At 35.3% G+C, this 121092-nt stretch overlaps 2 protein-coding genes across 2 annotated transcripts in view; one reads left to right on the top strand and one right to left on the bottom strand.

Moving 5' to 3' along the window:
• Positions 1-10725, top strand: part of LOC121321517 (inactive dipeptidyl peptidase 10-like) — a 113803-nt gene extending 103078 nt beyond the window's left edge. Inside the window, exons 13-26 of the mRNA XM_041260501.1 lie at positions 149-256; positions 1896-1987; positions 2327-2374; positions 2580-2701; positions 4296-4343; positions 4795-4893; positions 5160-5229; positions 5527-5721; positions 6011-6065; positions 8105-8201; positions 8926-8984; positions 9280-9352; positions 9608-9681; positions 10090-10725. Coding sequence (XP_041116435.1) covers positions 149-256; positions 1896-1987; positions 2327-2374; positions 2580-2701; positions 4296-4343; positions 4795-4893; positions 5160-5229; positions 5527-5721; positions 6011-6065; positions 8105-8201; positions 8926-8984; positions 9280-9352; positions 9608-9681; positions 10090-10224 — 1275 coding nt within the window. The 3' untranslated portion in view covers positions 10225-10725. The remainder of the gene's footprint in view (positions 1-148; positions 257-1895; positions 1988-2326; positions 2375-2579; positions 2702-4295; positions 4344-4794; positions 4894-5159; positions 5230-5526; positions 5722-6010; positions 6066-8104; positions 8202-8925; positions 8985-9279; positions 9353-9607; positions 9682-10089) is intronic.
• Positions 10726-12879: 2154 nt separating this feature from the next.
• On the bottom strand, positions 12880-63354 carry LOC121321966 (inactive dipeptidyl peptidase 10-like). Its single transcript, XM_041261353.1, has 26 exons — positions 63325-63354; positions 60859-60973; positions 60083-60178; positions 52377-52471; positions 52154-52228; positions 32889-32941; positions 32708-32789; positions 28268-28388; positions 26882-27036; positions 24853-24950; positions 23898-24021; positions 23442-23480; positions 22469-22576; positions 21374-21465; positions 21095-21142; positions 20355-20476; positions 19964-20011; positions 19568-19666; positions 18491-18560; positions 17492-17686; positions 17058-17112; positions 16253-16352; positions 15251-15309; positions 15050-15122; positions 14407-14480; positions 12880-13017 (listed from the first exon to the last, which is right to left on the bottom strand). The coding sequence occupies exons 1-26, from the start codon at positions 63352-63354 to the stop codon at positions 12880-12882; spliced, it is 2364 nt and encodes a 787-aa protein (XP_041117287.1).
• Positions 63355-121092: the final 57738 nt, after the last annotated feature.

Below are 121092 nucleotides of genomic sequence, written 5' to 3'. Positions count from 1 at the left end.
AGTACAGTATACAATTTCATGTATCTCCTAATATACTGTAACTAAAATACTACTGCCTTCAACTCTGTGTTAGTCCTCGTGGAGTTTTTATAATTGGGCATTTACATAGCTCGTCTGCAAAATTCAAATAGTTTCATATACTTTTCAGACTGAAGAGCCAGTGTTTTCCAAGGATAGCAACAAATTCTTTCTGAGTGTGCCAGTAAAACAGGGCGGGAGAGGAGAATTCCATCACATTGCTATGTTTACTACTCAGGTAAGAAATAGTTAATTTGCATTTATGTAGCTTTACCTAAATGCACTAAAGAAATTAGTATGTATTATAGCACTAAAAATGTAGTGATTAAACAAAGCAATGTTTCATTGTTTTTTATGTATACACCTGTGTAATAATCCGCAATAAAAACACAGGTACCAATTTACAGTAATTAATAATGGCATAAAATACTGTAAGTACTGTTTAGAAAATTTTCAAAACTGAGATTATATATATATATATATATATATAAGTGACACAACCACATCAATTTGATTTTTAGTAGTTTGTATTTCTCTAAAGCACTCCAACCTGGAGGAGGTCTGAATATCAATTGCATAGAGATAACTCCACTGTGAAAAGTAAAATTGAAGTTACTTTACTTGAACACTGCATTCATATAGTCACAGCAGCTCTACAGTATGTTAATAGTATTCCTGTGTGTCTGAGATTACCATGTGCACTGGCTGTATTGAGCTTCAGAAACACTGAGGCATTAACAGTTAGGAAGCCTTGGAACAAACAAATCTCTGGACCAAGACGGAATTTATCCTGGAGTGTTTATAAGAACCAGGAGGTTACCCTGTCAGGTTATTCCATCATTTAAGCCCTCTAGCAATAAAGCAAGGAGATACATACAGTGGGATAGGGTTAGGGTTAGGGAACAAGGAAATCCTATAAAGATTTAAATATAGTACAGATGATTTGTACAGTATTGTTGAAAATAACAATCCTATTACTTTTGATTTTTCATACCTGCTGGTATGTTTTATACAGGAGATAGACATTAACTGACCTTTAAAAGCGACCAATGGAAATGTTTTTTTTGTTTATTTTTTATTTTTTTGACATATTTTGTACGCAATGAAGCCCTGACCTCGTGATTCCATTCAAACAAGGGTAATGAGGGTCTCTCAAGATCCTTGTTTACTGTATTTATAATGAGGAGTTTATATCAGGCAAGACATTTGTCTTTAAAAGACTAGTCCACATGCCTGCTGTGTATCCAGATAAAAAAACAATTTGTATTGATCTGTGCATACTGTGTTCTCTGCATTATGTGTGTACAGTGAGATGAGGAAAAGCATCTTCAAGTATTTATTTCTTTACACGCGTCAAATGTCAAACAAAGGTCACTACAAGCTTAGTGTCTTTTCTTTCAGTGCAATTTTCTGAGGTGATGTGTATCAATCAAAATTGATTTCAGTACTGTAACTGTATATAAAACTCTGTGAATACTTTATAACATGTCTTCATAAATTGCGCTTTACATTTCACAGCTGCAGTAGAGTAAATCCACATCAACGTGACATTAGTTTGTAGCTGTAGACCATTTTTTAAAGGGCAATTCAGTATGTATGAATTAAAATAAAAGCATAGTTTGGAACTGCACTCTTTCTCGTCATGTGATTACTCAGTCAGTCAGAGTAAATGTCAAACCTCATTTTATGTGAGTGTAAAGTAAATTGGTGGGGGGTAGCTTGTGTTAAATCTGCACCATCCCATTATTATTATTATTATTATTATTATTATTATTATTATTATTATTATTATTATTATTATTATTATGTAAACATGTAAGCCTACAATGAACAGATTTTTTTTTTTTTTTTGTACATAACTGCTTTTATATCCACAGTCTACAAATGAACAGATCAGTGTCAGGCATCTGACATCAGGAGACTGGGAAGTTACTAGAATCCTAGCTTACGATGAAATTCACCAGAAGATGTAAGTGCATTCCTTTAGATATTCAAAACAGACATTTCCATTACTACTACTACTACTACTACTAATAATAATAATAATAATAATAATAATAATAATAATAATAATAATAATAATAACATTAAGCAAGTAGAATTACTGTTTTGTTGATGTTTTATCTGCAGCATATCTGCTTATATCTCATTGATACCTTAGAATCGACACAGTAAATGTTGCAATAATGGCATTAACGTAAAACCAAGTTGTCTACCTGTTTTTCTACATTTGCCACTGTTTAATGAATTATGATCGATTTGATTTTTAACAGTGACAAATCATCTGTTTTGTTTTGTTAATATTTAGCTATTTCCTAAGTACTGAAGATTCTCCAAGAAAAAGGCAATTATACAGGTAACTGAGCTAAATGCAGCCTGTTTCCTCTTAGTTTTTCTTCTCAATACATACTGTAAGTCTGCCAAATTTGTGTTTCTTATGAGCATCCATGCATTGCAGACGCATCCTTAAACTGATGAACTGATATTTAATTATTTTAGTAGGATATTTACTGTATTCCTGAATCACCAGAGACAACACAGGCATGTTTATTTTTTTGCAGTGTTTCTACCATTGGCTTGTTTTCCCGCCATTGTCTGAGCTGTGAATTTAACAAGCCCCAGTGTACATACTTCAGTGCTGACATCAGTCCCAGTAACCAGCACTTCGTCTTGCACTGTAAAGGTAGGACAGCACATTTGTATGTCTGTTCATTTACGGTATTGTGGTTCAATAGTTCTTTTTTTAACTCCCAATCCAGCACAGAGATTAACGTTTTGGGATGATCTAAAAGCTTACATTGCTTCCCAACCATTTCCAAGGTGTGAACAATAATGACCATTTTGAGACTTTGAAAGCTGCAAGGGCACTGCACAGTATACTGGCCATTTAACTTGAACTTTTTTTAAAAAGCACTTACTACCTTTTGTAGAGATAATTACGTTTTCCAAAACTAATTATTCATGTTTTATAATTAATCAGTAATCACCAGGTGAATTCATTTGCCTTCCTAATTCCAGTTTATGTGTCATTTACAAACTATGGTAATTAAATATTCCATTTTAAAATATTTATTTAAAAAAAAAAGTAATTAAAGTAGAATAAGCATAACGGACCTACTTTATGATAGCATTAGTGTTCCTACACATTTGATACATGAAATATACAAAAGCAAAGGTCACAGCTTTATTAGTTATTAATATGTTGTTGTACTGTACTTGGTTTGTTACATGTAGCTATACCATACTGTATACTTAATATAACTTGCAACTTGAAAGTACATAACCCAGTTTTGTCTCTATGGTGCGCTTGTTGATATGTGGATTGGCATATCGTTTTAAGAGTTTGGTCTTTGAGTTTACATGTGTTACTTAATTCTGCATGATAAAAAGTCTCTAAAGGGGCCTTCAGCATTCATTATTGAAATCCATGTCAGAGAGTTTGAGATCATTGTTAAACACAGCTAAAGGTTAGACATCTTAATGTGGGCAACCATCACAGTAAACATTACAATATACAAGTCCATGTAAAACCCATTCCACCCTCTAATTAACGTGAGGTTTTGTGTGTTTAAGTAGCTTTAAAGGGGATGGTTTGATTGAGCACATTTAATTAAATAGCGTTAATCCCACTGATTCTTGTCTTACCAGCAAGCCTCCTTGCCTAACCCCACTGGTGGAAATAGCTTAACTAAATTCAAATTAAAACAAAGACACTTTTTAAAAATATATATATTTAATGAACAATATTTAAACCGTCTGTCACTCAAAGGAAATGTGTGTGAGAAATCAGTGAGAGATAGTGGAATTTTCCTTGAAAAACCTGCTGACAGACTAGTGTAACTACTTTAGATTGCTTTTTGTATACCACTGTAATACCCTTTGCATTGGAGATCCCTGGGTAGTATGTACATCATAACTTCAGAAATAGTAGCCGTTTACAGCCATAGATCCATAACACTGAAGTACACTTTTTGTTATCTTTGATATCCCAAGCCTATATTACTGGCTCTTTCATTGATGGTTATGGTGTTGGGGTTTAACATTTCACAGGATATACTGTAAGTCCACAGGTTAATTGTTTTTTCAGTGTAGTCCAAACTGTAGAATTGTATTCCCATAACCACCTCTGAATCGGCCCAGATCCACAGTCACAGGCTATGTTGGTATCAGTAGACCTGTGGTCTTAAATGCATTATACAAGCTGTGTAAAATAGCATTTTTAGAGAAGGATGTCGTTTTTTGGCATTCATTTGATGTTTTTTTTTTTTTTTGCTTTTGTCCAGGAATTCCAGTTGTCACTTTACACAGCATGAATAACCCTAAAAGTAAGCATCACTTATAATTTCAAAACATTGTATTATTATTATTATTATTATTATTATTATTATTATTATTATTATGCTTTTCAAATACAGTTTTGTTTAAAAAAAAAGTTTTGTTTGGGTGAAGTAAATTTATGTTTTATCTTTCATTTTTTGTTCATGTTTTTGTTTTGTTTTTTGCACAAGGGGTAATAGAAATGCAATATGGGGAAGGTCATTTGAACAAAATAGGTATCCATACACACTGCATGGCAGTTTTGTAATGAATGCGTTATTGATTTATTCTGCACAGTGAAAAGCTGGGTTTCTCTAATTAATATTTTTTTTTTACTTGAAGTCTGTGGTAACAAAACCTGCTTACTTAAAACTTATAAATGTCAATTCTCTCTCTCTCTCTCTCTCTCTCTCTCTCTCTCTCTCTCTCGCTCTCTGTCTCTTTCTCTCTCTTGTGTAGATTACTACATGCTTGAAAATAACACTTTGCTTAAGGAAGTAATGAGAGAAAAACGTATTCAGCATTCAGAGTTCAGAGTTGTTTCCACTAAAGACTTTGGTAATCACATACTTTAAATTTTAACACTGTTTTCCACTGGGTGTATTTCTTGATACTTTTTACTCAAGTGTAAAATACATTCTTAAAGAGCCATCAGTTACATATCCAACATGTAGAGTTCCTGTTTAGTAAATGTAATGGGTTTTAATTGTTTCTCTTTTTTTGTCTCTTGTATATATTGACCTTTGGGGTATTATTCTGTTAAAATAGCCGCCATTGCGTCTGAGCATTGCTCTCACACATTATTGAATCATGTCCTTCTTTAGAGCTGCCTCTGAAATTATCATATCCGATGGACTTCTCTGAATCTCAGCGCTATGGCCTGCTTTTTCTTGTGTAGGTATTTTTATTTTGTTTTGTGATTTATGTTTTTGTAAACAAAACAATGTAAAATAAAAAGGTTTTAAATACAGAACAGATGTTTAGCCAATGGCAGATGTGTTATCAGTCAAACTGTACTACAGTGTATCATTTATTATTATTTGCCATTTTTACACATTTGAGTAAACTGGCATACATGTCTAGTGGCTCTTTTTTGCTTATGTATATTAAAGTAAAACTCAGCTGCAGAATGTAACTGAAGACAGTCAGTCAATATGAATGTCTTTTCTCTGTGCATGCTGCTGTTTGTAGTGATGGAGCTCCTGGCAGCCAGCTGGTAACTGACAGGTTTCTCCTTGACTGGGACTCTGTGCTTGTCAGCTCCCATGATGTCATCGTAGCTCGCTTTGATGGCAGGGGAAGTGGATTCCAGGGGGAGCGGGTCCTGCAGGCAGTCCATCAGCAGTTAGGAATTGTCGACGTACAGGATCAAATAACAGCTATAGAGTGTGTATGAGTGTTTTGTTTTGTTTTTTTTCTTTGTTGTTTAGAGTAGGATGTGACTACTTTTGTATTGTGTAGCATGTTTGTACAGTATACACAACAGAACAATAGTAACCCACTAAAAAGAGAATGGTAGACAGTGGACAGGGCTTGCATAATATAAAAAAACAGATACCAATGTCTATTATTATTATTATTATTATTATTATTATTATTATTATTAGTAGTAGTAGTAGTAGTAGTAGTAGTATTATTTATTTATTTATTTATTTATTTATTATTATTGTTACAGGTACTTAAAGAAGCTGCCATACATTGATCCTGACAGGATTGGGATCTTTGGAAAGGTAACACCTCATCATGTGTACAGTTTGGGGGAAACCCTAACACACTTGGCTTTCAGTTTGTCTGCAGTTACCATGGAAACTGGGGGATTCTGTATTATTCCTTTACCTCAAAACAAATATGCATTGATAATACTGTATACTGCAACATATATAGTACCTGTCAAAAGTTTGAGTACACCTGCTTGAAACCAGGTTTTTCATAATTATCTATGCTTTTAACTCTATAAACACTTAATATTTCATTATATGATACATGTACTTATATAAGCTGATAATCATAAGTACATTAAAAAATGTAACTTTTAAATGAAAATGTAAATCTTGTCAATTTCAGTCAAATGGTCACCCAAAGCAAGGGGATTTCAGTCTGAAGCTACAAATCTCAAGAACTTTGTAAGCGTCTGTAACTGCTGTGGCCAAGACCATCAAACGATTTGAAGAAACTGGCACTCATGAGGACCGAAAAAGTTCAAGCAGGCCAAGGGTGACCTCAGAATCAGTGAACAAGTTCATTCGAGTCACAAGTCTGCGAAACTGGCGATTAACTTCCCGTGAAATACAAGCTCAGCTAAATGCTACTAGAAGTACAGATGTTTCAGCATCAACTGTTCAGAGGAGATTGCGTGAAGCTGGCCTAACTGGAATATCTGCTGCAAAGAAACCATTGTTAAGAGTGCAGAATAAGAGGAAGAGACTTGCCTGGGCCAAAAAACACATCTGAGGAGTTGAAGTTGGTCTTATGGACCGATTTGGGTCCAACCGCCAAGTATTTGTAAGAAAAAGAGAGGGTGAGCACATGAGCTCTGCATGTGTGGTTCCCACTGTCAAGCATGGAGGAGGCAGTTCATGGTCTGGGGTTGCTTTGTTGGTGACAGAGTTGGTGATCTTTATCAAGTCCATGGCAAGCTCAACCAGCATGGCTATCATAGCATACTTCAGAGGCATGCCATTCCATCAGGATTACGGCTAGTTGGGCAGTCCTTCATTCTTCAGCAAGATAATGACCCAAAACACACCTCAAAGTTGTGCAAGAACTATCTGGCGAAGAAGGAAAGTGAAGGACAACTCAGTCTAAAGACCTGGCCTTCACAGTCTCCAGACCTCAATCCCATAGAACTTGTATGGGACGAACTGGACAGAAGAGTCAAAGCAAAGCTACCCACAAGTGCCCTACATCTCTGGGAATTGCTGCAGAAGAGCTGGGAAGACGTGTCGGGTGATTAACTGCTGAAACTTGTTAACCGAATGCCTCGCGTTTCTGAGGCTGTTATTAAGGCAAAGGGTGGCTGTTTTGAGGAATCCAAGATTTACAGACAATTTTCAATTTTTCAACTCGTTGTGTTTTGTTTTGTATATTATAACATGTGTTTTCATTTTCAAGTATTTACAGAAATGTAAAAATCTAGTTTCCAGCAAGTGCACTCAAACTTTTGACTGGTACTATATATATATATATATATATATATATATATATATATATATATATATATATATATATATATATATATATATATATATATATATAAAACAACAGTTGAAAAAACATGAACTAGCAGCTCAAGGCATACTTGAACAGACTGAAAGCTTGCAAATGCATCAAGCAAATCTTACCTTCTCCTGTATGCAGCTCTAAACGTGATGTTATCTCAAATGCTTCACTGTAATACAGTAATAAAAGGGAGTAATAGGAGATCAGTGTTTGTATCTTGTAAAGCTAATGGGTAAACACTGCATTAGTAAATTAATATAAAAATACATGATATAAATGATATGAATTGCTGATCGGGCATGCAGTGTTGTGATGATACTAGGTATCTAATTACATTCCTCTACCAGCTTACTTAACATGCAGCCCTTCTGCGCTGGTAAGTTGTCTTCATTAGCAAAACTCATTTTGAATTTAATTTATCGCCATGAACTGTTTTCCAAACCTCTGATTAACTGGTTGTTTGAATAAAATGAAACGATTAAATGTACTTCCATTATACTTTAACATAACTGTTATAATTCCTGATGCACAATAATTGCATATTTTCCAGGGTTATGGTGGATACATTACATTAATGATGCTCAAATCAACTGATGAGCTTAAGTGTGCAGTGGCAATGTCACCAGTAACAGAATGGAAATTATATGGTAAGTAAACACATCCCTTCAGTTGTGAATTTGCTTTAAATGGTTTGTGAAATCTTGGAAGCAGATTTTTTTTATCTTTATATTTGAGACACACAAAAAAATGTTTTTCAACCCCTTTCTAAACCAGATTCAACTTTCCCAACCTTTTTTTTCATATAATTGTCCTGTAATGATTTGGGCATCATCAAAGCACAAGCTACTTTGTTTTGTCAGTAGATCTTTAATTGAGGTTAAGGTTCCATTCCTCTGAAGAATTGATTCATGTGCAAGAATCTACAGTTTAATCTAGTTTGGAGTGAAGACTAGGAATCTAGATTTGGTTTCCTAATATCCTGTCTTCTCTATTGGATTTTCTTCCATGACATTAACTGAAAAACAGTCACATTGCGGCATTGTAGTTCACACAATAGCCTGATAAAAGCTAATGAATAAAATAGTTAATGGAAAAATCCTGTAAACCTCTCCTCTAATGCATTGTCATTCACTGAAATAAAAGGAAAAGGAAATTGCTTATTCTCAGCCAGCTTTCTTAGATTTGCTAGGATTGTTTTGCTTTCCTGAACTGGGCCTGATTGACAGGTTTGTGTGAAGGACTGACTGGTGAGCATGTGAGTCATAAAAAACCTGTGACTTGTTAGGTTGGGACCTGTAGCAAGAGGGTTAAGACTTCCAGAGGCTGTTCATATTACTATTATTATTATTATTATTATTATTATTTATACAGCATCTGCATTTTCTGAGAGATACTTTGGCTTACCATCGAAAGAAGAAAGTTTTTATCAAGTAAGTTTTCTGATGAATTTGGTTTCCAGTGGACTACCATGGTTTTTAATGTTATTGCACATGTGCTGTACTGTAGATCACTGATTATTCCCCACTGCTATGAATATCACCTGCTACAGGGATATAGTGGAGACGGAGGTACATCTGTCACATGTTGTTAAAAGTTAAAGGAACCCCTGTTTATTTACAATATAGCTCATTTCAATAAACTAAATATATAAGTGTCCTGAGGTTGTGTTCTATTTGAGAGTTGCTAGGATAGATCTCACCAGTGATTTTTTTTTTTTTTCTTAAGGTTTCCAGCGTGCTTCACAACGTGCAGGTCTTGAAAGAAAAGAATGTGATGTTAATACACGGAACAGCAGACGGTGAGTAGAATCATTACATTTCCAGAAAAAGAACCCCACAGTAGTTATAATATAACACTCTACCAACTTCTGTTCTGCTACAACTGCTGCTATGCAGAAACTTGACATTGTGGCACATGTTTATTTTTCACAACGAGAGAGGATTTTAATCTGTAATACAGGTATACAATATTATGTTAAAAGCAAATGTTCAGAAACCTTCATGTGACAAATTATATGAAATATTGACTGTATTGCTCTGTTTCTTTCTTTCAGCCAATGTACATTTCCAACACTCAGCAGAACTGATTAAGCACTTAATAAAAACTGGTGCAAACTACACTATGCAGGTATGTGTCATGATGCACTGTAAATACAGACACGTTTCATACGTTAGTCAAATAGACAACCCTACTTATCTATGCACACACCCTACAGGTTCACATCAAAACAGCTTGCTGCAGGATTCACACAATACAGTATCTCTTTATTATCATTAATGGCTAACATTTTGGAGTACCTCTGTACTTGTGAGATGAGTTTCTCATTAAAATGTCTGGGGGTATAAATGAAGCAAAACACAGTACATATGCCCAGTATATATATATATATATACACACACACACACACTCACACACACACACACACACAAACACACACACACACTCTTCTTTTTTTTCTCACACTATATATAGTGAGAGAGAGATAGAAAAATAAACTGGATCTGAAATCTGGTTTAACATCTTTTTTCTTCACAGATATACCCTGACGAAGGGCATTTTATATCAGAGAGAAGCAGACAGCACCTCTACAGTACGCTCATTACATACTTCAGAGAATGTCTTAAGGAAGACACGTTATTATTACCAGAGGAGCCAGAAGAGGAGGAATAGGTCAGGAGGCCACTGGAGGACTTTATAATGTATTTCTGTAATGACTACTGGAGCCTTGAAGGCTCTGAATCAAGCATTAGCTAGAAACAACTGTTGGAGTGCAGCTACTGCTGGAGCTCAAGGGCAGACAAAGGATTTATATGAGTGGAACAGCAACAGTAAATGTATTCGGCCGAAAATCTGGATTTCACATATCAGGCCCATCTTAACCTTCAAATCAGAAGTCTCTTTTGGGAGGGCACAGGTCTGCTACTTGCCCCACTGAGGATTTAGTTTTACACACATAGTTAAGTGCATGGTTATTTTGTTTAGCTTCACCGTTTTTCTCATGTAAATATTTGTTGTAGTAGCAGTTCAATTCAAATGACATGTATCGTTTTCCCTTTTGTATAAATGCACAATTAAATGCTACACCTACCTAGTCAGAAATGAGAATTCAATGTTACTGTGACACCTAAAAACAAGTGCAATTCCTTCACAATCCATACTCACATTCACCCAATAAAGATACAGTATTTTGTACAATACCGCTGTGTAGGTCTGTCTGTGTTATACAGTCTGTCTCTTATTACAAATGTTTTTCAGATTTTTAGGATGTAAGCATTCTGTAAACCGGGACAGTTTATTATACTTTCATTTCAAATGTTATTTCCTTTTTTTCTGTCCAGTGAACTGAACAAAATAAGCTTAGCCTTAATTCCTTTACTTGTAGAGAGTAACGTCTATGCATCCTTTCCTGCAGTATATTTGTAAGAGATGGACTAGAGAGGTATCAAAATGATGGCCTGCCCTCTTAAGTAATAAAATAAATGCTTGAAATCATTAAAGATGGACAGGCATGATGTGACACTATCTTTCAGTCAAAGTCTCATCCCATAGGAATCCATTTTAATTATTGCTTTAAAAAACTTTTAAAAAGTACCAAGACACAAAAATACCATGGTATTTTTGTGTCTTGGTACTTTGTATTAATAAAGGAATTTATTTTCTGATGTGAGGTAGCACAGGGAGGGTGAGGAGGGAGAAGAAAAGAGGGATAGACAAAAGCAGTCAACTAAAGTAGATACAGTAGGTAAGGAAAACTGGCTTGTGTTCTGTTCCAGTTAGCTGAAACATATGAAGAGTTTCTAGCCAGAGAGAAGAGCATTGTGAACCTTTTTTTTTTAATTATGCATTTTAAAATCTGAAAGGATGTTATTAAAAAAAAATGTATTTTTTATTTACAAGAAGTAACTTTATAAGGAAGTCATTAAATAATCAAACCATATAAAACTGTTATTTTAAAATACATTTTATTGCGTATATAGTTCTAATATTTAACAAAAAAAAAAGCTAATATTGCTGAGAGAATTATGAGAGAATAATAAAACATCAAGGTATGTCTAAAGAAAAACAATAAAGACAATACAAATAAAAACGCATCTAGTGCAAACCCAGACCAATATACAGACAACTTTAAACACACACTATGAAGAAACCCAATACAGTGCATTAAACAGTCAGAGTGTTAGAATTAGTTACAGACCATTTTAAAAGCATTATTAATAATGTAAAAAACATTGTTGTGCACAAGATAAAATGTAGGATACAAAACTAGGTGATCTTTATATCAGTTTTCTGTTCAATTAAAATATGGCTGGCACATTAAGTTCTCTCAGTTGTGATAACTTGGGGGAAATGATGTGGGCTACAGTCACTATCACAACCCTTTTATTAGTGTCACTTACAATTGACAAAGAAAGAAAGATGTGTCCTTAATTTGTCTTCAAGATATCAGTCAAGAGTCTTGTTTTAAAATGTGTTTCCAAGCAATGTCTGTGTACAAAATAAATGTAATCATCAAAGGAACAGCTCATGATTTCACACAGCCAATAGTTCTGCAACAGCTTTAATAAGGTCAAATCAGAAGAATGTTGAAAGGCTCTCGAAAGCTGTGTTTTATTATGAATGATGCTTTATACACAACATTTTGTGTTGCTGACAGTTCCTAGCACACCACATACAGCATGGAGAATAATACAAATACAATTTAAACTGCATACTGTGGTGACAAAAGAACAAACAAAAAAAAACACCTCTGTTGCAATTGTTCTACATAGCCTCAAAGAATAACACCTTGCACAGGCCAATTCTCTGAAAACATGCTGTGAGCATTTTCTATCTGAATGAAAGGATACCCCAACATAGCTTGAATATTAACAAGGGCAATCACGCTGCTTAGCTGCTACAGCAGGGACCAACAGGAACAGCTACATAGATTTGTACTTTAAAAAAACAAAAAAAAAAGCGAATTATGTATATATTGCTAGAGGGTTGAATTATATTACACAATGTATCGTACATTACAGCTGGAACCAAAAAAAAAAAAAACCTTTTTTTTTTTTTTTTTCAGAAGAGGTTGTCATTTTTACATTCCGAGGAAAATGTAACAAAACCAACTCAAGGCTCAATGGTCATCACATGTTTTCATTATTATATTTAACAATATTTGTATATCCTCTACATCAGATTACTTACGGCCTGTATTTTCATATTGCAGAATACAACTGCAGGTGTAGTGGTTTATATTTTGTTATATTCATATGCATTTAGTTTTTCTCTTCTTAAGCGGGTAGAAGACCATGAGATGATTCATATTGCAGGAAATGCAATTTCCTATTCGTCAGCCTCTTTTGATACAAGAGTTAATATTGCTGCTTCTTGAAAACACTCTTTGAAGAAGGTATTGACTTTACTGTACAGGTAATACTGGCTCTTTGTTAAAATAATGTCATGTCCTTCATCCGGGAAGACCTGTGAAAAACAAACAGGCATGTGAAGGTCAAAAATATGCATGACATTTGAATGCTTGGTTAAGTGCCTACTACATCAACGTGTCAATTTCAAGGACTGCTCACCAATGTTTCATTAACTTTATTAAGGTTTATTACCATTGGTCCCTGTGGCAGGGCGATTGCCCTGCACAATGGGGAATTAGTGTTTGTGTAATCTGTATGTGGAAATGGGTTTATTGTGTGTTTCTGGAGTTGATTTGTGTGACTAAAGTATTGTTTACAGACGGGCGCTCCTTTGAGACTTAATGCCTGCTAGGCTGGGTTGAGGGGAAAGGCAGCAAATGATTGGCTGTGCTGGTCCTGAATCAGCAGGTGCATAACCGAGTGTCCGTCAGTTCAAAAATATCCGGTGGAAATGGCTCTGGGTGACTGCAACGCCATGCTACAAAGGGGAGCTGCATACACTCAGGGAGAGCATCTGTTCTGCAGGAACGACAGCTACGCAACCCTGAAACTGCAAGCGCTGCTTGTGAAGGCAATGCCCAGTCAAGGCTGAATGAAGCAGCAGGAGTGGTCGTATGAATACCGGCTCATTAGTAGGTTAGTTTAGGGGATAGTGATCCCATGTAATGTATAACAAGAGTTACGTAGTGTAGCCGGTTCCTGGAGCAGGACACCTCGGTTATAAGGCTAGTGCTTGCCCTGTGTGGCACCTTTTATTTGTGATTTTTGTACTGTGTCTTATTTTGCCTTTTGTACAGCTTACTGTATGTGTCCTCTGCGTTAACATCGCTGGTAATGTCACATGACCCTTTTGTTTACTTTCTGTTTCTATTAAAAAATCCAGTGTGCCTGTGCTGGTGTTTCAACTCCACCTTCCCATTTCTTTCTGTATTGATTAAGCAGCAGCTTCCTATGTTGAGATATAATATTAATGTTACAAATACAATACTAATGATAAACTGCTACCGTTCATGTCATGTGATCCGATAGCAGCTAGCTCATTGGACTGTGCACTTTTCTATATCTGCATTTTCAAAATGAATGTATAAAATACAAACAAAAAATATACCAATAATATAGCTAATTAGTAGTAAGAGATGGATTAAAGAACCTTGGTTAAAAATCCTTGAAGTCACTCACAGGACTACAGTTTAGGTGGGGTGGGTTTGGGTTTAAAAAGTATTAATAACCCATTAAACAATTCATATGGGTTTCAAGGACTGATACCGAATCAGTTGCACCAAGCTTGATCAGGTAACATTATGTAAAATACTGCAGGCCTGTCTACATTAAAAACAAAACTAGTTACTTCTAAGTTAATGTGTCTCCATCCCTCTATACTAATCCTTCCTTGAGGCAATGATAGATCTGCATGGTACATTTATTTATATTTGATATACAATACCTGTAAAGTGTAGTTTACATTAGATTGTGACAAACGTTTTATCAGTTCAGCTGAGTGCTGGAAATGGACATTTGCTGCAAGAAAGGAAGACAGCAAAAGGTAAGACTTTTATGGCAATAACTACTCAATACAAAAAACACAAACCATCCATTATTTAGCAAGATACATGTGCATATTTAATGTGGCATGAATTATTTAATACCGTACTTTTAAAAAACAAAGTATTCATCGCTTGCAAAATGTGCAATTTGCTATGCATTTTCTATTAATGTATGTGTACTTTATGTTAGTGCATGGAAATTTGTTAAAAGACTGGAATACATAATTTATTAAAGAATCCACAAAGAAAGTTTAACAAATACAAAAATAAAATCATCAAAACTGGTGACCTTTATGAGAGGCATTCTGTATAGAAAGTAAACTTAATGCATCGCTACAGATCTCAGTCTGTGTGCTGCTGAATATGAATGAGTTTGAATTATCTGTGGAATTCATTGTTGGTACAGACTACTGCTGCCTTCCGAGCTTTACAAGCTTCAGAATACAAAGCTCGCTCCCAGGTAAAGTTGACAAACAAACTGTATCTACTAATTTGATCACAACATAATTTATGGGCCTTATAAAGTGATACTTGTATACTTGCCGTCTGCAGTCCCATGAATTATTAGGAGTTTGTGATGGCTCGATCCAGTAATATTATTTAGAATACTGCAGGCCTGTGGAAGATTATACATTACATTCATTTTAGCAGGTGTCTTTGGCATTTGTCATGTGATCTATATTGAGTGTCCTGCAAAGTATGTCTTTGTAAACTAGAATTCTAACCTATTTCATTAAATCTTACTTGATATATATGGCTGTTCACTGATGGGAGACCAAGGTATCTCTCGGTAAATGCTGAGTCTGTAAATGGAAATGTTACACCAGCATTAAATCAATGGAATGCATCCTTTACTCTTTAAACACTCCACATTTGTACAGAACATGCTCTGGTATATTCATATAGAACAGTTCTTGTGACTTTATCAGTATAAGACACTGAGACAAGTCAATTATAGACCATAATTGATAGAATATACCATGCACTATGTGTACAGTGCATATTATATGTATGGTAAGTATGGTTTGTGTTTGCAATCCCCTATATAATACACCTATTTTGTTTCTATAAAACTATTACAAATACTTTATAGAATAACCCAAGTTTACTATACTGTGTGCAGGATAAAAACAAAACCATCCCAATTTACATCTGGGTCTGCAGATTCAAAAGTCTACCTCTTTTTATATTTTGTATAACTACTAACTTCTAGATATGTATACTGTTGAAATGGAAATAGGACAGTTAGGGTTGGAGAATTTAACAACTGAGATGAAAGTTTATTGGGAATTAAACTTTTTTTTTTATTTTTACAATATTGTTGCTTGTAGGTATAGAGCACCAGTACCTTCAGGGGAATGGATCATACATCTATACTGTTCAGTAGGCACTACTTATTGTTGTCTTTTTATATGAACACAACAGGGAGCAAAGCCGTGCTGCATGGCACATAATAAATACATTACTAGTGTGAAGGTGATACAAATGTACTTCTGTGATGCTCGAAATTTGAACCCCACAAACCTATTGGTTAAACATGACCCACACATTATGCTTGATGGTTCTAAGAGGGCAACACAAACATGATTGAGCGATGACAGATGTGTATCTTCACACAGTGTGTCCATGTGTATACAGCTATTTATGAATCTATTTTTACTGTCATCCTACAGTATATAAAGGCAATCATTTGCAGATATTGTATGCTGTTGCAAACATACTATATGATCATTTAAAACATGGTACCGTATAATCTCCAGTCTGTAATAGGGGCAACAGCAACTCCACATTTGAAAAGCCTGTCTGGAGACAGGAGGAGCAGAGATGTGAGGAAGCCTCCATATGCCTAATTTAAAAGATAGACAGATGAACAAAAACAGCACAATATTTGTAACTGGAGCCGAAAAAGATTCCACTTGTATTTGTCTAGTACCGCATAACTCTGGGGATAGTTCTTTCAAATCCCTTAAGCAACAAATATTTTACAACTCTGCAAACAACAACTGCTCCAGTTCAAAAGTTTCTGAACCTATTTTAGTCAATAAGCATTGCACAGTCTCATGCGAAATATTTGTCAATGCCCAGTTACATTAGGGGAGGCGTAACAAAGCTGTCTGTGTTTCGTGGACAGAGAATATACTGTAAGTCTATGGAGGCTTGTTTGTATTCGTGGTTGTAGAGCTGTTAACCTCAGCCCAATGCAGAGCACAAACAGTGGTAATTCTAACCCTGAAGTATATCCATTCCTGACACCATGTTTAATAAGAAAGACAAAACGTGGCAAGACTAAGCCCATAAGGTTTTCTTATTCAAATTGTTTTTTAATCATTTCAGTCAATTCAGAATCTCTCCAATAAGGCATGGCAAGTCCATCAGTAACGTATTCCTTTATTAATTTATTTTCAATAGCACTACGTGGTATCAACACATAATCAATTACCAAGAACAGTGAGGTTGCAATTATGTGGGCATCTATAAATCTCTTAGCTGAAAAACAGCATGCTATTAAAAAAAAAAAAAAAAAAATTCAAATGACTGTTCTTTTCTGTACCTTTCCATATACTCCAATCCTGTTTTGATCAATGTAATGAAGTTTAAATAAAGATCTGCAACAAAAGATGAGTGTTATAATAAAGAAAGTAGAAATACACATTGTTTATCAAGATCACTGGTAATCTCCCTTATTCCTAAGGTGTTCTGGATTTTGCCATGATCATAGCAAAGGTAATTGATGTCTTGAGAAATCATTGAAATTAGCAGCCTAACATATTTTTAATGTTTCCTAAAGCTACAGTTAGTTAAATTGGTAGTCATCTTCTCATCAGTGGAAATGGGAGAAATGTACATATTGACTACCCACTTTATTATTGGCTAAGATGGCAGTTTAATAGGAGATGATCGCTGCCGTAATCAATATGTGGGTGTAGAATTATTGGTTGCTTGAGTCATTGATTAACGTGTCTCAGAATTTCAGAATATACATACTCTACTGCTGCTATTTGGTCCTTTATTTCAATAGTTCCTAAACGATGATAAACTTCCTGTAGGACCCGCTCCCCCTGGAATCCGCTTCCCCTGCCATCAAAGCGAGCTACGATGACATCATGAGAGCTGACAAGCACCGAGTCCCAGTCAAGGAGAAACCTGTCAGTTACCAGCTGGCTGCCAGGAGCTCCATCACTACAAACAGCAGCATGCACAGAGAAAAGACATTCATATTGACTGACTGTCTTCAGTTATATTCTGCAGCTGAGTTTTACTTTAATATACATAAGCAAAAAAAAGCCACTAGACATGTATGCCAGTTTAATCAAATGTGTAAAAATGGCAAATAATAATAAAGACACACTGTAGTACAGTTTGTTTTGGACTGATAAGACATATGCATTTGAACCATTTCTCTGTTACATTCGCCCAGATAAAATATGACACTGGATTTAATAATGTGTCAAATTTCCCTTCTAATAGTTTACTGCGACATAGCATGTTAAAAGCAGAGCATAATATAGGAAAGCCGAGTGAAAGCATAACAAAACGTGTGAAAAATAAGCATGTTAAATCATCAAACAAGCATATATTACTGGTTAGTTACAATACTCCTTTAGGAATACATTTCACATGATGCTTGATGAAATCCTTGTGTGGTATAAATAAGATAATCTATCTGATATTCAGGTGGCATAACACACTCATTGCATGGCTAGTAAGTAAGGCTGCCACTTGAAAGTCTATCTGGGGGTTGGTTTATAGTCCAAGGGAGAAATGTAAAATGACACATACGCTTGTTTCGGACTGCTGTTCATTATATCTTGTATTCCAACAATACCTGTAGAACCTTTTATATTTTTTAGCTATTCTTCAATACTGTCTTTCACGATACAAGGCACAACTCTGCATGTTACTCCTGGACTGTACTTGATAACCCATTTGTCACTGTAGTGTTGAAGTGCTGAAGATACTAGCACTGTTCTTTAGATCACTTACACAATCAGTAGAAGAGGGTAAAGGTTATTTTCATTGAAGTCTGCTGGGAAGGTCAATTGAAGGGGAAGTTCTATCAGAAGGAGAGGTCACAGTTAGGCAAGTACAGTATTGCTCAGGCAAGCAATCAATAACAGGACTTGACTTGTACATTGCCATTGTGGTTCTGAACTGGAATTATTCACGTCTCAATCCACAATTTACAGAGTAAACCAAAATTAACGTGAGGTTGTATTAGTATGACCATAACAATATAAAAATAATAGCAATATATATATATATATATATTATATATATATATATATATATATATATATATATATATATATATATATATATAAACTCATCAAGATCTTTACAGTAATGTAGGTGGTTTGCCAGTACTTGAATACAGCATGATTTATCAAAACGCCTACGTATATGTCTCGAGTAGATTTCATTCTATTATAGCCTAATCCTTCAATGTGGTTTCTTCAGCACAGTTGTATAGCACATTGCAAAAGATTTGCATTTTTTTTTATTTGTTATCACTTTAGTTTCAAATACTTGTTTATTTTAAATTCTGAATAGAACATCTATGTCATATTGATTCACAGTCACTCTGATTGGCAATAATTCTCATGGATCAGCCAAAAGGATTATGGTCACTTTGGTCTCTACACAGCAGCTGATCATGTCAGGACTGGGGTACAGGTGGATATGTGAAAAGATAAAATTAATGATAATCTATAACACAACACTGCAGAAATAGGTGTCTAGACAAAAATAATGCCACTACCACTTTTTTTTTTTTTTTTTCAAAACCAGTGTCAAATTTTGCAGTAACCAACATTAAGTTGCTTCTTTTGTTTTCGTAATAATGTCTCTTTAATTATGCATTCTGCACATTGATTGTTCACAGTCCTAAATGATTGGTTGTGCCTTTGGATTAAGAAAGGATCCTGCTCTTAAATTCTAGGTACTGGGTATCTAGAATCGTTTAGTTAGTGGGAATTAAGTAACATAATTTGAAATAACAAATCTTCTGTAAAATAAAAAAAGTTAGACAACATGCACCCTACATTAGTTTCTAATGCTTACCATAGCTCTCAATACTAATGGTTCTGGTTTCCCTGTGCAGTTTTTTCTTCCCTCTCATGGCCTCTCTGAACTTTGTGTTGTTTTCCAAACTGTTCAAGTCTATTAGAAAAACACAACAACAATTTGCAAGGAACAAAAAATATATACAGCAAGAAACACATTTACACACATTCTTTTTAATGGGGCATTCAAACACTTCAGTGTTGATTAATTTGTAATCAATATTTCCACTAAATAATAAATCACTGATCTTGTGTCCTTTATGAACAATCAGCACTACTGGTTTATTATCGTTTAACACAAATGTTTAAGAAATTAACATTATTATTAGATTCAGTCAAAACATGCACAGAGTTCTTAGCTGACAAACAAACTAAAAACATTTTGGGAACTCACTTATCATGTCACTCAGTCTGTGAACGGTGACCTGTGGAATATCTGGACCTTATAAAAAGTGAGATGAGAGTGTTTAGCTCCGGAGTTTAGCTGTCATTTGCTACAAAGTATAAAGTGAAGAATATCCATGTAGCCTACTGGAAAATAATATTTTTCTCAGACACTTTATAGTATAAGTTATTTACTTTATTGAATGGCAACAACCCTATTTATTAATATATACTGTCAACTGTTCAACATACATGTATTATAATAGCTTTGCTTGTATTTTCCAATTTCGAATGCAGCTCAATCGCTTAAGCTGTTACCTACTGTAGCAGGAATGCTGCCTTTTTATAATATAAATGATGTTTGCTTCAGTTCTCTAAAATCATATCTATTTGCATCTTACCTTCACAGTTCAAGATGATGTGCTGAAGGCTGGGACTAATCTCAGCACTGTAGTATGTACACCGGTCCTTGTGTATATCACAGGTAAGACATTGAGGATTAGATGGGGCAGCAGTAGACACACTAGAGCATAAACAATAACATATCAGTTATATCATTGCCCTAACAGTTTTGCACAGTTCAGGCAGTTTGGAGAGGACCATATGGACCATATGGAGGTACATTATAGCCTGAATCCATCAGAGAGGAGATGGCATTGCTACTGAGGAAGATTCACTCAGATTTATCATTTAGGTTTCCTTAGAGAGCAGCAATCAGATACCAGGAAAAGCATGCCCAGACCTTTATGGATCTACACACCCACCTCGGACTCAATTAAGCCATTCCCCTGGCTGTCACCTCCCCATACATGAGCCCATCTAACTTAAGGTATATTCATACTTGTCACTCTATAAGAGTTGTACACATTTAAAAGCCTTAAAATTGACAGCCAGTGCATCATAACAAATTTGGGGCCACGTCTGTACATGCAACGATCTCCCATTTCTTTACAATACTAATCACATCTTCAAGATTATATCTCAGCACAATACATGCAAAATTGTATGACAGGAGCATGAAATAATTATTGTGGGACTGGGTAACGCTTCATTCATAAGGCTATAGCTGTAACAATATATACATCCTTTAAGGCAAAGCCTGCCTTGCTATTACTAAAGACAATATTAAATAAGCTCATACCTGTATAGTTGCCTTCGACTTGATGAATCCTCAGTACTGAGATAATAGCTATTGAAAAAAAAAGGTTGCAGTTACCCGACGATGGAATATGCTTTCATTGTGTTCTATCAAATATTACCATGAGCATTGTTTACATCCTAAAACCTGATTGTCCTTGGAGACCCCCACATAGCCCAGCAGCACTAGATATTGCATTGTATTGTACTTGTATTGTGTTTCTCCATCTTCTGCTGACATGGTTGCCTTGCCCTACAGTAATATAAGCTCTTCTGAACTTACATAGTGTGTTGCTTCTCATCAAAGGCTAGTATTCGGGTGACTTCCCAGTTTCCTGATGTGAGGGGACGAATAGTGAGCTCCTCATTTCCAGGCTGCAGTAAAAAATAAAAATGATACAAACATACGCTACAAATACTGTCAAAAAGATGTATAACTATAACCAGGGGATGAGTTTAAAATAACTAGTGGCACTAATAAAATATAAATTACTATGGTCAAATATGTATAACAGATCACTGGTGTTCTTCATCACACCTTTGACCACTGATAGCTTTCCTTGTGGCAGTCAGACAAAAATAGCTTATCTATTTAAGTTGTTTCATCCTGCACAAATGGATGAAATGATATGTTATATTGCATTAAACTTGGAACCTACAACTCAGAGAGGCCAAAATTACACCGCGCACAGAAAGAGTGCATGTAGGTCTGGAGCAGAGCAGGATGATTAATAATATGTTGTATCAGCAGGACTCTGACAAAGGAACCTATGCTATCAAATTCACACTATGTTTCACCTTGAAAGCATTAGCAACAATTTAACTGTGTTATTCTGTATTTGAATGATCAAAACAGACTCATCAGGAAATGTAACCCAGAAATTAAAATTCAATAATAAATGCAACATACGTCCCAAGTATAAAGCAGTAAGCATCATGCAAATAACTGTTGAGGAAAGATGTCTTGCTTAACAGTAACTAAGTGGTCATATTTTGGGATCAGAATTATTTGTGATCAATCAGGGTAATGCTTGTATTACTGGATATCACTCATCCACCAAAGTGAAAGAGAAGCTTTCAAAAATGGATCCCACGGAAGCAGTCGGAAAGTACTTTTGCATTTTATTTGCAATGTTTTTTTTTTTGTTTGTTTGTTTTGTACTCCAGTCTCACATATCAATGACTATGATAAAGCCTTGGCCCTCCCCCTCAAAAGATCTGAATGCAAATGTAGTAGGTGGGGGAGGTGGAATATATACACAGAGAACTGGGACTGAAGTTTAAATAAGTTTGGGGGAGGGTTAACTTGGGAAAGTAACTAGGAATCCTCCCGCAAATGTCAGGCTTTACTTATAAAGATGTCATGTTTTGTCCTCACCAGATCAGAAAACACTGCAATGTGGTGAAAGGCTCCATGTCTGCCATTTTTAACTGGCACAGTCAGAAAGAATGTCCGACTATCCTGTGAAAACACTGGCTCTTCATTCTGAAAGAAAAATGACTTTTTAAAGCAACAAAACAACAAACTTGTATTTGGTATTCTACCTCTGTGCTTTTATCATATATCCACAAAATAATCTCTTGACAGGCTTCACAAATACATTAATATTCAACCCCTAAGTCAAAATATGTAAATTTAGTGAAGCATGGAATAAATTCTATATTTTTCGATAAATGATAAATAAGGCACATGCAGTATCCAAAGCCTTCCACAAACACCACAGCTCACCTTCACTCCAATGCTTCAGTAGTATAGGTAACACTTTACATTGTGTCTCCAATGACTGTGTATTTACACAGCAGTTACTTAGTAAATACCTGCTGACACATAATTACTATGTTACTAGGCATAGTTACAATGTACTATAATATATATATATATATATATATATATATATATATATATATATATATATAGATATATAATATATATATATATATATATATATATATATATATATATATATATATATATATATATATATATATATATATATATATATATATATATTATATTATAGATATATAATATTATATTCATGTATCAACATAGTCTTTTATCAAACATAGTTGTATCAGAAAATAGTTTGGGTTACGCTTAGGGGGTTAGGGTTAGGGTTAGGGATAGGGTAAGGGCTGGGGTTAGGATTAAGTTTATATCATGCAAAAATATGTACACATTAAGTACATTGTAACTGTGCATGATAACATTGTAATTATGAGTAAGTACACATGTATTTAAAAAGGAACTACTATGTAAATGCACACTAATTGCAGACACTTGATGTAAAGTGTTACCATAGTATATTTTAATACATTTTATAATTGCAAACAGGTTTCTTTGACTTTACCTGTTTATCAAGCCAAATATCAGTTGTCCTTACATGTTTCTGAAATAACAAGAAGCAATAACATAGCAAATCAATGCAGCTGATTGGTTCATTTCTTTCAGTTTGCTTGATAGTAATAATAATTTGCAAGTGCATAAAGACATTGCGAATGCAAGTTAGACAGATTTGATTTGCAAATTGGCAAGTACGCAAATACAAATCAACTGATCCAAAAAACATAAAATCAAATCAATTATGCAATTCAAGGTTACATGTTTGTGAATTCTGTGAATCGTATTTAAATTGCAGATTTTTGCAGTATTTGTGAATTGTTATTTCTGAATTTATTTTAAAATCAAGAGGCATTTTGCAAGAAACTATTATTTAGCAAAGCAGTTTGATTAAACGTGTTTTTATAATTATGTACTATATGTACTACAGTTATTATTTTCAAACCAAAAATAGGTTTTACTGTACTTGGATGCAATGGCCAGTCGTAGCTTCACATATTGCAAGAACAGAAGTATTCTGTGGCCTGTTTAACCACCTCACTGCAGCCTTGTTGTTATTGACCCACTTCACCATAGTAATATAATGGTCACTAGAGGAAAACAAAAAAAATACAACGTTGACGTTTTTCCTTTAGCGTAAGTAGAATCCACTGAAAATGATATGGTATTCTTGGTCTACATACATGCAGAGGGGATTATTTTCAAAGGAACGTTGACTACGTGAATTTATAAGTAATTTTTCAAAATGTTCTATTTTTAAAAGAGAGTAAGTTGTAAGGTTCATGATGGTTTTCTGATGTATGCTATGTTAGAAGTGGTTATGGAACGTATTTTTACTTTCAAGTACATTTCTCGAGTAACTTCACTCTTTCAAGGAACTACAACTATTTTCAAAACTTCTTTCATGAATAGCAAGTTGCACTTACACAGTGACAAATTACACGTTTTAAAAATAACCCCCATGTTGTACACAATCCCCTCTTCACTTGTTACAGCACCTAATGGGTCTGAACCAACACACTTTTTGTTGAATAAATACTCTTCATTAGGCATCCTATATATGCAATGATAAACCCACACACTTTTTTTACTGTCAAAAGTAACACCCCTGGGGTCCTATTTACTCTTACTCTCAAGAAAAATGCACAGCCTGTTGAAATGTGACTACGCCATGCAATGCATTAAATATTTCATGCTGTTAAAAAGATAATTAATCACAATGAAGAAATTTAATTTGTAATACTGGTTTTGTAAAGAATGCATTTTCAATATAAATAAAAGGCAAGTTATGATTTGCTAGAGTCGTAATGGCGATTTTTCCTACAAACATATGCACGTACAATTCAAGGTATGTATTGTATGTAGACCAAGAACACAGATTTACATACATAAAACATTTTAGAAAACAAAATAAAACCTGCCTGCTTTCAGATATCTCCGGGGGTCTTAATTCCACTGTTTTTGATGTCCCGTATAAATTGACTGCATACAGTTTGACCACAGGGTTAATCTCACCTGCCTGTAACCAATAACATGAACATTTATAACTGACGTTACGTTCTTTTTTTTTATCAGTACAGTGTAGCATTAGCTCAGTGTGAAGATATGTGCATTGGCAATCTGGTTCTGCAAGGGTTAACTTGCTGTCTTTCAGATTTCTTTAAAAGTATTAATACACTGTGAGTAGCTGATTTATCTGACCTCTCATCACAGTAATTTTACTCATCTTGAAGTTCAGTGCAGGAGTATCCAATCTATCTTCCACTTTCTGCCAAATGTGCACTAAACTTTAATGACTTCACCCTGCTGCCTCCACAGACCACGGAAGTGATATATTCCTTTCAAGAAGGACTAGGAGGCTCTAACTGAGTTGAGTGAGTGGAAATTGCATATGTGCTGTAATATGAAAACAAAAACAAAAGTGCTTTAGGAATGCTTTAAAAAATGTGATATATAGTAGTACCAATCCATAAAATGGATGAAAGCCCTGTGACAACAATGACCTCTCTTCTATTGATCCACTGCACACATTTTCATCATCCTAATGGACAAGAACAAGAGCAAATAAATAAATTCCCCATGCATGAAGCTTTAATTGGGTTATCAGTGTGTGTTTTAAGTGTAGTTCGAAATATAACCCAATCGTATAAGTGAATATATATATATATATATATATATATATATATATATATATATATATATATATATATATATATATATATATATATATATAGATACGATATATATATATATATAGCTATTAGATAGTATCTCCATTATCTCCATGCTGTTTGATTCCAGAAAGTGAATTATTCTACTATGTTACTATAAAACAATATTTTACATTTTGGAGTGGCAGTATTAAATCCATATTTCACAATGGTTTTTATTTTACAGTTATGCAGCTGGAATGCAAACTTTTTTCTTTCTTTTTCTTTCTTTTTTTTTTTTTTTTTTTTTAGGACCAGGTGCTGGGAAGCAATTACCAGAGAACACAGAGCTCTATAAAAGCCATCAGGGTCACAGCAAGTCGATAACCACAATGCCTACCCATTTCCCATTTAACCAGCTGTCTGAAAATGTTATATTATATATTTCAAATGGAACTGTTCTTTGGTAAATGTACTTATATAATTTAATCTGTCCATAACGGGGATATAGTTTCATGCTTTGCATCTAATGTTTATACTTTACAACAAACTGAGTATATGCTTATTGAGGATCCATAACACTTTTCGTGGTTCAAGTACTAGTTCATTTTGTATTACTGGGAAAGTAAAATGCATTGACCCTTGAGTTCTGCGACAAGTTACATCTCAGAAAGCAATTAAAGGACCTATAAATGAATATATCAATCTTGTAGCTGATTATTGGTGTTTACATTGCATTTTTTTTTCAATACTGCTTTTAAAATGGTATTAACTTTATTCAGATGTTTATAGCATTGAACTGATAATAGTACTGATAAATCAATTATATCCACATTGGCTTTAAATCAATGCTAGGTTGCTATTTAATCTGTTGGTGCAAATCTACTCCCTATAAACAAACAATACTGGGCCGTAGAAACTATAACTATAGTATATCTGAAATGAAAAAAATGCATAGCAGCTTGGGCCAATATGGAATGGCTAGCCAAGCCATATTGCTGTTGCAATCCTCTTGTTTGTAACTCTTTTGGTGTTCTTATGTTCTGAAATGCTTTCTGTGGTGTGTGATTGTGTTTCTCTTGATTCCTCCAGCCCTTTACTCAGACGGCACTTTAGTTCCCTCAAGTTAGAAATCGTATCTTAGTTTTCATATCATAGCTGCTGAGATATTAGTATATTATAGGAGTTGTACTTGTAAGTAATGGAAGAAAGAAAGTGCAGAAACACTAACAACATATTGAATTATCTCTGGACTTCACAATCTCTTTATAAGGTCTTGAATGTCAGGCCACTTTCTTACCTTGGGATAGGGATACTGTTGTCCTTTGGGATAGAGGCTGCCTGTAAAACGAGGAAGGTCCATGTTTGATACCAGGGAGTCATTAATCATCAGGAACGCCAGCTTTTCTCCATCTGGGGACCACCAGTGGGCAACATGGGACTGCAGTAGTTCCTCTGCAAGTAATTTATATTTGTCAAAACTATAAAGCATTTTTAGATGTTGTAACTTGAAACGTCAGTGTATGAAACCTAGTGATGTGTCCTTAGCTGAAATATGTCCTGGATTGATTATGTACCTAGCTATTAAATCATTACTCTCTCTTAGGGCTAGAGTTGATTAGTATTTGTGAAATCACTGGAACAGAAGTACAAAACAATCTGCTATTGTAGCAAAAAAATAACAATCTTCAAGAACAATTTCTGCAAAACAGCACATTACTCAGCAGTTCATATATCACTCCCTTAGGATTTTGCATGTCAGACTAACCAATACTGTACTCTGGATGTGCTTGTCAACATTCCTTACTTCATTTCATGAAAAGCTATGCAAATAAACCCTCGTACTGAATTTTAATTAAACAGCTTAAAATATTAAATCTACATGAGATTCACACTATCTGGCCTGAAGTCATTCATATATATTTGTTTTTTTAAAGAACACAGGGTGATCTTGTATTTTGCTATGTATCATGCGACCTATAAAAGCATGCTGAGAACATAATACACATGTTCACATTGAACATAACCAAAAGTGATACTTTAAATGATAAAAAACATTTCTATAACATTGGGGAATAATGAATGAGCTGCGAGTATATATATAATAGTATATATATATATATATATATATATATATATATATATATATATATATATATATATATATATATTGGCCTTGCTATCACCACTGCCTGGAAAATGTTGGTAGTATGTTATAATAAATAGTACTGGAAACATAAAAGGCAATGGGAAAATGTAAATAGACAACTTTGAGTAAAAAGGGTAGTTACGATAGGTAAAAGATAGGTAATTATCTTGAGTCTTCTTCAAATGACTTCAGTCAAGAGCAACTACAGTAGCCTGCATCCAAAATAGACCAATTTAATATTTCACAGTTAGAAAAATTACTTCAGTTGAATTTCTACCGTGTTTTGTTGCTAAATTGTGTCTATTTCAAACACCATTAATTTGTAGTGAAATATTTAATGTATGTTTGCAGCAGAGCTACCTCTAATTCTCAATGCTCAAGACAAACACCCGAACCTCGACCCGCTCGCTAGGTCTCCTTGGGAACATCAATGGGGTACCCCTCGCTATATATACCATATATATATATATATATATATATATATATATATATATATATATATATATATATATATATATATATATAAAATCTACTTACCTTCGTACAACCAGTCTGCTATTCCATTGAAAATAACTTTTTCTTTTCCAGATGAAGTAAGTCTCAAAGAACTTTTGTTGATAGCAGACTGGTAGTAGATATTGTTTTCAAAAACATACACCTTTAATGTAAAAGAAAAGGAGATGTTACGGATTTACCTAACAAGTGGCTATCTCAATGAGCCTAATTTATATACTTTCAATTGTTCACTTTAGATGGAGTCTAAACTTGTGGTATATCCCTGTGCATCTGTGGCTACCACAGGGGTGTCCTGGTTGGCCATTCCACTCCAGGAATAACAGGTACAGTTATAAAATTAACTACTTCAGGGTCTGGATGGAGGTTTAATTAATTCAATTAAAGAAATTAGAACAGAGTTTGAACAAAGACAGGACTGGCAGGGTCAACTTTGGCCACTCTTGGGCTACTGGGATACCTGTTAACTAGTGGTCCTAACGTGTGTGTTTCATTCAATCCATTCAAGTTCAGGAGCTTGTTCAAACCATGTCCTTGAATGTTGAATTCAAGAAAAAAATCCAGAAATTACTGTTACTTTTCTTTTTTTACACTTCTTTGAACTGGATGTCTGACAGTTGGTTGAAACTTAACCCTGATAAAACAGAATACTTGCTGGTTGGGTTGGAGGCTAAACTTGGCGATCTGATGCACATGGCATCATCGTTAACTGTCAATGGAACTTTCCCCTGTTAGTGAATAGGACTAAGAGTCTGGGTCTGGTGTTGGACAATTCTCTGTTACTTCTGCCTCAGATAAAACAAGTAATAAAAACTTGCATATTCCATCTTTGGACAATCAAAACGATGAAACCATTTCTCTGTTCTGAATACCCTTGTGACATCTCGTCTTGACTCTGGCAACACCCTATATGTGGGTCTGCCTCGGTGTCGAACCAGACTACTCCATGGCATTCAGAATGCCTAAGCTTGACTCCTGATTGGTCGATCCTGTTGGGATCCAACTTCCCAATTTTTACAGGATTTACATTGGCTCCCAAATGAGCTTTGTGCACAATTCAAATTTTTGTGCTTAATTCACATAGCACTATCAGCAGCTTGCTCACTATCTTACTGAGAAATTGCAGGTTTATAATCCTATTAGGTGTCTGAGGTCCTCGCACACCATGTCCCAGTCTCCTACACGCTTTAAACAAAAAAGTTTTGGAGTTTGTGCTTTTTCGGTCCATGGTCCACAGATTTGGAATGCTCTGCCTGTAGAACTCTGCCTTACTGCTGAAATTCTCCCTTTTAGTAAGAAACTAAAAACATTCTTACTTCACAAATTATGCTGATTCAATTGGGAGAATGTATTGTCAAATGTTTTGACACTGACACTTTGTGCTGTGTGCTGTTTTTTGTATATGTATGTATGCTTTTTTTTATGTATATTCACGTCTTGTACAGAGTTCTGAAACCACTTGTGGTGTGTTGCGCTCTATACATTTTTTTAAAATAAAATAAAATGAAATAATTTTTTAACAATAAAATTTAAAAAATGTATTACATTTACAAACTGCACCATATATACAGAGTCAAACATCTAGTTGCAGTGTGTAACTATAATATAAATAAAATAACGGAATATACGTTTAAGCAAGGCAGATAAAACACACCTATAAAATGTGCCATTTTTCAAAAAGAGTTGACATGTCTAACTCTGAAGCATGTTCTGACATAGAAGGATATCTTAAGAACCTCATAAACCCATTTGTCTTGAATTCTGCACACTAAATGTCTACTTTGGCAAAGTTCATTTACAAACCACCACACTGATGATATCTAAGGATTAAAAATTTGCATTTAACCATTTTGATATATGTAATATGAACAACATAATCTAATCCAATCTAACATATTTTCCTCAATTTCTCTCCCTAGCAAAATTTAGTGATATTAATTTGGATACAATTAGCATAATTGTAATAACATAGAAGAACCTCTTTTTTTATCTTTTACTGTAAAATACATTCTAAAATAAAAATAAATAAATAAATAAATAAAATGTGCTTAGGTATTAGCAGCGTGTGATGTGTTCGCCAAAATACTCTCATACTCTGTATGGACATGGCCATCCATCAGAAGGAAAGATATTATTTTATCTGCAGTATGTCACTCTGCCTATCAGTGATTGACTTTGGAACAGGAGAGGAACGGAATTGTCTCTTTAAAAAGAAAGAATGCTTCTTACTGTGAAGATACCTTTCTTCAGCATTACATCATGTTTTTTAAATTCAATTTAATGGAATGTGAGTCTTTATAAAGAGACATTATTGTGCTGGATGTAATGGAAATAGATATGACCGAAGGAAACCAGATATTGTTGTGCCATGCAAACGTAGTGCTTACATTAATATCAGTGTGTCAGGAGGTTGATGTTTCCTTTTTTTATTATCTTTCTTTTTTTTCTGTGAGAGGTTTTCTTTTGGTCTCCCTGCAGACAGCTTTAAAATTTACAAACATAGAACTCTGATACCGTATCTTATCATAGACAACTTGCACACCAAGTATAATGTGCATGATTGGACAGATTTTAATTACATCTTTTGTAAAACATGTAAACTACCCAAGCAGAAACACCAGTATAATAAAAAGAGCCTATTGTGGCAGAGAATTCAGAACATGGACACAGAATACACAGAAAGTCTATTGAGATGTGTAAAAGAACTATGGCACTTTTCAGACAAAATAAGTTTTCAGGGATAAGAAAAACAAATTTCAACAGTCATGTAGACACAAAAAGTTAAAAGCATTATGTAATTTAAAACTATCAATACCAGTGAAGAACACAGTATGATAAGGTTTGAGTGGGTTCTGGCTCTCAGAATCTCTTTATTAATACAATGTTAACATTTTTCCTGTTTTATTAACCCTGATGTTTTCACTTACTAACAGACATTATATAACAAATTAATGCATACAAAACAAAACCTGTGTGGAAGGGTAGCCATGTGGCCAAAGCAGCAGCAGTGGGAATAGCAGAGACCCCCAGAGACCCCCCCAGAAAAAGCTGCTGCTCACAGCCCTTCGTCAAAACAAGTTTTCTCAGAACATAGAATCGATGTGGCTGGGGTTAATCAATTCAGTTAATCAATTAATCAATTAGGACCTGGACACATTCTGCACATGGATTTGACATAGATGGAAATGTAACCCCATTCCTGCCAAACTGAAATAAAAAATATATCAAACTTTATTTACAACCATTACATGTACAGTGGCCGTGCCCTGCCATGCTCTGTTTTTATGCACACTGTTTTCCACTGTATTTGCATTCTATTCAGTTAATCAAGCAAGCCATAAATCACTCCTGGGGGGCAGAATGAAAAGGAAGTTGAATGAAGATCTGGTGCTGCTTCGCGCTTTAAAAAGACTGTACCAATTCATGATGTTTGGCCATCTCAGTTTGCTGCATTAAATAATTCAACTCAAACTACAGTGCTGTGATGTGTAAAAACTATTCTTGAGTGGATCAGTGAACTGCACCTGCATCTGCATTTCAAGGTGAGTCCTTGGTTGATATTCAGGCTGTAGGCTTTAAAGTTTTAAAGACAAAAGGAGTGTGAGTGACAGTAGTGTGTGTGTATGTGCTTTGTATTTAATTCATATCTGAAGCCACCAAATTATGTCAAAAATTCCGCTTGTTTAAAGCTTAAGAATGCCTATTATTTAGGAATGTTTGTTTTGAATAGAATTATAGCTTAGCTTTTTTATTTTATTGGCAAGCTCAGAAGTGGTAATTTACTGATAAGGGGTTTGAAGCAGTAAAATCATTATGATCTGATAATCTATGCAACTATCTGTGGATAAATATGTGCCCTTGACTTTGAGTCAAGGGCATTCCCTTTCCTATCATGATCCAAGTAGGAATTAAGCCTACCTACTGATTTGCAAAAATACATATGTTAACGCATTTGCACTAACAAGACAGAAAATAATGTTAATGCACTTGCACTAACAAGACAGAAAATCGTGTATCAGAAAAATGTAAATATGGTGTTGTGTTTATTTTTACCACGAAGATAAAAGGTCACATTCTACTGTGCTGTCCTGACATTATGTCTGAGTGAAAATATTTTATTTAATTCAGAAACAATAAAACATACAACATATTGAAGGATGTTTACTGGCTAAAATGTATATACATTATAATACAGTATATTACACCCTAAAATATATTAAACTAACCTTGACTTACCTCTGAGTTGTAGAGTATGTATTGTCAAAAACCAGCACTTTTTTGTGTGCAGTGAGTTCAGCAACTGATTTTTGTAGGGGGCACTTAGCATGCAAGCAAAACATTAACAAACCCATCATAGCTATACGTTTCAAGAGGTCTGACCTTTATCCTCTTTTCAGGCTTATATTTGACCTTCCTGAAGTTTCTGCTATCAAACTGTAATGGGAAAAATCTTGATATCCTTACCAGCTGCTGTCCTCGGACTCCCCAGGCCGCATACTGTAGCACTGAATCAGCAACTTCTGGTGGATTGAGCTCCCAAACCTCCCTTGAGACAGGAGAACAGGCGGGTGAATAAGATGTTCAGGTAAAAGACATATTTAGCTATTCAAACAAATACAAAGATTGTTTTAGTAAATTATCTTACCTGGTATGTAAGCTGTAAATTAAATATGAGGCTGTGAAAGAGTATCGATAGACCTAGAAAACATTATTTAAACAATCAAAAAACAATAGTTTTGGAAAGATATCGGGTGAATATTTTCATTGTTGTTCTTGAATTGATCAAGGTCAAAGGCTTTTTTCGGCTTTGGCCGGCAATACAAAAGCATGATGTTGCCACAGTTTACAATATCCCCTATTGGTCATGATTTTGTATTGAATTTTTTCATTTTCTTTAAAACAGTTAATGGAGTTCGTTTAGTTGAACTGCCAGAACTTTGAAAAAAACCCAATCATATATGCTTTATAAAATACATACATAGATAGGAAACTTAACATGATAGAATTATACACACAGTGGCTGAAAGAGACATATTATGCAACATTACTGTAAACTTGTCAAAGAGTAAGTGTCTGGTTTCTCTTCGATGTAGTAGCTGACATTATTGTTATTGACAGTACTTGGCATTATATAGATTACCTTTATGCAATGAATAACCAAATTGATGCCTTATTGAAAAGTCCTGAAAACAATATGCCTTTGCTAACTCTTTGTGTGGGTGTAAATTGTATTTATTTATGTATTCATCGATGTTTTTCACTCTTTGAGCCCCGTATGCACAAAACACATCACATACTGTTACATAACATATTAGTCCTGTTTGATAGTAAACCCCAATTTGAGGAATACAAAAAAAAAAAAAAAATCATTAAAGTGACTTAAACGTTTATTCAGCAAAACAATTATTGAATTAGGTTTATGGTTTTCTTTTTGTGCTGAAACACTGGATTATATTTAAAATGTATATTATTGTTTTTCAAGTGAATATACAGTATGCTGTTTTTGTTAATTGGTTATAAAGTAACTGTCACGTCTGTGTGTTTCTCCTTAATCTATTCTGCAAGATAGCAGATAAATTCAACTTCATTGCCCATTATGAAACTTTCTCATCTCATGTGTAAATGTCAATGGTTTTAAACAAAAAAAAACAACTATTTTACAATAAACTATACATGCTACACTATACATGAAATGTATGCTAATATTCATTCAAGCAGAGCATGCTAAGCATTCAAGCAGAATATGTCAGTAAATGCATTAATTCTTTCTGAATACAACTGTTAGGATCTTCATGTGTTCTCTTCCCTCAGTTGAAAACTATTAAACCAGATGTTTAACTTAAACATAATCTCCTCCTGGTCTGATTAATACAGGCATTTCCATATCACTGTATCATTGCTTCTAATTAAGTATGTACATTACTTTTGGATGACACTGCAGGAGCTAAGGAATCATCCTTGGATGTCACCCATGGGACTATAAGGACTTAAATACCTTTAAGCATTTTATATATATATATATAACTGCAGGTGGGACTGTCCCTGATAAGATATAATTTCCTATTGTAATTAAATGTGCAGTCTCTGTCTGTAATGTATGCAGAAGCATAAATACGCTTGATTAGTCATGCTAAATGCACAGTCTATAAATACATACAGTATAATTGACAAATATAATAAATATGAATATTGACCTACATCACTGACATGATAATAGCATTCGGAGGAAAATTTTATATAATCTCTGTTCTACATATTTTAGTTTCTTGTGAGTTAATCAAGCCTCACATGCCCCTCCTTTAAACTAAAATAATGGTTTCACAACTCTTCATAAATATAACAGCAACGAATGAGGCAATTGGAAAGCTCCAGACTCCAGGAGGATAAGGTATAGAATAATTTAGCCTTTACAGAAAATGATCTATCTTCTCACATCTCTAACACTGTATGTAGATGTTCTAAGAAAAAGTGTGCATTTCTTAGTTAATTAGGGTCTAAAATTCAGTTGGCAAATTAATCAATGAGCACAGAGTGTTAATAATTCTAACAACAAAAAAATGAGACTAAACTTGAGTGAAGTTCAATTACTCACAGAGAAGAGACCTTGACTCATGTACCTGTCTGAGTGTTTAATCTTAATTTAAAAATCTCAAGAAAATTCTTGCATGTTTCAGGCTATGGCAAATAAAGAAATCACATCCTCGGCCATATGTCTGTTCTTCCAGATGTATGTTCTTCCAATACGGGATTAAGGTGACATTGTCTACAAAATTGCCTCGAAAGCTGCTTTTGGGAAGCTTGATGCTTTATACCATTCTGCTATAAGATTTATAACTGGTGCTCCTTATCTTACTCATCACTGCGGTCTGTATATTATGGTTGAATGACCATCATTGCACACTAGACGATTGGATTATTGGCTTAGGCTAGTTTATAGAACCCTGATTGAGAAAACCCCACTATATCTGCACAACCTATTGCAGTTCTCGGCTTCAGTTTACAATTTAAGACCAGATTAATTTAATAGATTGGTTCTTCCCAGAGTGTCCACTGTTTCTGGGTGTAATTAATTTCAGTTTGCAGCTGTTTACGACTGGAATGAATTTCAAATCCAATTCAAACTACAGAGTTTTGTTTCGGAGGATGTTTTTAATCGGAATCTGAATTCATCGCTGTCTGATGCATGTGCATGTATTTGTTAATGTGTTATTTATTTATTTATTTATTTATTTATTTATTTATTTATTCTATGTTGTATTTATTTGTTTTGTGCTGCTGTGATATTTGCTTCTTGACCAGATCATCATTGATTTATTTATTTTTTGACAAACTACACAGTAGCATATTTTAATATGCCTGGAAACTTTAATTAAATCTAAACTTTTAACTTGAAATAACTTTGTGGATGTCATTGATGGGCATAGATCAACTATGGAAGTTTTAATAAAATTCTTTGTCACTTGCAATTTATTTCAGCTTCATTTTTTGCACCGTGCATCTTGGACACCGTGCATTCAATACTGACTCCAATATGTCTGCTTTCAATTAAACTAGGCATGGCATTTGTCATGATTTTGATACAGATAAAAATGTGACTGGACTTTCTGGGGAGCTGTCCATGCAATGATACTTGACTGGTTGGCAGATGCATGGCTGATTTTGTTGCAAGAGGCAGTGTACACTATGTGAGCAGTAGCGATTGTGGAAATGGCAGATCTGCATATTCAAACAGGCTGCCACATTCCATTTAAAGCCACCATTATTATTATTAGAATGTTGCCCACCTCAGTACAATATGAAATGATGAATTCCAAGGTAGCTGGAGACTTATTCACTAAAATCTTATCCCATACCCTAATTTTAGTGTTAATTGACATGAATAGACACTTATTATGAAATGTCACTGATAACCAAGACAGTTTGATATTCTCATCTGTTACAATTGTACACGTTTTAACAAGCTTCTCTTCAACTCTTTTAATATCCACAACCTATTATGCCAAATCTGAGCACAAATGACAATACGCTAATAACCGTAAATGTGTACTTTTCAGACAGCGTCATTTTATTGTAATATGTTATAAAATACAAAATATTGTTTATTGTTTTAATGCTTCTCTTATTTAATTATATTATTTATTTAGACATTTTTTGCCACAATTAAGATGTTTTTTAATAAATGCATACATTTTAATTTATGGAAACATGTTTTCCACAGTCTAGTGGTTTCTTGTTTTAATTGGTTTGGTTTCCCTTAGTTACAGAACAAACAAACAGTTCTCGAAAACGTATAAAAGCCTTCAGTGAATGAAAAAGCACTTGCCTTAAACCCCCCCCCCCAAAACCCTGAAGGGCAATGAAAGGTTGCTGCTTTTGCATTTACTGTACTAAAGGCTTTATGTGTTTGACTGGTTTAAAGATTCTCATATATAACAACACATTAGTCCAGGATGACTATCCTGGTGTTAGAATGAACATTAGGAAGGCTGCTATGGGAATCAATGTAGATGGATACACTATTGATCAAATTGTCAAGCTGAGGCTTTATTTAGTAACCAATTTCATCCTGGGCAAACAGGTTCTATTTTACCTTTTGTGTTTGTCAGATTATGCTGTCTATCCTTCTACATTACAATGGCTATCCTTATTCTTTAGAAGACAAGAAACAATTACTTTCTGCAGTAAATTAAATTCTTATTTATGGTATTATAACTAATAATGTACTGGCCTAACTTGATTGCATGTGTCACATTCTATTTACTAAGTCTGCCCTTACAATAACCCATTTATTGATTATGAAATAGATATTATAAATGTGATTTAGCATTTTTTGGCACACTATTTTAACCCCTATTTTTCAGCCTTAATGTCCAACTACATTCCTTCAGTGCAGAAACTCCCCACAACTGCTCAGGAGAAATGAAAGTCCCTGGGTGTACTCCAATATATATATATACTGCTATAGGATCCTAGAGGATATTTCCGTAAGGGTAATGTATAAGGGTGTGTGTGTGTGTGTGTGTGTGTGTGTGTATAGTAGTATTATATGAGTACTATAGATCATATGATATTTATAAATATCCTCCTAGGAAGGTAGCTAAAAAGGGGTGTGTGTGTGTGTGTGTGTGTGTGTGTGTGTGTGTGTGTGTGTGTGTGTGTGTGTGTATATATATATATATATATATATATATATATATATATATATATATATATAAGTCCGATATATATATATAGTCATTGGCTATAGGATCCTATAGTAGTATTATAGGACATTATGGCACTAAAAAGGTTTTAGAGAAATCCTAAAGGATTATTTTAAAAAATATCCTCCTATAGTACTCAAAAGGGTCTCCCTACAGTAGTACTATAGGACTAAAAAGGTTTTATAGGATATTCTATAGGACTTGACCAATTTACTATATGACATTCTATAGGTTATTTCTGTAAGGGTATATCTGCTGACGTTTAGATCAATTGAATAGACCCAAATGTTTTGCTCCACACCATTTGGTGCCTGTTTTATGTTTTGATTTTAAATGGCATCACTAAAACCTGTGGAAATACCCTATGATGTTGCTAGATGACAGATGCTACATTAAGCAAACTAGCATACTGATCTCTTCTCTTGCAAGACAGCATGATTAGTATGAACACAGAACTTGCATGGTGAACCTGCATAGTTTACGCGCAATATTTCAGCTAGCATAAACTGCAAACGTCACTAGTTGGTAGTGATTTTCATTGAAATGGCACACATTTAAACTAGAGTTTGAACAATATTACGGAGGATGATAAGAGCATGAGCTAAAAGTGCTTAAAGCTTTTAATCGAGGACACGAGATGGTTCAGAGGGCTGCATTTAAACACACTTGCCAGTGATTTGAGAGGCATCTCATTTATATGTTAATGCTAACCTATTTCATTCTGTTCAGTTATAGTGATACAGGCTAGACTTTTTGTATTTGTTATCCCAAGGTGGTTTTCTAAATTAGGTGAGCTGCAGACAGTTCCAATTCTATGAGTGTCACAAACACCTTTCAGGTTCCAAATTTCTCCACAAATATACTTAAATGTGTAATATCATAACTTTACTCTCAGGTAACCAACACTGTTTCTGTAACCTTATCATGAGCAATGAAATGTGTGCTAAAAAAAATGTAGTGTACATATTAATTAATGAGTTAAAATGCTCAGAGGAATGCTATTAGAGTTCCAATGCATAACAAAGTATGACATAGCTTCTTTGGTATACTGTATAATTGCTCATTTGAGAAATGGAAAAATCGTCTGAGACACAACATTATACAGTAGAGGTTCCTGGAGGAATGCACTCATAACATGATTAGGAAGTAGGTTAGGAGAGAAAAAAAAGAAACATATTTGAACAAGCTTCCTGCTTGCAATCAGAACTATAGAAGAAAAAAAAAACACTGGCAAAAGTGTATATTAATCCTCTTATTATTTCCAATCATTATATATAATTGTTAATAGCATACTTATTAACTTGTTTATAGATTATTTATAATCACTAATAACAGATACCTAAACTAAAGTGTTTCTGTTTTGTTTGTTTTTTTAAAGTTTAAATTAAGAATGCATTTAATACTAATAAAAATGTCATGCAACATATATTGTGCATTGACATGGGCGAAGTTTACTAATAATACAATATGATGATATGGTAAAGTTAGTTTTTTTTTTTTTTTACGTGAAATAGAACATAAAACAATACATTATATATCAACATAGTTATTTAATAATGCAGAGGCGACATATCCTTTCGCCAAGCCTAATGTAGTGCTGTGGTTAAAATGGGTAAAAGCAATTATACTGTAATAAAGAATAAAGCATGAGGGATGGTCTGACCTGGAGCTCAAAGACAAAAAGATCCAGCCCCAATTGGTTCAGTGACCCAAAATAGAACAGAAACTATTCATCAGCCATTTACTGTGGATAATTGGTCAACTTCAGCCCATTGGCCATGATTAATAACAGTTTTCATGTGACATGTCAGGTAATTAAATGATGACGTAATGTACAATAGCATTCTAATGAGCAAAAGAGTACGTGATCTTAGTTGTTGAAAATAGCATTCTCTGTAAAAGAGAAAAAACTCCTCAATGTACCAGAATGACTAAACAGTAGTATGATGCTTCATTTTGTGGCTTTCTCATCCCTGTACAGTTGCTATGCTTCAATAACATGGTAATAAAAAACAGATGAAGCAACTTGATATTAAATACAATATATAATCTTCATATAAAAATACGATGAATTTATATATCTATATATTATTTGAGTAGAATGTAATTTAAATTACAAATGCCAAGGCAAAACACTTGTACTGTTTACTACTGTAAATATATGCATTCAATATGAAAATTAGAACAACTCTTAGAAAAGTATTCATACAAACTAAAATCTGTTAGTTTTTCAAGTATGTGATATACTACTGTAAGTGTGTATATATATATATATATATATATATATATATATATATATATATATATATATATATATATATATATATATATATATATGTAGCAGGGGGAGATCTGTGCTGACTCTGCTGGCGTGTTCACAGTGCTGCAGGAAGAGGGCGGCAGTCATCCAACTGTGAGTCATGGCAATGACACGGGGAGGTGGGAAAGTGGGTGTGTGGACTTTCCCCCTCTCTGAATGGCTGGGAGCCGAGTCTTGGGGAGATTGTTAGCCCTATAAGTTAACGCTCTGCTGTTTCCTCAGGTCTGCCCTTATAGACGCGCCGAGAGTGCGGAAGCGCTGGTCCAGGACTGAGAACCAGTCGGGAGAGAAAAGGAAACTAAACGTTTCACAGCGAGACAGTGAGGGCGGGAAATCCTTGGGCAGACCCCGGGAAAAAAATAACTAAGCAGGCTAGTTAGCCGGCAGTGTAGGTCGGTGATCCGGGTCGCACGGATAGCGACGGCTGGGGTATAGCTGTCAAGTGCAGCACCTTTTCTTTGTAGCTTTGCTACTGTTTTATTTTCCCTGTTTCTTTGTGCCTTCTGTTTTGAATTATTGTTTCGAAGCACCTGCAAGTGCGCCGGTATTGTGTACCATCACTTGGTATTCCAGTGGTTCTGTTTACCATCGTTGGTAAGCAGACCACGAACCAACAGCGCCATCTGCAGGCTAAAAGAAAAATAACACCCCAAAATAAAACTGGTAACCTGTGCGGTGTTGCCAATTCCATCTGTCTGTCTCCTGTGTCAGTGAATTACCCACCACCCTCCCACAAATATATATGTATGTATATATATATATATATATATATATATATATATATATATATATATATATATATATATATATATATATATATATATATATGTATATAAGGAACAATGGCACTACAGCACTCTAATAATAATAATAATATAATAAATAATAATAATAATAATAATAATCATTTAATATAATAATAATAATAATATAATAATCTGATACAAAGCTGGTACATTTGTATTTCAGAGAAACTGGAGAGGAATCAGGAAATTAAAGACATTCCTGTCAATTACTTTAAAAATTACAAACAGTTGACAACGCCCACAACTTGTGTTTTAGGTACAGATCTGTCTCTGTGAAGATTTACAATCACCCTTCACCGACGGGAATCTTCGACTCGACTAATAAAATAATTTAAAAAAAACGTTATTTTTTTGCAGTTCATTATCTACCCAGTTTAATTCACCATTCCTGAATTATCAAAAATAATTATATTTAAGATTCTGACTGTACATTCTTATTATTATTCATTAAATCCATTTGCAATTTGAACCAGTTTATTGTCTTTTTTATTACAGATATTAATATCAATGTATTGTTATTAAAAAAAAAAAGATAGGCTTCAGAGAGTTAAAAGGAAAATAATTCCATCTCGGGTTTCTGTGACATTTTATAAACTACTTGACCTAACGGTCTCGTAGTTTATGATGTCACATAAACTTTAGATGGAATTATTTCCCTGTAACTCACTGAAGCTCAAAGCTCTTCTCTCATCTCCTCTCAAACATTTTCTATACTACAGTACATTCCAGCATTGAACCTGTGTCTCACTAAAGCATGTTGACATTGTCTATCTACTACTTATATTCAGCTGCACTTACCATCCTTATAATGTAGATCATGTAGATCAGTAATACAAAATAAATGATCCAATGTTATACTAGTAATGAAATTATAAAAGTTTAATTGACTCTATTATATTGTACCTGGGGTAAGGGAGAAAAAAAATGGAAAACGATTTTCACTCTGAGATGACATCCTGAAACTGTATTTTGTCACTTCAACTCATCAATTCATATTGATCAGCCTGTAAGGTAAGAAATTGGATCAATATGAATAATCATTGGCTGCTTCATAACGTTTCCAACTCCAAGGGGAATTTCATTTTGTAGATATGGTGTATTCTTTGATTTAATTGCAGCTGTCAAAACATGGTTCCACAAAACTGAAAGTGATACATAAATATTCATAACACATCAAAGAAGGAGGGTACAGGTGCTAAAGTAATATGAAAAAGGAAAGCTTTCTAACAGCAGAATTACACATGTTGTCAAATTAGGAGTTGTGTAAAAGGTGAGCTATAGCAAGTTATATAATAAATAAAATAAACTAAAATGGTTCAAAATGTAACAGCTCTATTCCAACCCTCACTCAGATATTCTGTATCTACAGCTGTGACCAAAGGTTTTACTTCACACTATAGCATTTTGCTTCATAAAGTCAAATTAAACTTGCATAATGTTACGTTAACATATTGAATTATATACTGTTTTGCAGTTTTCCATATACTTAACGTAAAACTGACAAACCTTTTTAAATGTTACATTTAGAAATCCAACAAGAAATATTGTCCTACTAATATATCTTCGGGAAGACTTTATCTAAATTATGTTCATATAGTTTCTTTTTTTTTTAAATTATGTCTCAATCCTAAAATGATTTTGTATCAATCCTAAAATGATTTAGGACGCTGTACGGTAAGAATTTCAGTGCCAGTATGCAGTATGCTGCCGACAAAACATTGTGTTATTAAGGTTAAGGATGTAATATATTGATGCATAGGTAAATGGATTTAATAATGACAATAACAAAAAGTAGGATTTATAACTTGAACAAATCAAATCATTTTAATTTACTGTACATTTAAAAAACAAACAAAAAAAACAAAAAAAAAAAAAAAAACATGCTGCTTCAGACTCCACTCCGTCAGGTGAGACACGGTCAAACGATTTAAAATGTTGTCATGGCAAACGCTATTGTTTCTTGTCAAGTTATGAATTTACAATGAAAAGCAGTAGTTTGTTTAAAAAAATTGAACTAAAACTACTGCCAAAGAAAGTTGAATTTCAACAGACCTTAACTGTCTTTTTAAACGTAAAAGTGAGGAAGTAGGGGAATGCCAATCAAAAATAACAATAACTGAAGACACAGAAAATCGTCTGAATGAAATCCATGCTACTGTTTTACCTTCATTGACGTCAAGTGAGCCAAAGCCCAGAGAAGAGACGAAGGAGTCGGCTGAATTGGAGGGCAAGCCTTATTGTCTGTAACTCAACAACACACTGTTGTGTGGTCAAAAATGCAATATGACGAGTTCAAAAGAAAAAAGAACTGGCTGTTTGCTTCAGACGGCAAACTTGAGTGTAAAATGTCATGAACATCTCCGATTTGAAGATGCATTCTGCAAGAGTTGTCAATATCTCTTTAAACTTGGCTGAGTGTGAAATACCATCTTATGGAAAGAATAAAGTGAGTCTGAGCTCTGCTCCATTTGCAAAAAAAGTAAGCAAACAAAAAGTCTGCAGCTCACACTGAAGCTGAAAAAATTTAAATCATAGCTTAAAAAGATAACCTTCTCAATCGGAATGCTAAAAGCAAAGAAGCGGCATTTGAAACCACCGCTCGTGTGTTCCGCACAGTTTACTACATCGCCAAAATAAACCTTCCACTCAGTGACCATGAGAACCTCATTGACCTATTGCAAATCAATGGGATATAAATGAGGCGGTTAATGTCAAACTAAAATTGATTCATTTTATTTTCTATTGCAGCTTTTAGTATTAATGTGATTCAAATGTTAAGTTTGAATCTGTAGTTGTATAATTGTACAATTACAATTATAGTTGTATAATACCAATAATTTGCCATTATAGTTCATTTTCATGTGACAGACATACAGACACATTGTTATTATTTCTGTAAACCTGTAAATATGTAGGTATCTGCAGTAAACTATTGATTTCTGAGTACTCACTGTCCATAATATAAATTCTATATTTTACCGAAACTCATGTTGTTGATATGTATAAATGTAAAACAGTAAAAACTGCAGGTTGTTAAAGATTGTTTTAATTAAGTGTTTCATTATTTTTAATCATTTTAAGGATTATTTATACTGTGGAAAAATGTTTTTTTGCCATGTGAGTAATATGATTTTCCAAACGTATCTCAAGGCTGCTATGAAGTCACGTTACCCCTGTGGCCTCGAATTAGCACATTAAAAAGGTTCTCTGCTTTTTACTTTGTGTTCCTTGTTCCAATGCTATCTTTGTGAAATCATCAATGCATTATAATCTGAGTACAGTATGTAATTCAGGTGTGATTCTCTAGAGGAACACTACAAGTAATATGTGTATTGACAGGATGAATTCAATGCCTGTCTATCAAACAAAAGTAAAATAGGACAACACATCCTTTAAAACCTTGATAGACTATTAATTCTGCCGCAATGAATGACTTGAGAGGACATGAGATGCATTATTTTTCATTCATTTTTTTACATTTTGAAAATTCTAAAACATTCCCTTCACTTTAACATTCAGCTCACACTAGCAGCTGATTGTAGACAGGAGGAAAGCCATACTTCAGGCAAATCCAGTAGAATTTTTTATCTTTCACAGTAAAATTTATAAAGCTCTTCTCTTTTCATTTTCAAACCTCAAACTCTGTGACCCATCCCACTTGGCTCAGCTAACCAATTGACTGGTCACCTTAATGACTAACAGGTTAACATCCACTCGAGTAAAAACCTTGACATTCCATACTACTCATGTAAAATGATCCTGCACGTCCCAGCTGAGTTCCCATAGAAACACAAAAACTAGCTTGTCTATAACAATACAACCCTGCAATTCACTTAATCAGCAGTCTATTTAATTACCATATAATCATCTGACTCGTTTTACTATCAAATTGGTACTGAAAGTAAATTGTTCCTAAGATATTGACAGAGGTACACTACATAGGAACGTTGCTGATCTAATCATTTTGATATTTCTCATAACAGTATGGGCATATCCGCCAGGCATCCTGTATGGAGTACTGTCCATTCTAATTAATTTGTGGTAAGGCATGAGGGGAATAAACAGCACTTTTTATTTATTGTTAACATTATTTCACATTGTAGCAGTGCTTATAGTGATTAATGGGTCAAGGCACATTTTGAAAATAATCTGCTTTTATTACCCTTGTCCCAAGCATATTTCATCAAGTTTCAAAGCTCTCATCTACACAGACAAGACAGAGCAAAACAGATAATTGAGTTATTGCTTATTTAGTGAAGGACTACTTCTAGGCAAATTGAATAATGCTGTGGATTAGAAGTGTCAAACTCTCTTCCCTAAGAACTGTGAAGAGAATATCAAACCGGTTTATATCAATTATCATTAATAGGATTTAAAAATACATCTAAAAGTGAAAAATCAATTATTTACTTTGTCAAATTGTTATTGCTGGTAAGATACAAGATACACATTTAATGGATTCATATATACAAAAGATCTTGAGGGGAATATCCTTGAGGGGAACATTCAAGTGTCCTCACCTTCTCGTAAAATATTTTGCTGGTGCTGCTGCCAAACATCAAATAAGAATGACCACTATGACCATGTGGCTTAATAATGCTGTTTGAAATGTGTGTTATTGCCTTCTAATTACCATTAGCAGAGCATTACTATGAGCGTTCAGTCCACTGTCCTAGTCCATTGTTTACTTCTGCTTAGAATAGTTTCATGATCTGTTACACTTAAAGTATAAACCTCCTAGACGCCCCCAAAGTGTGCAAAATAAACATCTTTCATTTGTAGCCGCATTTGTTAAAAGACCGAATGCAGGGGGTGATTTAAGCTTGCAACATTCTTTTTTATACAACAGCTGTGCTTATCTTCTGTGCCAATGGTTCCTGCCAAAAGCATTAGTCAATCCCAACAGTGAATGCTCAAGGTCCTGTTTGAACAATGTATCTCTTTTTGATAACGATTTTATAATGTTATTTCTTGCCGTCTTCTTACCAGGACCCTCTTGTAAATGAGATGTATATCTCAACGTGTCTAGCCTTGTTAAATAAATATATTTGAAAAATAATTAGAAAAACGTGTAAAATAGCTAGTGACAGCATGGTGGTCATACTGATGCAGTTTACATGATATTAAAATGTAACTACAATTCTGAATTGAACAAGAACAGCTCTAGTTACTGGATATAACTCCCCAATGCATAGCATTTGAAATATGTATCCAACGCTTTGGGCAGTATTTGAGCTACATAAGGAGACAGATGCTAACAGCAGATCAGATTATTGCTAAGAAAAATTACAGTAGCCTAAATAGGAAAAAGCTTTATAATATCACACAGGATTGTAAAAATTCATATATTCTATATGAATTTCTGTCACGTGACTTATTGATTTTCATAGTAGTCACTGCCATACAAAAACCTACAGCACCTGCTGCTTATGGCTATTAGTTGTAAAACTTTAGAAATGGCACAGTATACTTTATAATATTAAAAGTTAAAAACCTTGAAGTATGGTTATGAATATGCAGGGCTCCTCAAGTCAAATTATTTAAATATTTGATTGGTCTCATTTGTTAGTGTATACCAGAGGGATTATTCAGAGAATTAATGGAAGAAGTTTCATAAATTGGGTATGTAATGGTACACGCTAGTTTGATTTCAGTCACTTAATTAATATCCCATTCACATTCCCCTTTGCATTCTGTTTATTTTCCTTGTTGGTATTAATGCTGTGAACACAAAGGCACTTTGATGCTAACGAATCTGTCTGTGTTTGACGTGTGATGACATTTTAGCAGAAGTTACAAATTAGCCAGCCAGTCACCAACAACAGAATGAACCAATATGAGGCTAAGATACAAACCACTTGTGAGCCTCTCTGCCATCAGAAAAAGCAAGCTTGAGAAACAGAAGAAGAAGCTACACAAAGATACAGTGGTAATTGTGAATAACACGACATTCCTCATGCTTTTTATTTCCCATAAGTATAATGGTCACTGGTTCAGGTTATCAAGCTGAATGAAGATCTTAAAGGACTGATGCATTCTCAAAGTGCTCCTGTCTAGCTTCTTTTATCACAACTAACTGTTTCCCATCTTTGAGTTTGTACATATATTTTCAAGTAAAAAAATAGAAGGGTGAAAAGAGGTTGATTGAAATAGCATAGCTAGAAACCCATTTGAGATGCATTGTGAATGTGTTCTACAGTGACATGCATGTTGATGTCTTAAAATGCCCCCTTTGTGCAGAGCAAGACATCTACAGTGTGGCAACAAAGCACTAATGCAAACCTGAAATGCAATTATTGGGAGTGGTCGGGGCTGCTTGTTTTGTATAAACGAGGACTAATATGCCATCAGTCAACCACAAAAGTGCCAGCATGTAGGAGGACCTGAAGATGCATAATACCAACTGTCAGCTTTGTGAATGTGTGGCATTTGGAAAGAAGGATTTGCACAATAAACAGTATGCGTGGTTGATATCACTGATTGCATCTAGTCATTCTTTAGTAGAAACTTGTGATAAGTCTCCTGAAAAGGACACAGCTGTTATAACTACATTTAGAAAACCATTTGGCTAGACACTTTACCTATTTGAAATGCTTCTGTTCTTCTGTTCAGCTATGAAGTGTCACTCTTAAGACACTTTCCCTCTTTCAGAAATACATCTCTAATTATTCTTGCCATGGAACAAAAAAAAAAAGACAGCAGCTGATATGCATGTCTTAGCAGTGGGAGCACATGAGCAGTGGCAATAAGATAAATCATTTTCACATATCATATGTATCCCAATGGTATGAACCAATATACATAACTAATCCATATATATTTTGGTACAGTACCAGGGTATCAGGACTATTATGCAATACAGCATTTGTGCACAATCCATTGTGTTGCCAACGTTGGTAATGCTTTTATGTGCTGATGGTTCAGGGTAATACACTTGTATTTACAATTCATTACAATGGCCCACCAATATGTTCCCTGTGGTTCACCTAGTAAGAGCACTATTGCATGGAGTGAAAGGCGAGTCATGTGAGTACAGTTGAAATCCTATTTTCAACGTGTTTCTGATCATAACTGGGAGCCCACAGGTAGCACTGCATTGGCACTTGCCTTCTCACTGGTCAGAGAGGAACACTGACCGCTGATAGTGGTCAGCACAAGGTGAAACAGGTCGTGTCAAACAGGTGATTGGCTTCCCTGTGGAAATGGAGGTTATCTGTTTATCTTCAGTCACCCTGATTGGTTCTCCCAACGTCACAACTCCATTAAAATTTAACCCGTAAAGTTTAAAAATTTAATTAAAAAATTTTTAAAAAATTATTATAATAATGTATAATATATAATATATTATAATAATCATATAATAATCATTTGAAAGTGTTTCCATAATTTAAAATAACTATTGTACATATGATATATATATATATATATATATATATATATATATATATATATATATATATATATATATATATATATATATATATATATACACACACACACACACACACAGTTGTAGTCAAGAGTTTACATACCCAAATGGAAATGTATAATTTGTAGAATTTTAGGAAAAATCTTTTGTAGCAAAAGTTTTGCTTTTGTGGATGAGGAAAACATTTAAAACATTTATTTCAGAAATTTTTACAAAACTCCAAAAAGGCTAATTCAAAAGTATTCATACCCTTTGATGCTGTGATAATATTGTCTACAAGGTGCTATAAATTTACATAATGCAGAACCTAATTCTAGAAAAGTCTAGAAAATGCTGGATTGTAGGTGAACATTCTTAGAGAGTATAAAATGGTTAGGCCTAGGATAATTGTTGTCATTACCCATAAGTCAATATTGGAAAAACTAAAGAGCTATCTGAAGACAGGCAGAAAATTATTTATTGTCATAAAGCTGGAGAAAGATGCAAGAAGATTTCCAAGCATTTGAGTATTCCAATTTCAACTATTGTTTCTATTATCAAGAAGTACAAGACTCATGGTACTGTCACAATGCTCCCTCAGTCTGGAAGAAAGAAGGTTCTTTCACCAAGAACAAGCAGAAGAATTGTGTGAAAGGTTAATAACAATCCGAGATTAACAGTCAAAATCATTAAAGAATCATGCCATCATTGACAAATATCCTAATAATTTAAAATAGGTTATTATTGCTAAAGGTGCCTCAACTAGCTATTAATTTCATTTCCTTGTCAGTGTATGAATACAAAAAAACAAAAATACAAAAAAGTATGAATTAAAAAATGCTGAAATAAATAATTGTAAACATCTGTTTCTTGTCACTTTTTTCTGCTGCAAAAGAGTTTTCTTAAAATGCTTTATTTTTTGCAAGAAATTTTGAGAAATTATAAATATATACATACACAACCTTGGTCTACCTTAACATTAGGTATTCCTCTCTCTCTCTCTCTCTCTCTCTCTCTCTCTCTCTCTCTCTCTCTCTCTCTCTCTCTATATATATATATATATATATATACACACATACACAGTGCCTATGGGACGATTTGCACAACCTACTCAAGACTTTCAATGTGTGAAAAAATCAATTAAAAATAAAAACCTGAAAAGTCTTCATTAGATAAGTATTCACCCCCTTTGCTATGACACTCCTAAATAAGCTCAGGTGCAACCAATTGCCTTCAGAATTCACACAATAAGTTCAATGAAGTCCATCTGTGTGCAATAAAACTGGTTCCCATGATTTCAGATTAAATACACCTGTCTCTGTAAGGTCCCACAGTTGGGTAGTGCATTCAAAACAAAGATACTACCATGAAGACCAAGGAGCTTTCAAAACAACTCTGGGATAAAGTTGTGGAAAGGCACAGATCAGGGGAGGGGTATAAAAAGATTTCAAAGGCATTGAATATCCCTTGGGCCACAGTCAAGTCAATCATTAAGAAGTGGAACTATATGGCACCACCCAGAATCTGCTTAGAGCAGGCTGTCCTCCCAAACTGAGCAGCCAAGTAAGAAAGGCATTTGTTAGAGAAGCCAACAAGAGGCCAATGACAACTCTAAAAGACCTACAGCGTTCCATGGCTGAGATGGGAGAAACTGTCCATGTGTCAACAATAGCTGAGGTACTTCACAAATCTGGCCTGTATGTAAGAGCAGAAAGAAGGAAACCATTTCTGAAAAAAGCCCATGTAAAATCCTACTTGGAATTTGCAAAAAGGCATGTGGGAGACTCTGAAAAGATTTGGCAAAAGATTCTGTGGCCGATGAAACAAAAATTGAACTATTTGGCCTAAATGCAAAGCGTTATGTCTGGCACAAACCCAACACAGCACATCACCCAGGTAACACCATCCCTACTGTAAAGCACGGTGGTGGCAGCATCATGCTATGGGGATGGTTTTCATCGGCAGGGAGTGGGAAGCTTGTCAGGGTAGAGGGCAAAATGGATGGCGCTAAATACAGGCAAACCCTTGAGGAAAACCTGCTTCATTCTGCAAAAGACCTAAGACTGGGACAGATATTCACCTTTAAGCATGATAATGACCCCAAGCACACAGCCAAAGCGACACTGGAGTGGCATAAAAACAAGAAAGTGAATGTCCTAGAGTGGTCCATTCAAAGCCCAGACTTGAATCCGATTGAGAATCTGTGGCAAGACTTGAAGATTGCTGTCCACCAACAATCCCCATCCAACTTGACAGAGCTTGAACATTGTTGCCAAGAAAAATGGACGAATATTGCACGATCCAGATGTGCAAACCTGGTAGAAACTTACCCCAAATTGCTGCCAAAGGTGGTTCTACCAAGTATTGACCCTTGGATGTGAATGCTTATCTAACCAGGACATTTCAGTTTTTTTGTTTATTTTTTATTTTTCATTAACTGTTTCATAATAAAAATTCTCTTGCCTCTTCAAAGTGTTGAGTAGGTTGTGTAAATCAAAGGAAAAAAGTGCCATTTAATAGTTCTAAGATCAACATGAAGTTTGTTACTTATATATATATATATATATATATATATATATATATATATATATATATATATATATATATATATATATATATATATATAATCTCAGTCAATTCCTTATTTTGATTGTTTTGCAATATAATACTTAGCTTGTATTTCCTCAATACCATTGCAATATCAAGTAGGAAAGCCAAAAATCCATATGATGGACCTAATCACTTTTTGACATGCATCTGTTCATCCAATAATCAAAGTGAACAACCCATTGCTTGGCATCTGAATGTTCTGAACACATAATGCATCATCCAGTTAAGATGACAGCTGAACTCAACCAGTGATGCTGAGAAGCAATTATTGTTAACATGCACAGCAATACTAGTGCCAAGATCTACACAACTGTGAATGCTGATTAGTTGTCATCTGAGATGTGTCTCAGTTAAAAAATTGAGTATTTATTTATTCTTAATGTTCCCCTGCCTGCTTTTTTAGACATTTAAATGTAGCTTTTGCAGCTGTATAAATAGTGCAAAAGGAATAAATAGATTCCTTCTGAGAAATTATGAGAAACTAGCTGAAGTACCTGGCGTTGCCCGGGGAAATTCAGTATTTCATACATGACAATTTGAGGAATGGTCGCCTTATGGTTTCCTATAAATTACCAATCTTGGGTGTCACACAATGCGCTCGGACCCCTTTCCTTTTTTTAACTTTATTTTTAGTTTTTTGCCATTTTTTTAATTTTATTTAAATTTTTTGTTCTTTTTATTTATTTTTTGGTTTTGTGGGTTTCTTTCATTTGAAATACATGTCCGCTGTAGTAATCCAGCAATGGGCTTATTAAGGGAAGTACTCCGGGGGTGAAATTTTGGATCCAAACATAGATAAATGCTGATTATGTCTGTTATAGACAATTATGTCTTTTGTTAGGATAACTGAAAAAGATATTACTGCCAACATGCTGTTTGTTGTTTTCTTCTTGAACAGCTAGTCAATCTGTTTCAATTGTTTAAACCCTACTGCTGTTATTCTAAAAATAATACTATATAGCTATATATTATATATATATATATATATATATATATATATATATATATATATATATATAATTGTATTGTATTACAGAAGGTTTTAATTACCTGAAACATTACAGATATTGAATATTTAAACCATATTGTGAAAACATTCACATTGAAAGAAACCAACAACTCAGGCAAGTAAAATTTCAGTTCTGCTCAGTGCTGTAGGTAAGATATGAAAGAGATTACTCAACACAAATGTGTATAGTAGCCCAGAAGATAAGTCAGAACTATTAGATTATTATAGTGCAAGTTTGCTTCTTAATACTGTATGTACTGTATGTATGTGTTTGCATGTACTGTATGCTCATTTGTACTGTATGTAACCATTGGCTTTGAATGCTGTCTACAACCTTGTCTGTATAAATACTGTATATTTCACTTAATAATATTGTATTCCATGCAATTAAAATAATTGGTTGTGAACACATAAATGCATTTGCCTTATTACTACAAATATGCTTCTGATACCAGGGTGAACACATGCCATGCAAAGCTTTTGTTCTTTGCATTGCAGAAAAGCCCATGACTGAAATCCTGACACACATAATCAATAACAATAAATCAAAATACCTGTTTAACATCATATCCTAAAAGAACAAAGTGGAGATCTGGAGAGACAGCATATTTTGTTGCTTTGAAGGTCTCCTAAAAGAAGAGAAAATTACAGAAAGTCTTCCCCTCCAATACATTTATAATATAGTTAAAGGATCATCCAAAATGATACATGACTTAAACATGATTCATATTAGCTGAATATAAAAAGGCCTTACACATTAAGACTAGAGTTACTTACAAAGGTGGTGTTTTTCAAAAGTATTCCTGTTTCGTTGCTTAGTAAATCCAGTTTCATCACATTTCCATCTCTGCTTCTATAAATAATATTATCATCTGTGGCAGAAACAAAAATCACACAAATAGTGTTTGTTAGGTGCAAATAATTGCCTACTGCTTAGTTGTCAATGTAATAGAGTACACAATGATATCCAACTTAAATCATTCAATATGCTATAAAAAATATGTGTTGCAGCTTGTCACTGAATCTGCTCACCATCTCCCTTTCAAGTACTGACAGTTTGCAATAAGCAAATAATAATGTACTACTCACATTTTTCAATTCATGTATTTACTACTGTAAAGTCAGTGGGAGAAACCACATTTATTATTTCATTTGTCAAAATGGTAATCTACAAACAGTAACGTACTTTCTCTCATTACAGTAAGACAATGCATGAAGGCAACATTTATAACAACATTTATAATAAAATCTCCTGTTACTGCTGCAAAGCAATGGTCTTGGTTGAGTTATGCTGCATTGCACATTTTCTAATTCTGCAGATACACCTTATTAGGCTGTGAATTATGTACAAAACCAATAGGACTGTTTGTTTTGTTCTAAATAGGCCTCCCATTATTTTTCACAAGAGAAAAGCAATGCGATAAGGAGGCTAAGAAAGAAGGACACTTCAAAAATGGAGTTAAAAAGAGAAAGTGACAGGGATTCAAAGCTCAAAACAGAGCTGTCATCACCTTCATTAATATTGTATCTACAGGAGACGGAGCCAGCTGGCAGGCTTTACATGAGCACAATAGTTTAATCTGTCTATGTGCAGAATGCATCTAAAGATCTGGAAGCCATGCCTGCATTGCTTGGATATGAAGCAGGTGTTGGATTACACTAAACTTTTCAAACCTTTATTGTCCAGTGGCATAAAGCTCACACTGTCCAAGGTATAAGTGAAATTACATTTTCAGTAGGACTGATTAAGCTGGGACACCTACAGAGGTATATACTCTTGGTTCTGTATTTAGACCAAATTGTACATATCTAATTATATTCAGACTATTTACAGATATAGGTTTAACCCGTTTTTATGCTAGAGATCTTCATATCATAGAACAGCTACTTTCCAATCAATCTCTCCATTTCATACTGACAAAGGAATGCATTTTTAAAGCAGGACATGTGAAGTACAGCGATGTCCCATCATTTGACTACTACTCTCTGAAACCTAAAATAATGGGTCTATAATCTGACAAAAGGAATGCAAGTACAGGATCATACTGTTTGTATTTTGTAGTGATCTTGGTTAATGCAGGCAGGTGCATCACACAGGGCGAGGCAATCCACACACAGTCGGAGGTCAGGCACTAATCCTGGACCTCTCGCACTAAAGCATAGCACTGATACCGCTGTACAAAAGAGCCGGCTCCTTTGCAAGGAGCGTATATCAGGCTCATGTCTTTGTATGTGATTACATCACCTGTTAGCCCTGCTGCTGCCTTCCCCCATGCACGGTACAATATATATATATATATATATATATATATATATATATATATATATATATATATATATATATATACCATATATCATGTATATATATAGATATATATATATATTACAGTTCATGTGTAAAATCGGTAAATCTATAGATTAACTAGTATAGGTGCAGATTTACCAGCTCAGTCAATGTATAAAATAATTAAGGAGATGGTAGTAAATTATCACGATCACTGTCTGGCAACAACAATTCACACATACTGTATGATTCTCACTGAAATGCAAAACATTTGTGCACTATGGTTATGCTTTTTTTCTAAATAAGTTTAACTTAATAATACTAAATTACACTTAGCAGAGGCAGGATTTTTGTTGAAGAGATGGAATTATTACCATACTTGATGCCCTATGGTCAATTTTAAAATAAAATCTGGAAAGTGCTTTTTTTTTATATAAAGCAAAAGACAAGTGGGACAAAATAGTTAGCAATAAAACCAGAAATCTGTCTCTAATCATGTCTGTATATAGGACAAAATATTAAAACATGGTCTCTGAAAATACATTCATTATTATTAACAGGTAATGAACAAGGACGATGAACATGCATGATCAATGAGGTAAAATCATTTAAACAGAAAACAGCTTTAAAAAATTGAATAAACAAGCATACTAAAAGATAATTTTGTGTTTGTTTTCTGGGGGTTCTGGCAGTGAGCCTGAGTTGTTTATAAAAACCATTCCCAGCAACTGGAGAGGGCAACCTATTTAACCAAGTCAAGACTGTGACTGATGGCTGTACAATCTTCTTTTGTAGATGTAACTATAGGTGAATAAGATGGAATCAAAGTTCTCATTCAAGCCTATATTATAATTGTCCTTTTGCAAAGTAAGAACAGTTTTTGGCAGCCCTGATCATGTCAGTTTTTACTTTATCCAAATATAAAATGTTTGCAGGTATAAAAATGTTCAAATGAAAGATGTACAGAAGATAAATGCTTTGGTTTAGCAAGGTTGTTCCATTCTCAACTGTGCTTTGTGGCAAGAACTTTTGTCCGAGCTAAAACTAATGGAAATTAGTTAGTCAAAACAAACAAGTATTGTGCTGGTTCTTCCAGCATAGCAATTATAATATTTCTTATTTACAATTACTTTCTCCTTCTCCACACCTGTTCCCCACTCACTGAACACACAACTCAGAGTGAGTGAATTGTGCAGCTATTTATACAGCTGTGCTGGGATTCAATTACTAATTAATTATTCACCTGAACCCCAGCACATGAACTCAAATCAGTCTGTTTTTATTGTGCAGTTACACAGAGCTTCCTCCAGTTTCACCTGACAAGTACAACAAAAACAAAGCAAACAAGACAAGCTATGGTGATATAAAAAAGTTAATCATTAAACAGTGATCTTTAGTTTCTTTTGTGCATTTTCATTTGCAAGTGAACTGTGACGTTAGGGCCTTATCGAGCACTATATTCTGCAGTTATGAATACTGACTTTGGATACGTTTTTAATTCTGGAAACTGTTTTGCTGTTTGTTTTTTAAATCTTTTACTAATTGCATTGCCTTTTATGTTTTACGCAGTTCTGTGCATGGGTAACATTTTGATTTAATTTTACTGTTTGGTCGTTAATGGGGAATTTTACATACTGCTACAATATGTATCGGATTTAAAATTACAGTATGTACTATATTAAAGTCCATGTGTCATCTCTGTTGGCAAGTGATATTTTCAGAATCATATAGTTTTGAATTAAAATACTTCTGCATAGTATCATACCAACAAAACCAACTACAGTACATCTAAATGGAAGCCTACTTATTTTAAAACACAGTCCTTTCAGCTATGTATTTTTGACATTGTTTCTTTTCTGAGTTCCTTGAAAAATGGACAAGGTTTGGAACGGGCCAAAATGAAATAATCAGATATGCATCACACTCATTTAACCGTCACTGAAGTCAGACTTTTACAGGGTCGGATATGTGAGTGCTGACTGTATACTTTTTTTTTTTTTTTTCAAATTCTGTGCCTAGACTGGAATTTGGGTCACATTGCATACAGAGTAAAACAGCACCAAATCCATTTTGCTGTAAAGTGAAAAGTGATATGGCATTTCCTAAAAGGGAGTCAGTGATTGTGTATTGTGTCGACCAGGAGTGAATGTGAAAGTCTCCATCATGTTAACTGAGCAGATTCAGAACCACCTCTGATGATGGTTTCAATATTATGATTCTTTTTTGTCAGGAGGCAGATTTCTCTGGGTTCTGAGCCCACCTGAACTTCCTGAGACCCAAGACTCGGGTGCACTTGGATTATAATGGGGGGGGGGGGGGGGGGGGGGGGGGGGGGGGGGGGGGGGGGGGGGGGGGGGGTAACGAAAGCCCCCCCACCCCCACTGCCCCGGTGTAATGTATCCTTAATTCAGGATATATGGATTTGTTAAGTACAATACTGGAGATCTAAAATGTTAATGCTAATGGGAGGTGAGAAAATGAAATTTAAAACCTTGATTGACACTCATTTAACAGGGTTTTCCTATTCATGATTTGTATCAAACAAAGTAAAGGTGGCTTTGTGTCTCCAAACTGTCATTTTTATCATTCAAAACATGTCTGTTATATGACACATTTTATTGCTCATACTTATCAAGGACATAAATGTTTTGTAAAAAAAAAAAAGCGGCTGGACTCCTTTTTGTGTCTATATCAGTGTCCATGCTTAGACTGCATAATAAAGCAAGACAACCGTCCTGTAGTTCTTCTATCTCTGACATAATTAAAATTAGTATTGGAGACATGAATTTCTGTTAACACTGTAATTGAAATTCTTAAATACAGTACTTTAATCAGTCAGAAAATTACCTTGCATTTAGCAGGATCTTCAGTATCAGCTTTATGGAAAAAACTTCATTTGTATTCCAGGAATATACCTGCTGCCAGGGCCTAGATTGTTTGCTGTGTATGGCAAGTTGCCATGGGTGTCTTGAGAATGCGATACATATTTCTACATTCTGTGTTATGTGTTTATGACATGTTTTAAAAATTCATAACAGATCAGATAAATCAAACCTAGCCTATGTGATTATCCTAAAATAAAATCTAACCAGATATTCTATTAAAGTTGACTTCATTAGAAACACAAGCTATTTCATGGCGGTGGGTTCTTCCACAAAGAAAATTGATTTTAGTAACATATCTGTCCTATGCTGCTCTGGATAAGGTGTTTTTTTTTTTTTTTTTTTTTTTTTTTTTTTTGCAGCTGGATATATGGTTCGTTGGTTAACTTTTCAGTCACAGTTTATTTTAAGGATGTTAGTGTAGGCTTGATCTCTAGTGTTTATAACACTATTTCGTGTTAAGCTTATTCTGGGCATCTTGTTGTCATAAACAGCCTTTAATAAAGTCTCTTGGTGTGTTCTTTCCCTACCAGTGCACTTCAATATCAAAATGTTATGCATGATCAGGACCACTGTGTATGTGTTTCAAATCCGCTGATGGCTTTTTCACGTTGTGTCTTACACAACAAACCACTTTTCTGAACGATTTGGTCAATAGCAAGGAGACAACTTTTTGGTGTAAATGTTATGTTCATTGTGTCTTTTTTTTTTTTTTAAATCAAATCTGTACTCTGCAGCAGTTATCATAATAAGCCTGATCCACAAGCAAAGCATGCAATTTCCCAACAACCTGCTGTAGCCTCCTGAGCGTGAAGTGGCTTCTCCACTTTGTTATGCATCCATTCAATCCTCTGACCTCTCTAAAGTGGCAGAGATGATGCAAATATTGTTTCAAAACCACCATGTGATGCAAATATGCGTACACAGAGTATCTCAGAATTCACAAGTGCCCATGACAAGGGTCTCCAGAGAAAAGGTTGACTGTACAATTAACTTTGATTCCGGACTTCAGTCTTTCATCTAACTAGTACAATATACTATACAAAGAACTAGTTCCTAATAATCAGTACACTTTGAAAACACTGTCATTTAATTGAAAAAGTATGTCTACTGAGGCTTTCATTCTGTCACATCTTTTACAGAAGGTAATCACAGTCATTGTGCTTTGATTTGCAAATGATGATTCACATAATATTCAAGGAATACTAATTGACAAAATTCATCAAAGACTTTAGTAGAACACATGTAGAACATGTAATATCTATTGATGAGGGGATTATTGTATTTTTGATAACTTATTAATTAATAATAATATATATATATATATATATATATATATATATATATATATATATATATATATATATATATATATATATATATATATATATATATATATATACTCAGTAAGTATGTACCATGTTATTATAATAATATACCAAATGATTAACTGCCTGAATCCACTTTAGTGATGCCAGCTAATGTCAAAGTTCTCGTTTTAAAACATGACCAACACAGTAAGCTGTTTACAGGACACAACAATCCCTGCACAAAGGAAGGGCAATGATTCACAAATAGAATAGAACTGCATGACTGATACACTTCTAACTATATTATAGTTTATTATAACTATATTATAGAGAATCATCTGTCCTGTAAGACTTAAAGATGAGATAGCTTTATTAAGACCTGGTATACCCGGGTTCCTTGATTACTCTAAACGGCCAAACAAATGTTGTAGTTTAAGTATGGTTCTGGATCACTTCCACACAACAATGCTACACTCGCTAATACTGAGGCTTTGATTGATCGGACATTTTCGGTATTGAAAGCTCAACAACACAAGATAGGAACAGCAGGGATGGTGAATTTAAGTTCATTAATTTAAAAAAAAACAAACTTTAGCAACAATGTGGCACAGTTCCGTGCAACTATAAAGTCAATAAAGGGACAAAAAGACTCAGCATAATAGTTATTAATAATACTCAGTTCCATGTCTCCAGCCAAATTTGTACCTGTGCAACGGGGAATGCATTGGCAGATGGACTTTATTTACTAGCCATGTTTAAACAGATACCTCATTAATCATATTGAGGTATGCAGATGTTATTAATGTGGTCAATTTGTTCAATGTGAAATATTTCAGGATACAGAAGGCTGGGACTAGGAACCAATTAATTTTAGATCCCAACACATTTGTTTTGTTTTTTGTTTTGTTTTTTTTAATATGTTTTAAATCTACTGTAACCCTTTAAATGCTGAACATTCAAAGCGGTTTGCTGCTCGCAACAACTTATAAATTCCTTACACGCTTTTAAATATTTTTTACACCTTGAGGGAATACTGTGGGGAAAAAAACTGTGTGATATGTATACAGTAGAAGAATTGTGATGTAAAATAAAGTCCCCATTTAAATTGGTTAAACAGTAAGTAGATTAAGTAGTTCAAAATAAGGGAACAATTTAAGTAATTCTGATAAGCATCTACACATGATACTGCATTTAAACAAGCAATTAGAAGAAAACAGCAGCAGAAGAAGAAGAAGAAGAAGAAGAAGAAGAAGAAGAAGAAGAAGAAGAAGAAGAAGAAGAAGAAGAAGAAGATGCAATGCAATTGTCAGCATGAAAACCTGCACAGGTAGTGAAGGTGGCTGACTGGATTTAGTGTCATAAAGTGCCCCAGTGGCTAGCTTTGCATTGGCATGTTCCAGACCTAAAGGATCATTGAAACAAATAACATGAATGGAACCTGAATAGGAGATACAAATTATATTAATTTCCAAGTAATGTACAATATTTCCATTTAAAAGGAAACACTCATAAAGATTATACTTGCAAATAAAAAGTACCCAAGCAATTACATGACATAAGAGCACATGATTGCTTTACATAAAAATTGTCTAATTGTCTAATCAATCAATGTTTTTGACAGGTGAAAAGCCTGTGAACTAATTTGAGATCAATACAAAAAGATAAAACTCCTATAGACAATGTGCTACAAAAGATATGCCACTAAAAAAAAAAAAAAAAAATTTTTTTTATAGATATATATATACTATATTATATATATATATATATATATAATGCGAGCTTAAAAAAATCTTACAGTAATTGCAGCTGTACATGTCTCACGTACACATGTAGACATTGATTTAAAATTAAAGTTGACAAACTGTTATTAATCTTGTTACATGTGTGTAGGCTATTCTGGGTTGGCATGTCGAAAAGCCATGCATTCTGTCTTAAATAATTATAACTTAAAAGGTGCTGTTGGTGCTAACTAGGATTTATTTTATTTATTTTTTTTTTAACACATACCACTTATCCAGTTTGCTTCTGGGTCATGCAAAGTGAACTCTTTTGAAAAAAAGTCATCCAGAGATAATCTTGATTGTGCAGCATTTGAAGCATCATCTAAAACAAAATGAGGATGTGAGATAAATATATAGAATAGAAATGGTACAGAGGAAGAGAAATATCATACACAGTTTGTGAAGCATGTGATAAACACATTGAGTAGGTATTGATGAGCAAGAACTGAAACATGATACTGCTTCCATTATGTCTATGGTCTCTTGTTCTTCTATAGTATAATTAATATTGGTAGAATATTCAGCTATTAATAAGGATAATATTGAAAAAAGAAAAAGAAAAGTTAACAATAACAGCCCTGCAGAAACAAACTCAAATCTGATTTAAAGTTCACAGGTTGATACTTGTAGTGATTTCAAAGCTCAGTTGGTGTTTGCAGTTTTTAAATTAAGTTTTTTTTTTTTTTTACATTCAACTAAAAAGCATAATTGTACAAAAAAAGTTCTCCCTTCAACTTAGAAGGTCTTTAAAACATGGGATGTCAGGATCCTCATTCCAGCATGCATGTCTTAGTATGAACATCTGTGAAACAGTGCTTTGCAAATATCATCAGTAAAACAGACAGGTCTGGCAGCTCACCCATTTGCATGGTAGCACTGAAGGAGAAGTGGGGTTTGGAGCATTCATTATATATATATATATATATATATATATATATATATATATATATATATATATATATATATATATATATATATATATAGACTAGGAATGTCTTTTACCTTTTGACAGAAGAACAATTGGCAGAGCAATGAATGAGTTCATGATTATGATCACCAGCAGTGAAATGACAATTCCCTTCCAGTTTCTCTCTGAAATACTGCTTTCTCCCACATCCTATAAAGAGAAGAAAAACATACAGTTTCTAATACAGTCACCAAGTATCCTAGTTTCAATTTCCATTGTAGTACAATTAAACCATTGTAGTACACGCACAATTAATTCATTTCTCAATAGTAATCATGTCTGGGTTTTATTGTTTTGCAGTATGTGGCCTCATTGTTAATAACTATAACCCCTCAATTAGTGGAATAATTGAAACAAACCTGAAGCAATGTGCAACCTTCTACTTCAGACCTCTCACAGCGGGGGGTGTTTATTATAAATCAACATGGAAGAAAGCTAGCAGGAGACACATACCTTGATAAAGAAAGTACACGTTTGCTAAACTGCCTGCATTCCATCATCTTGATATCTACAAATGTGAATGAAATTTTTAACCCATAAACACTGGAAGGAGACTTTTCTAACCTTTTATTTGAGAATCAATCTTCAAATATGAGATGTTGCAGTTCCAATATGTAGCATGGTAATTATGGCTGTATAATGGGAATATCTTTCCTGGAGTGCATCAATCATCTTTGTTCATGTTCTAATTGTCCCTTTGACTATTAGCAGATGGAATTTAGTACTGATTTTCTTGTTGCTTTGGGCGTTTTTCATTGATGCGATCTATAAAATGATGTAGTGAAATAAGAGTCTTTAGTGGGCTTATTTGAAATTGGGCATTTTTATATAGACAGTGAACTATCAAAAGCAATATATTTGTGTTAGCCAACTGAATAGATTGTGATATGTGGTGCAATTAAAAAAAAAAAAAAAAGAATTAATGCAATTCGAATATGTATTCTAAACAAGTTGTAAAAATAACACTAGCTATCCGGTCATTATATTGTTGTGGTGATTGTAATCTGCTATTTGCAAGATTAAAATGTCAAATGTAATGGATTTATTAACTTGTGCAGAGTTTATATATTCTGGCTTAGTCTCATCTCTGTTCACAACCGTTGAGGGTTTGTTCCTTGAACTGGAGTAGAATTTCATATCAGACAGCATGCATGACAGATGAAAAGATTATAGCAAACCCTCTGTTCATGTCACTATATCTTCTGCGATGACTTGTATTTCATTATAAAGTTGCACGGGTCCTTTGCTTAACATCACCTATACCATTTGTTCATTTTTCTTGTATCTCTCAATTTGGCAGTAGTTTCTGTGTGCAGAGTGAATTACTTTTGCAGAACATTATTGAACACCTTTCAAGACATGCCTGGCAGACAGTTCCTCAACAACAATTAAAGTCATGGGCTACAGGCTGAATTGTGTGAGTATGGGAATGTAATCAACTACCCTTTACCTGTTAAACCCTTTGTCCTTGGATGAGTGTTGCAGTATTTCCAACTCTAAGCTTCACCTCATAAATAACGTAATTTCATCTGTTTATTGTGAGCTACAGAACCCTTAAGCCTCATTGTCATTTATTGTTTAGAAGGTCACTTTGAGCTCTCCAAAATAATATATTAAATAGTTGACCAGTTTCGTCAGTAGAAGTGTTGAATATTTTGCAGAGTGGCAAAGTTTGTCAATTTAGAGGCACTATAGTTTCCAACACTGCAGAAACTGTCATCTGGATATATATTTATACACTTCAAATTCTCCCAGTAAAAATGTGATATAATTTACAAAGCAGTGTCCAGCCACACTATGTTAGCATGCACAGCAGATACATATTTTTAAATACCATGTTACTGGAATTCTTCTTGTATAAGTTGCATTTGTTTTGTAATGTATTTTACTGTACAGAAAATAGAGTGAAAACATCTGCTAGTTTTGAGATAAGAATTCTATTTCACTGTGAATAGCAGATCATTCTTCATCTTCATTTTTATATTTAGTATTTCAGATTTGTATATTTGAATTCACTGTTATTATTCCCCACATAATCAAATATAGGAACAGAACTGTTTCGCTACCGGTCACAATGGAATCTTGCTGCTGGATTAGCAAGATACAAGGGAATATTTTGTGCACTATCATTAATCGGATAACATACCCTTATTCCCCTCATATGTCCAAATTATTAAATATTTACTGTAATTAAGAAATCAAAGATTTTCAATGCTGCTGATGACAATAAATTCACGAGATTTACCCCTCAGTTCAACATATTCCAGATATAACAATGTCTCATTCCAAAGAAAGAGAACCTTTGGAATCCCTGACGAATAGCTATCACTGAATAATTCATTACACCCTGCCTCTGCTGTGTACATTTTTTATTAGCTTGTTAGGCAGTAGGTATGATCGGCAATTCATTAGACTCCAGCTGTGGATACCACAGTGCTCCCTCCTGGGTTTTCAATAGCAGCGTCACCCCCAAAAACGAGGCCAAAGACTTTAAGACTTACCAAACTAACTTTTGTCATAGGCTTACCCATTTCTGCAAAGATTAAAGTTCTGGTCAAAGACCTTTGACTCGTCACAAAATCTCTGATCACAAGATTTCTGTAGTTCATAGGATGCTTCTTGGCTGGTCAGGTGTCAATCAGCTTGTTTCACAGTGGTTAGCACTAATATTGAACGACCACATTATTGTGAATATAAATAAATTATTTAGTATACTGTATAACTCTATAAGGACAGTACAAGTATGGGCAATGCTTACACTTCACAATCCTACTTCTAATCGTTTTAATGTTAAATCTGAAACCAAGTGACTGACTTTAATAAATAGCGGTAAGCAGGTTTTACAGGTTGTAAAGCTGAAACTGCCTTGAGCGAATATAACAAAAAAAGACAAGAGAAGTGTATGTGTACAGCAGGAGAAAAACCAGAGGAATGTAGTTAAACAACACCAAATAATTATGTTTCAATGTAAAGAAAACCATGGTTTTGAGATGTAGTTTTAAACATGTATCATTGTCTGTTTTAGAAGGAATTAGTAATATCAATCAATGTCTAGGCATACTGTATCTTCAATTTGATTGAAGTAAAGTGATGACATCATGGTTACTGCATCATAAAGATTAAGTATAATTTAGAGGAGCTATGTTGAGCCTTCTACTGCATATTTAAAATCTGGCAGTAGTTGATAACATATGCCATCGTGTGGACTGTGTTAAGCACTTCACAACTTGCCAAGATCCAAGTTTCTTCTTAATTCAGGTAAATTCTGATGATTTCAGAATGTGTATCTTATGCTCATTATACTTACTTTCAAAATTTTAATTGATTTAGCTTCAAATATACTGTACATAATTTTTTCCATGAATATGTCAACAAGGAGATGTGGCGGCATCAATGTTACAGTTTAGTGTCCTTGAACAGTACCTGTCAAATAATTATGTAAACGTTTTTCATGGTTAATGGATTTTGAAATTTCCAATAATATAATGACAAACTGCTTAGTTGTTTCTTTGTTACTGTCCCTCCCTTCATTATCCCAGTAATTGAAGTTGTTGGCCATTGTTCAAGTTCAATAGTCACCTTGATTAGTGAACTCTGGGGAAAAAAAAAAAAAAAACAACCACTCAATCCCAAAAGCTCACAGCATGGGACTTAAATACATGTCAGTATCTTTTTTTTTATTAATATAAACATTATAAATTAAACTTTAAACAGATGAAATAATGAAAGTGTGAACTGCTTGCTGCAGGTCTGAATCCAGTAAAGGTTGTTTTTTCTTTCTAAATATAAAACACTTTGTAAAATAAGTACAATTCTTTAACAAAATGTTTGACCAAGTCTGTATCGATGACTATGCTGTGATGAGTCTTTAACTTTGTTCAAGAATAGGTAGATATTATTAGGGGGTTTTGTTTATGTTGTATTTCCAGCAAAACAAAAGGAAACTTGATCCATTAATGCTAATACTTATTAATAGAAAAACTGTTTAGCTGATCTATCGGATGCTTTATATATCTATGATGTTGCCTTAAATACAGAATGTTTTTGATAAAATATAGTGTGGTGCTCCCCCTTTATAAGACAGCCCTCTATACTGCAGAATCAGTTATAATACAGCATAGTCATTGTGGCTCACAATTGCCCTATAATGCCATTTCACACTCATTATAAGGTGGAACACAAAGGGTCTTGTAACTATGGCACCCGACTATTAAGTTTAAAAGGGGGAGCCCTGCTTGTAAAAACTCAGAATACAAACATCATGTAAAGATAAAATAAGAACTGTAAAGGTTCTTGCTCTTTAATGGTAGGCTTACCTGCATTTTCTTTTTCTAACCCTATTGTATACATTAGAGACTATGCATTCCATTAAGCAATTTAGAACACTAACGTCTAGTTTTGGTCAGTTGGTTTCTCAGTTGGTCACCAAACAAAAGTATGAGACCTTTAAGTAAAAGCAGAATCAACATTATGAGTTGTATCTTTCCACAAGGTATTCTGTTGAAGGTTAAAAATACCATAGGCAAAGAACATTAGGCCATGAAAAGTCTGTGCTTCTGTTTATTATATACAAAGAACAACCTAAACAACAGTCTTCAGCAATATACTTCCTCCATTAGATGGAATCAAACAAAATCCTAACCTGGCATTCTCAGTAGGTGTTTGACATCAGAGGGATATATGTCACAGACTATTATCCTTTTGTTATAGTGTCTTATCGTTGGCCACATCATTGAGTTTTAGCCAATTATACTGTTTCTTAAACTGGTAAAATTACTCTTTAACAAGAGCAGTAGAAAGGGATTGCTCCATTTGGAACAGTGAGGCACTGTACTAGGAGCAGATGAAAGATGCTAGAATCGATGTAGGAGGTCCTAAAAGTAATTTGAAAAACATGCCAATGAAAATGTAATGTGTATAATTAAATTTGCCATTTCATTCAAAAGTTAATAAACCAAGGAGATATTATATGTGATCCAGTGTCTTATTAAAACATAATGTTGCTGCTATATTGTTGTTTTCTGCTAAAATGATAATTGTATTCAAATTACAGAAATGCATGTACGTTAAATAATATCTTTCTAACAAATACAGATGGTATGTGTACCCAGCTTGTCTGTAGTGATTTCAGATTGCTAAATTTGGAATTGCTGTGTACTGCTCTTTTGGTAGCCTTTTTTTTCACTTCATACTTTGTCTCTTCTCCACCACCCCCCTGTTCAGTTTTAAAAAAAATAAACAGTTTCTTTATTAACTGGAAGTATTGCATTGCACATTCAGTCAGGACAACTTATTTAATTTTTTTAATTTTTTATTTAGAATAACCAACTATTATTTTTCCCCCCAATTTGGAATGTCCAATTACGTTTTTTATCATCTCTGCAGCAGGTCCCCACACAGCACAGACATGAGGACGTGAATCGCTTTTACGCCAAGCAATCCAGAGCAGAGGTGGGTGGGTTACCTATCCTGGAGAACAGAGATCAGCCCTCCTTTTTATCCACTCTGAATGTGCTTGGTGTCTGGCCAGTAGGACTCGGTGTTCCACGGTAAGGAGAAGGAGTCTCAGCTGGTTTCCCATCCCCACCCCGGAAGCATCAGAGCCAGTGTAACACCCCCTTCAGAGTCCCCAGCAAAGCCTGGACGCGAACTGGCGCCGTCCACCTCATCCTGCACTCCCAGTGGCAGAGCTTTAACTGGATGAGCCACACGGGGACCCTCAGTCAGGACAATCTTGCATTAAATAACCGCCTTTATTATAATACAATCTTAAAGATTTCCAAAAACATTGAACCCAAATGAATTATATACGTTATAGGTTGATGGAAACTTGCCGGTAATTGGCTTGTAGATTTGACCAGTGAATTAATGTGATGTACTGGGAGCTTGTATTAATGATACTATAGATTTCCTGACTGAAAACTTTGCAAGCTTTATATTAATCAGCAGGATCCTGATTCCTTTCCATTTGGTAAATGCATTTCACAGTTTAAGTCATTTGAAACATATTCTGCAACAATGATAATAATACATTTATTCTACGGTAATGCATCTTGATGGAATGTAGCAATCTTACTTCCAGAACCAGCTAATGTAATTGCATCCATTAGTTCTGTTCTATTAAAAGCAGTCTGTTCTCAGAGAGTCTTCTGTCTTCAAAGATGGAGCGTAATTGTGTTTTTCCTGAGTAAAAATGGAATGTTGAGGGTATACTTTATGCTCCAAATGTAACATAGAACTGTAGTTATTTCTAGGATTATCAACTGGTGGGTTTTAAAATTGATCAATAATGATTATCGGTTGTTCCATGCTTAGCCATATCCTGTCTTTTTTTTTTTTACTGTGCAATTTGAAATGCTCATGGACACTGTTTGAATATTAATTAAATGTACATGTTCATTTCACAGCTGGAGACCCATTTCAAAGTTTAACTTACACATTAAAAAACATCTACTAAAGATGAATTCTAAGGAATATAACATAGATTTGCAATTCATACTCAATAAGTAACAAAATTAATTAATCATGTAAGATACACCAGCGATTCATTTCTTAGGTGTTCTAAACAATACAGAAATAAAATCATTGTGCTTTTATTGGTGATGAGGTGGAGGACCAAAGTGCAGAGAATGTAGCTTTACAAAAAGGAAGAACACATCTGGATTAAGTAGTTGCCAAGTAACAGAGTAATGCCAATTATTGTGTAATCAGCAACCAACAATATCATTGCATTATTTATTTTCATATGCATTTTTTATAGCAAAAATAATAGCATTTTTCTTTTTAATTTAAACTTGTATTGAAATAAAATCAATTGTTTCCCAAAATAGTTTAAGCTACCTACCTTCAGTCATGAAAACATGCACTAGAAAGAGCAGAATAGATTAAAGAGAGAATATATTAAAGCTGAATATGCAGAGGCTGACTGTAGATGCCCTCCCCCATGACAAAACCGAAAAGAACAGGGGATGTGCTATTGTCATGAGTTTCCTTTAACAACATTCTGAAGCCACTCCTGGGTGCTCAAGAGTTTAGGAAATGAGGAGATACTCATGTTAACGTGCAGTGCTAAAGTTGTGCCAATAGCCAACCACTACTACTAATTAATTTGAAAGTTTTTAATTTTTTGAAAAAAACTACATACTATTAATATGTGCTTTTTGTTCTGGATGTGGTTTACCAAGGACATGTTAGAACAATGTCACGGTATCACTGCCTTTATGTGTTATAGTGTGGGCTTTTTGGGAGACTTTTTTATAACACAGAAATCATTATTAAAGTCTTCTTGTTAAACATTTTATTGTATTATAAGATTGTATTATGTTTCTGTCGGTAGCTATTGGCAAGGACACGGTATAACCTGCACTTTATTCCCTTTATATGGCATGCAAAGATCAACTTAAACCATTCCAGCTATCATTTTCTATTTGATATCAGCACAATACAATCTTTTTATTAAAACCATAGTATATGTTACTTAGTTCTACGTGGTATTAGCATATTCATTCCTGTGGCAATTTTTGGGGATAATGGCCTGTTTATTCCTATGGGAATAATAAATGAATTAGTAGCCAACTAATTGGATTCCTCTAGTCATTTGAAAACCTGCACACATTTCTCTGCCTTGGTAATTATTTTAAGCCTTTGGGCTACACAAATATTATATGATTTTTTTACAGCACCACTTGAACTTATATGAGTTGTAAATATTATAACTGGTATTATTTTGTAGCTTTGCGATTCTAACCAAGGTTGTATAGAACACTTCACTTAAATATTGTTCAGCTGTGCCCAATCACAACGTTTGGCTGTGTGTGTGTGTGTGTGTGTGTGTGTGTGTGTGTGTGTGTGTGTGTGTGTGTGTGTGTGTGTGTGTGTGTGTGTGTGTGTGTGTGTGTGTGTGTGTGTGTGTGTGTGTGTGTAGTGTGTGTGTGTGTGTGAGTGTGTAGTGTGAGTGTGTGTGTGTGAGTGTGTGTGTGTGTGTGTGTGTGTGTGTGTGTGTGTGTGAGTGTGTAGTGTGTGTGTGTGTGTGTGTGTGTGTGTGTGTGTGTGTGTGTGTGTGTGTGTGTGTGTGTGTGTGTGTGTAGTGTGTGTGTGTGTGTGTAGTGTGTGTGTGTAGTGTGTGTGTGTGTGTGTGTGTGTGTAGTGTGTGTGTGTGTGTGTGAGTGTGTAGTGTGTGTGTGTGTGTGTGTGTGTGTGTGTGTGTGTGTGTGTGTGTGTGTAGTGTGTGTGTGTGTGTGTGTGTGTGTAGTGTGTGTGTGTGTGTGTGTGTGTGTGTGTGTGTGTGTGTGTGTGTGTGTGTGTGTGTTTTTGGTGGGACATTCAGGTTACGGGGCAGTAGTCGAAACTTCATTTGTCTGTCTCTCTGCTTTTTCCTGTGTCCAGGTCAAAATAATTAGACCCAAACTTACTGAAGACAGTTAAGTTGTACGTATTACTGCACCAGTAGTTAAAGTGACATCAAATATAATCAAACAATACTATTTTAAAGGAAAATAGTAACTATTTATATTAAGGTGTCATTTTTAAATGTCTAATATATGAGATATGATCTATAATGTGAATTATTATAGAACAAGTAATAAATAACAGTAATAACATTTACAAATGTCTTTATAAATACTTAATGATATCATAAAACTGCAATAAACTGAAATGCATCACAAGTTCATCCCCCCCCCCCCCCACCAAATATGAAGGACTGAGCAATCGCAGCTCTCCATCCAAGCATGTGTTAAAATACAGCAATTCTTTATGATATGTTCATAAGTCAATTAATAAAACATTTTAAAATGTAAAATTTAATCATGGGTGGTGGGGTGACTAATGATACAGAGAGGGAGTTGTTTTCTAGTGCTTAGAAATGAGAACTAAGAGCTTGGATGCTTGGCTTAAATCTTAGTTTTATCATTGATTTACTGTATAATTGAGGAAGGTCAATTGATTTACTTTATGATTATGAGGAAGGTCATCCATCAGTTTATGAATGAGGCAGGTTTGGGCCAGCCCACCGGTTCCTTGAGACAGCTGTCCCATAGGTGTTGAAAGGGGTGAGCTGGCTGCATGCTGATTGGTATAGTGTAAGAGCAATGTGATACCACCAATGCAAATGAGCCCGGTTCTTGTGCATTGGGGTCACCGCTTCATGTTAAGACATTTCCACACATTCTGTGTTGCAGTTAGGATATAAATACAAGGAGCAAACATAGTCACATTTTTTGGATTGCATGCATAGAGCTCTGTCCAAAAGTTTTGCATCACCCTAGGAACTAACTAAAGTTGAATGAAACCTGATGAATAAAGCTACATTAACATGAATTACACACCGCTTTGTAGTTTTCCATATATTTAAAGAAAAAAATTACGAAAATTGAAAAACATGACATTTTGAAATCTACCATGAAATACTGTACTACTATTATGTTCATATTGGCTTTTTTTAATGGCTCAATCCTAGCATTCCAGGTGATGCAAAGCCTTTGGCCATAGCTGCACATTGTGATTTCTGTGTTCCCTGCCTAAGAAGCTGGGAAGCTCTGTTTTTGGAAGCAATTACTTTAAAAGCATTGAAAGGGTTTTATATTTCCATCTGAAAAAAAGTTGTTTCAGAAATAAAATCTCAACAAAGGCAGAGTGTCAGGGGGATCACACAAACATTAAGCTCTGACATTTACAGCACTTTTTTTTTTCATACTCCATATAAAAAGGATATATAATGTTGTATACTGGATCAGTAGGATATCTTTTCTGTATGTCTGAAATCTATTGACAGTAGTTTGTAAATGTATTTTATTCTACTTAACAAAATGTTTCAAATGTGTTGTGCTATTGATATCTTTTCCCATAATCTGAATACTATATTAGTAATGTAAAATGTGTATTTTTATCTAACTTCTTTAATGAGTATACATGGTTGACCCTGTGCATTGTTCTTAGTCACAGCTCAGGATGCACTGAGTAAACAGTAATAGCTCATGAATCTTACATACAGTATCTTGATAACAGGAATAAATTAGTCATTTTCATTTTTCATACCGCCACTAGATTTAATTAATGCAATTTTAACTATTAATGCTTTCTTCCCAAAATATGCCCTGTATCTAATTTCCTACCTGCTTACAATATGAACATTAACTAAATTCAGTAGATAGCACATATGCTTTTGCAGGTTTGTTGTTGCTTAATTACAATCATTGTGCAATAAACTCTTATGAGTGACTTATCAGTTCAGAGATCGACCAAGCTAGTAAACAGTGCTGGCAACTGCTATACTGTATGTATTAAAAATATGATCTGATTCCTAGAGAAATTGTGTAAATCCCATATCCCATTTATTTAAGTATTTTACATTCTCCCTTTTCATTTTTCAGTGTTGTCAAATAAGCCTGTAAGCCTGTGAAAAACCCCATTTATACAGTAATATAGATAATTCAGAATGACTACGGGCACATTACCTACAATAACACAATGCCCTGAAATGCAGTTTTTAATCATTCTACACTATATATCCTACATATTTATTATTTTATGTATCTATCAGGGATAATAATAATGGATCAACTTTTTAATATTTCTAAATATTTTTGGTATTCGTTTTTTTCCTAAAGGTTTTAAAAATATTAATTCTGTATCTACAGAAAATAAAAACAAATCGACAGACATTCGTCATCAAATGAAAGGAGCACATTAGGAACACAGGTATCTAATCGTTTGATAAAAACTGGTTTCAGCTGCAGCATATCTATTATCCAGGGACAGTGCTTAAAACTCTCAAAGTACCTATTATACTGAACTGCAATATCTAAATACATAAGAAAGGTTGCAAACAAAAGGGGGCCATTCAGCCCATCTTATTAGTTTGGCTTGTAGTAGCTTATTGATCCCAGAATTTCATCAAGCAGCTTCTTGAAGGAGTGTCAGCTTCAACAACATTACTGGAGAGTAGGTTTCAGGGTAACTCATTTCATATGAGCACTGCTAATGATGTTCACTGATGAGACCAACATGTATCTAATATCTTGAGGACAATGAATATCAATATGAGCATTGTGAATGGCTGCAGTTGTAGAACCAGCTTTATTAAAACTGAAACGCTAGTTAAACAAAACAAGCAAGGAGTTAATTAACCTGCAAATCGAATTGTTTAGAATAGATAGAAAACATTGATCTGTCTCATTATTCTACATTATGCCAGCAGTTAAACACAAAACAAACAAGGTTTATGTGTCTTGATAAACAAAGTGGAATTTGAACTACTAGAAACAACTTACAGTAAATGACAAGGAAATATGAGATGCATCTGTCTGTAGAGGAATAGTTAACATTTTTAATGCCGTGCCAAATCATGGACGTTTTTATTTTCTGAGGACAAACGTAGAATAGGTATAGCTTCATTTGTTGTGGAATGTGACCCTAGCTGCATCTAAAGCATTGGGGTTCATGCTTAAACTTTTAAAGACTACCCTCAATTGTCAGCCAATCAGACCTATTTTTACATATAAATAAAAAAAGTGTCCTATTTGATTCCAAATTCCCTGGTTTCGCAAAAACTAAGGTGACCAGATTTTTCATCTATTGGTTGGTGGTTGTCTTCTCTTTCAGGGAACTGGGGGGTTACATCTGTAACCTATTGTTTTGTTTAGAAGCTGCCCTGGTTGTAGAGACAGGAATTTCCTTCTGAAGCAGTTATTAAGTATGGTAAATAGTGCATATATACATATGGTAAATAGTACATACATGCATCCACACAGGCAAACCCTTTAAGTTTATCAGAATAGCTGCATTTTCAAATTCCCCCTTTAACATGCTGTAAACTGACAGCTATCACTTAAAGTGATAAGATAACTGTTCAAAACTGTGTTAATTGCATTTTCGGTACCAATCAGTGTTCATGAGAAAGCACCTTCTAGACAATCAGATAACAGATAGTAACGCATTTTATCAAGGCTAATTTCTTTGCTGAGCTTGGTTGGTTTATTTTTATTAAATCATATTCCTGCTCTGATCAAATTAAATGTTGTCACTTTTTTTACTTACGAAGGGAATACTAATAATAGCTGTGATAAAGTAAAATACCTTATACAGCTATCACACCTATGCAACAGATAACATTCATCTTAAATATGAGTACTCCGTTGTCTCTATTTTTTTCTTAAACTTAAAAATATAAACAAGGGGTCACCAAAGTAAAAAGATTTACATATTTTAAAGCAAGGTAAAATGAAACAAGGACGTGGTTCTTTTTTTGTAATTGTTTTAAACTATTTGTATCATGCAGTAAGCATACTCAAATAAAAAATATAAAGTAAATATATAGTAAATACATTTTTAAAGAAATTAAATTGGCACCAGGAGACCTGGAACTAGTGTGTTTCATTATTGCTAAAAACAATATAACATGTATACTTAAAGACATAAATGTTCTGAAACTTGTAAAATATGTTTACAATATGAATTTCACAAATGTGAAAATGACTAGTTCATAAATTATTTTGTATTATTCACGAACATATGTTTCTCAGGGGGTACCTGTGGTGAACTAAATACTTTTGTCATGTTTTACAGCTCCTCATATTGTCATTATTTTAATGCACAAAGTGTTCCAACCACAAGCTTCAGTTTGCACTGCGTTGTAAATATGGCACAGTAAGTCACATGACAGCATTGACTTCCACACTTTCTTCCACCTATCGCTACACATGAAGCAAAGTCGTTTGCACCTAGATATATAAATAATATCATGGATGAAGAAAATAATTCCAACACAGTACAATGGTACCTGTATGAGCCGTTATTGTTAGACTACAGTAGTCTAACCTCTTCAGGCAGCGGGAGTGATGATTCAGACAAGGATAGCCGCCAGTTCATTTTAGCAGCTGTCAGTGGATAAACCCACCCGCAATTCTCTGTGATTGGTTGCAAATGTGAATATTGACTGTTCAGCAATTCTCTAGATTTGCATGCCTCTGTGCAGCCGCTTTTAATGCTACTCGTCATTCAACCTTCTTTAATCACATCAAGTGTTGTACTTTAATACATTGGATATGGTAGTAACACAGCAGCCTGCATGAAAATATAATATTCTGTTATGTCTGTGACGATGCTCTGGAAAAAAAATGAGACGAAGGGTTCTGGGGATACTGAGACCAGTATTCTGAAAGTGGGTTTGTCCAATTGAAAACAGGCCATCTGGTCACCTTACCAAAAACAAAAAAATATATTTGAGATATTTAAGTCTTCAGAAGTGCACTTCAGCAGAATTAGCAGTCTATGCTGAGAAGCAGGATTAAATATCAGGCAGTAACCAGGTCAGGGTTGAACCACACTATTAGTGCTATGGTGAGGGAAAGCTCAGTACCATTATCACCCCCTTTGAAAAAGGTTAAAAGATAAATCCTTTAAACACTGGTGCCTGAGATTAACAGCTGTGGTTATCAACATGAGCAGTTGATTACCTAGGATGTCTGTAGGCACACTTAACTTTTTGTCTTCACAGAGCTGTCAGATACAAAGCTCATCTCTGTGCAATTAAAATAAGCCAGAAGGTATGAATTCTGCCCAGTCCTCAGTTTCCAGTGATATTAACCTGTAATCACTACTGTAGAAAGCAAAGTTACACCTCCGAGCTACCGAGACTGCGACACTGCCATTTCAAATATGCTCTGAACGCCGGTTCAAGTCCAGGCTATTCCTTTGCTGACCGAGGATGGAAGTTCACAAGGAGCAGCGCACAATTGGCCAAGCGCCACCCGAGGGGAGGGAGGGCTAGGTCGGCCAGGGTGTCCTCAGCTAACCACGTACCAGCGACCCCTGTGGTCTGGCCAGGGCTGCGTTGTCCTCCGACGCTGCAGCTCTGGGTGGCTGCATGGTGAGTCTGCAGTGTGTAAAAAAGCGGGCTGCTAACGGCACACACTTCAGAGGACAGCGTGTGGTCGTCTTCAGCCCTCCCAAGTCAGCGCAGGGGTGGTAGCGGTGAGCTGAACTAAAAAAAACTAATTGGACACTACGAAATTGGGGAGAAAAATAACACAAAAAAACCCAAACTGGCAACTGCTAAATTTTAAATTGCTTTCTTTATATATAATATATATATAATATATATTATAAGTATATATTATAGCTATAGATATATATATATATATATATATATATGACTAGCTCTTCCCTGAATTGCACTTCCTAACCAAGCTGCCAAATGTCACTGTATAACACAAGTAGAGTGCTGCTGGGAGTGAAGGTACTGTAAATAAATAAAAATATGTATCACATTTTACAGTGAAAAGCATGACATTGTCACCTTCTGATGGAATATAATTAAGAGGGGTGTACTTATGTTTTTCTCCAACTCAGATATCGAAAAAAAAAAAAAAAAAAAAAAAACTATATTCAATGGGAAACATCTACCTGAGGCTTAAAAATGCTGTATACTATATTAAATTGTTGAAAAGCACAAAACATCAGACTGTATACCTAATTTAGTTTATTTAATTTAACTAAATATAGTTGTGAAAAGTTGATGGCTTTTGTACTGACTGTCTTTCCCAACAATCACTTCTTGGAAATCCAGTTCGTTAGAATGTGAACGTTTTTGTAATAATATGATCATGGCAAATGCAATCTTGTATCTGCACTGATGTCTACATCTCAGGACACGATAGATTTCCTTGGCATGTAACTACTCTACATTACCTCTCACGAGCCAGGATGGATTATGCAATCAGATGAAGAAAATGAATTTAAAAATCTGTTTCATGAAAATGTCTTTTATTTTTAATCATATTAAACTGGATCACATCTACGGCTGTGTAGAACACTAAAAGTTTACATTTGGGTTTGGATTACATTGTTGAATGGAAGATGGAATCACTGCTGTTTGCCGTGTTTAGTGTTCATAATATAAGCTATTTAAAGCAAGTTAGTAAAATTAGAATTAATGTTCACCACAGTTTGTCCCGCATACCCCCTAGACACATCTCATGTACCCTTGTTTGGGAAATCGCTGTACTAAAGTAACAGTGCACCTTGTCCAATTAGTACCCCCAGAATGGTCCACTGAAATGAATGGCCAGCAACAAAAGTGAGTTTCCAAACACTCATTCAGATTATATTATTATATAATATTAAAAGCATTACAAGACATGCCATTAACTGAACGTTCATCAATCACAACTAACAATTGTTAAAAAATACACTTGAAATAAAAACATTTGACATAATTGAGGCAAATACTGTGACAAGCTACCACACCGCTCACCCTGAATTACCATATACAAAGAGAATAAATAAATTAATAAATAAATAAAACAAGAGAGGTACCAGTTAATATGAGGATATAATAATATGATGTAATCAGCTTACTAGGATACACAGGTATGTAAGACCAATAAAAAAAACAGCAAAGCGTGAAGTTTCTGTCTTTTCTTCACTCTGTCTCATGCTGGGAAAACTACAATCACTTTGCTATCATCCAGCTTCCTGCTATCAAACTGAGTCTGTGCCTGTTTATACACCTGTCAATTTAGGTTAACAATTACCACACTAGATTACCCAATTAACTAATTTAGCTTTCCTGGGCCCTCTTAATCCCACCTGCTTGTTTATGTTTAGTAGTGATTTCAGAGCCAGATGCTCCGCCTAAGATAACCTGCCTACCGAGTTTGTTTACAGGAAATAGTAGCCGAGGATTGGACATTGCGGTTCCTTCATTGGCTGGTGGGCATGTCCCAGAAGGGCGTTTGGGGTCAGCTGACACACCTCGAGGCTGCTGAAAAGTCAAAGATAAGATTGTCCATTTTATCCTGACAAAGAAACTTAAGAAAGACAAAACCCTCTGATCACTGTGTGTATAGAGCCGAGGGGAGACCAGTCTACATGTTACCTGAAAAATGTAGAAAGGGATAAATTTTTTGTAGAAAGTGGCATGCAAGCTACAGGTTTCAAGTAACTTTCTTGAAAGCAACTGTACTAAAGGACTGTTGATTGTGTCGAAGCAACATTACGTCATAGAATAAATCAGCCAATGAAAGAGATGTAAAAAGTCATATGACTAGCTTCTTCGCTGGCAAAAAAAATTGGAAAAATGGCGGAGAAAATGAATGCGGTGCTGGTATGGGACATAGTGAGGGAGATGATCAATTTATCAGTTAATGAGATGTAGTGGAGCGGCATTAAAGTCGACAACATTATTAATATTATATTTCTTAAAAAAAAACAAAAAAAACAATTTACTATTATGAACCATTTTAAACGTTTGGCATTATAGTTTAATATTAGTTCCCAAGTTGTGTTTTCAGTGGTCATTTTGACTCAAATAAAGACTTTCGTTTGGTGCAACTTAATAGTAATGGAAAAAGTAAGTCCTACTTTTTGTTTAAAGCTATTTGAACATTGCAGTTCAGCAGACACAGCTTGCAAATATTTTTACAGGTACTGATATCTGATTTGTAGAAGAAAAATGTACCTGACATAATTAGGAATTCTGTTCAAAATAATATAAACACTGTAACAATAATCATATTTTAACTCTCTATTTCCAGTTAGTTTTACTTACAGATTTGTTTACACAAATCCAACATAAAAACATTCAAGCCAAAAGTAATACATTCAGAATTAAAATGATGTGGAAACAGGTGGAAACGTACGTTTTGTTTAAAGTTAGTTCTGTTGATTTGGTAATTGGCAATTGTTTAATTGTTAATTATCCCCTGCACCTGGCTATCATTGTAAATTAGAGCCAGGTGCAGGGGATTTAAAGAAAGCAGCCAGTCTGTTCAGGGCTGCTGGTGTGTGAGGTGTGCGGTTGATGGTGAGTTCAACCGAAACAAAAAGGTAGAGTGAAAAAGCCTTTTTTGTATGTTCTGTTTTATCAGTTTGTGTTACAGGTAAACAGCTTAGCTGTCCTGTGTTAGTGAGGTTCCTGTATGTAGTAGTTAGAGCTCAAGAAAGAGCTAGGTGTTTGTTTTGTTTATTTCTGCTTGTGTTTATTAAAAGTAGCACGTTAGCGCTAAAAAAAAAAAAAATCAATCTCTGTGTCCTGGGTCCTAAATTAAAGGGGCAAAGAACCTTGAGAGTTACAATATAATATATATATATATATATATATATATATATATATATATATATATATATATATATATATATATATATATACATACTTTTAAGAATAAAGTTCATTTTATTATATTGAAAAAAAATGCTGGTAGATTACGTGGACACTAATATCACAATAAACTTTTTGATAGGAAATATCAGCAATGTATTGTCTTCTCTAGCTATAATTTTCATCTATCATTTTCTCTATACTCTAGAATAGTGTCCCCTGAAATTTGAAGCAACAATGTAGACTCAACATCTTTCATTCTATAATTTCTACCAACATGTAGAATAGTGTTCCTTTCGCTTAACCGGGATCAGATCTTATTGAGGAAGAATCTAAAACCCTCTGATCACCGTGTGTGTGTAACCGTGATCAGAACTTATTGAAAAGCCAAAACCATTGACCACAGTGTGTGCAATTGGGCTGGGTTTTTATTTTTTTTCTGTTATTATTATTCAGATCAGGGATTAGTTTAAGGATTTTAAATCCCACAAGTATAGAAGTGTGTGTCAGCGGTAGCTCCCCGGGTAGCATTCTTGGTAGTCTTTTGTTTCTAGTTGTGTTTTGTTTTCAGCGTTTCGTTTTCCTTTATACAGTTTGTATATGCACCCATGATATACCATTGCTGTTAGCGTCACATGTTTTTTTTTTTCTGTTTACTGTAAATAAATCATGCACGCATGTGCGGCGTGTCAACTTCCATCTGTCAGCGGATAACTCAGCCCCCTATGAAATTACTCTTTACTGCCACACAAGGCTTTGTATTTACAGTGTAATTACTGTGTAACTATTCCATTGATCTAAACAGTGACAGTGAAGGTTTAATCGAAGTCCACTACTTCTAACCCACTATTGTTTAGATCAATTGGCTCCTTAATGTTTGTCGGCACTACCTACAGTATGTCAACTTCACCATCTGTACAAGAGACTGTAAAAGAGGCTATACAATTATGACTCATGAAAACATGTTCTGTTGTGTACATTAATCTTCACCTTTTTAACATTTCAGCAATGTAATTCCAGTCTAATGTAATCACACAGTATACATGAATGCAATGCTCTGCTGTTTAACATATAGAGGTTATTCAGACTGCACACAGATCACGTATTGTCAATTTCATGAAGTTTCAGAGGCTGGTAATCCTAGATGACAGAAGTTTAATAACTCCAAACTTCTTGTTAAAAGTAAAATAATTTATCATATATAATTCATGTAAAGTACATTGTTTCTCCTGAGATCTAATTAACCATCAAAGGAAACAGTTATGCAAAATATGCAACTTCTGAAAAGATATACATCTTTGATTTGAAAGCTTTTGACATCTGGATTTCAGACCAAAACAAAGCAGTGACTGCATTGTGCAGAATACATATGTATCTCCTTCTAACCTGAAATACAGTTGGCCAACTCTGGAGACGCATGCTATGCTGCTGGGCACATCTGAGTTTTTGACTAACTGTTACAGCCGGAACTGGTTTGCCTCTTGCCTCTGTTTTGGTTTCTTGGCTTCCAGAATCTGTCCTTTTATCAGACACGAGAAAATTTTACTTTCAAATCTATAACATACTATAGTGTGTCACATTTAAGCATTTACAGACTGTCTTAACCTAATCTGTTAGAAATTGTTTCAAACTAGTCCTTTGTTTGTGGTGGTGTGTTTTCACACCATCTCCACTCCTCCACATATCTTAATTAGAGACCTGCTAACATTGGCTCTCAGCCCAGACACCAAGATACGAGACTGCAAATGTCTTGCTTAGCTAGATACATGTGCTTTAAGCTCTGTCAAAATATGAAAATAAAACTTTAACATAGAAGTAAAGAAACATAATCAAATACATAATTAATACTTTATGCAGAATGTCATCTCCTACAAACATATCGCTCATCAATCAGCATGGCTCCCTCTATTGTACTCGAGTGTACACGTTTCTGACCCCCTTTACCTGTCAAGAAATATTCCTCAAATATTAAACAGCAGAACATGACTTAGGTTTTGTATTTTTATTATCACTACTTTCACATTTTTTATGCATGTGCAAAAACATATCCACATGTCATATTTTATATACAAAAATGAAAAACAGAATGGGACTTTTGCTTTAGGTTGTCCATATAAACGGCAGTGACACAATTCCAAGTGCTGATTGTAAACAGTTACATTCTCTTTTATCTTTATTCCTCAGTGGACATTATTATTATTATTCACACATGTATTTCTTATGTACTTTCTGTACCCCTGTTGCTTTTCTAATTATAACTTCATAGTCAGACAGGTGTCATGGCCCAATGTCACATTGTTTATTCAAATCATGATGAGCAATAAAGCAACAGGAGCCGGGTATGAAGTGTCTACTAATCTCTACTCTTACACAGCCTAAGGTTGGAGTCAGGAGAGGATGACCAAGCATGCTTTTTGGTATATAATCCAGATCAATATTAAGTGAACAATCCATCCGGATTTTACAAATGAATGACACATTGCCCTTCCCTGTTGTAATCTAACAAATTACTAGATCACCAATTAAAACTTACTCCACCAGGAAGACTTGTCATAGAATATAATGATGTATCGGTTGTGCATATTGCATCTAAAACTGGATTGAAACAATGTAATCAAAACATGTATCATTCTTCAGAAAGATATTGTGTGGAACATGGCCTCCGGATTCATTAAGAAGCAAATAGCTTGAAAAGACAGTTTAACAGTTATGTTACCAGCCTTTTAATGATGCATGCAATTGCTTTGAGTGCTGGTAGGTCAGAATGCTATTGCTTAAGCCTCAAGCTGTTTTGAAATTCCCATCTTGGTCCCATGTTGATGTTAACTATCTTTCCTATTCCATTAAAAGGTGTATGAAATCATAGATTTCTGTATGAGACCAACTGATCAAATACCATAACCCTGGAAATGTATTACTAACATATTTGAGGTTTATATATATATATATATATATATGTGTGTGTGTGTGTGTGTGTGTGTGTGTGTGTATATATATATATATATAAAGCACATTCCCATACATACATGCCACCTGGCAATTCTTCAGGAGATTTTTCACAAATGTTGTTAACGCATGATTAAAAAACAAAAAACAAAAAAACATTTCCACGGTAACTGACCAGTAATCCATAGTACACTGCAGTATCAGTTACCATGCCACCTGCGGTACTGGGAACATTTTACATGGAACCCACTGTGCCTAACCTGTACATTTGTGCACCCACCTACAGCAAATCATATTAGCACTTAAAAAACAACACAGACAGTCTGCATACCGAAACTAACCAAGCCTATCACTGAGTCAAGATACAGTGGCTTGCGAAAGTATTGACCCCCCTTGGCATTTTTCCTATTTTGTTGCCTTACAACCTGGAATTAAAATTGATTTTTTGGGGGTTTGTATCATTTGATTTACACAACATGCCTACCACTTTGAAGATTTTATTGTGAAACAAACAAGAAATAAGACAAAAAAACAGAAAACTTGAGCATGCATAAGTATTCACCCCCCCCCCCCAAAGTCAATACCTTGTAGAGCCACCTTTTGCAGCAATTACAGCTGCAAGTCTCTTGGGGTATGTATCTATAAGCTTGGCACATCTAGCCACTGGGATTTTTGTTCATTCTTCATGGCAAAACTGCTCCAGCTCCTTCAGGTTGGATGGGTTCCGCTGGTGTACAGCAATCTTTAAGTCATACCACAGGTTCTCAATTGGATTGAGGTCTTGGCTTTGACTAGGCCATTCCAAGATATTTTAATGTTTCCCCTTAAACCACTCAAGTGTTGCTTTAGCAGTATGCTTAGGGTCATTGTCCGGCTGGAAGGTGAACCTCCTTCCCAGTCTCAAATCTCTGGAAGACTGAAACAGGTTTCCCTCAAGAATTTCCCTGTATTTAGCGCCATCCATCATTCCTTCAATTCTGACCAGTTTCCCAGTCCCTGCCAATGAAAAACATCCCCACAGCATGATGCTGCCACCACCGTGCTTCACTGTGGGGATGGTGTTCTTGGGGTGATGAGAGGTGTTGGGTTTGCGCCAGACATAGCTTTTTCCTTGGTGACCAAAAAGTTCAATTTTAGTCTCATCTGACCAGAGTACCTTCTTCCGTATGTTTGGGGAGTCTCCCACATGCCTTTTGGCAAACACCAAACGTGTTTGCTTATTTTTTTCTTTAAGCAATGGCTTTTTTCTGTCCACTCTTCCGTAAAGCCCAGCTCTGTGGAGTGTACGGCTTAAAGTGGTCCTATGGACAGATACTCAAATCTCCGCTGTGGAGCTTTGCAGCTCCTTCAGGGTTATCTTTGGTCTCTTTGTTGCCTCTCTGAGTAATACCTTCCTTGCCTGGTTCATGAGTTTTAGTGGGAGGCCCTCTGTTGCCAGGTTTGTTGTGGTGCCATATTCTTTCCATTTTTTAATAATGGCTTTAATGGTGCTTCGTGGGATGTTCAAAGTTTCTGATATTTTTTTATAACCCAACCCTGATCTGTACTTCTCCACAACTTTGTCCCTGACCTGTTTGGAGAGCTCCTTGGTCTTCATTGTGCCGCTTGCTTGGTGGTGCCCCTTGCTTACTGGTGTTGCAGACTCTGGGGCCTTTCAGAACAGGTGTATATATACTGAGATCATGTGACAGATCATGTGACACTTAGATTGCACACAGGTGGACTTAACTTATTATGTGACTTCTGAAGGTAATTGGTTGCACCAGATCTTATTTAGAGGCTTAATAGCAAAGGGGGTGAATACATATGCACGCACCACTTTTCCGTTATTTATTTTTTAGAATTTTTTGAAACAAGTTATTTTTTTCATTTCACTTCACCAATTTGGACTATTTTGTGTATGTCCATTACATGAAATCCAAATAAAAATCCATTTTAATTCCAGGTTGTAAGGCAACAAAATAGGAAAAATGCCAAGGGGGGTCAATACTTTTGCAAGCCACTGTATATTACAGTATACGTTTTTTTCCCTTGTTTGAGAAATGCTTTGAAACCCAGCATCATGAAGCAGGCTGTACTGTGCTGCTCTCTCCTTGCTCCTGCTGGATTTAATAAGCTAGTGTATATTGTATGCAGGTGTTACTCCACTCTATGTACTGCCATGTATATTAATTCCACATACTACGCTGTTCTTTGAGAAAACACTGTTTTATTTGTTTGTTTCTTTTTATCATTGCAAGACTGCAATTCAATTAAGATCACTGTCAATGTGTTTAACCTACATACACTGTTATTATAATTCTTAGTCTAATTGACTTCCATCACAAAAAATAACAACAATTTACATGTATTAAATATTTCTTGGATGGAAAATTAAACTATATACAGTATATTATATATATAGGTGTGGTTGCGTATACAAATTTAAACATAAAAAAACAGAACTTTAAATGTGTTTAAAATGTTATCAGCATTTTTTTTAAATGATACCCTATTCTATTTAGAATTCTGTTGTTAATCTATTCATTTATTTCTATTTTTGTTTTGCTTTGTTTTTTATTGTAACTATAGAAACACTGAGTCGGGGAATCTAAAAAAAGGACAGGCTTAATTGGTGAAAAGAAAGCCAGTCATTGCTGGTAGAAAGTTGGACACTATATAGTAAATAAATTGTGCTGAGTGGCACACTCCCTGTACCTGTCAGATGCTCACTATAGCCACAGCCATCTGCATCAGTGTCCTTCTGCCATGCATTAAAGATGGTATCAAGGTCCTTTTCTCAGCACTAACACATGGCCTTAGCAGCTGCTCCTCCCTCTATCTGTATGAGTTACAGCAGCTGAAGAAGAAGTGGCAAATAGCCACACAACCTCAGTTTGGTAATCAACATGCACAGCTATTTCTGTATATTATCGCTGGGGTTTTTCTGTACCACTTTCATTTAATTGGGCTTCAGTCCACTTCAAACAGGACAAATACATATTTTACCATGCTGGCCACTAACATTTAAAACACACAAAAAAATAAAAATAATAATATCCTGGAATGGCTATTGTCAAGGTAACAGAATTTGACCAGGAAGTCAGTGTGCAATATCTACTTTGCCAAATATTATTAAGATGTATGTTAATAGTAACTTATTTTGAGCGATAATTGGATGAACCAGTTACTTATTTTGTTGCTGATCCCTAAGCTGGGAAATGGCTGAGAAAAGATGGCTCTCCGAATGTGTAGTAGGAAGTAATACAGAGGCTTACATTTCCATTAACTCATTTTTAAAAAATGTATTCTAGAATCCAGAAAATTAAAACAAATACACTGTTGCCTTGTGAATCTACAGACAATAATAATCGCTATAATTGATCAAATAAAAACATACAAGTGTTATCTTTAAAACTCAAATTGGATAATGTTTTATCTATTTCCATTTTCAACATATTACTTATCAGATGAGTAGGCTCTCAGTACCTGTCAGGGAATTGTGCAATAAAGCAATTCCTTTCAGATGTGGATGTTTTATAAGAAACAAGTTCAGAATGACAAAAGATTCCATTTAAAATGAGAAGTGTATGTACTGGCTTATTCTGCAGCCTCCCCAGAGCACAATTAAAAAAAAAAATCCTACGCACTTATCTGCGCAGATGGTTTATTATATACTCAACTGTACATCTAATCTTTTTGAATAGTCAAAGAAGGTGAGATTTGTATGTAGGTGCTTTAAGCTGAAAACATTTTATTAAAAAATTAAAGAAAAATGGTTTCAAAGCAAAAGCATTTAAGAAACCATGACTAGAAAATCTTCATACCTGAATAATACCAGCAGAAAAAAAAATACATTTGATGTTTAAAGAGTTGGGACATTATTAAACAGATTAATATGATAAGTACAGTACATGGTTGACCTTACAACCCACAACAGTATCCTCCCATGCCATTAACACTAAGACATTTTCACTGCAATCTTACAGTTTCATGCAGCTTTATTGTCCCATAATTACAGCTCAACAAATGTCTGCTTCTAGTTAGTTTTATATTAACATTCAGTAGTGTTCGTGTAAAGTATTTCATCACATGAGGCTATTTTAGATGCATGAGGCCAGCACTGTAGGCAAAGAATGTTGTTATACAGGGTGAATCATTTACTCTAAATGCATGCAAAATAAATGGGCAGAATTCATTATAAATGAGGTGTTAATGTTGCTAAAGATGGGCTTGCACATACACTCCAAAACATAGACTGCTCTGGACATGCTGTGGAATGTGTTTTGTGTGTGTGTATATATATATATATATATATATATATATATATACATACATACACACACACACACACACACAAAAAACACAATTTGATTTGATATCCATAGGAAGGTCATTCCACCACTGCGGGGCGAGGGTGGAGAATGAGTGGGCTATGGCAGTTCAAGAGCTGATGACAGTGTTGGTAGTTTCATTAGGGTTAGGTATGAGTGCAAGTGAAATACAAAATACTCCAGATTGGGTTCAGTGCAGGATTAAATACAGTAAAATAGGGAGCAGATAAGTACAAGTTAAAGTGCATTAAAGGCAGAGTGCTATATTGTCCAGAAAGGAAGATTTGAAATTTACAGGTGTTGTCCGAAGAGGTGTGTCTTAAGGAGGTGTTGGAAGGTGGTCAGGGATTGGGCAGTCCTGACATCTTTAGGAAGGTCATTCCACCACTGTGGGGCGAGGTTGGAGAATGAGCAGGCTCTGGAGGCAGGGGAGCGTAGAGGAGGTACAGACAGTCTTCTAGTGCAGGTGAAGCAGAGAGGTGAGGTGGGGGTGTAGAGAGAGATGAAGGTCTGGAGGTAGCTGGGTGCAATCTGGTCAAAGCATCGGTAGGCGAGTACAAGTGTCTTGAACTGGATGTGAGTGGTGATCGGGAGCCAGTGAAGAGAGCGGAGCAGTGGAGTAGCGTGGGAGAAGCGAGGCAGCGAGAACACCAGACAAGCAGTGGAATATTGGATGAGCTGGAGTAGACAGGCAGACGCAGGGAGGCTGGCAGGGAGGGAGTTACAGTAGTCTAGGTGGGTGAGTACCAGGACTTAGATGAGGAGTTGCATGGAGTAGTTGGTGAGGAAGGGTCAGATACTTTGTATGTTGCTCAGGAAGAAACTGCAAGTGCGTGCTAGAGTGGAGATGTGCTGGGAGTAGGAGAGGCAAAGATCCAGGGTAACTCCAAAGTTATTGGCTGAGGAGGAGGGAGAGAGCGTGGTAGATTCCAGAGGAATGGAGATAGAGAGATCAGAGTAGGGGGAAGATGAGGCAGAGAAGAGAAGGAGGTGAGATTTAGAGAGGTGAAGTTTGAGGTGATGTGAGTACATCCAGGAGGAGATAGAAGACAGACAGGTAGAGATACAGGAGGGGATGGTGGTGTCAGAGTGGGAAAGGAGAGGAAGATCTGAGCATGAGGTGACCCAGGGAGCGGGTGTAGAGTGAGAACAGGAGAGGACTCAAGACTGATCCTTGGGGGACTCCTGTTGAGAGAGGGTGAGGTGTGGATGTTGAGCCACACCAGGTTACCTGGTAGGTTCGGTCAGAGAGGTAAGAGGAGAACCAGGCCAAAGCAGTGCCAGAAATTCCCAGGTCAGTGAGAGGGGATAGGAGAATAGAGTGATCGACATTATCGAGAATTAAGACAGAGGAGAGAGACTCAGAGTTTAGAGAGTTAGTGACAAACAGGAGAGCAGTTTTGGTGGAGTGAGCAGAGTGGAAACCATATTGGAGAAGGTCGAGTAGAGTCAGCAATTTCTATTAAAGTATTTATCACAACGTGAGCAGCCTTTCTTTGCAGATTATTATACAAGAACATACAGAATAATACGTAAATATAGAAAGAATAACAAAGAGTCAATGTGAAGAATATGAATTCTTACCTCCCAGGCAAAACCATATATTTGATATTTGCTTTACATTACATTTCACTGCAGCTGTGATGGAGGGTTGTCCTTATTATTTCAACAAGACCTTCCTTTTTCATAGAATCTTATTTGCTTCATTGGGTTTTATCATGTGCTTACTTTTCATATCCCAACTGGGTGACCTCAATTGATTCTAATTATCTTTCAATTGGAGGCAAAGGAATAGGAGGCTATTTAGGAGACACAAGCTGTAGATCAGGGCTCATTACACAGGGAAAGTCATTATTTATAATGAGCAACTTAATTTTGAAAAGATTCTAAAAAATGTGCAACATAATTCTGCCTGTGTAGAGCAACTTGTTTGAATTCAGCAGTGGTAGAAATAAAGTTGCAGAGTCCAAAATTATGTACTTTTCCATTTTGCCATTTATTGTATTAAGCCATATAAATTGAATACCATGGAAACGTAATACATATCCATATTTAGAAAGAATAAGGTGGCAATACACTGCAGATTTCCAGTATGCATATACTTGAACTGTATAGCTTAATTTTGTTATGGTTTTTATGGTTTAAATAAAAAAAGATGTGTTTGTCACATACACATTGTGACAGAGAGCAAATTAATCCTCTTTAACACTCTCCTTCCCGACCTGAGAGTGCTGTATAACAGGAACAGTGTGCCTTGTACAATTGGGAAGGTGCATCAACGAGACAAAGTTGGGGTCTGGTGGGAGAGAGCTTGGTTGTTATCAAACGCCACTCAATGTTGACGCCAACACAACGACCCCACACTGGTGCATGCTTGGGGACAGAGCTGGTCAATTGAAGGTAAGAATGCTGAAGGCGCTGGGGTGCTAGTATATTCACACTTCATTATTAGGGGGCAATTACTGTATGGGGTATAGTGGGCCCTTTGCCACTTTCTGATTCCAAGTATATGCATATATTAGTGGTGGTAGATTATATAACGCGATACCCAATGGCAGTTCCATTGATATATTTCATTAAAGTTATATCTGGAGTATATCATTAAAACAGCAATCAGTATTTGCAAAACATTTAAACCTATGTTTGAATAGACTCAATATTATTGAATTTAAATAAAATATATGGATATGTTATGAGATTGAAATAGCCATGGTTTCAGTTGTTTAATTAATAAAGGATTTATTGTCATGAGAGTTTACAAAAGCACCATTTTCTCTTTCTTAAAGAGATACTTTCATTAACAAAATGCAAGCTACTTAAAAGTATTATAAAAAATGGTTTAAAAGCTATAACAAAGGCCTGATACTCTAAAAGGGGGTATCTTTTGACGGGTAGATTTATGGTAAATACATATTGAATATTCAAGTAGCAACACCTAGCAATAAATACAAGCAGCACTAGCCTCACTTCACTGAGTGAGACTGGGGATTGTTTTAGCATATGCTGTCAGCTGTGAGGAGGTACAGAGCTAAGATTGAAGGCGGCAGACGGTATAGACCTTTAACAACGCCACCAAGTTTTGTTTCAATTCAGTAAAACTGCGGCACATCTACTGTATGACAACTTATTCAATTGTGATGCAAGGTCAACCAGGGCTGTAAAAACTTTCACTGCATGATTGAGTGTATGTTTTCACCCTAGGGCTGAATTCATGCCGTTGCTGTGTAAAAAAAAGAAGAAAAAAAAAATCTATCTGTGTTTTTATTGGCTGGAACGACCTTAAGAGTTATATAAATAATTATATTCTGTCTATTTAAGTTACAACTACAAATAAGTGTTATAGATTTTTTTGTGCAATCCATTGCCAAGATGCCCTGAGAAATGCCATTTATAAAATGCTTTGAGTAAGTTTCAATACTTCTTATCTCAGACAAGTTATTGAATCCATAGTTCTTCTCAACGAATGGTATTTTCAACAAAGAAGAATGCAATAATTGGCCACTGTAGATAAAACCTGTTTTGAGATTTCAGCTGCTTGCATTTTGTTCGTATCATTTTATTTTCAGCAAATGGTGGTACATATAGCTGTTTAAAAAATATAAAAAATTAATTTGACACAATTGTTTGTTTTTCAAATATTTAGTGCAAAAATAAATAAAGAAATAAAGAAAATGTTGCTAAACATTAAGGTATTTGACAAAACACACACATTTATTTTATTTTATATAATTAAAGCCCCAAATCATTGGTACTCTTGTGGCTCTTGGAATCTTTTTCAAAGCGTACAGCCTGGAAACAAATACAATGTCATGGAACAAGGTCAGAAACAAAAGCATGATTACTTTCAATTAAAACTATAAACTAGGACCCTAGACCTCACTGCTTTGTTAAACCTCATTATAAAATATATTATATGAAATGAATTTACATCTTGTAGTGTAGTAGATTGCATTGAAGGAGCCACAAGTGAGTTAATATGTCCTATAAATGTTTAAACCAAGGGACAGCAACCTCTACCCTACCAGTCTAGGTCTTTGTTCAAACTCTGTATGCCAAGTAATAAACATTTAAACTCTAGAAACAACATGAATTAAAAACATATGAAACAGGCAAATACTCAACACTGCATTTTAGGAATAGGACACTTTGGTCCTGGAGTGGCCATCCATTTAAGTCTAATAGGTGTAATAAATTATGAAGTGCTAATTAAGGGTGTGTCTGGAAGCGCTGACATTTTATCCCCATGTGCTACATCAGCTTATACACTTTAAATGGCTAAAAATTAAATCTTTTTTTTTTTTTTTAATAAACTCCTGATCTCAAATATTCTTTCTACTACTACAACATTATGCATTCATTTACAGACTTTCAGATTCCTTTATAGCCTTTTCCTTTCCATTTTTAATCATTCACCTCAATGAACACTTACCAAGGTAGCTGTGACGCATCATTAAGTTGAGCAAGTATACATTCTAGTTTATAAAAAGGAAGGAACACTCGGTGTTCTAGGGTGGATGATGAAACCTCTAATAGCCCAAACAAATCAGCCAGTATATGTCCTACTAATCTAAGGAATATATTTCCCCCTGAATAGTCTGTGTGGTGTGCACAGTTGTATATGTGGATGCAGCAGTTCCTCATTGATTAATGATAAGTCACAGAGTCACACTGGTCTGCTGTGTGTTTGATTTCAAGGGTGAATTATTCTTCTCAGTTCATTGACGCAAGGCATACCTGATCTGTGCAATCTGGGTGCCTGGGGGAACAAATTACCTGAAAATCTTCTCTTATCACAAATCTATGATTGTATAGATTGTATGAAATTATTATTATTATTCATATTCTTAATTCAATTACTGAAGCTTGCTAAGTGTAAAACATGCCAAAAAAAATACAATAATGCAAGACGGACATTTTATTAAATAGATTTATTATTAATAGCATGTTAATTAAATTATACCAAATCATGTTTTTATTTACAATGAAGGGAAAACATAATACATGTTCTCATTATAAGCATATGGGTGACACAGTTCCCTTCATTGTAAATAAAAACATGATTTGGTATAATTTAATTAACATAGTGTTAATTTAATTATAAATTAATCACGGTTGTAGTAGCAATTTCTGTCTAATAGTTAAAAAGTACAATGCTTACGCTCCGCTGTCAAGGTTTTCAAAATGTCGGCATGGACATTGTATGATTAAACTAATGAAATGCTTGGTGTGTGTCATATATATATTATATATATATATATTATATATATATATATATATATATATATATATATACGTACATCATACACGGATTGAGGTAGTGGTCCATCACCAGTTTACTGATCAAATGGAGGCCTACTTATTTTAGTCCTTTTAGCTATGTATTTTAGACATTGTATCTTTTTTGTGTTCCATGAAGAACGGACAAGGGTTGGAACGGGCCAAAATGAAATAATCAGATATGCGTTTTGCGTTTAACCGTCACTGAAGTCAACATTTTATACTGTTGGATAGGTGAGTGTGTGTGTGTGTGTGTGTGTGTGTGTGTATATATATATATATATATATATATATATATATATATATATATATATATATATATATATATATATATATACACACATACATACACTATACATACAGTGCCTATAGAAAGTTTACACCCCTTTCAAAATTTTCACCTTTTGTTGCCTTATAATCTGGAATTAAAATGCTTTTTTTTTTCATTTATCTGCACATCCTACCCCACAACTTCCAAGTGAAAAAAATATTTGAGAAATTTGTAGAAAATGTATTAAAAATAAAAACTGAAATAGTTTGGTTAGCTAAGTGTCCAATCCCCTTGTAATAGCAATCCTAAATTAGCTCAGGTGTAACCAATCGCCTTCAAAATCACACACAAAGTTAAGTGGCCTCCAGCTGTGTTAAATTGTAGTGATTCACATGATTTCAGGATAAATTCAGCAGTTCCTGTCAGCTGGGTAGTGCATTTAAAAGCAAAGACTCTTGAGCACCAAGGCGCTTTCAAAAGAATTCCGGGACAAAGTTGTTGAGAGGCACAGATCAGGGGGTGGGTATAAAAAAATATCAAAGGCCTTGAATATCCCTTGGAGCACGGTCAAGACGATTATTAAGAAGTGAAAGATATATGGCACCACCAAGACCCTGCCTAGATCAGGCCGTCCCTCCAAACTGGATGCAAGACGGAGACTGATTAGAGAGGCTACCAAGAGGCCAATGGCAACTTTACAAGAGCAACAGACTTTTATGGCCGAGATTAGACAAAGTGTGCATGTGACAAGAATATCCCAAGCACTCCACAAATCTGGTCTGTATGGTAGAGTGACAAGAAAGAAGCCATTACTCAAGAAAGCCCACCTTGAATCCCATTTGAAGTATACAAAAAAACACTTCTGTAGCCATGTGGCAAAAAGTTTTGTGGTCTGACAACTAAAATGGAACTTTTTTCTCTAAATGCAAATTGTTATGTTTGGCGCAAACCAAACGCAGCGCATCATCCAAAGAACACCATCCCTACTGTGAAGCATGATGGTGGCAGCATCAGGTTATGGGGATGTTTCTAATCGGCAGGGACTGGGGCACCTGTCAGGATAGAAGGGAAAATGAATGGAGCAAAGTACAGAGAAGTCCTTGAGGAAAACTTGCTGCCCTCTGCAAGAAAGCTGAAACTGGGATGGAAGTTCACCTTTCAGCATGACAACGACCCAAAGCACACAGCCAAAGCTGCACCGGAGTGGCTAAGGAACAAAAAGGTAAATATCCTTGAGTGGCCCAGTCAGAGCAGCGACCTAAATCCATTCGAAAACTTCTGGCATGACTTGAAGATTGCTGTCCATCAACTCTTCCCAACACTCCCCACCACTTTTTTTTTCCATTTAAGACCTGATATATATATATATATATATATATATATATATATATATATATATATATATATATATATATATATATATAGACAGACAGACAGAGTAACATGTAACCTTACTTTTGACCCTTACAACACAGAGCCAGACACAGAATTTGCAGTTCAGTTCTTGTGCAAAACAAAAAACAAACAAAAAAACTAACCCCACTTTGGAGCAGTTAACTAAAACATACTCTGTCCCTATCTAGGGCTGGACAGCTAAGACGTTTAACAGCAAACAAAACACTTTGACACATGGAAGCTTCACATCGTACCTTTTTTCAACTGGCTGTTTCTTTAGCCTGGCTGCACAGGGCTGTTCCTCCATTAGCCTGCTTCACAGCAACCCTGACTGCAGGGTTTCCCTTGCCTTTATGCAGGCTGAATCAACCTCAGGTGCTTCTCATTTCTTTTTAGTTCCATGGCCTTCTGGGAAATGTTGTCCTGCAACTTCTCTTGGACTACACATTTTTTACTCCTGCAGACTTCCTTCAAGAATGTATATATTTGTTTTTTGTTTTTTTAAAGAGAGAGAGAGAGAGTACATACATTTCATACCTGGTTTTCACGATCACGTCGCCTTCTAGCCTAAATTGTAAATAGTATTGATGTAGCCTCATGTTTTTTGTCTATTGTCATTGATTTGCCCCATTGCAGCTGTACTTTATGCAGTTGACTCATTTTATAAGCAAGTAAAAATAAAATAAATACTTTGGGGAAGTCTTTCTGCCTGTCTGGATGGAGGATGCATCATATTTAATTAGAAGAAAAAAATCTCATGGCATTTTGAGTTAGCAGTCCTATAAGGTGGGCGCTCTAAGCCAACCAAGCTTGTTAAATGTTACTTATCCTCAAGGTAATTTCGTGGCACAATAATAGACAGACACTTATCTTTTGCATATTCAGCTTGTTTTTTATATATTGTTTTAGGACCACTGCATTGAGCTAAATGTTTCTATTTATTTATTTATTTATTTATTAGATTGCCTACATTTCTTACAACAGTGACAGTGATTTGGTCAATAAATAATGTAGCTCTTTTTACACACAGTGATGCATCTCACTCAACTTGACCTTAGGCTGCCAGAACTGCATTTGTTTAGTCCTCTGACCAGATGTGACTCCGGTCCCAGAGGCAAAAGGAACTGTCCTCAGCAAGGACATTTCAAGTACTCTGTAGGACTGCATTCTGCATGTGTTTACCCAAAAGGTCTGGCCTGGATCAGCTTTATTCCACCAGCTTGGTGGGCGGAGATCTAGTCTACTAGTTTGAAGTCTAATCATAACCCTTAAGATATCCGACATTTATCAGCTAACACCTTTCTGACAGTAACTCCCCAGAAGGACACTCAAGGAAATCGGTTCTGATGTGTCCAGTTGATAAGTGCTTCCTTTAAATTTCTCGTGCACTTACCTCCAAATATAACTAATCTGGATGTGCTTGCATTAAAGATCTGGATTGGAATGGATCTCAGGGACCAAAGTTGAGCGACACTGAGAAATGGAGAGGGCTGGTATTTAGATGTAATTTATCTTGTCTTGGATTTATGCAACAATTTAAAAATTATTATAACTCTTATAATATAAATAAGGGGCACATTTTGATGAATAAACGTGAAAGACCCTTTACGCTTCAATAGATTAGAACAGTCTCAACCTATGACAAAAAATAAATGATATATATTTTTAATGCAGCTTCCTAGTTTCTGGTGCCAACTGTACAGCATGGATTTTCTTGTGGAAACTTGGCTGAGTGCCTTGATAGAGCAGCATTTCTCTTCAGGCTAATGGTTTAGACTAAGGACTCCAAGAGAAAGAGGATCAATAGTAAGCCATTTGTCTAAATGTTCAGTAACTCAGTTGCTGTGTGCCCATTGTGATTTCTTTCACTTTACACTGACCATATACTATCTATTACCATCAACTTGAAGTGGCACCAAAGCCAGTGAGTGTGGAAAGGGTTTCTGTTGAGCTAAGGTAACAACTGAAAACCAATTTTTTAGGAAAAATTTTAGGAAGCTGTTGAAAGCATCTGTCTATCGACAAGGTATAAAAGTATGATATTTTCAGAACAATGTGGCCTCATTTAACATCATTTGCTGAAATTAATGCTTATGCGTAAGTAGATGTCACCATATGCAGAGGAAGTGTTTTAAAAAAAGTACTGAGCAATTTAATTGAATCTAACTGAAGAAATATGAGAGGTACATGTCATTACAAGACAGCATAGCATTTACGAAAAGTTAGTTGAGGATAAATAGAGGAAATGTGTTGAAGACTTTCTGATCTGTGCTAACAAAAATACAAAATTCATGATATGTGTTCTTAATCATCATTAATTACTGTTTCTGGACTATTACTGGATATTTGGGATGTTTATCACCTGTGTAGTTAACCTTTGAGGAAGTTTCTAAATGAAATAGAGGGAACATCAATTATTCAAATAGCATTCTTGCCAAGAAAAAAAAGGTCTTAATATCCTGTGTGCCTTAAGCTGCAGCCAATTAAATATATTTAACAATGCATTTCCTTGTACTTCAAACAAACTGGGTTGATTTACTGTAATGTGCTTTTAGCAAAAAAATCTGTGGACCTTTAATAACTAATATAACTGTAATTAAAACAATGTCTTATTGAGTACAGAATACTGTTGCCCATTGTTTCTTAATAAGGTACAATGAGAGTCCTTCATATGAGGTACAGATACACCATAAAGTGAACAGTTGCATGCCAATGTTAAACCACAGCATTAAAGACTTTGGAGATCATAAAATACAAAGTGCTTTTGAATTATTAGGAAAGGGAAATATTTTCAGATGTGCAGCCCGAGAACAAAACACTGGGGTTTTTAGCACATGATTTCACTATTCATTAACCTCTTAATATTGTATCATATATCATACACAAACTAGCTCATGCCCTTCCACACTTTTATGATGGGAGGAATTCATTTGGTATTGGGAATTAATTCCTTATTGTTTTACTCCAGTACAGGCGCAGTATACATTTTTTTCAGATTACAGCAACAAGTGACAACAATGCATGGAAAATAACCACCTTTTGGACAGAAGGATAGATTCTATTGTATAACTGTGTAGTAGTTTGAATTGTGAATAATACATGTGGCAGGTATAATGGAGAGGCCTCTAGGGTAATACAGTGAAAGATGGTGCATCCAGGTTCATTCATTGTTGAGGTACAAGAGTTTCAATCTTGATGTAGGATATATCACACCGTGTAACAAATGTTCTTATTTATTTTTTTGTTCCTGGGTAGTAAGTGTTATTTCCTAATTGCTTATGCCTCAAAAGTATAGAAAATGGCTATTATTCCTCATAAACTTTGCTTTTGTGACCAGGACAGTGATATTTCAAAATATCACTATTTCCAATGGGAAAACGGGCAAATGTGTGTCTTTTCGTTCACATAAAGTCAGAAAAAAACAACATATGAATCCAAATTAACATGTATTTATACTAAAGTAATACAAAAATGACTACAAAAGATTTAGAAGTGAGTAGTTTTTCGAGATTTACGATTATACTGTAAATATGTAAATACGTATTTTTTTTGGACTTTATGTGAACGAAAAGACACACATTGGCCCGTTTTCCCATTGGAAATAGTGATATTAGTCACAAAAGCAAAGTTTGTTGGGAATAATAGCCATTTTCTATACTTTTGAGGCATAAGCAATTAGGAAATAACACTTACTACCCAGGAACAAAAATTGTGTTACATAGTGTAGTCTTTCAAGGGTGTGCAATGGCCTCAATGTACAAGCACCTTGACTTGTATAGTCAGCTTCTTCACTTCAGCTTGCTACCATTATATATTATTATTATCTCTAAACTAGTTTTGAAGTTCTGTCACCCAACAAATGGTCATTGGCTTTGTACCATCAAAGAGCCAGTGGGTTCCTTTTCAGACCATCAGAATCACTGGGAAAGTAACAGCTGATCGTTTGAAGAAAGCTCCACTAAAGGAAGATCTTTCCTTGTGCTGCAAGACAAAACTGCTGGAGTAGCCTCAGTAAGATGGCTGGGTAACAGCCAGATGACCTTGCTTAACAGCCAGGTCATCATACTGATAGGGTTGCAAAGCTGCAGTGAAACAAGAGATGAATATGCCTCCACCTCTATTATTGGTGCAATAAGGGAATCAGTGGAGTTGATCTCTTAGATCACAACATTGATGCTTTTCAGTCTGTTTGATTTTCACCCCATAAATATTCAAGAAAAAAATCATAAAAGGGAAACCAAGGTAAAACAACAGCATGTATTCAATCAGTTGGATCTAGGTTTAGCCTTTATGAATTTAGAGCCATGTGTCTTTTAATGCCATTTAATCTAATGACTATCTAAAATCTCTAAACACTTGAATGCATTTCCTGAAACAGCTGTATGTCTTTTTCCTGCTGTTTCAGAGCTAAGTTTGACTTGAGTCTGACTTAGGTCCAGATCCGGATTTGAGTCATGTAACTCTGACGCACACAGCCCTAAAAGGTACTGCTAAATCTATTCCTGAGCCCATGAACGGTACAGTAAATCCCACATTTCTCCAGGATGGTGTTCATGTAATAGTGTGATTGGTCTATTCTCTGTGCATTGTGTTGTTACACAGACCCAGAACAGCTGGTTCAGGTCATTAAATCCCTCTGGCTCCCCTCTACTATGTCCTCAGCTATAACTTGCCAGTTCTGGTTTGTGAGTAAAGCACATTAAAATAGTTCAATACTCGTCTCTAGTGTTCAGTCAGTTATGTTGAAAGTGAATTTATTATGTATATACTGTATTTAGATACTGCTGCTGTTTTTTTTTTTTTTTTGTTTAAATCTACAGATGGTTTTTGATTGTAGTTGACTGGTGATCTGGTTTGGGTTGCCTGTTTTGACTTGTACAAAGGGGTTGCTGACAGATTTTAAAATGAACCCTTTAAAAAAAAAGTATAACACCAAAAAAAAAAAAAAAAAAATACAAACAATGACTTGAATCAAATCCGAAACTCAAATGTGAGGGTTCTGTAATCTGCCGAGCATTTTCAAAATCAAATGCAAGCTAAAGAAAACAAAGGGTTGTTTATCCATGCGGGCAGATCCCGTTCACCCAGCCCCAGCTGTTCAGGGTTACACATCATTGTGTCTACAGAGATATTGATCACACAGTGGGTTATCAGTCACCCTTGACAGGTCCGCCACAGGTATTTGATTGAATCATTTTAAAAACATCAGTCTTTGTTTTTTGCTTCCACTTCATCCTGAGAATCCTCTGACGGCCTCCGTGACTCAAACTATCCTGCCTCTGCTCACCCGTGACAGGAAAATGCCAGGTCTCTCAACTACTAATCATAATTCTGTGCAGCACACGCACACACGCACACGCACACACACACACACACACACACACACACACACACACACACACACACACACACACACACACACGTGTTTGATTGACTGCTTCTGTTCCATTTTTAAAGTGCTTTCCTTTTCAACAAACTGCTTTATCCATTTTTAAAATTATTTTGTTGTAGTATTAACATTGTATTTTTTTATTATTTTATTATTAACATTGCATTGTGTCTGTATGTGTTGCTGTATATTCAATACTGCTTATTTGAGAAATATATTTGAAATATGCATTGTTGTCATGTTTATTGTTATGTATTTTTGCAATGCAGGTGATTTTCAGACAACAGTGAATCCTCACATAAAAAACAACTACTCAGTCTTTGAAATGAATTGTCTATATCTATTGAATTGTCTGTATCTATTGTACAGCTATGGCCAAAATATTTGCATCCCCATATAGAATAAACACATTTTGCTTCATAAAGTCGAGTGAAACCTTGTGAATAATGTTACGTTAACATATTGAATTACACACTGCTTTGCAGATTTCCTTATACTTAACAAAAAACTGACAAAAAAATAGAAAAATGTGACATTTTGAAATCTAATATACTGTACTACTATTATGGTTTCCGGTAGACTTTTGCAATATCATTTTGTAGTTTCTTTGGTTACATGATGTTAAATAAAACATCTCAATTATGTTCAGATGTATATCTTTTTTCAATTATGTATCAATCCTAAAATTCTAGGTGATGCTAAACTTTTGGCCATAGATGTAGATGGACAAAACATGTCACTTATAAAACGTAGACTAACATCACCACCTACTGGGTAACATTGAAATATATTTCTCTTGTGAAGTTAACCTGGTAGCTGCTGTACATCTACACAAAAGCAAGGGTGAGTGATTAACTGGTCTGTTTAAGCCAGTGATGTGTCAATGCATTTGCAGCTTGTTGTCTAATTTTCCTGGAAATTAAGTATCAAAGTACCACATTTATCAATAACAGGTACAGTATATGACTTTATTATCATGTTGTGATTAGATGAATCACTTGTATTTGTATTATAAATCAAAATAAATACTGGTAGGTTTTCTGTATCCATGTGATGTGAAGTTATTTCTGCTTACTTTAGAAATCTGTTAATAAATATTGGTGACATATTTGTTCAGTATTATATTATAGTTTTATTGAAAATATTGATAGTGATTTATATTACCTGCCAACAATACCCAGTAATCACAAACTAATTGGCTATGATTTTCTCTGTTAGTTTAAGAGTAGGGTTGAGGCTAGGATTAGGTTAATAAAATAAAATAAAACAAAAATGTTTGTTTGTTTTTTTGCCTAAACCAAAATAACCATATTTAATTTATTATGAAATAAAAAATATATAATTTTACTTCTCATCTACTTAAAGATTGTAAGAATTATTTAAAATGAGAACCTGTGTATGCTGATCATGCCTGTCTGTCTTTCTATCTGTATGTCTGTTTGTCTGTCTGTCTTTCACAATCTACATGGTGACCATGACAGCTGCCTTGAATTTCCATGCATCTTCTGCAGACTTGTACCCTTCTATAGACTGATGGTTTGCATGAGTGTATCATTTCTATACATTAATAACAGTTTAATACATTAATAACAGTTTGGCTTATTGTGTGTTTTCGGTGAACTGTTTAATATTTGTTTTAGTTCTTTAGTACCATCCATTACTATTTAAATGCATTAGCCTTGAGAATAGAATCTGTTTATTCATTTTCTGGATGTGCACATTTGAGAAACGATGCTGTGTTCATTGGTTTTCTCAGTACGCCACTGCAAGACAGATTAATTTACCACATACCAATATATTGAGGTATATTATTAACAATCTCTGTCCAGCATAAATACATTTGTCCCTGGGACCAGTATATAATCATTTGCATAAACAATTCATTGTGCTTCTGTGGGTTAATTGTTTGCTATGCGTGATTTAGTGGGCTCGATCGGAAGGCAACAGTCCAGTAGTTTACTTCCCTAAAATGACTCCTGGCCATTTGACTTTCTGACAAGTGGGTCCCCCAGAGACAACCCAGGTCAATAAACCCTGCTTGTTTATTTCTGTCCCCCCTTTAAGGGTTTGGTGTTTTTTATTACACATAACTCCTCACAGTGCGAAACATTCCGTCTGTGTCAAGTTTCTTTGTGGCCTGATCAGTGTCAAGGACAGACTCTTATGATATCGGAGACTTTGGGAACAAATCAAGATGTCAGGTCATTATTGGATGTAACACAAGTTTATTGTTCAGCCTAGACCTGTGGATTTTAGGCCATATGGAGTGTGTTATTGCACTTATAAAATAGTTGTCAAGTGAATCAGGCAGAGTGGTTCTAAAAGTCCCATGCTCTGCTAGTATATACAGGTTCCAACATATGTTAACCAATGAGATTGCTTAGTCTATTCTTGCAATTTTGAGAAATATATTTAAAAAAACACCTAAATGTTTTCAGAATCCTCCCATGGAAGTTGTGAATTAATTAGAACCAGGCATTCATTTTTCTAGGGTGACAGGCAGGAAATGTTATCTGGACTGAGTGAACATTTTCATTTCCCCAATATTCCACTGTATCATTTATTTTATAAAAACTGTAGCCGTATAACTGCTTTGCTGTAAGATGTGAGAAAGCATTAATCACACTCGAGTTTGACATGGCCAATTTAAGTAATGTCAAATTAATCAATCGAACAGGATTCAAGATATAAAAAGATGTTCCTAAAAGGATTTTACTGTAGCACTTGTTCGTTATGGCATGTCTGGTTAAAGGTCTCTACAAAATGTCATAACCGACAGTGCCTCATTGTCTCTGTAGTCATGGATTAAGAAAACCTGTGATGTGTCACCCAGGCTCCGTACTGTTAGGGACCCAGTGCCCTGCCAATGATAGTGCATATGTGACACTCAGCATATGTGTTACCGCTGGAAGGGAGAATGTATCATGTAAGTGTGTAAATACATATCAAGAAGTGAAGCTTAAAATTGTTAACAGATTTTAATTTAAGGAAACTGAGCTAGTTAATAGCAGCGATTGTGTGTGCTATTTATTTTGTTGTTTGGTTACAGCTTACAGTTTATAAGAAATGCTAATGTTCCTTATTTAGATTACAGTTTGTCCTCCAAACTGAATTTACCAAGGGGTAGAAATAAGACATATGCTCTCTAGACAGCATATAGGTTATTTGGCTTCCAGCTGTATACATACAGCAAGCGCCATTTGCAGCTGAGCTCTGAAATGGCTACTAAACTACGTGTACTCAATCCACGATATGAATGATTTACATTAAAGTTCCCACAATATTAGCTCCCACCAGACCAGCAAGACAGCTAACCAGCCCCTACAATTCAAGACCTGAATATACACACTTAACATTATTTCTAACCCATTTAGGCCATTTACAACAATTCAATGTAAGCTCAACGTTCTAGGTGGGGTTATCCTCTCCAGAACCACAGTCCGTTGACAGTACGGATATATTTAGAATCAAGCCTTTTTATAAATAACTACAGTGTTGCCATTAATATATTAGCATGTGGCTGGATTGTTTAGGCCAGTTCTATAAAAATGAATTGGCACCGAAAGCAAGCCTACATTCAAGCAGTATCAAGGGATAATATACTGTAATGATAAGAATCATTAAACTGTGAATAGTGTTTTTCCCATAAAATAGGAGCAGAATCACTTCATGTCAATAATTAATGATTTTGAAATCACCAAACTGGAATGCATACATTGTTACTAATAAATAGACACTTTTAGTTTTTGTTGGAGACAAAAGTAAAAAACTTACCGTGCATTTTTCTACCAATATATTTTACTCTACAAGTTTGGAATATCAAATATAAAACAAATAAACTGAAAAAATAGCTACCGTATAGTCTGAGATGAAATCATCAAAGGGGGGGTGGGGGGGTTGGAAATCAAATGTTATCACAATGCTTTCTCAATCTTTTAAAGATGGAACACTACTGATAAGAATCAGCACAGGGTAGCGTGACATTGCATTGAATTATGTGCTGAAATTCAATTGTTTTTGAAGCCTGGTGGGTATTTTTTTTTTTTTTTTTTTTTTACTTGATGAGTTTACAGAGTTTTCTTAAACCTCTTCAATGAAATACTACTGAGACGACTGTTGAGGTTCTGCACATTTTCCTGGCTGGTTTTCTAAGGGTCCGTTTGTCTGGTCCCCAACACATTAAAATGGCCTGACAACACCGGATTGACATCTTTTAATACAAACAGTCAGACCACCGATAGCAAACATTTCATTAGTCAGACCACCGATAGCAAACATTTCATTACAGTCAGACCACCGATAGCAACAATTAATTACAGTCAGACCACCTATAGAAAACACTTCATTACAGTCAGACCACCGATAGCAAACGCTTCATTACAGTCAGACCACGATAGCAAACATTTCATTACAGTCAGACCAGCGATAGCAACAATTCATCTTCGCTCCTGAGCAAACTAAAAGCTGCTAGGGTCCCCATTTTCTTCACAATAAATGGTATCAGTAAAGCTGAGAGAACATGAAGCCACTCGTTCAGGAGAGCTTTCTTTTAAAAATAAAACCAAAGTTCAGGCACTTGTGGGATTGTGAGTGAAACCTTTTATTTTATAAAATATTTATAAACCAAAGACTAGCTAAGCCATGCGCTCTTTCAAGTCCTTTCAAACTCATGCTTTTAGTTTGAAGTGTTTGTATATTAAATCTGTGGAGTAAATCTAAAGATAACAGAACACCACATATATTGCTGGATTTAAATAACGCTGTGGTTTCAATTATTAAAATGAGAGAACTTTGTGAAAACTCCACCAGTGTGTGTGAGACCCCAAAATGTATTCTATTCTTTAAAAGTAAGCACATTTCAAGCTGTTTTAAGCTTTTTGTTAAGGATTTAAAAGAAAGCAAACTGAAAGCTCATAATACTTAAATGGTGTTTAGATCTGACACTGATTAGATCAATTGAATCAGCCCCATGAAGTTAATGTGCTGTATGGTAAATGACCACCATAGCCACTGCAAGCAGCTGTCTGTATATTATTGTATACACACAAAAATCCCCTGCCATGTATTAAATGTTTTCGCTCATTATAAAATTAGTGATTCCCACAGAATGCAAAGTCCCACCATTTTTATGGATCAGAGACTTTTCAGGTGGACATTTTATGGAAAATTTTCATCAAATCCACACCAAAAATCCAGACTGCACTATACAAGCAGTTGTAAATATATGTCGAAACAGGAGCCTGTGAGACCAGATTTTATCAATTGTATCAGTTACAGAAACTGCTATTAAACATAAAAAAAAAAATATAAGTATATACAGTGCCTTGCAAAAGTATTCAGACCCCTGACCAATTCTCTCATATTACTGAATTATAAATGGTACATTGAAATTTCGTTCTGTTCGATATTTTATTTTAAAACACTTAAACTCAAAATCAATTATTGTAAGGTGACATTGGTTTTATGTTGGGAAATATTTTTAAGAAAAATAAAAAACTGAAATATTTTGCTTGCATAAGTGTTCAACCCCCCACACATTAATATTTGGTAGAGCCACCTTTCGCTGAAATAACAGCTTTAAGTCTTTTGGGGTAAGTATGTACCAGCTTTGCACACAGTGTCGGGGTGATTTTGGCCCATTCTTCTTGGCAGAATTGCTCCAGGTTGTTCATATTGGTTGGACGATGCTTGTGGACCTCAATTTTCAAATAGTGCCACAGATTCTCAATGGGATTGAGATCAGGACTTTGACTGGGCCACTGTAGGACATTCACCTTTTTGTTCTTGAGCCACTCCAGTGTTGCTTTGGCCTTGTGCTTGGGATCATTGTCCTGCTGAAAGGTTAATTTCCTCCCAAGCTTCAGTTATTTTAGCAGACTGAAGCAGATTCTCTTGCAGTATTTTCTTGTATTTTGCTCCATCCATTCTTCCTTCAGTTGTAACAAGATGCCCAGTCCCTGCTGATGAGAAGCATCCCCACACCATGATGCTGCTACCACCATACTTCACTGTAGGGATGGTGTGTCTTGAGGCATGGGCAGTGTTAGATTTGCGCCACACATAGCGCTTTGAGTTTTGGCCAAAAAGCTCTTTCTTGGTCTCATCTGACCACAAAACCTTTTCCCACATCGCAGCTGGGTCACTCTCATGCTTTCTGGCAAACTCCAGATGTGCTTTCAGATGGTACTTTTTGAGTAACGGCTTCTTTCTTGCCACCCTCCCATACAGGCCAATGTTATGCAGAGCTCTTGATATGGTTGACTGGTGCACCATTACTCCACTCCCAGCCATTGAACTCTGTAGCTCCTTCAAAGTGACTGTTGGTCTCTCTGTGGCTTCTCTCACAAGTCTGCTTCTTGTCTGAGCGTCGAGTTTTGAGGGACGGCCTTTTCTTGGCAGTGCCTAGGTGGTGTGATGCAGCTTCCACTTCCTGATTATTGATCCAACTGTGCTCACTGGGATATCCAAACACTTGGATATTATTTTGTACCCTTTCCCTAATCTATGCATTTGTATTACTTTATCTCTAACTTCTGTAGAATGCTCTTTGGTCTTCATTTTCCTTCAGATTCACAGCCTTACCAATGATCCTTTAACAGTGGGGTTTTTATCCAGAAAATGTGACAGCAACTTTAATGGTTCACAGGTGGAGGCCAATGGTAAGGTAATTGTGTCCTCGTTAGGGCAATTTCTTTCATTGGTGCAAACTGGGAGCTTCCACAGCACAGGGGTTGAATACTTATGCAAGCAAGATATTTCAGTTTTTTATTTTTCTTAAAAATATTTCCCAACATAAAACCAATGTCACCTTACAATAATTGATTCTGAGTTTCAGTGTTTAAAAATAAAATATCAAACAGAACAAAATTTCAATGTACCATTTGTAATTCAGTAATATGAGAGAATCCGTCAGGGGTCTGAATACTTTTGCAAGGCACTGTATATATTGCATAAATGTAGAATTGAGCCATATAGTCTATACACAGGATGACATCTGTGTACTGGATAAAATGTACTGGAATTTCTTATATGTGAAATTAACAAGAAACCGTTAAGAACAAAACACATAATCTCCTTTTTGCTAATCACTTGTTTCTTCCCAATTTTATACCATTAAAACAGATGTTTTACTCTTAGAAAATGTTGCATTAGCTTCAAAATAAGGCCCCGGGTGTGCAATTCCTTATTTGTTATTTGTAACACAAGAATGTGAGAAAAGATAGATGACAAATGCAAGGAATTAAATTACTTCATGCTTATTTTGTTTGTGAATGCAGTTGAGTTTGCATGCACATGTGTGCACTTGTTATTCTTATATGCATATTTTAATGCTAGGTTAATTTTTTATGTAATCTGTAATGAAATATTGTATTTGTGACCAAAGAGTCCATGTGTCTTAGGAATGGAGATTAAAAGTAATGAAAATGCAATATGATCCCGCAGTCAAGTTTTACTTGATAATGTTTGTGTGATTCACTGCAATTTATTTGTCAATTACTGTAAGCATTCTTGAACTTGATCAGGCACACACCAAATAATTCTATAAGGTAATGTGAAATTAAAAGATCAAAAGGCCACCATCCTTCAAAAACGGTGGTTAACTGTGGCATATGTGGTTTAAAAAATGCAGTTTAGTTTTCAGTGGTTACAAATGTTTTCTAGTTCTTTTGATACTTTGAATTAACTCTGTATGTAGGTGTATCATGAAATTTTACATGCACAGCGCTCAGAAACCTGTGATCAGTTGTTTTACTGAAGAAAATAAAATACAGAAAGATGAAACACACCCTAACAGCCTTTCTGATTTTTATATATATATATATATATATATATATATATATATATATATATATATATATATATATATATATATATATATATATATATATATATATATATAATTAAATGAACGAGAAGGGAATAATGAATCACACTCCTGTCAAATGTCACTGTATAACTGTCACAAAGACGGCTGAAGTGGGGGACATCAGACCAGAAACAGGAACTAGGACATAAACAAAGAGATGGAGTTTTGGGGAAGCTGAGCACTTGCTTGCACTCAACATTGAATGAAAGAACAGAACAGTAAATAAAAAGGCTGTAACAAACAAAAAAACACACGACATGGCACTCGTTGCCAAAACAAAAAGACAAACAAAATGGACTATACAGACAAAACACAGTGAGCTTCTATTTTTAACTACTATTTATTATTATTATTATTATTATTATTATTATTATTATTATTATTATTATTATTATTATTATTATTACCTCCATCTCCTGACCTCTCCCCCCTTTTTCACAGCCGGCAGCTCCCTCTGGTGGGGCTCCAGCCAAACTGACCCCTGGGCCAAGCAGAGCTGACTGCGACCCCTGACGAAGCAATTCCAGCGACCCCAGGCGATGCGGAACGGCTGGCAACCCCAGGCGATGCGGAATGGCTGGCAACCCCAGGCGATGCGGAATGGCTGGCAACCCCAGGCGATGCAGAGCAACAGGCAACCCCAGGTGATGCAGAGCAACAGCCAACCCCAGGCGATGCCAGGCAAACATCCTTGGGTGAAGCGAGGCAGGCATCCTTGGGCGAAGCGAGGCAGGCATCCTTGGGCGAAGTGAGGCAGGCATCCTTGGGCAAAGTGAGGAAGGCATCCTTGGGCGAAGAGAGGCAGGCATCCTTGGGCGAAGAGAGGCAGGCATCCTTGGGCAAAGTGAGGCAGGCATCCTTGGCCGAAGCATGGCAGGGAGTCAGGACAAGCTGGGGTACGGGTGTTGGCCCTCTTCTCAGCCACTGCAGCTGGGCGGTTCTTCCCCGTGCTTCCCTCAGCAGACTATGCACAGGCTGCTGAGGACCACCAGCATCTAGTCCTGGTCCTTCTGGTAAAGGGAGAGGCAGCTCCTGCTCCTCTCCCCCTGATGGTGATAGAGGCAGAGGCAGCTCCAGCCCCTCTCTTCGTAATGGTGGGGGAAGTGATACCAGCAGGTATTCATCCTCTGCTGGTGAAAAGGGACCCAGCAGGCATTCACCCTCTGCTGGTGGACAGGGACCCAGCAAGCATTCACCCTCTGCTGGTGGAAGTGGGAACAGCTCCCTTTTGGGCTTTGGATCCCCGCGGTCCCCCTGTCTGGGTGCTGGACTCTCGTGGTCTCCCCATCTGGGCGCTGGACTCTTGTGGTCCCCCCGTCTGGGTGCTGGACTCTCGCGGTTCCCCCATCTGGGCGCTGGAGACCCTGCTACCTGGGCTGCTGTTCTATTTATAGCTGCCTCCAGGTAGCAGAGGTCCAACTCCAACCCTTTCTCCAGGGACTTTGGGGTGTGTTCTTTCTCGTACGCCTCCCATAGCTCCCTGTCCATCAGCCACAGGACCCGGACGGCTATGGGCATGGACTGGACCTCCAGCCCAGCATTGTGCTGGATCCAGTCCCTCAACCTGATGGAGTCTGGTTTGGTTTTTTTTAAACAAGAAACTGTGGTTCCTGCTCTGGTCTGCATCTAGGAGGCTCTGGTAATCCCCCGATGACACCACGTGTCACAAAGACGGCTGAAGTGGGGGACGTCAGACCAGAGTTTTGGGTAAGCTGAGCGCTTGCTTGCACTCAGCATTTAATGAAAGCACAGAACAGTAAATAAAAAGGCTGTAACAAATAAAAAAACACAGGACACGGCACTCATCGCTAAAACAAAAAGACAAACAAAACGGTCTATACAAACAAAACACGGTGAGCTTCTATTTTTAGCTACTATTATTATTATTATTATTATTATTATTATTATTATTATTATTATTATTATTATTATTATTATTACCTCAGTCTCCAATCCCATTCTCCACTCACTGAACACACAACCCCGAGTGAGTGAAAACATGCTGCATTTATGCAGCTGTACCGAGACTCGATTGCTAATCAATCATTCAACTGGAGTCGCGGTACAACTGCATGTGAATTAATAAAGTGCAATTTCCCGTGCTCATATATTATTACTTTTTACTTGCATGTGAAGTGCTGTGCAATCCTTGTGCCTAAATACAAATATACATTTTAAACACACGTATTACACAGACCCATTTATATCCAATGACTACACACCAACATTAACACACAACATACAACACAAAACACACACAGGGGCGGGGCACTTTGCCACAATAACACATCTGAGAGTGAAGGTACTGTAAATACAAAATATATCACATTTTACAATAAAAAGCATAACATTGTCACCTTCTGATTGAAAATAATTAAGATGAGTGTACTTGTGTTTTTCTCCATCTCAGACATCGAAAAAAAAAACTATATTCAATGGAAAACAACTACATGAGGCTTAAAAATGCTTCATGCTATATACAATTTTTGAAAAGCACAAAACATAAGACTGTATACCTAATTTAGTTTATTTAATTTAACTAAATATAGTTATGAAAAGTTTATGGCTTTTGTACTGACTGTCTTTACCAATAATCACATCTTGGAAATCCAGTTTGTTGAGATGAGCAATTATTGAAAAGGTCTAGAAGAGTAACGATAAGTGACTGCAACAAAGTGCAGGGAACAAAACATCAAAAGCAACTTGCAATATGCCTTTTCCATCAATTACAGTAAACAGATGAAACTGACAAAATGAGCACAACAAATTAATACCTTGTGGCCCCAAGCAAACATACTATTGCTATAAACTTATATCTTACTACCTGATCTTAACTGCAGGGGTCAAGATCATCTGGCACAAAATAGTCATCACAACCACAACCTATCACAGTTCCCCCTTATATGAGACCTTTGAAGAGTTGCAGCAACCTGAGTCATAGCACCAATATAACCAGAAAAGTGGCTGGGAGCACTCTTAAACCTTATTCGCCCTACTAATAATATATGATCAACATGTGTTAAAAGTATGACTACCATTACAATGTTGATGTGTATTACTTAGGTATTTTGCTTCAAGGTTTATAGAAATGGGAGGTATGGAAAGTAATCCCTAAACATTCTAAACATTTTCATTGACCGCCATTTATGATCAAACTGTTCTGTCCAGCATGTATTCATATAGTTCAATTTTGAGTGTTTGAGTAAGTTGCTTTGCAGGCTGGCAGGTGATCCAAAATTCTTCCAACAAAAAATGTATATAGGCACATAACCTCCACTTTCTATAAAGCTAGGTGTAAATAAAAAATAGAAAGAATTTCTTGTGAACACTTAAGAAATAATCAAAATATGAAAAACTAATTTTAAAAAAATACCATTATCGGCTCCACGATTCCATGTGTCATAATTGGAACCACTAAAAAACAGAACCCCCTTTTCTAAGAGTGCACTACACAGTCCACATTGCCTTCTATTCTGCAAAATTATATTATTACAGTAGAACTTAATGTCACCAAAAGGGGTAAAGATGTTATCACAAACATGTTCTGTTTGCACAGCACTGCAATGTTCAATACAGAAAAGTAGAGCTGGAAAGGCTAGCAGAAGTGTCAGGTTTGTTTACTTCAAAAGGAAAGAGTGTTGGCTTATACAGAACACAGGTAAAAAAAAATCATGGTCATGTGAAATAAAAAAAAAAGCTTCTGCAATGTTCCAAACATATCACAAATGCTAAAATTAAACAAGCAGATCTATTAATCTATAATATAAGCTTATATTTGTTGAGGTTATGACCCATGTCCCTACATTTTCATCACAGTAAGTCAAGGTTGCTTCTAAGTATACAATAAAACTAGCCTTTACTCACATTGTTGAGATTAAGCAAAGCTCTTTTCATTATTGTTTTAAGCCTCTTACTCAGTAGTTATTTGAAAATTTGTACTTGTTTAGTTCACAGGTAAAATACGATTAAACAAAGTTAAATTGTGAAACATTTTTATCTTAATTTTACATGTATTTCGCTATTCCAACATAAAAGCAGTTTCACTTTTTTGTTGTTTGATTTAATTTCAAAGTATGTCTGTTTTTTATAACTTTTAAGTCATATTAATCATGCTGACATATTGGTTGCTCTTTTGTAATATAAGCATATAAATAAGTCTATGTATGTACTGTATTTGTACAGTGCAAAAATATAACATTTTTGAATTCTTGCAGAAATACGTATTTAGTGGTAAAACTCCCCAGAAGATGATTCAAACGTCATGTAAAACAAACGAACTGTTTAACATAGCCATATTTACCAATTAAGTAACACACAAACTATTATCCTGCCGAATAAACTGTTATCCGCCATCAAATACATATGTTTAAACTCTTATTGTACGTACCTGACTTTCTTTGGAAGAATAACTACAATTTTGGGAGACGGAAGACGTTTGGTTCATCTTTCAGCACGCTGGACAGTTCACAGTCTCGCAGAAACAATGCAGCGCTTTTTCTTTTTGTCTGTGGAGCAGATGAAGGCACAAATATAAACGTTTGTCTGCTTTACTTAGTTTGTTTTAAGTTCAACCTTAATCTTTAGAATACTGTTGTTTTTGTTTTTGTTTTTTTGTCCAGATTTGCACTTCTCCACGTGCTGTACAGTATGCTCCGGCTCCTCAATATCTTACGGAACTAGTTTTGTTCGCTTACACTTTACCTTCTCTCGCATGTAATATCTGCACTTTGCCTGCCAATAATCCAGACGTAATCCTCTCTCGCGATAGGCATGAAATAGTATGTACCACTAGCGACACCACTGCCCTATTTATCTTAAAGGTTATACGGTCAAAACGTCAGCTGTTAATATAATTCATTTTTCAGATTTTAAGCAAGGACAAAACACGACCTTGTTCCTTTCTGCAACTTGCAACTTGACACAACAAACGTGTTTCCTATAACTCAATTGTATGTGTGTGTGTGTGTGTGTGTGTGTGTGTGTGTGTGTGTTTTTAAAAAACTGTGTTTTGTTCTCAATTAATTTATTTATAATTATAAAAGACCAGAACAGTACAAGCTTTAAACTTGAACGTATAAATATCATGCGAACCATTGCTTCGTTTATGCACGTCTTTGACATTCAAGAATAGGAAATAGCAAGTGTACAGTAGATACGACAAGAGTATTAATAATCACTAACCAGTTTGTACTCTTATGCAACCTGTAAGGCTGTTTATTTATTTATTTTTTTCCCACAGGATACGTTTTTGGTTCCTCCTTACTAGTGAGCTTTGTCTTTAAAGTCGTAATGTATCCCTTTGCCGAGATTTTTTTAGTAAAACTCTTAATCTAATCTTCTGAAGAATACTGCACCGCAATTTGGAACATGCACAGAAAAAAATAGGAGTTTGTATAATACCGTTTAGAAATACACGCCAGTGAATAATGCATTCACCGCAGATACAGTATCTCTCCAGTCTCATAATAAATGGACAAAAGTCACTATGAATAACTGTATTGTTTTGAAACGTTTTCTGAAACTATTATTAGCAAACTTTTTTTTTTACAGGTGATGTGCTGAGGAGCTTGTTCTTCAGTGGCTGGAGATGACTATGCATGAATGGAGAACCAACAGTCACAGGGGTCTTCCTCTTTGTCTCTTTTCAGGTCCATGTCTGGGCTTTGTGGAAACTGGACAGATATTGTAGTGTGTTGCCTGTCAATACATCTCCCGTTCTGGCTGTGGAACGGAAGCTTTCTTCCTGAAGTACAGTAGGTACTGCTAAAACTCTTCTCTAACCTGACTTGGTTCGGTTTGGGAAGTGAAAACAGCATTAGTTGTGTTTTGTGAGGAGATCAAATATGGTGAAATAGGTCTCCTGCTGAACATCTGTGGTTAATAACTCATAAGGGAAAAAATATGTATTTTCAATACATTTTTTATATATTGAAAATATATTTTATATATTGCTTTATAGTAGGTATGGTAAACTTGAAGATGATCTTCTTATTCATATACTGTTTTTTACATAACTTTGGAATTGCCAGTTGTTTTTTTACCCTATTTTCTCCCCAATTTGAAATGTCCAATTTTATGCCTGGCTCACTACTGCAACCCCCATGCTGACTCAGGAGAGATGAAGATGAACACACGCATCCGCTGAAAACATGTGTTGTCAGCATTCCGCTTCTTTTCACTCTGCAGGCCCACAATGTAGCTACCTCAGAGGTACAGCATCAGAGGACCACACAGCTCTGGGCTGGCAGTGGAATAACTTGGACCCAAACCAGCGACCTCCAGGCTATAGGGTGCATCCTGCACTCCATGTAGAGTGCCTTTGCTTGATGCGCAAATTGGGATCCCCCTATATTCTGTGTTTAAACAATATATTGTAACAATAATGTATTTTGTTTCCATATGTGAATCTAGTAGTAATTGAATCTCAAGAATATTGCTACCTTAGTCTACTCTGATGTAAACCTCTGCAGAGATTCCAATACATTCCTATTTTGTCCTGAATTAACTATTGGCTTCCTACATACAATACAGTCACAGCTGTAGTTCATCATAGCTCTTGCAAACAATAACTGTCTCTTTTGTTACAGTAAAACTACGGGTTAATCTTATTAACATTTCTAGCTCATTAGATACTGAACCACTTACTGTATAAACTTAATGAGCTAAATCAAGACTGGTAATGACTGAATAGGTAGCTAATTTATCAAATCTCCAAAACTATTATCATCAACTGAACAGGATCTGAGAAAATGATGACTGTAATGTTTCCACATAGTTTCAGTAGACCAGTCATCATTCTTCTAACAGATGTGAATTTTACGGTCTTCCAATTAATTTGAAAAATTTCATCCAGACATAAATAATAAAAAAATGTATTTTATAAAAAAGTTCACAAACGGTAAATTATGTTTTTAAGTTTGGGCATGATTCATAATTTCCTTCCGGTTTATTGCCATGCAGCTTATTTTCTATTGTTGGTACGTATCCACTGAGGGGAGTCATTTCCTGATCTCAATAACAGCAATCAATCACAAAACATGTGGAAGTGTGTAACGGGGAGAGTTACCAAATGCATGAGTTTCTGGGTACTAGTTCTCCAATACTGAGTGATTCTCACATTTCTCACGTTTCTCTCCGTTTGTCTTGGCATGTCTGGATAAGCTCAATTGCTGGGAACATCTTTCCTCATGCGATTTAAATCATGTGACATTATGACTATTAAACTCTTGAGTCAAAAAGTCCCATTGACACATGATTTGAATGCAAATCAATTGAGTTCAAAGCCAGGAAAAGGTATCTATAGAGAAACAAACACAATATTGTAGCAGCAGGACCGAGAGCCACTCAGAATGACTGCAAAGATCACACAACAGTAAGCGGGCATCAAACAAGGCAACGCAGCATGTATTTGAAGTTAGTTGCTGCTTCAACATCTTAAACAATTAAAGAATTTGATGGAATGGTTAGCTTCTTGTTTACAGGTTGGCTTCTTGTTGGCTTCTTTTTTACCGGTTTACTACCTGTGTTGTTTCTTTCTAGCAGGGTAACACTAAAGTGGTGCAAAATTTGCACAAGAAGAAGCAACATACATTATCAGTTGAACAAAGACATTTCACCTTTAGTTGCAGGTCAGTTTATTTTTTAGGAATTCATATTTGTGATGTGACATCTGAGGCATCTGATTCCAGTCTAGCCATTCACAGAAGCACCTACAGTGACTGGATTTTCCAATGGTTCCATATGTATGTACTTACATTGGTTCTGGTACTGTAGCATCACTCACCACTGCAACCAATAAGCTAGACCTCAACTGCAGGCCATAAACTTCTATTAACCTAGGCGGGCTATACTGGTCCTCTGCTATTCCTAATCTACATTAATGATTTAGATTCTGGTATAGTAAGCAAACTTCTTAAATTTGCAGACGACACAAAAGTAGGAGGAGGGGCAAACACTGTTGCAGCAGCAAAGGTCATTCAAAATGATCTAGACAAGATGCAGAACTGGGCAGACACATGGCAAATGACATTTAATAGAGAAAAGTGTAAGGTACTGCACGCAGGAAATAAAAATGTACATTATAAATATCGTATGGGAGATACTGAAATTGGAGAAGGAATCTATGAAAAAGACCTAGGAGTTTTTGTTGACTCAGAAATGTCTTCATCTAGACAATGTGGGGAAGCTATAATAAAGGCTAACAAGATGCTTGGATACATTGTGAAAAGTGTTGAATTTAAATTAAGGGAAGTAATGTTAAAACTGTACAATGCACTAGTAAGACCTCATCTTGAATATTGTGTGCAGTTCTGGTCACCTCGCTATAAAAAAGATATTGCTGTTCTAGAAAGAGTGCAAAGAAGAGCAACCAGAATTATTCTGGGCTTAAAAGGCATTTCATATGCAGACAGGCTAAAAGAATTGAATCTGTTCAGTCTTGAACAAAGAAGACTACGTGGCGACCTAATTCAAGCATTCAAAATTCTAAAAGGTATTGACAGTGTCGACCCAAGGGACTTTTTCAGCCTGAAAAAAGAAACAAGGACCAGGGGTCACAAATGGAGATTAGACAAAGGGGCATTCAGAACAGTAAATAGGAGGCACTTTTTTACACAGAGAATTGTGAAGGTCTGGAATCAACTCCCCAGTAATGTTGTTGAAGCTGACACCCTGGGATCCTTCAAGAAGCTGTTGTTTCTTGATTCAAGCACAGGACAATTTGCAAGGAGAAAGATGTTTTTAAACAGGTATGTCATTAATAACATCAAACACATGTCAGATTCACTCATTCTGCTTTTAACTCTTGGAAAAGGCGCTATGCATCAGCACACAAGATGAAATGTCTGCAAGAGTCCCTGTCACTGTGTCCTGTATATCTTCTTTAGAAGGTTTCATTTCCTACTTTGGAAATACCTCAGTTTTCTTCTTTTTGAATCAAACCCTTTAATCCTTTGTCCTGCCCTCTGCCACTGATCTTGTTAAAGAAATGAGGCACACTTCTGTCATTTCTCCTCCAAGTTCCCATTTTGCACAACTAGTTTTACAGTAAATAAATAAATAAAAATTGCAGTTTATTCTCATTTCACACTTTTGGATGACAGAACCACTCAGCTTTGCTTTACAGTCCTCTTACCCAAGTGCTCACGAGAAGAATCAATAAAACTGGACAGGGGCCACTTTACATATTAACTTTTTAAAAATATATTTCTGCACTGCTGAGAAAGCAAGTTCACTAAGCTAGTGTGGCACATTATTAAAGTACAGAGGTTTTAGTGAAAATGTGTGTCCATTAATAATAGACTTCAAGGAGGCATCTGGGTTGTGTAAGGCCCAGAGCCTAAAACAGGATTCAGTAGTGACATTAAGTTATGTTTTTCTGAAAGCCTACAATTATCTACAGTAGATTACAGGTCATTCATGCTGCAACACTTTGACTCTCACCACTAATGTCCATTATTCTGACTTTAACCAGTTTTGGCGCTTTTACCCTCTCATGGCTTATCAATCAGAATTAAGCTGTCAGCCGTGGAAATCACTGTGAGCAAAAGCCTTTCATTAGAATTTCAAAAGGAATTTATTTTTAAATAATGTATGCTACAAGTATCTAATTAGAACATTTTTAATTTATGCATAACATCACTAGCAATATGCTGGGGGTGATCTCCAATAAAATTAAATTAGAACATCTCTTCTGAATGTATCAGTTATTGTGTATTGTTAACCAACCACTGCTAACACTGATACAACTATTTATAGGTTGTATACTTATATATTTAAATTCTCCAGGAACATCCATGCTTAACCCTGATTCTAACCTTAAAATCACCCTACATTGCAATTCAGTGCTCTAGCCAGAAGATTGAAATAGTATTCTCTGTATAACAGATGCTATTCAAAATGTGGATGTTCCAAGAACATTCAGTACAGAACAACCTTAAAATCAATAAATTGTTATTAATAATCAATTCTAGATGTTTTCTTTTAATGAAGGGCAAAGTGAAAATAATTACCAAACTAAGCTGCTTATTTCTAATTTCCTTAAGGCTCTTCTATTTTAAAAATAGATCACAAAAGTATTTTATTGTATTTGATGCTGAAGAAAAACAAACAAACAAACATTTGAGTATAGTAGTTAATGATTACCATTTATTTTCTACTACTTCAATCAAATGTGGAGGGCATGACAGCATTTTGCAGTTTAATTAAACCTCAAGGTTTTATTTTCCCCAGAAGTGGCTGTCATTAAATGTATTACTGAATAAGAGCAATCAGAAATAACATGCAACTTACTCTGCAAAGATCGGATATCCAATAAGAACCTTTAGTGGCACGCTCTGCATTGGAATTGAAGAGATCCTGGCATACCATCAGTGACAACACCCATTAATGTTACTAGTGCTTATGTCACTGACCACCATACTAGCAAGACATCATCATCAATCAGCTATTCTTTTCTGAGCCAAGCGAAGAAGCAAACTCTGAATGCAAGAAGCAAACGTCTCAGGATATGTAAGAGAGAAGAAATGTGGTTTGGTTTTAATGGGCACAGCGTGAGATTTCCAGTCATAATGAAACACTCAACTAAAGGGCAACATTAATCATACATTTATAATGCAGTTTTTATTATTTTTATACACAACAGCTCTCTGGGGTACACAGTATAACTATCAGAGATAGCAGTAGGAGATTATATATATATAACAAGGAATCTGAAATTTGGAATAAAAAAAAGTATGTAAATGAAGAAAATAGCTGTGCCACCTCCAAAATGAAGTTGGTAACTACTGTGTAATTATACTGAAATTGACTTGTGAACAGCTTACATTGTGTAATTACATGGCCATGACATTACCCAGACTTGAGCTGCAGGAACCCTGGGACTCATGGGAACCTAATGCTAAACTTACCATTGCATGTGGAGTGCTGTATATCAAAATCAAACAACAAGCTTGACACTACTTCACATTATCTTTTGAGTAGGAGACTATAGATGTTATGCACTGGGCTGCAAGATGTCAAGACATTAATACCATAGAACACATTTGGGGCCTTCTAGGATGTTGTCTTGTTCAGATTTGTAACCCTCATCAGAGAGCTTTTTGTTGCACAGACCGAAGAATGGGACAGGACCCTTCAAGTCATCATTTGACATTCATAGGAACCATTGTCAAACTGTATGAAAAATTGATCTCCAGAGACCGAATCTATAGGCATTTTGATTTCCCTGAGTATTGTGTTCAGATGCGTGTCACTGATATTCCACACATACTAACATTACTTGATGTTAATTTCAGTGTGTAAAGAGAGCTCCCTTGAAATACTCAAATTTGATTCTTGCTGTTAATTGTTTTCATTCAAGTTTGAAACGCTGCTCCTTTATTTTTAAGTAGTATACAATGTCATGCATTAATCAATTTGCCAATAACAAAATAACTAATATACTCTGATTAATTCTCAAAAAAAAGAAGTCTTCTTTACCTTACCTCTTTCCCCAGGTCACTGTGAATAAGAACCTGTTCTTAGTATGTCCTTCCAGGTTAATAAATAACCTTATAATGTTAAACATCTTATTATGAAAAATGACCAGAATCAAGTTAACTTCCTATGAATAAATCCAAATCTGACACTGCAGTATTTAGAACAAGCAGCACAGACTGCAGAATTTGCACAGACAGCCACATTACTTGTAATAGCATTCAAGACTCATTTATTTTGAACATGGCTTGTGCAGTTGATTAATCTGATTTGAGTTTAACTTAAAGCTGTGGAACAGATGGACCAGTGGTATAAACTATTGCACAGCATGCAGAATCATCACACACTGGAAACACATGAATATCACATAAATCATTCAAATAAAAGCAGTCTATGAATTAACATGAAAGATAATGACTTTTCACTCAATATAATCTGACATATACTGTAATCTAAATACAATAAGTAGTGTGGAATATATATATATATATATATATATATATATATATATATATATATATATATATATATATATATATATATATAACAAGGAATCTGAAATTTGGAATAAAAAAAAGTATCTACATGAATAGCTGTGCCACCTCCAAAGTGAAGTTTGTAACTACTGTGTAATTATATTGAAATTGACTTGAGAACAGCTTACATTGTGCAATTACATGGTAATGCCGTGGTGAAGGTAATTACTGTGCAATTGCACATAAATTACAACCAGTGGTAGTTATTACCATGTTATTACACAGTTAAAGTAAGCGAACATGCTACCACAAGACTTTAACATAACGTTTTCGTCTCCCTAGCATATTGTACTGGGCCAAAGTGAAAAAGAATACTGGCCCTGTAAGTCAGAATGCATCAGAGCACTGAAAGACTGTAGTGTCAGTCTGTATGAAGCACTGCATACTCCCTATGTTGCCTTTACCTTTTGTCTTCAGTTCTTTAGTTGTTTCGTGCAAACTTTCATGTGCATTGTTTCATAGCTTTGGGAATCTGGAAGAGCAATGTAGGAGATGCAATAACAGTGGCGTATACAAATGCAGTGTATTTTAAAAATGAAATTGTATACCATGTTAGAAGATTTTTGTCTTATATCCAGCTAATGTATGATCTATCCCCCCAAAAATGTACCAATTGAAACTAAGAACAATAAAACTCTTTGGTTCTTTTGTATTCTGGTTTTGTGTCATGCACACTCAGTTAAGACCAAAAGGGGCATAAGATTTATGTTTCCAATTTTAAAAAATAAATATGAAAACCTTTAAACAGAAAATAATTGTTTGGATTTTAATCAATGTATATTTACTACGTACACAGAAAATTTGATTAAAATAGGAAGAGTAACAAATAATAAAATGAATAAGGAAAGAAGAAATTAAAAACAAGACATTACTCAATCAATCACTCAATCAATGACTAGCAGGCTGAGGATCGACTCCTCAATTATTTTCAATTCATATTCCACCACTGCAAATTGTATATAAAAAATAACATGAAATCATAGAAAAAAAAGATACCTTGAGGAGCCAGGTGAAGTGGGCAGCTGAAGAGGGCTGTATAGTCTTGTTGTTACAGTAAGTAGTCTGCCTGTAATTCTGTCCTTATCCATCACCAGGGTCAACAGGAACCATTCTTCAGTATATTGAAAATTACTAACTAGATGACTGTTGTATATTGCATGTTGTATTTTACAAAGCTCAGCCTAGTTGTCAGGTAATGAGCATGAACACAAGAGGATAGACCTGAGCAATTGCTTTTGCACCCAAGCCATCTTGTTTGAATGCACTGTGTTACTTGAGCTATTTGGATGTTGTGGCAAGATGGTGCCGGTGATGGAAGGTAAACAAGCAGGTCAGAGACACAAAATGGTATATTAAAATAATACTGCTACAAAATAATAGAAATAAACACAGGATCAGGGTGTACCCCATCGCAGGCGGATACCCCTTACAGTATTCATATGTTAGGATCATTTCTTTAGATAAGGGCAGTCCTCTCTTAGGCCATAAGGATAATTTACAAGACCAATTGCCACCTTTCTTCTGTGTTAGACAAACACTAAAATGAATACAATGAAAGAGCGTGAACGGCTGTTGCTGTCTCTGTTACCTGCCTTGTATAAGCAGCTTCCCTGGTATAAAACAATGAAAAGCACACACTGATTTATTGTACTCATTATATTCACAGCAGGTATTCGTTTGATGCTGATACTACTAACAGTAATCAGAAGCGCTTAATTACACGCCGATCACATCAGGCAAAGTGAAGTGAGCTAGGATCATTCATGGGGGAGGAACGTGTGATTAAAATAAAACATATCTCCATTGTCCTACAGTTAAGCTTACACCTAATATTGATACCAATGAGCAAGATGGCACACCCTTTTGGTTCTTAGCATTAGCGTATGCTGGCAACGTTTAGGTTTAGAGTCCTTGCCGCTTCTCATCATCTCCTTGGATGCACTGCCAACAAGAACAACGTTAAAGTGATCGTCGCTAACAAAAAAAGTCAATGTATTGTATCTGTTTTGCATTCTTTTCATTTTATATGTCAGTTTTAAAAGAAACACAGGTTTTGTCAAAACAGTTTTAAAAAAATCTTTCTGAAACTGACCACTAGGAGGTGTGCAGCCATAATTTCTATCACCTCACATCGCTAGCTGTCATTCCTAAAACCACCTCACTTAAGAAATTCAGCTATGAAGCAGCCTACAAAATTCAAATAGGACATGTGATAGTTGGTAATAGTGTTCTAAGTAGAAACTGCAATAGACACACATTAAACACAAATTACAGGAAACATGCAAAGATATTATTGGTACAAAGTTTTTCTTTTATCGGTTTGCCACGCTCTGAAAGTGAAAAGTTCCACCATCTTGGTTGTAAAGTGGTTTCACCTGCAAATTTGGTAGTTTCGGCTGCTTAGCAGCAAGGCTTGTTTGTCTCTGTGTTTGATGTGTTTGAAAGACGGGGTCTGATTAGCTCATTAGCATGCAGCGGTTAGTGCCTTGGGGATTCACAGTCCTTAAGAGGACCTCTGATAATTCATCAAAAAAGAATCCGGCAGCGCTGCCATGTATGTAAGTGTCAGACCTTTCACCTGTGTCCCTTGCTGCACGGTATTTAGATCTGGAGGTTCTCTGCCACTGCCTTCAGTTGTTTGTCTATGTGAGATGAAAATGAGACCTGCTTGTTAGTTGCTGGGGTAATTGATTCTTCTGTAACAAGAATAAGAATAATAGACTAAGCAGACAACAAGAAAGCAGGACAAAGGTTCCAGCAGTGCCATTAACCACCATACCTGCTTAGAGAATGGAATCAACTGCACCACACAGTGTTAAAGCAAAGTAAACACACATGTATTATACATTGTGTAATTTAACAGCACAGCTTAATCTGGATCTAGCTAATTCAATATTTTCCCTGCCATGCACTTCAATTCATTAAGCAGATCCCATATGGTTAAAAAAAACAAAAACACAATCTAGGTTAAATAAATCACAGTTTACATTCCTTGCTTTCATATACAGTAGTTTTGTACTTATACAATATGTATTATTAATGTCAACTGATGCAGCTAAAATAACCCAGAATAGACATTACAAGCTAATGGTTCAGACATGAGTAGAAAGATCTATCTACAGTCTCTCCCCTAATAATGTGCACTACATTCAAGTATTAATAGAATTCTAAACATGGTGGTTCTGCCTCTTTCATATGTGGCAACTTTCAATGTATTTTGATAACCTTTGCTTGTTTTATGCTTTATAATTCGACTCTGGCTTTTCAATGCTTGCCTATGCTTTATTACACATTGGTATGCTTTTAATATGGACAGCCTTGTCAAGGCAATGGCCAATGTACAAACTCGCCATTTCACAGATCTAAAAATGTATTCAGTGTGATGCTGGAGTGAGCTGGAAAAATACATTTATTAAAGGGATAAGCGGTTCTCTTTCCCAGAAGGCAGAATTGTAAATCTTGAAAGTAAAAGATATAAAAGGGAAACTCTAAAGAGAAACCGTTTTTGACTCAGGCAGGGTTTAAAGAATTTCCTGCATGTTTTATAAACAATTGAAACAAAAGCGGACACATGTGATCTGGTCCAAGATACAAGTAAAGTACTGCTGCAGCGTAACTCAGAATGCTATGTACTGTGTGTTTACTATTTTTAAGGAGTAATTTTGTATAGAGCAATACCAATAATCCACAAAAAGTTAAGAG

The sequence above is a fragment of the Polyodon spathula genome, chromosome 10 (genome assembly GCF_017654505.1).
Source record: "Polyodon spathula isolate WHYD16114869_AA chromosome 10, ASM1765450v1, whole genome shotgun sequence".
In the NCBI taxonomy this organism is placed as follows: Eukaryota; Metazoa; Chordata; class Actinopteri; order Acipenseriformes; family Polyodontidae; genus Polyodon; species Polyodon spathula.
The sequence above is the reverse complement of the archived record's forward strand: the minus strand, read 5'-3'. Positions and strand labels throughout refer to the sequence as shown.

Excerpts from the sequence above, each read along its gene's own strand:
- LOC121321966 (XM_041261353.1), bottom strand. The coding sequence starts at position 63,354 with ATGGGTAAGCCTATGACAAAAGTTAGTTTG. Across the intron at positions 21,466-22,468 it reads TTGCAGTGTTTTCTGATCTG|CCTGGAAATGAGGAGCTCAC; the intron begins GTGAGGACAAAA and ends TTTTTACTGCAG. Across the intron at positions 15,310-16,252 it reads TACAGACTGGAGATTATACG|ACTCAGCATTTACCGAGAGA; the intron begins GTACCATGTTTT and ends TTCCATTTACAG.